Genomic DNA, 141,123 nt, shown 5'->3' with positions numbered 1-141,123 from the left:
AAATTTTATGCATTATCAATGCAAGAAAAGTTTTAAATTAGCTTTTTTTTGGGTAAAATTTAAATTAGATCGTTAAGATACTTATTGAGTAAGTATTTGTTAAATGATGACATGAGCCTAGGGATGGCAGCGGGGCGGCCCCACCCCCGCCCCATCCCCCGTCCCCGCCTCGCCCCGCTTTCCCCGCGAGTGTCCCCACGGGACTAATAAAAATTTGTTATATAATTTTATTATGATTAAATTTTAGCAAATAATCTAAAATATCAACACATCATCAAATTATTATTCATTGTAATTTTACAATTGAAACTTATAAAAACAATCAAACAAAAATTATTTGAATACAATCCAATATGATGAAATAAATATAACTAAAGTAGTCAAGTTTTCACTTTTGGCACAAATACAATCACTAATTCATTATTGTGCTTGTGCTTTTTTTTAAGAAAAAAATGCTATTGTATTAAGTGTAATTAGGGATTTAGTATAAATATATTAGTAAATTTAGTATAATCAATTAATAATTTGTATTAGTACACATATATAATTATTAGTATAATTAATAATATCAATTATATTATATATACTAATAGACATTATATAATACATATAACTAATAATATCATTATCATAAGTTTGTAACTAATTAAATTATATATTATATATAAAATTATATACACATATATATTTTATATATTTATTTTTTTAAAGCAGGTGGCGGGGCGGGGGTACACTCCCCCGCCTCCGCCCCAACCCCCTCTCCACTAGCCCCTCCCCATTGCCATCCCTACATGAGCCATAAATGCGCGAATATCTAAAATCCCTTTTGCAATAAGTTTTTTTTTTATACATTAGACTATCTAACGTGTTTTATCTTACAAGAAAATGTTAATATTTATGCAATAAATTTTTTAGTCAAGAAAAAGGTTTGCTTTCCGATGTTAATATTTTAAATGTGCCCTGCAAAGGTTATACAACAGAATAAATTATTAGTCTCATTCTAAAGAGTTAGTAGTGTTTAATTTTGCTCCTTGTTTTAGTTGGCAAGGTGTTGTTTCGTTCATTCAATCCCAAATTTTGGCAATACATTATTAAAATTCTTATAGAATCAAGCCAAGTATACCAAACGAAAGGCAATTTCAATTAACAATAAATATTTCTTTTTTTTTATTATTGGTCATCTAAATTTCATTCCTTGTATTAAAAGCAATGGGGAGTTACATGTTTTAGAGCTTTTTTTTTTTTTTTTTTTGTAATGGCAAGGTTTTATGTCATGGAGATACTTAAAGCTCGCATAGTTTTCACATGCAAAGTTAATAACTTTGAATAAATTGGTACTTTCTTACAAAACTTTCAAATATTTCTTGCAACACGTTCCCTTTTTAACATAAGTAGTTTTTTGCCACCTAATAGCAGAATTCTATGCTTTGAGAAAATTAAATTACAGTCCTTTTTCAACATGGTAATTATTAGTTAGTCACTGACGTATTTTATTTAGCAAAAGGAAGAAAATCAACTTCAACATTCCTCTCATCAATTCTTATTCGGAATTTTCCTATTTAACAGAGATGCTACAAAGATAATGACTAAACATCTTACTTCTTGTACTATTTTTTTTTTTTTTTTTAAAAAAAAGAACATCAATCCTCCACTAACACCATATTCAAGTCACTATCTAAAACTATTCGGTGATAATGTAAAATTGCCAGCACCAAATTACAAGTTATATATATATATATATATATATATAAACGCACGCACGCATACACACAAGACATATGGTCGAATTACAATAAATAAGACTAAACTCTCAAGTATGAGATTTGAATCCAAAACTTTTTTAACTCTTGAGGTTATTCCCCTACCGAACATTAACATTTTGGCAAACAAATGCTCCTTTAAACAAAGGCAGCCGCATTAAACTAAAATGATTCTCTTGGAAAATTCTCTGTAAGCCCAACCACTGCCAAAGATGTGGTCCGGATGGACGCGATGCGTTTCAGATCCTAACCAGGCCTGGATGTTGAGGAAGATGGTGGGTCCGCCCTTTGAAAAGCCTTTTTATTAGATGTGAAAAGAGAAGACGACCCGGGCAAGAAAGGCATAAAGGTGCAGAACCCACTACCATCTTCTAAGATTCCTGATTGCTAGTCCTTGATGCCATGAGCAATTAGATATGCATTGTGTTATGTCTTTTGAAGATAAGAAGCATCTGTGGTTTCTGGACTCGTTTCTCCTGCCGCTAAATGTGAGGCTTTTCATAAAATAAAATGCAACAAGAAAATTCTGTTCCCACCATTTTATTTAGCATCACTATGACGGCGAGTAAAGAAAAAGAGCATCAAGTAAAAAAGTAGTCAATTTTCAGCAGCTACGTAATATGGAGATGCGTATTTAGGATCTACTATGAAGAATTGATAATCAAAAGCAGACAAAACGGAGACCAAGAAAAGTATTTGGAGCCAAGTTCAGAAATTTTATAATTAGGGTCTCTCTTCTCCTTTCCTGACTGCCTGACAATATCTCTTTATCACTGCTGCAGATCCTTATCAGCTGCAATGATGAATTCCTTTCCCTTCTTGTTTAATACTCAATACAGATCAGTCCTCTGTTTCAGCGAGTGTATTTACAAATGAAACAAGTAATCAGCAAAACTGTATGCTCGGGAGCCAATGAAGGTCAAAAGTCTAAATTGAGCAGGCCCAATTATCCTTATGAATCAGAAATAAATGCATTATTCAATATCAGATTAACATGAAGAAATCAATTTGTTGCCGCCGACTTGCTTTCCTCTCCATGAGCATGTCTAAAGCCAAAAACACCAGAAAGTCCACGTTTCTGGGCTAGCTGGTCAAGCTCCTGCAACTTACTCTTTAGAAGCTCTACCTCTCTTGCCAACTCATCGTCTCGTTGCCTCAGTTCCTGAAAACCATGACAGACCCAAAAGCTGAGTACATTTTGAGAAGCTTGAACAATGGCTTTGAGTTTTGTTTATGGTAACTACTCAAAGCACAGGCCACACGGTGTAAGACAAAGATAGCATTTAATAGCCCTTAATCTTCATAATTAATGTTGGCAAAAGGAAGCATGCTTTTTTTCCTCTAAAGCATCCAGATTTAACTAAAACCATATAGATACAACTAGAATTATATTCTCCGCAATGAAGAGGATTTAAGCCGCTGAAATTCTGAAAAATGACATGCCTACTTAACTATCAAGCCCAGAACATTAGTTTATGCATATATAGCTACCACGTTATTGCCATACATTAAGTGAATGTCAAGCTGGCAGTAACAATCACAATCCTGCAGCATATATGTATACTCGCCTAATTGAATAAACCAATTATTTTAGCAATCCAGAAGATGCTTTGAAGCCAAAACAGGATAAAGGTGTTCGTAAAAAGAATAGAAAATAAGGAAAGTAGAACTCTAACTGAGGAGCTCCTAAGAATGAAAAATATGCCCGTGCTTTTGGTCGAGATGAATATGTAACTCAAAGGGCTTGCAACTTTGTGCTCAGATAGCATAGCAAAATAGGTCACCTATAGATAAGGGATGAGACACAACGGAAGCTATCATCTAACATCCCAAGTCATGGAACCAAATATTTTAGCGCTACACAAACTAATTTGGCTGGGAAATGCACTTTACATAATCCCCAGAACTTCATGCATCAGCAATTGTGGATGCAGGCATACTAACAATACAAGGGAAAGATGTTCTGAGCAATGCATTAACATGTTATTCAAGTTCTGGAAAAATAAACTACCGAAAGAAAGTACTTAGATGCTACTCATCACAAAACTTGAATGCCAAAAAAGGGATGGGGGGAAGCAAAGAATTCTTTAACATTATATACCTCCATTTCCTGCCTACGAAGCTCCTCCTTCTTAGCTTCTGACCGAGCACTTCTTTGCACCTCAAATATCAGAGCAGCTACAGCAACCTAATCATGATTAGGCATATAAGGGGTAAAATGCTCATCAAAGTAGGGTTATTATTTTCTTTCTAAAACTTATATAACATTTTCCAACAAATCTATCCTTCCATGCATCAGGATATGCAAGAAAAGAAGATTCTTTTCACTCGTAATAACCCTACCCAGGACAAAATCTCAGACCATTGACAGCTGTTGTATCATGTCTACTTGAAAGAGCAAACTAGAGCATGACAAAGGTGGTCAATCAATAAATCAAGAAAATGGAGGGATAATACCAATCCTCGCACTTTGCCACAACAAAAAGAGGTGGTCAGTCCGTTATCTCATAAGGAGGCAAGATACTGCAAATCTGAAATCTATTATCTCATTCTCTCCCTACCACTAATGAAATGAAAAAAAACTCGCAGAAGAACAAAGGGTGGTCCAGGGCCTTTGCAGATATTTTCCTGGCTATCCAATGAATATGCAATAAGTTGCAAATGATGAGAACCTAGGACTTCACGTAACTTCTGAGCTGAGGAGCAAAAATACAAAATGAGATTTTGATATCAATTGGCATGAATTGTGATTCATGCTAAGTGGGAAGAATGCAAAACATGGAAAGAAATATTGGCTTTATATTCTAGCAAGATAAGAAATCAGGAAATTTTTCAATATTGATTTAGTTAATACTGAATACATTTAAAGAACAGTAAAGTTTTGAAGAAGGCATGTTTCCTGGGCCTCATACTGCCTCCTAAGTGACAAGAACACTTTGGTGCAACATTAACATGAAGGGTAAGAATAGTGTGGCAAAATTAAAGATAGGATCAAACTCTTCTACTCCTTAACAAGTAGGGAAAAAAATCTTTCCTTCACTAATATGAGCAATCTTATACAAGCTATTCCAGCAGCAAAATAATATTCAAGTTAGATACAAAACCTACCGAGAAGACAAAAACTTCCCCCAGAAGGTCTACAGCCGCTTGAACAGCTTTCTCCTCATTCAAAGGTCGAATTTCAACATCAGTTGCATGACCATATATGCGTCTTTGCATTTGTGTTGTTATCCTATGGTTTCCCTGCATTCAAAAATTAATGTGAGTAGAAAAAGAAAACAAAGTTCTACAATTGCTGAAGCAGAGGCGAAGAACGAGAAAGCTGAGAATCTGAAATTAATGAAGAATGCACCAGAACCAAACATAAAGACAACTTTTTCTTTTGGGGGGTGGGGGGTTGGGAAGAAGAATTGATCAGCATGTGCATTTGAAAGCCTTACCTGAATTTATCGAGACCTACACAAAAGCCAAAGATATTATCACACAATTCTAGAAGAACATACCGGCTTACACATCTGAAAACCTTGCCTAATTCAGTCAAGAACTATACAAGCAAAACAGTGATGAAAAAGAATCAAAGATGACTGATTCAAGGTGCCCAAGAAAAAGAACGAGGAAAGAAATTTAGTTGTTGTCAAATAACTATCAAAATTCTGCAGCAAAGACTGCAAATTTCTTAGCACAAGGTTAAGTGAAAGCATAAATTGCAAGAAAATCTTTCAAATGCTACGGCTGTCATTTAAGCAAGATGTAACTTGTGAGCAAACATCTCAAGTTGTACTCATTTCTCACCCGGAAATTTTTCTCAACCCGGAAATTGAATTGCTTGATCCATGATTGCATAATAGTCTACGCTATCTTGATTTCCCTATTACAAATTTACAATAAATCATCAATGTAAGTCTTCAAGCTTGTTATTGGCAGTATTTTACATTTCTGCATTTCCGATTTGTCACTAGCAAAGTTCAAAAAATGAATATAAGCCCTCCTGCAATTCTAAAACTTAAATTAATCTAGACCAGAAAAGAAACAACAAAGGCGAAGATTTTTGTGCTATCTTTCTGTCCCAATCTGCATCTTCCTCAATTTCCTATGATCGAATATATGCAATAGATAACATTTCAAAAATTTTAAAATCCACCTAGTATTCCAATCTCTCCTTTAAATCGCACGTATCAATAATATCCATATTTGGGTTCATAAACACCGGGTTCTTGAACAAACGCATAAAAACCCGAATAACTTCTCAAAAAATGGTAAAGTAATGAAGTTACCTGGGCGATGCCGACGATGAAATTACGGAACTTGGGATGCCTTCCGGCCTGAACCTTGAGTCTACTAGCTATAGGTTTGCTCAGAGTTTTTACAGCAAGCGTCCCTAGCTTCAACAAGGGCAATACCATTACTGGTAATTTGTATCACAACCCAATTCCAGATACAACCTCTTGGATTCTTGGACACAGTGAAAATTTTATAAGCAGAAAATTTAAATATAGTACCCTATTGATTCGTGACCAAAATGGGCGTTGATCAAGTAAGATATAGAGCTCAATTTCTTGGTGAAGAAGACAAACGCGAGCAGCAAATCGAAGGTCAGTGGAAGCAAGAAAGAAGGAGAACTTTCAACTGAATATTCAATTAATGGCTTTTCAGTTTTTTTTTTTTTTTTTGCATTTCTTTTTTCGCTATGTGTGCGTATGTTCCGATTCGTTGGGGGATTGGCTGACTTCTCGCTGATTCATGGGCCGGGTCGAGCCCAATGTTGGATTACTAAAAATGGGGCCTAATGAAGCTTTTTTTTTGGCAATGGGGGCGGGGGTTCATGTTGGGATTAAGTCACAAATTAAAGTCCCTCAAGGAGTTTATGGGGACACAAACAAGCCCGATGCGTAGGTCCTTTTGTTTTTTTAATTTTACATTTTTGATAGAATTTAAAGTTAGTTTGATTTCTATTATCTAGGGAGCTTGAGATGGTTTTCCTGATTTTAAATCTTTATCTTTACTACTTCGAGTTTGATGGATTTTTGCTTGATGGAATTAGAGTAAAATGATCTACCTCTCTTTGACTTGATTAATCGAGATGCCATTCTAAATGACCTGCAATTAATTTAGTTCGAATTGATATAGAATAGTTTGATTTGTATTTTAATGCTACGGTGAATGCCAATGCGAATTCAATTTGGAACTAGTTGATATTCATTGCATAATTTGTGTTAAAAGCACACTGTTTGTGTTCGTAATTTCATAACTCCATCAATTTTTTTTTTTCATTAGACAAGATGTGGGAATTGAGAAGGGGGGAAAGGGCAAGGAGATTTGAACCATATCACCAAAAGTAGTTATGATGCTATTCAAGGGTATTTGGTAGTGAGGTGGTTTTAGGGGTGGAGCACAAATACGTGTTGATTGGATAACTCATGAGATTCGATCTGATTTGCTTTGAATAAGGTGTCCAATCCCCCATTATAAGAGCAAATCAGAAGAAGGTCATATACCCGCTTATATGTGGGACAGGTTAAGGGCACTGGATTAAAAATCTGCGGGTATTCGATCTGTCCGGCATATTTTTTTATTTTTTATTTTTATTTATATATGCAAAATATTATTTTTAAAGCAAATGAAGTGTTTTTTTTTTCAGCAAATTATGCTCCAAATATGAGCACCTATAATTTGTTTACAGGATTCATTTTATAGAGATCATGATCTTATTTTTTAAGAATAATTTAATTGATGTAGAATATATATATATATATATATATAATGGGCAATGCTTATAACAATTTTTATTAGTTTTGGATTCTTTTTTTCTCTTTCTTGTATTTTCTTGCAAGTTTGTTCTTGATATGAGATTTTTTGAGTAAAATCTATATTGAATCTTAGATGAATATGTAAAATATAAAACTAAATTAGTATAAATTATTTTAAAAAAAAATTAAATGATGAGAGAGGTACGGCGGGTACCTGCTAATCCGGCTCTCTCCTAGTCGGCGCCCAATGATCAAGTACCTATTGATATATGGAACGGATAAGGATCATAAAATGGTTGACCGGTAAAATATGGGTCAAGTTAGCCAAATGTGGGTTCCCCGTACTCCCTACTTATATATATATTTTTGGTAAATAGAAATAATATTTCGTCAAAAAGTGGCTCATATTTTATAATTACACTAGTATTAATACATTTGATGTGTGTGCAAAGCTAACAAGAGAAAATTGACTCAAAGAAAAAACAAAAATTGGAGTCATTAAGTTGTCATCTAATAGTAGCATATGATTGAGGTTATCTCAGCGAAATACACTGAATTCTTACACCAAATTTACAGGTTTAGTATAAGATATGGCTGGTGGTGTCGTCCGAGAATAATTTTTCAGTTGGAGCAATATCTCTCAAGCTGCCAAAACTACCTCTGCAAAGGTCAACGAATATCTAACCATTTATAATGAATCAAAACTCACTCTTCCATCGTCCATCGTCCATCTCAATCTCTCTCTCTGTTTCTTCCATATCCGGGAATGCTTCCTTCCTCCAGCATCGCGCCATTTCTTTCTTGTTGTCTTCTTCGGTCTTCAACCCGCCATTAGTAAACCATTTTACTAACTCCTGGATCTGGTTTCGTCATGCTCTACTTCTTTTGTCCCTCAAATCCCCTCTCTAAATCAAACATTAAGGCAAAACCACACCATGCCTCACGTAAGCCGCACATCGTTGTCCACAATCCCCATTTTTATTCGTCTTTCTCCATCGAGTTTGATATCGGCAATGCGTATATCGTCACACTAGGGGGTGTTTGGTGCCCACAATTAGAAAGAATTTTTTATTAGACAAATAATAGTACATTCTGCAAAAAAATAGTCATCAAATATGACAAAACTAATAATAGTAGTATATTCTATTACCGCATACACTTGTACACTTTATTTTATCAATACTTTTACAATTTTACCATTCTCAAAAGTTTAAATTTTTCCCAAGTTATTGAGTCCAAGATTAAGCTTATAAACCCCAGATTCTTGATTACTTTTCATGCAATCAACTTTTTGGTGTATCATATACTTATGCATAATTCTTCATTTTTTTATTGAAAAATTGTAAAATTTATGCAAAGATGATGGCGTATCTTTTGTACTGAATTCAAAGGGCAATGATATATATATATCATCATTTATTCAGATGTCGTTCATGTAAGATTAATAAGATGATTACGGCTAAATGATATAACGTAGGCAAAGAAGATTTAAATTGGCATGAATATAAAATTTTTGAATATACGTAATTTGCTTAGTTCATATATTTTTTTTTAAAATCAAACTTGTAAGTGTTCCTTAAATCGTAAATTATTCGTAGTTATAACATTATGTATTATGACTAATTGTATTTTATAGACTAAGAAATAGCCAAAATAATCATTTAACTGGATTTGTTTGGATTGAGATGATTTCAAATAAAATAATTTGCTTCACAAATTCCAATCACCATTTTATCTTCCCAATCACCTCTTTATCTCACATACATCACATCACAAAAAGTCTCACGGTAATTATCTCAAATAAATCATCCAAATAAACTCCTATCCAAAAATAAAATTGATAAAATCATATTTGTTGGAGAAAAATGTGTTCTTGTCTTTGGTTAATGCTTTTCATCTAGAATAGTTTGCCACGTTCTATGCGATGATTCTTGATGTGGGAATGGATAAACGCCTTTTTTCAAGCTGGGGGGATTTATCATTTATGTGTGTCATCACTCCATTTGCAGCGAGTCAAAATGCATTTTGGCTATGTATCCAAGCCCATGCAACCCCCCGCCTAGTCAAGCCTTGGCAAGTTTACGGCTGCAGATCCAAAGAATGGTCAAATCAACCGCTTTGTGGTACTGGGCAACGGTAAAATTAGTAAATTACTTGCTTGTTAATCTCATCTAATATCTGTGATTGACCACAAATTTCGGTAGTCGCCAAAATTTGACGGGAGTAACAAGTGTTGTGTGGAAATTAGTTAAACAAACAGAGCGAACGTCCTCATATATAGGCCCCTAGCTTTGAAGAATCACAAATTTTAGTCCAATTTCTTGTTCATTTTGTTAAATTAGAATTTCCTAATTTCCTAATTTCAATTTGGTATTGTGCCCCCCAACCCCCATGGGCCTTGCAAAAGATTCATTCTGATGTAAATTTATGAAGGCAGGTGTTTTGCCACAACCCTTTGGGCATTTTCCCGAATAAGTTTTTGCTTCAGCTAGATCGATCAAGACGAGCCAACAATTATTGATTCCATCTTGTTCCTGATTCATCCTCACTTGATCATATTGTTAAGGTTTGATAGATATGGCTGGGATCGTTTACCTGAGGACCAATAAGTTTGAAGTTAAGCTGGAGGGCATTACCTTCAAAGCAAAAGACTTTGAAACAGTGTGCTCCATGGATTTTCTTTTCCCTGATGGAAAGACCTGGGCCCGTCCGCCCGTGGTCGGCATCGATGTAATGCGCCACCCTCGCGATCCCAACAATATTCTCATGCTCCTGTGCTTTGGTGTAGGCTGCGTTATCCTCAAGTTTATTTCAGGGGATGTATTACCAGAATCAATCTACAGATTTCTCACAGACGAGAGAATTCGCTTCGTCGGGTTCGGAATCCCTGAGAAGAAAGATCTTTTCCCCCTTGAAGAATTGGGGTTGACAAAGCATAAGGTTGACATCGGTTACCTGGCTGCCAAGATTCTTGATGACCCGAAATATAAAAAGTATGAATTGGCGGAGCTGGCACGCAGAGTTCTTAGGGTCAAGACCATGATTGGCCTTACACAGTCGTCGTCTTTCGAGAGGCATGAACAAATCAAATGCGCAATTTGCCAGCTTTTCATAACCAGTGCCATTGCTATGGCATTGCTGGGTAAAAGTGAGAAGAAAAAGCCAGTTGATGCTTCAAAGAAAAGCTCATCGTTTCTGAAGAATCTGAATCAACTGCCTTTGTTTACGGAAGGGTGGTTCAAACTTCCAAAATACAAGAAAGTAGTACGCGATAAGAATAAAGTCGAGGAAAATAAAGTCCGTGACAAAGTTCCCCTTCCGACCGCTACCCTTGTGGATGATGGTTTCTCTGGATATGAGATTTTTGGTGATGCCGAAGGTGATTATTGTGCTTTTGGCGATGATCCATTTCATGGCAAATCCGTTCATATTCCTTACGGCGATGATGACGACGACGACGATAATGATGCTAATGGGCATCCTTTTCATGCCAAGGGAAGCCAAGGTTTTTTCGGTGATGCTTTCAGCTGTCTGAAACATAAAGATGGTAGTCCAGGTGATAATCACAGCAAAGAGGCGTTCGGTACAGAAAGAAAACCCTTGAAGGGAATCTTGAAGTCTTCATCGAGTGCAAGATTTGAAGTTTCTAATCATGGTTCTTCTAGACCTGATTCTGGACCTGATTCCTCCGAATCAAGTTCCCAGGAAGTTTTCATCGTCAAAAGGACACTGAAAAGAGCCAATTCAAAGGGGTACAACGTTCAGTTCAAATAACAGAGGTTGTCGCTTCTAACATCTAATCATGACCGCATTTTTTCTGGTTTTTTCTACATACGCATTCAAAAAGAGTCTGGTTTCGCCAACCTAGTTCAGGTCTTCTAGATAGCGTCTAAACTAGGAGTCATGTTTGTTTTGCTTCTTTTGTGAAGTAGGTTGGAGTTGTACATACAGTTATTTTGTAAAATGTGCAGAAAGATGTCCTCTTGTTGATTTGTTACTCTCTAGAATTAAGAATCTCTTAGGAATCAATCCTTGTAATGGTATTGAGGTCTGTAAGACTTTCTGGTCCTCAGTAATTAATTGTAGCATCACAGTCTTTTGATTTTTACTCTGCTATTGACCTTTTCCAAATGGAAGCTAATAATGAGAGATGGTTTCTATATACGTAACCATATCTATTATCTACAAGAATCACAGAAATTGTTCATGGAAACAAACAGCTTTCGTTGATTCCTGAATTTCAGATAAAATGGGGCGCTGCTGAAGTATTAAAATCACTTCAATGCTGCGTTTTTTAGCGAAATTCACCAATCCAAAATATTGAGCAAGACAGACAAATCAGCATGCAGGTCGGACCATACATTATTGTTAAAGTTCTAGAATGCTATTGCTTCAAGAAACTTGACTACTTTCTCTTGAGGTAAATTCAGTGCTTAGGGTCTGTGAATATGAAAAAAAGAAAAAAAAAATGTTCTTGCCTGCTTTTATATGACCTTAGTACTAGTCTTTTGAATTGGATTGTGTAAGTTTTTAATATTTTAGAAGCAGCAGAAGAAGGTGCAGAAAACTTCAAGCAGAAGCATTCATGGAATGCAATAAATAAGCAATAGGAACTTAATTCGGGCTTTTCTCTGGCATCAGTCGACAAATAAGTACAGTAACCGTAAAGAGATAAAAAAAATGGGGTCTAACTGGAAAATGCCTTGCAACATTTTCAGAGGCTCCTAATGACTAGTTTTAAACCCCCGAAAAAGGCTCCTAACGAAGAGGTTTCCCTTACGTTACTGGTTGACGATGACCGGTTCAAGTTGAAGGAAGACGGGTATCCTTCCAAGTAATAAAAAAGGCATATTAGAAGTATGCATAATTTTGACCAAAAAAAAAAAAAAGAAGAAGTATGCATAATCAGAAGTATTTTGAAGGAAAATTTCCCTGCAGCTTAGCTTTGCTATTGATGGACAATCTAAGAAATTCCTTCATTCTGTAATTGGACTTCTTATCCACCATTAGCAAAATAATAATGATGATTAGAAAAGCTTGCTAAAACTAATAAAAATTCATAAAATGACTTAAAGAGGAACAACAGATTATTCAGAATATATATATATATATTAAATATCACATTTTTTTGTCTCAATTACATTTATTCCTTCAAAACAATTGATTTTCTAAAAATTTTAAGGAAAAATCTAAAAGCTCGACAAAAATGTAGTCATTAGTACAGGTTTAGCTCTTGCACACACACCATATACACTTTCAAGGCAAAGAAGGAGAAGATTTATCAGTAATCAGGATGGTGTATTGACATTTAGATGGGTAATTAACTGTTATATTTTTTTTAAAGAGAGAGAGAAGAAGAAGAAGAAGAATAAAAGAAAGAAAAAGAAAAAAAGAAAGGAACTAGCTGCAGATATCGTGGGTCAAAGTCAGTCCCTTACTAAAAGCTCTACTTGGTGAGCAAGAATATGATAAGGCCAACTGGGGAACTGTATTTTGCAAGTTGTCTTTGCAACTCTGTTACGCAAAGTCAAAGACTTCCTTAAACAAATCACAAATTCCATCAATTCCTTCTAAGTGAGATTTCAGACATAAAACTGAATTCACTAAACGTTCAAAGCCACGAGATCTTCCAATCTGGTGCCGGACATTGGCTCACAGGGAAAGCCAAAAACAAATAAATGATTTTCCGGAAGGAGTATCTTGATTTGGTGTTGGTGCCATGTGGGCTGTTCATCATGTTTGCCTACCATCTCTTCCTGCTGTACAGATGCCTCAAGCGTCCACACACTACAGTGATTGGCTTTGAGAACAATGACAAGAAGGCTTGGGTTGAAAAAGTTATGCAGGTAATTCCTTCGTTTGTAATTTCCTTGCACTGATGCCCAGCTAAGTCAATCTTTTACTACTTTGCTAATAGCGAGAAAAGATTTTTGCAGGTTGAAAACAAGGATGTTAAAACAGCATTAGATGTGCTCTCAGCCAATGTGTCTGCAGCTACATTCCTTGCATCAGTCTCCCTAACTCTTAGCTCTCTAATTGGAGCCTGGATTGCGAACAATTCAAACATATTCCAAAGTGAACTAATCTATGGAGACACAAGGCAAGCCACAATGTCAATCAAGTTCATTAGTCTTCTAATCTGTTTCTTGTTGGCTTTTGCATGCTTTGTCCAATCATCAAGGTGTTTCATCCATGCAAATTACCTCATTAGTACACCAGATACCGACATTCCTATAAAATATGTTGAATCAGCAGTCATAAGAGGAGGTGATTTTTGGTCATTGGGGCTCAGAGCGCTTTACTTCGCAACTACCCTGCTGCTCTGGTTCTTTGGTCCAATACCAATGTTTGCTACTTCTGTAAGCATGGTTTGTCTCCTGCATCACCTTGATACAAACAAAACGCCATTGCATCAGTATAGTTCTGCAGCAAAGAGACCGTTCAAAAGAGTTGAGCAAACAACGATCAGAACTCCAATGGCCGTTGACAGATGAAGTCCAAGAGCTTAACCCACCCACCCCCCCCCCCCCTCAGGGGAAGGCCCCCGATTTGAGATTGTAGAGTTGTCCTTATAATGATGTCTAGATTGCTTATGTTATAGCTATTTTTCTTTACCAATGCTATGCTGTAATCAAACTTTTCAGAGAGTTCATGACTTTAGCCTTGCTATATAGCTCCAGGGGCAATACTTGGTTGGTGCATTGCTGATGTTTTGCCTAGGATGGCAACTACCATGGAACATAGACGCGCAACAAAATGAAAACTAACGATATTTGCAAGAAAATAAAATGTAAAGAGGACGAGACACAGAATGTAACAATAGACCATGATGTATTCAGCTGCTAAATTGAAGTCCCTGAAGCCTTTATTTCATGTTGAATGGGAAATAAATGTTGCAATATACCGAGGCATATAAATCATGTCTAAAGATCAAGTTTGTCAAGTTTTTACTTATCATCATTCGAACAGCACAAAGTAGAAGCAATTCAGAATCTACAATACATCCATAAAATCATGAAGTTCAAGAAAGCAGGGAAAAATCAAACAAAAATTGCTTCCTCGATGGATGAGATGAGCATTTAGAATTATAATCTCCGTCGGAGACAAAATGAGAGGTTACGGGAACAATTAGCAATACACTTCCAGTACCAATCTGCTTGTTCATTTGTTTGAATATAAAAAATGCAATTTTCCTGTCTGAAAGGTCACGCTTTTGGTACTTATAAAGAAAGCGAGCAATTGACAACCCGCGTAATGATCGAAAGGCGTAACTATGCAACGGCTAAAATCACGCGACCCAAACGAAGGCGTTAGAAAGAGGCCTTAGCAAAGCGAAATTTGATGAAGTTAGGGCCCGGCATTTTAATTAGTCGACCTTTCAGCGTTGTGTGTAATGCGGCATTGACTGGCCTTTGGGCCCAATAATGACCCAACGAGTTTTGTGCTCGTTGGATGATAACTCTGAAGTCTAAACTAAGTGCTTGATATCCCCTACCTATGATTTAATATAATTATATAAATAGAATATAAAATAAATAATTTGATATCCTCCTGCGATAAAATAATATAATCTTTGTTGTCAATTTGTTGTGATTAAATGATGATTTTGTTATATTAATTTACTTTTCTTTTTATTTTTGACATGTGACATGTTATTTATATGTATATATAAATAAAAACAACGATAATGGAGTTGGATTTTAGGTAATATCAAATGTAGATAAATGAAGTCACAAGATCAAAATAATTTTTAAACTTTGTTTCATGCTGAATATTTGGCTAAAAATTGTAAAAAAAATTGATGAGCAAATTCATTATTAGTATTGTTCACATATAAAAATTAAAATTAGATTAAAAAAAAAATGATAGCTGAACAGGAGCACCCCCGGAAGTAGCGAGGCAGGACAAGGGTCGGGGTAACATATTATCCCAAGCATATATCACCCATCGGGTTGGGTCTGGGGTAATGTTGGCGGTCTGGTAGAAGAAGCTGTGGAAAAATATACTTCCAACTGTGGCTTTATCAGTTTTCATTAGAGTGTAGGAAATTAAGAATACACAATGACGTTTGATAGAACATAAAACCACTTGATACTTTCATGAATTTAATAAAAAATTCTGAATAATATCGAAAGAACAGACTTTGAGGATATTCTACATAAATTAGGGTTGGATCTAAAAATTATAACATTTTGAAAATTTTTAAGTTAATTTAAGTGCAATATATGAATAAAGAAATTTTATCCAGAGAGGCTCTATTTGGATTCAAGAGTTTTTTAAAAATTAGTTTTCAAATATTATTAAAATTTTTAAAAAGTACTTTAAAAGGTACTCTAAAAAGTAGTCTAAATTTTTTTTAATGTTTAAAAAATATCCCAGAATATATTATAAAAACTCTTCTACTTTTAAATATCTTAAAATATTTTCTAAAAACATCCCAAAATATACTATAAAAACTCTGTTACAGTAAAATTTTTCAAAAATACCCCCAAAAAATAGCTACTCCAAACGAACTTTTTTTTTGCAATATTACAAAGTCATTGTTCTCGAAATTCTTGTAAAGAATGCAATATAGGTGCTGGTAGGCTTGTTTGTGACCTCTTTTAAGCGATGCCCATATCTTATCTATGCAAAACAAAATAGCCATTATTCAATCCTAAGGCTCTAAAAAGACTCAAAAAATGTTAAAATAAAGTAACACAAAACTATTCAAACAGGAGGAAAAATATATTTAGTAAAAAAAATGGAAAAAAAATCGTGTAAAATGTCTCATATATTTTGCCAAATAAATTTTTTTGTCATTCATTTTAAAGTGATAATTTTACATTTTTTATAAAATTTGATCAGTAAAATTTGATCCCAACCAAGATTTTTGACAATTTTTTTATCATGAATATGTCACATGACCTTCACATGGTTATTTTCTTAAGGATAGAAAAGTAAGACCCCATCTGTAGTTAAATAAGTGACTCCATCCATATTTATTTTTACCTCTAAAAAGTATGATTTGACAAAAATTATATTTATTTTTTCTCCTAAGAAAATGAGATCTAATTCAATCTATATTTATTTTTACTACTAAAAAATGTGGGATTCTATTTTTTTGTACATAAAAAGGACTACACATAGGTTACATGGTGATTTCAGATTAAAAGATGATCGAAAATCTAGGTTTTTTTTTTTCCCGAACAAAGACATAAACACATACACCCAGTTAGATTAACGCTCAGAAAGTTAACACCAAAGAACGGCCCAAAGGACAATCTAAGGGAGACCCACAAAGTAACCGTGTTCAGCCAATTGGTAATAAAAAATCTAGGTTGTGATCAAATATTATTAATTTGAATTTATGAGGAACAATAAAGTTAACATTTTAAAAATAAAGGAGATAAAATTTTATTCGGCAAAATACAAGGCACATTTAAAACGATTTTTCTAGGGAAAAAAATTGTCCTATCAAACCTAAACCAACGTAAATGCAGTCAAGTACACAGATTCCTCACCGCGATCTCATTGGCTCAGCGTTGAGAAAGTACTTAGGTAGCAGTCAAGCAGACCTATTCAGCTAGCAGCAAAAGCCCAGAACCAGCCGTCCATCCTCTCTCCACCAAATGAACAAAATCACCTCACTCCCCCACACACACACACACGCAATCTAATTTTAGTAGCAATCAATGGGTCAGATTGATTTCTGCTGGCAGATTCAGAGTAGAGTAGCCCAGAGTAGGGTACAGGCTGACTCTGAAAAAAGACTACTTTGAGATGCCCTTGTGGGGTTTGCCATCCCACATCGGTTCTGGGGGGGGTTTGGGTTTGGTTTATAAGTCCCTGGAAGGACCTCAAGAGTTGCCGGCTTTTGAGGTTTCTTCTGGGATTAGGTTTATAAAAGCCGAATTTCTAGACTTCAGTTTAGAAAAGGTCAAGAGATCTGTGGTTCGTATTTCTCTTTAAGACTTAGAGATCAATTGCTGCATCCCATTAGGTAACACAATGGTTAAAGCTGTGGGCTTGGGGAAAAAATGTAGAAAATCAGCACATTTATCAACGTTGCCTGTTTGAGCACTTTCTCATGGTAGATTCAGTACCAATTCTCATGCACTCGTACTTCGTAAACGGTTATAAGAAGATAAGAATTAGGTATCCACTCTCAAAAAATTGAAAAAAAAAGGAGAGACTATACATAAAATAAAGAAGAAACATATATCCTCAACTAAAGCATACCTTCACTCTGAAATCTATTAGCCACCAGTTTCTATCCAAACCCCCACCCCCCCCCCCCCCCCCAAACAGACACAAAAACAAAAGACTTTCTTCTTATTTTGTCTTCATTTCTTCATTCTTTTCTTAATCCCAAGTCTTTTTTTTTCTTTTTGGCCAAACGACATAATTGTATTATATCATTAACTTGATAATACAAGTGTTAGTTACAAAAAGAAACAACTGTTTAATAATCTTTCTGTGCAAGCATTTTATCTTCCAATGTTCAGCATTTTTTGATGGGTAAAATAAGCTACTAATACCAGCAGAAACTCACGTCGTTGTTCATTCTTATGAGTAAGCATGTCAAAGTAATTGCAGCATGTAATTTTCCATCCTTTAATAGGAACAGATCATTTGGGGGACAACGAAAAGGAAAAACAAACTGTTTTGGTGAACAAATGTGTTTGGGACATTTATGTGAGTGTCCGTGAATGCAAGGAAGCTTTCAGGTATAATTCAAAGCGACATCTCAATGGATTGTACGCCCACATGCAATTTATTGGGATGATGGTACTATTAGCAATTCTTCGTATAGTCTAAATTGTGGTCCTAAAAGCAAAAAAAAAGAAGCAATATATTAGAATTCTACGGATATCATGTAAGTATGTAACCACTTCTTTTTTTTTCACAAAATAATATTCAATCTGAATACACGTATCTTCCAATCTATGAAAATAAAATTATTAATGCTATCATCTGTAAAGTTTCAATTTAAGTTAACATTCGTTATCATTTATTCATATCCGTTAATATAAACATATTATTGTTAATGGTACAAGAAAATTTTGTTTAAATTATTATTAATATATAAGTGATATGAAGATGAAATATAAGAAATAAAAATTTCGAATTCAAAATTTTTTATTTCGGATTGAATTGTGTAACTGTTTGGAAGGCAAAATATTATTAATTATTGAAATACTCAACAGTTATATATATAGAAACATAAAAGCAAGGGCCATGAGGCAAATGGGCACAATGGTCATATTGAGAGATAAGTCTGTGGTCCTGCGAGGCAGTGATTATGAAAGCAGAGCAAAGCTGATGAAAAAAAGTTTTGGCTCTTTCAACTTTTTGCAGAGACCCTCGACTTTTTCGCGGGCCTTTGCAGACTCCTTCAGGATTCTGACCTCTGTTTAGCCTGTGGCTCCCCCCCTCCACGGGGTCTCTCCCTCACAGCCTTTCATCGTACTTTAGTCACGTCAAGTCCACGCTCCCCCATATGTCCTTGTTTTTTTCCTCTTTTTCTTTCTTTCTTTTTTTTTTTTCTTTTCCCCTTTTCTTTTACCCCAAACAAATGGACAAAGTACAGGATTGAGGGAGTCATCCTTTTGCCAGTTTGCCTTGCCTTCAAATCAGCCACTAGCCCACAGCCCACATGTGATGTGTTTTTCAATCTCTAATGTGCCCTCACAGCTCATCATATTTGGCATGACTAAAGCCATTTTTCTTCTTTCTTTTTTTTTTTTTTTTCTTTCCCCCTTTTTTATTTTTTGAAGATACGTTATCGAGTTCTTAGAGAAAGAAAGACAAAAAAGAGTTCTTTGAGAAGGCGAACAGCTAATAAGACGCAAACCAATGATAGAATGATTCATGTTTTTATGCAGTTTGTCCATTACAAATGGACTTGGTTTGATAAATTTCTTTTAGCTAACAAATGTGTGTCAAATAAAAATAGAATTAATTTCATAGGCACTGACAGTACTATATAGTATATACATTATCGTGTTTGATGTATGATACATATGTAAAATTTAAATCGATTGTTAGACATCCAACAATAATTTTATATATATACAGTAAATATATAAAATATTAATTCATAAAAATAATGAAAAGTAACATAAGATTTTTTTATTTACTTTTGATACTAAAAGACTCTTAAAGCGCATTTGGATGCACAAATTATTTTAATATTATTTTGATTATATCGTAAACACATTTTTAATTATCTTTTTTATATTTTAAATTACTCTCTGTTTTATCATGCATGTATCATATCACCTAAAAAAAAAGTGTTGCCATAATTCTACATTTTAATCTAACCCTTTAGCTTGAATCAACCTAATTACAACCATTTAATATGTACTAAAACAACAACTACCATAATTTAAAAAAAAAAAAGTTACAAAGTTACTGCGACTACAAAGAGGGTAAAACAAGAAGGGGAGGCATGATAGAAGGGGTAAATTGCAAAAGGGTCGAAAATTTTGGAGGTCTTATCCACCACGATAGATGTAGACTATAGGTGAAGAAGTGAGTGCAGTGTGAAGAAGAGATAGTTGGCAGGTGCGTGAATGGGATGGGATTTGATTGTGGGGTCCTATACGACTTGCCAAAAGGAACTAGACCGGTCTTTGTCTCATCAGAGTGTGTCGGCTACCCACATCGCTCCATTCCCTGGAAGGAGCGAGCGAGTGGCCGACTGGGTGCTTCTGTGTCGGACCTCATCCAATTCGTAATCACTACTTATCACATTTAAATCTCCTTAAAAATTTAATTGATCAAAGTAAATTTACTAGTATTAAATAGATAAATTAATTAAATTATCACTTGAATGGAGCAACACGAGTCAATTTGACAACAAAGCATGGCTTGGTTAGTAAGATGACGAGTTTAAGTCATCATGAAAGTAAGTGAAAAATTAGTATTAATTATTTTTTAAAAAGTGATTTAATAAAAACCCACTATTAATCCACTTAATTAAAAAAAACCTATTTGAAAACTAGATTCAATCTCCTTTCCTCCTTCAACAAATAAGAAGGCCATAATTATCCATGTCTTTTAATGGGAAATTATTGTGTAAGTATTTCAGGACGAAACCATAATGACAGTCCAAATTGTATTAGATCACAATTATGATTGTGGAGAATCCAAAGTTTTTAGGAAGAGATTTCGGTGGTGTTTGGAATGTAATTTTTTAAGAAAAAATGTTTACATTAACATTTTTTCGCAAACGTATTTTTCAATAACTTTTTTACTTCATATACATATATATATATATATATCAAATTATTATAATATTTTTTTTACAAAGAAATAGCAATCCAAACTGGATCGAAACTCTTTACTATTTTATGGCCTTTCAGCAAGGTTGTGTTAAAACTTTTCGGAATTATAGCCAATCTTTTTGGTCGTTAACTCCTACTTTTGGAGTAAAAAGGCAACGCCTACAAAGGGTGACTTTAGTTAGTACTCGAAAAAAAGCAGGGAAACAACATAATTGATGTCTAATATGCTTGGTAATTTTGGATAATGATGGTCTTTTAACTTTCATTACGTAGCTTTATTGAAAGTTAATGTGCCTTTAATGTTAATAATATGAAAAGTAGCTATTGGTAACTTAACTTCAAAGACAAAATATATGTTAACTATCATCGTAATAGATGAAATTCTCTACCAGCAAAAGAAATGAGAGAAATAAGAGGCGAACTTCACCAATTTGACATTATTGATCATTACTGTTGTTTCAACGGCTAAATGGTGGAGTAACTTTGCTAAATTCGGCACTATGAAAGTGGGAAAAAATCATACTTGGACTATATAATATATGGAATATATATATATATATATAAGTTGGCTAGAAAATTAATTGTAGGAACTTGTGCTGCTACTTTTTCTTTTTCCGACCAAAGTTAAGTTAGAACACACGACCTAAACCGAATCCCAAATTCCACCTCAAAAGCCGGTAACCAATGAGGGGACCTTGGGGACTTAAGTAGTGAATCCTCACATGACTCACAACCGATGTGGGATAGGGATTTTGGGGAGTTGGGAACACTCAGTCTAAGCTAGCTTTTGCCACTCCTTGTTTTCCTTTTTCTTTTTCCGACCAAAGTTAAGTTAGAACACACAACCTAAACCGAATGGAGCACTTAACAAGAAAATGGAGCACTTAACTTTAGACTTTTTCGTGTTTTTAATTAATTAAGGAATACAACTATTATATTAATATCTTTCTCTATGAATGATTGGTTTGCTGGAAAGTACATAAACAATGTGCGAAATACTCTTCTTATCTTTGCAGGGACCCATTATCATTATTACCTTTTCTTTTCTTGGCAATTCAACAAAGGTAAAGTACACTTTTGCGAAATTAAGAATAACTTTAAGATACGTCGTCATCCGTGTTTGCACTATTATATTTAGGGTAAATAATTAGGATAAGCAATGATTCGAAATTCCGAGTGTCAAAAATCAATTAACATCGACCATTTGCCCAAGAAACGAGTGCAATAACTAATATGCTTTAGTCAAAGGCATCATTATAAGGTTGTTTACGATAAGGTTTTGGGCTAAATTATGATTTGCAGAACAATATGATGTTACTAGCGTCAGCCAAAAGCTAATTCAAGTAATTACTTTGTGAGCTAGTGTGCACGTGAACCTGCACCTGGATTGGTGTTCATCATTAATAATGATTCCTACGAAAGAGATATTCTACTTATATACCTTATTATTAACTTGGGACCATTTCTTTTCTATATATTTTTTTGGGAGAATGCAGCAATTATCCGAGACTGAATGCCATAGCATTCGCCCCTGGGCATAGATCGGCTGGCTTCGGGACAACCCCAGTTGGGGCCTGGGTCGTGTGGTCGAATCTTGCTCACTACCGTTTCGAGGCTCTTGGGGGGCGGGGTCTCGGGGGGCGGGGTCTCGGGGTGCAGTGGGGATTAGTCGGGGTGAATCCCGGATACTCCACTGTATTGACAAAAAAAAAAAAAAAAAGAATGCCATAGCATTCTATGGAGATATTTTGACACCATGTAGGACTTGATATGCTATGCTAGTGTTGGAACATGTAAACTTAACGATCATTGCAACACGAGATGCTCAATCTGAAAATGTAATGGGATAAATTTTAGAAACCTTCTCTTCTCTGATAATGTCATTTGATATTCTCGAACTTAAACAAGTCTCGCTTACCTTTTGTACTTTTGTTTGTAAGACGTGTAATTTATTTCTTAATATAATATTAACAATTTATTTTTAGAGAGAGAATATAATCTCATTTTAAATTTGCCCTTATATTGTCGTACTTTTTAGTACAAAAAGTACTCAGTAGCCATCAGGAAGGGTTTAAGTCGAAAAAAAACTAAGAGTTGTATCAGAACGCTCTCTTGGTCTAGTTGGATCTGTATACCCACTAACTCCCTACCACAGCCTCCTTAGGCTCCCCCTCTCCCCTAGATTAGGATAGAATAGGTTATACAAATGTATCGTTGCTGACAAAAAAAAAAGTACAAAAATTGTGATTATATTAATGATAATTTAAAAGAAAACAAGAAGCATGAAGGTTTTATATTTGAAAGTTTGGTTGAGATTTTAGTAAGTTAAAAAAATATGATTTGGATAGCAATTATTTCAAATATACTTTCCTATCCAAGCATACCTATCATTTTCTTTATTGTAAACTATTTTGAGTTAGCGGAGAAGGTATTGATTTAATGGGTAAAGTTGAGATCCCAAGATTCAAAGGCTTTCAATTCAAATCCCTCTTCCTTATTATTCGCGCTTCTTAAACTTCATCATTCCTCTATCAGATAAAATATATTAAAAAAAAACTACTTTTAGTTATTTTTCTTGCTTTTTTGTCCAAATCGATGGCTTGAAATTATTCCATAAATAATTTGACTCTCTTGATAAAGTATTTGGGATTATGTTTTACAGTAGTGATTAGTTCTTGTAATGCTTTTTACGATGGGATACATGGAAAACGTGTTTAATTCCAAAAAAATTTTCCCAAATGTTCATCCAAACAAACTTTATATATACATGCAAAACCGGATTTGTAGGTTTCAAAATGCATGAGATTTGAGTCTCCCAAAATAAGAAAGACCAAGACAACAGCCTAGGGACCGGACATGGCTTACTGCTGCCGGGGAAGCGAGACAAACACAAGAAAGTAATTCTAAAGAAGCTTTAATTGCAATACGAGGATGTTCACTATGTTTCTGGAGTTTCAAACTTTAGCATTTCGTGGGAACTGGGAAGTCTAGCCTTCTTGATTCATTGGTCATTCATTGATACTTTTGGGTTGAACTAAGAAATATTCAGAGAAATACAAAGAACCCAAATAGGGTAATGGCGAAGGAAGCTCCAGTTCCAATTGCTTATGCAGATCAAGAAAAGAGGAATAATGCTCACTGGTTTCCTGTTTAGGAAACTCGCCAACATATTACTCGACTCCAAAAACAAGAAGACTACAAACTTTGGCAAAAGATTCTATTGGATTGTCTGATTTACTGCGGATCCCTGATTTACCCTGAAGATAAAAAGTAAAAACACAAACAGACGATCATGTGAAGTTTTCGCAAGTAGCCAAAGAAGGAGAAGAGATTTACTTGGGACGTTCTGTTCCCAAGAAAGGACCCGTCTGTCTCGGTTTGGAACGAAGGTGCTGCGTTTTGCTTGAAGAGGTGAGGGTAGTGTTGAACTTTCGAGCAATCAAAACACAAAAAAAAAAAAAAGGGGTAATTTCAGAAACCTCCCCTGAGGTTTCTGACAGTCTCAAGGACCTCCCCTGAAGTTTCGAAAATCCCTTATACCTCCCCTAAAACTAAGTAGATAGTTTCAGGTCCAACCCAATTGAGGTGGACAATGAATATAAAATGTGTTTCAGGAGAGAGAAAATAATCAAATTCCACCTCTGCCCTCAAGATTGTCATTAGTGAGGATGTTTATGTTGAAAATTTCAATGGAATCTAGTTCCTTTGAAATTGCGGGGGGTGTATGTGAAACTGATGGAAAAACGTAAGGCTGTATTACAAGAAATTGTCTTCTAGTTCATGCCAACGGCTCTCAAAGTAGTTCTTTGTAACGGTAATAAGAAACAGTAGTGTTGCTTTGGAGCTCTATATAATTGCCTACTGAAGTTGCAAGAGAAACCAGTGAATGTTGTTGGGTTGTGACTGAGGTTTGCAGAGTAGTGTTGCTTTGGAGCTCTATATAATTGCCTACTGAAGTTGCAAGAGAAACCAGTGAATGTTGTTGGGTTGTGACTGAGGTTTCTGCAAAAGTGCTCATACAAGTAGCAAAGCTGAACTACGTACAAACAGATACACATGGCTTCTTCAAGCCTGGCAGATTCATCATGGAATTCACCAACTTCATTTTCAATAAGAAATAGATATTGCTATTGTCATCGGAAAGCAAGTATTAAGATTTCTGAGAGCAGGAGGAATCCGAACAAGCTCTATTTCTGTTGCTCAAATTGCAAATTCTTTCAGTGGTTCGAAGGACCTGAAGAATGTGAAGTGAGCAGCCAAAGAACAGATCAACGTTCAAGCATGCAAAAGGAGGATCATATACAGTTTGCCAAAGTAGAGCAGTCGAACTCCAGAGAAATTTCTAATGTGGTGATGGTTTTTAAAAAAATTCTACAAAGGGGGCGTTTAGGGTGTCATGTTCTGTAAAAGGGATGTTCGCATTTGTCAAATGCGAGTTCATTGAGATCGCATTTGCTAAATGCGAATTATCCCCCATTTTCCAGCCACTAAGATCCAAAAAAAAAAAGAAAAAGAAAACATGACCTCGCATTTAAGAAATGCGAGGTCATGTATCTCGCATTTCTTCAATGCGAGGTCATGTACCTTGCATTTAACAAATGCAAGGTCATGTACCTCAGTTTCCCATCATTGTTTCGTATGATGCTTCCATATTTTGGCATGATTTTTCCTTTTGCTTCAGCTGTAATGCCATGTACTCAATATAAATGATTTAACTGCAAATTATAATACAATTTGCAATGAAAGCGTCTACAAATTTTAGCAGTTAAGGCTCTAAATTCATTAGAACTGGAAAAAATTTTTATTTTAATTCAATAAATTTATTTTATTTTATTTTAATTTCGGCATTCAATGGATTTAAATTTATTTTATCCGATAAATAAATTTCTATTTAAGGCACCTTGGGTATTCTGTGAATATAATGGACGAAAGGCATAAAGAGCTGGTCTTTTATTCAACAACGGATTTATTTTTATTTTATCCGATAAATAAATTTCTATTTAAGGCACCTTGGGTACTATGTTGTTGTAATGGAGAAAAGCCATAAAGAGCTGGTTTTTTATTCAACAACGAGTTAATTTTTATTATATCTAATAACTAAATTTTTGTTTAAGAAAAATGGGTACTCTGTTCTTATAATGAATGAAAGCTTTGAAAAGTGGGGCTCTTTTATTCAACAACGGGTTTATTTTATGTTATCCGACAAATAAATTAGTATTTAAGGAAAATGGGTACTCTGTAAGTATAATGGACGAAAGCCATAAAAAGCTGGTCTTTTATTCAACAATGGGTTTAAATTTATTTTATCCGATAAATAAATTTCTAGAAAATTTTCTAGGCAATTTTCTAGGAATTCGTATTTATCGGATGCAAGATACAGTCCAACCAAAAAGCTTGCTAGTTTGATGCAATTTTTGGCGCCTTTTCTCTTAGCCCAAATTAGCAATTCATTTTATTATCAAATTCCAGTTAAGTTACTTAATCCTTTCTATTACTCATTTCACTAATTAATTCATGTTATTATCAGAATATATTACTTCAACAGCAGGGATATTTGTGTCAATTCAACGTTTTTCAAGTCATTTTGGGACCCAACAATCTGACAGGGGAGGTATAAGGGATTTTCGAAACTTCAGGGGAGGTCCTTGAGACTGTCAGAAACCTCAGGGGAGGTTTCTGAAATTATCCCAAAAAAAAAAGGAGGTAAACGACTTTTTATTTTTTTAGGATAAAGGAGGTAAATGACTTAACCAACAGATTATGGACTGACGTACTGGTCTTTGACTGATGTGTAAAATAGGTCTGATGATTTGATGAGTTGGTTGGGTGGGTCCATGTCAAAATAGAACCAAGCAAGGCAACAAAGGCCAAATTGTCATATTACTTCTATACCGAACTAGTGCGTTTGAATAGTAAATTATTACAACTTATTTATAATTTATTTATACGCACTGATTTACTTGCATCATCAGTACATTTTTTAATCATCTTTTTATCTCACATACATTATATCAAAAAAGTGTTATAATACTTTTTTCATAAAATTATTTCAAATAATTTACAATCTAAGCACACTATTTTCCGTGAACACTTTAAGGAGGGTTTTTACCATGCTCATGAGGAGCGTGTGATGAAGAGTTGTTTCAAAAATCTGATAAATATATGCTAAGGTTAACTAATATGAAACAAGCCCACGGAAACGTTGGATTAGATTGGATAGTAAGATAGAAAGTATTGTATGTAAAAGGGTCTTGATTATTCAAGTTCATTATTTAGTTGTTAATCAATAAAAATTCTTCAAATAAGATTATAAATTTTACTAATCTCACATTAGATACAATCCAAATATTCTCGATATTCATACTTGATAAATGAATTGTTCAAACCGAATCATTGTGATGAACATATCCATGAGTTTGTGTTTATTGCAGGGTTTCATTCCTTGGCTAAAAATTCAAAACAAAATTACGTATTTATGCATGTTGAACTATGAAATCATAATGCTAAACTAACGATTGACTTGCTTAACACTAAAATTGTAGTGTTGGATCGTTGCAAAATGAAAATAAGGGAAACCAACCATGAAAGTACAAGTACTTATGAGGGAAATGTGGCAATAACATAACCAAACTTAGTTCAAAAGAAATCCATTAACTTCTTTTTTTAATTTTTTTTTCCATATTTATGGTGTGAATTAGATTATTAAAAATGATTCAAAAGTGACTTAAGCAAACGCCACTTATTGGAGCGTGGAGGAGAAAGCAACTCTGAATATGTTAAAACTTAAAAGTATGGGCTTGGCGACCATATTTCCGGCTCTCTGCAACAAGGTGTACCAAGCTATTAGCGAGATTGCTACTAGACCTCTTTTGCTTGGTTTCCCAGATTGACTTGGCCTTTATCAAAGATTGGCCTCTTTATAAAAGGCATTATTGTACCCAGCCATTACTATAAAAGAAAAAGAAAAAGAAATTTTCACTATTGAGAATTTTGTCCCTACCTTGGATGAATTGACAAGTCTACCCTTATCTTGAAGCTACAATTCACCAATAGGGTAATCATAATGATGAGTTCTTGGTCCCAAAAAAAACAGAATGATGATAATTACTATGTGCGGAAGTTAATACCCTCCTGTTTCGTCCTCGGGGGCCACAGCCATATCCTGTCTCCCCCTACATAAAAAGTTCATCTGTGGTCTCCTTTGTTTTTTATTTGCCCAACAGACACTTTGTCCATCTCGGTTCTCTAGTAAAGTAATAGTACTCCGAATTCATTAGGATTGATCCGAGGGAATCTAAGGTTAATTTTTTTTTTATTTGTCAAGGCTCTTTATTTTAGTTTCAATTAGCATGTTGCGTCTAGTTTATTTTTGTTTAAACTACTTGCTGTAAACTTTTCTTTTTCCTCTAATAGTTTTTGTGTTCGTCATTTTAAACATGTAGCATAATATCTGCTCTTTCAAGTTGTTGAATAAATTTTCTGAAATTAATGGCTAGTAAATGCTAATCAAAAGACAAAGCAAACAAAAGGGATTTAGAGATTTTGGATTCAATTTCCATCCCCTTCACACACACACACACACACACTTCTTAAGTTTTCATCCGCCCCATGCTAAAAAATATGGGATAATTTCAGAAACCTCTCTTGAGATTTTTTATAATTTCATGTGGTTTCCTTATGGTTTCAAAAGTTACACCTACTTTCCTTACCCATTTAAAATGACTTACTAACTTTAACATTTTAATAAAAGGCTCTTGTTGTCATGTTTATACAAAGGATGGATTTTATAATTTTCCCTTTTTCATTCTTATTCATCTCTCTTATATTTCATTAGAAGTATAGAAGAACTATCAATATTGTTGCTAATATCTATTCAGATCAAATGTTAAACTACTAATTTTTGATGACTTTTAATATCATGTAATTTTTTTGTAACTCTTTTTTTTTTGTATCAAAATCAAGAATAAATCAACAATAATTAAAAATAAATGGCTCAAAATCACTACCAAACTATGTGGTTCTATCACTAAACAAGTCCATAAACTTTTATTAAAAAAATAGTCCATAAATTTAAAAAACACAATATAACACTTTTTTCTCTATCTTAAAAATAATCTATATCCCCAATAAAATACTATAAAAATAGCTTATCATAGCAAAAGATTTATTGTTATAGTTGATTATTAAATAACAAATATTGGTATGAAAAAACTTGAGAGTCCTTTTTTCAAAATAATTATGTCAAATTACTTTACAATTGTTTAGAAAAATGAATCAAACTTTATAAAATAAGGGCATTTTAGAATATTCATTAATTTTTTGACCTTATTTTAAGGTTTAGTTACCAAAGTATCAAACTAAGGAAGGTAAGTGTAATTTTTAAAATTTCAAGAAAACTAAGTGAAATAGTCAGAAACCTCCTTCTGAAATTATCCCAAAAAATTTTGTTTGGATTGCGGTTTATTTGCCAAAATATATTTGCTTACATCATCATTACAATTTCCAACACACCTTTTTATCTTCCCAATTACCTTTTTATCTCACATACATCACATAACAAAAAGTGCTACAGTAAAAATATCTCTAATAATTCACAATCCAAACAAACCCGTCGACAACTTCAGTGCATGAGTGTGGCTGAAGCAAATATCTTAACATCATTTGGTAAAAGTTGAGCAAGTGAGACGCAATCCTTAGATATCAAAAGTACCTTTGTTCAAGTTATTCTCTCAGCGAAAGGTAGCATCAGCCGAAATCTTGAACCACATATTTGCTAAAATACTTACTGGATCAGAATTGGCATTTTTTCCTTTGGTAGATATGCATTGACAATGTAGTCCTAAAAGGGGAGGTGGATGGGATTTTGTTAATTCTTGTGGAAGTTTAAATATATGTAGTTGTAAATATGAAATGATATCCCAATTTACAGCATTCATGAGTTTTGCATTCCTTCCACCAATTTCCCAATAATTGTCGTGCTAAGTACTAGTCTTATGACATGCCTCCCCTATACCTCTTAACCCTAGCCAGCCAAAAGTGAAAAAATGAAAAGGGAAGAAAAGGATTTAATATTATGGTAACTCAACAAGGCCAAGTACTCTTGCGCTCTCTTGAAGTTGGAATTATTAGCTTTTAATATTTGTTAGAAACGAGTCATTATTTGTCAACTGTCTAGGAAGAAATTTTAGGTACAAAGGCCGTATCGAGAACAAATTAGTAGAATTAATTCCATGGTTACAATCTGGGGATGTTAGCGTTACCACATTTTAGCTTCTTTTATGGTAGATATAAAGTCTTTCGATGACTTATTTTTAACTAAGATTACATATGAGTTGAACCACTCGCGAGTAGTTCGAGTCGATCTCGAAATGATCAAATCGAGCTCGAACTTAATCACTAATTTAAAGATACTCAACTCGTTAGATCGCGAATTGACTCGATTTTATATATTTTTTATTTTTATTTACATATGTATATCCATAATATTTTATTATTTATTAAGACGAATTACTATTTTATTTATTTTTTTAAAAATAAAATTATTATTTTTTATTTTTTAATTTTGAGTTCGAGTTTTATTGTAAGAGTTTGTCGAGTTCGAACTCGAGTGTGGTAAAATTAAGTTGATTCGATTAGATCAAAGTTCTACTTGATTTGGTTGATTTGCAGTCCTAACCCTATAAAGAAAATAATTGGTAACCTGATTAATTTTTTGATCGCTTGATTTTCATATTTAACATAAATGTATAGGCACTTAAACCCACATTTTCCAGGCTAAAAGGCCATAAGCATAAATGCATGAGAAGATAATGACAGAAATGATAAGAGGGACCCCAGCATAAGAAAATCTTATACTAGTAGTAAGGGGCGGGGGGACGGTGGTGAAACGAGTTGACGTATTACCTCTGGAGTCGGCAAAGCCTCGCAGTTAATCCCATTATTAAATATCTATCTTGAGATCAATACTGTCATCCTATTTGTTGTTTGTGACACGACGTTGTAAGAAAACATGATGATAAAGAAGTCTTTGGATTGTATTTTTCTAAAGAAAAGTTTTGATGGTGCGGATGTACACTTTTTTCAATCTTTATTTTATTTTATTTTTTTCTACAAAACTCTTTAAAATAGCAAATCAAATGAACATTTTATACCTAATTTTAATCTAGTTAATCAAAATAAACTAATAAGGTTATATACTTGTAAATTTTTTTAGAATGCATTTAATTAAGCAAAAGTGATTCCTTTTCTTTAAAAAAAAAAAAAGAAGAGTATAATCATGTTAATGTTGTTTGTAACTGCAAATATAACAAAAATACAGCAAGCAAATATCTGATGCCTCTGCAAAGTTTATTTTAAATATATCAAAAAAAAGTCACGAAATATTTTTAAAATTGTACCGATCTATCACCAAAATTTTTAAGGTAGAAAGATCATTATTTAAAAAAAAAAAAAAAAGAGATATAGGAATCATTACAAATTTGGCAACTAATTTTATTGAAAAGAGCACAAATTTTAGAATTAGCTGCTAAACTCATCGGAAGCTTTCAAAAATTTGTTTGGATAGCTGATAAGTATTTCTCAAAAAAATTAAAATTATTGAGAGATTGGAAAAACTGGGTATTAGAAGGGTGAGAAGAAATGAAAAGAAAGAAAAGGGTGAGGAGAGAAAATTGTAGAAGGAGAAGGGGGACAGAATAGACATCCGCCCGAAAATACAGGGCGATAGTACGCACTTCCCCTCAATCTCGCTCTCACAAAATCCTCCATCCTTTTCTAATTTTTCTTTTATTCCCTTTTCCTGCCCCCCATCTCTCTCTCTCTCTCTCACACACACACACACTCTCTCTCTCTCTCTCCTGCTTTCCTCTCTCTCTTAGTAGCGGCAGTTGCTGCTCTTCTGCACCTGCTGCGTCCTGCCACTTGCACCACCACCACCACCACCACCTCAGCTACTGTTAAATAATCAGATCATGAGGAATTTCCACTAAATAATGTTTCCCAAAAAATTCGTATATATTTGTGTCCATTACTCCTCACTCACAAGTCCCATACCTTGCGACATGCTGATGCCGGCGGAGTATAATTTCGACAAGTAGAAAAAGGACGGAAAAACTCAACTAAAGCCATTTTGTTTTTTTTCTTCTAGAGAGAGAAAGTAGAAAAATCTTGCTGGGTCTCTTTCTCTCAAGTCCCATCTCATCTCTGGGTCATGTTATTTTTTTTTAAAACAATGCGTTAAGTGCGCGGGCTGATAACTCTGTACTTCTGTTGATTACCTCTCGCTAGCTGGCAACTAGCAACTAACAAAGGTGAGCAGGAGCTTCTTCACTCTCTCTCTCACACTTGGATTTTCTCTCTTCGTAGCTAGCTGTCTTTGGATGCATATTCATGTAGAGCTGGATGAGTTGGTTTAAATTGCGGTCATGTTTTGAACCTTTTTGTTTTTTGGTTAGGGTTGTGGGTTGTTGGAGACGATGTGTGGATTAATTGACTTGAACACGGTGAACAACGACGACGACGGCAGCGGAAGTGAAATGACGCCTTCTGCTTCGGAGTCGGTGTGTATGGAGCTATGGCACGCTTGTGCCGGGCCGTTGATTTCGCTGCCGAAAAAAGGGAGCCGAGTGGTGTACTTGCCCCAGGGCCACCTGGAGCAGCTCGCTGATCAGCTCTCTCTATCCAATATTGATCTTCCTCCTCACATTTTCTGCCGCGTCGTCGATGTCAAGCTCCATGTAATTTAGTCTCTCTTTTATTTTATTTTATTTTTACAAATGCATGTACAGTAATTTTTTGTCGAATATATTGAAATGTGTGCTCTCTTCTTCTTTTTTTTTTTTTTAGTAGTATTGTCTTTATTTAAAGGTGAAAATCTATTTATGGTCTTCCAGTTGTAAGTTGCTGCATTTATGCATTTTCTTTTTGAAAATTCTTGTATGCTTGTGATAATGTTGTGAAAAATGTTTGTTGGGATAGGCGGAGGCAACTACTGATGAGGTGTATGCACAAGTTTCTCTGCTTCCAGATTACCAGGTTTGGTTCGCTGCAAAACTTCTGTTTTTAAGTGGTTATGGTACAGCTTAATTGGGCTCTGTTTGAGTTACCCTTTTGGTTTTGAAAACCAAGTTAAGTATCATGCAAGTATTTGTTTTTCAATGAATTCTATAAGGGGAAGGCAATGGTTCCAATTAGAGCCAAATGAAGTATCCTCGTCTATTTCATACAACTTGTTTTTCGTTTAAGAGTAAACCACTCTCCCCCTGCTATCCTCAAGCGGAAAGCGTTTTTGTATTGAACTTGTTGCTCTGCTTCAAGGTAAAATTTCATCATGAGATGTGGTCTCATGGTTCTATATGAAGTCAGAAACAGTATTTGCTTTTCCTTCCTAATGTAGCTGGTATTCTTCATTTTTGACAGTTGGGGGGAATAATTTTGTCTATCTTGCTACCTTTTCTGCAGATGGAGCATAAATGGAAGGAAGGGGAAGTTGAAGTAGAAACTGAAGAAGATGTTGAAGGCGCTGGAAAGTCTCTGACGCCCCACATGTTCTGCAAGACCCTTACTGCTTCAGATACTAGCACTCATGGGGGTTTCTCTGTCCCTCGTCGAGCTGCTGAAGATTGTTTCCCTCCTCTGGTAACCACGATGACTTTTGCTTACCAAACTAAGCTGCAAATTTTAACGGTTTTACTGAAACATATCTAAACATGCGCGCTCATATCTTGATTGACTTTTGAGTTTTCCCTTTATATTTGTTTCAATTTTAGGATTATGAGCAACAGAGGCCTTCTCAGGAGCTTGTAGCTAAGGATCTGCATGGAATGGAGTGGAAATTTCGGCACATATACCGGGGTATGTAGAAATGATCATTTATTGGAACTGGATCCAAATACATTTTAAAGAATGCATGCTAGATGGCTTGCTTAATTTTGTGGTCTGAAATTCTGTTTGAACAGGGCAGCCCCGAAGGCATTTACTGACAACCGGTTGGAGTGCATTTGTCAATAAGAAGAAGCTTGTTTCTGGAGATGCTGTTCTTTTTCTGAGGTGCCAAATGCTAAGAATTTTTTTGGCTTTTGTCGTTTATCCTTCTTTGTACTAGATACTATCTCTTGTCAGAAAAATGAAAACTGCTTGCTTTTTATCTTTTTCTGTCAGGGGTGGTGATGGAGAACTTAGGCTTGGTATCCGAAGAGCTGCTCAGCTAAAAAGTTGTTCTACATTTCCAACTGCAAGCCAACAGTTCAATGCCAGCAGCATCACTTCTGTGGTCAATGCTGTAACCACGAGAAGGGTCTTCAATGTCTGTTACAATCCAAGGTATGTTACACAAGCAGTTCCACTGGCCTGCTCTCTGATCGAAGTGATGGACATGAATCATAGATGGTTTGAGTTGATTTCCTAGCAAAAGTTTCTTCAATTTAGTTGCTTCCACCATTTTAATATATACTCGTCTCATTCCATCAGCTACATGTTTGACATTTTCATTTCCTAGTCTTTCTGTGCAAGCTAAAAACTTGTCCCAAAATGTTGATAATTGCATTTGTCAGATTAGCTTGAAAATCTTACTTCATTTGTTTTCATCCTTAATTGAAAAACACATATAGTAATGTGGAATAAGATTTTCGTGAGGGCATTGCCTTACTCTACTACTGTCATTTCACGAATGTATTTATTTAAGTTTTGGAAACGTTTATGGTATGCGTGCCCTTTAAAGTAGTAGAATAAAGTTAAATTTGGCGATTTTCTTGAACAATATAGTTCCTTGTACTAGTTGGAGGTTTTCATGAAATTTTGTGGTTGGATGATAAAAATCCATAGGAACATTTACTCTTGTGTCAAGTAAAAACACTCGTAACTGTTGGTCTGAAATTTCTTTTAGTGTAGCATGTAGCTGAATAGTGTTCTCCAGTTTGTTTATCCCAGAATGTCTTCTCTTTTGCACCTGCATATTGTAGGGCTGGCTCATCAGAGTTTATTGTACCTTACCAAAGATTCTCAAAGAGTGTTGCACACTCTATTTCAGCGGGAATGAGATTTAAAATGCGTTTTGAAACAGAAGATGCAGCTGAGAGAAGGTTGGTTTGAAACTACATTGCACAATTCAAAGGCTTAGACTATCTCAACTAATTATTACTGCTATGGCAGGTGCACTGGACTTATTGTTGGGATAAGTGATGCTGATCCTGTTAGGTGGTCTGGTTCAAGATGGAGGTGTCTATTGGTATGATCTTATTTGATTGCTAAATGTTCTATTATTATCTAGCTTGAGAGTTTCTGATTCAAATGATGCTTTAGAGGCCTGCACCTTGTCTCTCCATGCTGTAGACTGTTGCAAGATATGCATTTTAAATTTGTCAACCGTAGGATCCACATGAATTAAACATTGGATTCTCCTTTTATGGTTTACTTCTGTAAATTGTTACCTAGGTAATATGGCTTGTGCATGTCCAGATTATGCATTTTACCACTTTTAAGGAGTTCAATTGACAAAATGTCTATGTTTTATCTGAATTGGTAGTCTTTCTATACAGGTTAGAAACTTAAAATGTTTTTAACTTTTTTCCTATACATTAAGGATTTTGGGAAATTTTAGTTTTGCAACTGTAGCACACAGTTTCTTTTTGATGACTAGGTTTTCCATCCCTTTGGTTGGGGTACCTAATCTCTTGCTAACAGCTAGAAATCATATGCAAGGTTGTTGCTGCTTCAAATTGCAAAGAAGGCACTGTAGCATCTTTATGAAAGTTATTTCATCAGCTGCTGTCTAGAAATTGCCTAATAACTTATTCTTAAATATATTGTTGAAGATGGGACGAAGCAAGAAAATGAACAGATGTCAAGCATACGGAGGATTTTGCATTATTGAGTTTGAGAAAAGTAAAAACTAGAGTGGCCTGAGATTAAGTGAAGTGAATAGGGTACCAAACATGATGTTTGCACATTTCAGAGAGGTGAAATACGTGGCTTCTGATATACTAGGATTAAGCTTTTCCTTTTCTTTGGTTGGTTATACAAGAGGTATCAGTGGGTGGCAAACCATTCAATACTTGTGAGAGTTTACATGTCTATACAATATTGTATGTGTTCAAAAGATTGGCAATATTTACTGTGGTTAGTATCCTTTAAAAGAAACAGAAAACAGAAAATTTTCGATGTGTTTAAAACTTCTGGATTATGAACTGTAGTTGGATAGTTTATTTTTGATGTGGCACTTGTATGAAGCTTCATAAACCTGCTTATGCGCAAGTGAGTTGTTTTTTAAATGCAAAATGTATACTTCTGTAATTTGGTAATTCTGATACTTGCGATCCTTCTGGGTAATCATCACCTTGAATGTATGCAGATTCAACACAATCTCATGTACTGATTCATATGCTTGTCTTGTTTGTCATCCTGGAAAACTATATAGTGCTCTTCTTTTATGCCTGAGGTAGAGGTTATTTCCAAGTTTTGCTGTTGTTTGAGATTGCGACTCTATTTGCTAGAGGGAATCCTTTATTCATGTTCTGTTATTGGTCAATAATCTATTTTTCTTCTGTCTGTAAAGAGATTTAATGCGTGTACATGTGCTTGTAAAGAGATTTAATGCGTGTACATGTGCTCGTCTTCATGTCAGTGGGTCAACTTTTCTTGTGTGAGGGATAGATTTTTGACATCCTGATATTGATTCATCCGTATTCTTTGCTGGTTTCTACAGGTTAGGTGGGATGATATGGAGGTGTCTCGGCATAATCGAGTGTCCCCTTGGGAGATTGAGCCATCTGGTATAGTTTCTGGTCACAGCAGCTTAGTGACCCTGGGAACAAAAAGGACGAGGACCGGTTTGCTAACGACCAAATCTGAACATTCAGTTGCCAGAGGTCTCTGCCATCCCTTGTACTGTTTTGTTGTTTATAAGTACTTAACTAAGGAGGATCTAATGAATCCATGCCATGTGCAGATGCAACAGGAATATCAGAATATGGAGATATAAGGTTGCAGAAGGTCTTGCAAGGTCAAGAAATTGTAGGTTTGAATAATCCATATGATGGTTTTGATGCCTCGAGTCAGCATCCATCAGAAATGAAATCTTTTCCCAATACTAAAGATTCCAGGATTTCTGTAGTGCCAAATCAGCTTAAATCCCTGCAAGGAGACTCTTTTGCTTCACACGAAGTGAGCTTTGTTGAACCTTTTCAGTTCAATCAGGTCTTGCAAGGTCAAGAAACTATTCTGAACCAATCATATGGAAGAGGGCCTGCTGTTGATATTGTGCTAGAAAGTAGTGGGTCTTCTATACTTAATGGTGTGCAGGTCCCAGGCCAGGGGAACAGATGGTCTGCTATTCGGGGTTATCCTACTCATGTTCAACCTCCCAATCCATCAGGGCAGCTGTCATCACCATCTTCTGTTATGATGTTTCATCAAGCAAGCTATCCAGTTTCTAAAGTGCGTGATGCACCATGTGGTGGTAACTTGGAGAAGTTAGAGGCTTGCAACCGGGGTTTATTTGATACTTCTGAAAGGTATATTAGGCGGATCAGCGCGTGTTCTCCTGAGAGTAGCTCTAGGAGGGAAGATGTATATGGATCCAGTTCTGGTTTCTTGAAAGACCATAGGAATTTGGGGTATGCAGACACTGCTTTTCCAAATGAATCATCACATAGAAGAGGCCAGACTGCAGTTTCCATGTGCAAAAATAGTTGCAGGCTTTTTGGTTTTCCTTTGGCTGAGGGGAAAAATGGCACAAATGAAGAGAACCAAATTCAAGTCAAAATGCCCTATGATCATGACGCAGCTTTTGTACCCGAGAATGATGTGCAATTGCACCCAAAGCCTTCACTTGTCACTAAGGTAACTGGAAACAGTTGCACTAAAGTAAGTGACCTCTATAATGTAAGAGATATGCTTCTCGATATAGCTTTGTAGTGCAAATCTGTTTTTACATCTGAGTTACAAGTAAATGAGCAGTTGATGAAATGACCTATAACTAGTTGAACTTTTTATATTAGTTGTTGTTGCTTTTGACCACTATGGTGAAAATGGAAGGCATGCCATGAAGTAAAGATGGATAGGTGTTTTGCTAAAATCCCAAAGCAAGCGTGATTTAGGATTTGTACGAAGATACGTTTCAGCAAACGTCAGAGGTACAGATTTTAGTCTCTCTTGTCGTGGTATTGGGAATGGTAGTTAAGAAAATTGGTCAGCTCTATTTCTGAGCAGCAGCCAGCTTGTTTCCTGATCTCTATTTCCTTAGACCGAATGACTGAATGTAAGTGAGGCATCTGAGGCTTCAGTTATATGATGCAGTGCATGAAAGGCATAGCTGCTCCGATGGCTTGTTTAAAACTCTTAAATTTCTTAGAAAGATTCTGCATGGTTCTGTTTATGATTTAAATGTCCATTTTGATGACAATCAATGTGAAAAGAAGAAATTATGTAGTAGTTTTATTTCTGGGGCAAGTTCTTCCCCATGGATATGTACTTTTGAAGCAGTTGTGCCAACGGCTCAACTAGATTTGCCATCTGTCCCTAAGCTCCTTGGATTTTGTTGTATGAACATGATTTGTGAGTTGAGGGGCTTGATTTCTTCTATTGTTTTCTTTATTCAGTTCATAGGAAAAAGTTCTTCCTCAGAATGTATGACTTGCGCTTGAATTGATTCTATAACATGGTTATATCCTCGCTGATATCCTGTATGAACTGTGGAGTGTGGGAAGTAATATTTAAATTTTCATCCTGTTAGTTTCCTTTGGAGCTTATCTCCCAGTTCTTGAATCTTCTTTGACAAATTAGCATTAGCGGAACTTGTCGCGATAACAGTGTCCAATGCTAAGTATATTTCCGGCATCCATTATTTTCTGGTGGAGTTTCTTTGTTCATCTAGAATGTATTTTCTCTAGTTTGGGCTCTGTATTTCGCCGAATCAAGCCAATGCATTGTAGCAGTCTTATTCTGTGAGCCTTCAACCATGCTGCGGATCATCCAGATCCTACTGTGTCCCTATAACCAGTTAGCAACAGTGTCTTGTGGAATACAAATGTAAAATTTATATCCTTTACAAGAATACAAATGAAAAGTTCCAAGTGCTCTAATCAGATGAGTACCCATATCTTGAACCGTACGGACCAGATTAGAAAATATTACAGTATAAGTTTAATTTATGGGCCCAAACAAAGAAATGCGAGGCCCAAAACAAAAGGAGAAAAAATTTTCTACATTTTGCGTCTACATTAGGTTTAACTAAAAATGAGCTTAGATATTTTTCCATGACCATGGACTTAGGGTATGTTTGATAAAATTGAAATCTGAATCCTGAATCCATTAAGATATTGAATTGTTAATTATTAAATCTAATAGATTTGAGTGTATATCACATCCAGTGATAAATGAATAGCTTATCACTTAATTTTGAAAGCAAGTTTGCCTAGAAAATTCAGTGCCACTAAATTAATTCAGATGTTTAATTTTTGATTATCGAACGCATCTGAACATGCTAGAATCTGAATTCATTAAGTTTAAATGTTGAATTGGGTTATCAAATAGGGCCTTAGTAGTGCTATAGATGTAAGTGCACTAGACAATTTGCAACTCATACATTGCCCAATCTGAACCATGAATTATAAATTTGGTGCTTTTTTAAAATTTTTTAATTTAAAATTTGAAATCTTTAGATTGAACTGGAAAAGAAGCAACTGAATCTGGATTGCAAACTGCCTCAAGACCTCAGTTTGGTTGAACATGCAGTCGGACTTGAGTCACGTGGGGCTTACGGCAAGGACGATTGTCACAAGCAATTGCCCCAAACTTTTTATAGCGTGAATTTTGCCAACAATACAAAAATTCAACATATACTTTTCTTTGGTGAACGGTACAAGATTTTAATACTACCATTACAAGATTGTACTAATTGTGTTTCAGTGAATTACAATTTGTTATCAAAGCTTTACACGTGTTATGAATGGATCCTACGCAGTATTAAGTCATTGATAACCATCGCTGCTTCAAAACTGAATTTCACTTGAAGCCCTCGAGGGAGTAAGGGTACGAACGGTTGTCAATAGCAACTATTGGAAGAGGTTTATAGTCTAAATTTTATCACTATGACAAAATTTCAAAATGTAGAAATCAGATGACACCATATAATTTTGATGTAACTAATATATATATATATATACCTGAACGTTATTTGAATATAATATCCTTGTTATGAAAGTCAACAAGCAGTCTGCAATGAGTAACAACTTCTAGTTCTGCCTCTTTCCCTCCCTCGAGAGGCAAGACCGACAAAACTCCGGCTATGTTCCCGAGGACTTTTTACTTGGGTGTTGTAGTTTGTTTGGATTGGGTTTTATTTCCCCAAATTTATTTATTTACATCATCATTACAATTTCCAATACACCTTTTTGTCTTTTCAATTATTTTTTTATCTCACACACATCACATTATAAAAAGTGCTACAGTAAAAATATCTCTAATAATTCACAATCCAAACAGACCTGTACGTTAACTAGTCGGCCTCATAAATTTCATTTCCCGCAAAAATTGTCCTTTGTAATTGAATTGAAAATAGGTGTAACAAAAATTTAAATATGATAGTATAACAAATTATAAATTCACCTAGAACCAGAAAAAATTATAAAATTTACCAATTTACTTCGAAATGTAGCAAGTACAACTTGTGATGCCCGAATTGAACAAGACTAACGGGGGATAAAGCCGCCGGTGCACCATAAACCATCTACCAGGATTACCTCACGCGTTGATCGCAATCCTTTTCACACCATAGTGGGACCTTGATGCTACAGGCACCACCGATCATGCCCGCACCAATTAAAGCCTGGTTCACCCATCCGCACCACCGTGTAGACCGCGGTTGGCTTTTTTATTTTTTATTTTTAGCCATGCGGCCCTTATGGTTCGACCGGTTTGAGGTAAGCCAAACAAAAAAACGACATTCTTAATTGTCGTTTGCATCACTGTTTACACTTGATCCACGTCACCGCTTTCGTTACGCCGGGGGAATAGTAGTCAACCATGGCCCCAAAAGCGATTTCATATTTTGACCAAGCACTCAAATAAAATCAAAGAAAATAGCAGTGACCGAATATCGACCAATTAGTCTAAAAGTGTTAACCAATCAGCAGACATTTTCTATTTCCTGGGGTGTTATTATATTATTATTGTTGCAATTTTTTCCTAGCATTTTCCAGTCTCAAATGCTCAAGAATTGGAAACAAAAATTTCTGTTTCCCCACATTACCGGATACACTTTTCTTCATCCCTTCAATTTCTTGGGCTGTCTTCTCTTCTTCTGAAGGGTTGGTACTAACCTAAGTAATTGTCTACCAAAGCATAGCCGGACTACACCCAGAGATGGCTGAAGGAAGTGGACATGAGGAGACAACTCTTGAGCATACATCAACATGGGCAGTGGCAGTTGTTTGTTTCATCTTGATTGCTGTTTCCATACTTATTGAACATGGTCTTCATCTTCTAGCTAAGGTAAGTCATGCATTTCTTAATCTCCTTTCACTTCAAACATTTTTAGCTGATCAACAGTACAGACGCCTGCAGTTGCTTGATATTTGATGTTCTGGATTCCTACAGTACTTACAGAGGAAGAGGAAAAAGTATGTTCTTCATGTTCTGAGCAAAATCAAATCAGGTAAGGACACTTAAAAAAATCAGTCACACTTGTATGCCCAGTATTCTTCTCGAGTATCATGGGATTATACTACACATACCAGGGTTTATTCTGTACTTTTGAGTAGATAGTTGCAATAACATAATATTTTTTTCCTTGCCAATGCTCTGCATGGATATGATGTTATGTGCAGATTTACTGCTCTTGGGATTCATCTCTTTGATGCTGACAGTGGGAGAAAGGCCGCTTGCAAAAATCTGTATTCCAAAGGGCGTTGTTGAGACCTTCCTACCTTGTCAAAGCTTGACTAGTGAAGACGATGAAGAATCAAAATGTCAAGAACAGGTATCTACCTAACAGGTTTTTAACTGAATGTTTCAACAAATTTTGTTGAAAATGAATATGTTCATCATATTAAAAAAAAAAAAAAAATCTCTCCAAGATTTCACCTATCCTGTGCTGGAAATCATTACTATGATGCTTATGAAAATTGCGTACGACATTGAACTTCTGGGATCAAAGTCTCATATTTTGGGTTAGAATCTTACCCTTATGAGGCAGCAGTTATCTTCGTTTTCTTTTCCACATTAATTAATCAAGTATCTTGATTGGTGACTATGAATCGATAAAAATGGAGTCCTGTTTCTTGAGAGATCAAGAGCTGAATCTTTACTAGGTGGTTTTTGAAATTGTGATGACAGGGAAAAATGTCGTTCATGTCAAGAGAAGGTGCACAGCAACTCCAGATGTTAATTTTTGTGCTGGCTTTTGTCCACGTTTTATCTTCATTTCTAACCTTCAGTCTTGGAATGGCAAAGGTAAGAATTCACACTGTTTTTACAAATATTCCTGTGGGGTGGCTTGACTAAGGATTGTTTAGATCTTGTTAAACCATACAAATCCAAATTAGCTTTCAAATGCGTAAGTTGGACTTTTTTATGTATCTTTCATGAAGAGGAAACTTGAAGACCTGTATCTGATCAATATCATTGGCTTTTGTGGTCAATCTGACAATTTCCAGATGAGAAGATGGGAATCTTGGGAGGCAGAAACAAGAACCATGGAATATCAGTTTTCAAATGGTAGACTTTTCATTTGTTTTTGTTGGTCTTCTGAGATGCTAAAAATATTATTCTTCCTTCTATTACCTGAAAATCATCAGTTAACTGCTCCAAAACTGGGAAAAGCAGAGTTGGAAATTTCAATTACATGGCAACACGGGATGTAATTGTCTTGACTCTTGGAACAGCTCAGGAAATATCTTATATCACGCAGGAAGTCTAATAGCAAACAATTTCAGGAAGTATGCAAATAAGTTTTGGCTAAGTTTCTTGAACTGTTCTGATCAGACTAAGTTAATACGGAACTACAAGTTTACTTAGACAACGTAATCTGCTCAGTGTTGAACATGACTTTTCTTCAGCTCATTGTTGAACTTCAATGATCTTCACTTAGATCCAAGAAGATTCCAGCTTATTCATCAAACAACATTTGGAAGGCGGCATCTCAGATTTTGGAGTGAATACCGAATTCTTCGTTTACCAGTTAGTGCTTTACTCGAAATCTTTTTGGCATTTTATCCAATGCATTCCTTTTGGATCTGATGTTCTGTTGGCAACTTCTTTTGCAGGTTGTTTTCTTTCGACAATTCTTTAACTCCGTTTCCAAAGTTGACTATATAACTCTGCGGCGTGGATTTGTCGCGGTACTTCTTCCTCTGTGTCTTCAGAATATCGAACAGCTTTATTGCCAGTTAGCTTCAGAGTTTCTAATACCCTGCTTTGATATGCTTCTTTCAGGCTCATTGTAAAGAAAAAAGTAGCTTTGACTTCCAGAAATACCTGAGGAGAGCTTTGGAGAAAGATTTTGGAGTGGTTATTGGGATGAGGTAATATAAACTTTAAAAAAAAATGTCATTGCATCATCCTTACTTATGTTTAGAATGACGCTTAGGCCATATAAATAACTCCTAAAATTGACATCTTTTGCAGCCTCTGTATCTGGATTTTCTCAGTACTTTTCATATTCTTCAATGCATACGGTAAAATCTAGACCTACTCCACTATCCATAATACTGTATATTCTTGGCGAGATGAAATTATATGCCACAATTAACATATACTAATTGCCTTCTTCGTGCAGTTTTTCACAGCTATATTTGGCTGCCCTTCATTCCATTGTTGGTAAGCAAAGTCAATATGAATAGTTTCCTGTTCCAAAGTTTGCAATGGATTCATTGTTGAATACTGATATCCTGCATTTCAGTTTCTGCTGGCTGTTGGGACAAAGCTACAAGCTATTATAACGAGAATGTGCTTGGACACCAATGACAAATCCCATGTGATTCGAGGAAGCCTTCTCGTTAGGCCCAGTGACCATTTCTTCTGGTTTGATCGACCAGAATTGCTTCTCCACCTAATGCACTTTATTTTATTCCAGGTAACCTTTTCCTCTTACTATGCTATGCAGAATCCTGCATGATTTCGTTGTAATGAGCGTAGATTACTTCGTGAAAAGGACTATAAAAAGCAAAAAATATGAGTACAAAGTTCTTGAACGAAAATGACTTGGTAAAAGTAAAAACCTGATACTCCGTCCATCGACAGCCTTCTATTTCATCAACCATACTTTAGTACTAACTTCTTGGACCAATTCTTTTGCTTCACAACTTAATTCGAGCTGTCCTTATCATTGCAGAACTCATTTCAGCTGGCATTTTTTTCATGGACTTGGGTAAGCTTTTGTGAAGAAATGATTTATGCATTCCTTTCCTAACCTAGAGGAGATGTGCTAAAACTTGAGCCCTCTATGAACAGTACAAGTTTGGACTGAGATCTTGCTTCCACCGACAAACTGAAGACATTGTAATAAGACTCACCATGGGAGTGCTTGTTCAATTCCTCTGTGGCTACGTAACACTTCCTCTTTATGCTCTAGTAACTCAGGCAAGTAGAATTAGTCAAACGTTACTATGTTATCAATGCAACTATTGTACCATGAAACATTGAAATCAACACTATCTGACTAGTCTGAAGATAAATGGCTAAGGCGATGAAATTAATTCTGAGCAGATGGGCACATCAACGCTAAGAAATGCATTTCCGGAGGCAGTGGTCAGAGGCCTGAAAAGATGGCGAGCAAAAGCCAGGAAAAAGATAGCCAGGAGGAGCCATTACGCCCCTTCTTTAGACGCTTCGTTAGATGCTTCACTTACTTCACTATCTTTCAGCACTCTCGACGCATCCCTGTCTGTAGAACTAGGATACGCTGCCGATGAGTCCATTATATCAACTGAGATAGAAGATGAAGACACTAGTGATTCTGGAAAGCAAATGGAGAAGGTGGGATCTTTTGAGGGCTTGGATATGGGAAGAATGCAACAGTTTTGAGTAACTTTTTGAAGGGAAGGGCTTGGAAGATTTGATGCTGCAGGCCAAAATCATGAGATTGATCCCGGGAATGCAATCATTGTAAGTTTTTGAAGGAAAGGGTGTGGAAGATTGATAGAGAGTACCAACAACATTTATGGGAAATGATAAACTATACTAGATGGGAGATTGTTGTCAAGAAATCCCAGCTTGCGGCGTAACATTTAAAGGCTGCTGCTCCAATTGTCCTTGTTGAGTACCAGATCATGCTTTTGGAGGTTATTTGAAATCGGCCTTTTTTTTCTTCTTATATAAACATCTAGCAATGTTGAGTAAATTTTGGACATAAGGCTGGTAGAACATAAGGCTGCTAGTCGATTGAAGCACTGCTTCCTCAATTTATTTTGCGATTCAATTTATTTCATATCAGGAGATGAGCAGCTGCATAAGCACACAATCACTTGGGATCCCCCAAATTTGTGTATGAGGCAGCAATTGGATGGGCTCATTCTTGTCTTGGATGCATATGGGAGTTTGCTTTCATTTTTGAGATAGCGAGAATTTCATAACGTTTCACTTATAAAATGTTAGTTCTAAATTAAACTCAAAAATCAACAAGTATTATCGTACAAAACTTTTTTTTTTCTTTTCACTTGGATGCTGAGGTTATTATGCAGATTCCATGAAAAACAGTCAAATAAGCTAGAAAATTTTAATGCAACCATATTTCTTGAAATTAGTATCTGTTGAACACTAATATGGCCAAATCTTAGATCATAACTTATTTGAACAAATTTTGATTAATATTAGTTTTTAGAGCTAAGATAGCACAATGCCTCCTTTTAAAAAAAAAAGAAAAAAAAGATAGCACAATGATTTCATATCTGACTATTTCTTTTCACGTGGAATAAAGCCATTCTATTGGGTACTCAACATTGGGTGTCACTCTCACAAGTCGTCTTCAACCACTATTGAAAATTGAAACACATAATTAAGTTAGGGAAATGTTATTTCCGTTTCCATTTTTGTTAATCGCCCTTTTACTATCATTATAATTAATATTAAAAATTAGAGTGCAAATAATATTTTCCTTGAAACTATCGTGAATTTTTTGTCATTGTGGGAGAACAAGACCACTGAGCCATATCCAAGGAGCACAGAATCAATTGTCTCCATTATCGTTTTATCGACTACGCTCGCCTGTTGGGCTGTTTTCGTTGTACTAGTCGTCGGAACGTAATCTTATTGCCATGAGTAAGTGAGCGAGCTTATTGGGCCACCCATTCCCTTTCTCAGCTCTTGCGTCCGTTTTTGAATGGGAAATAAAATCCTCTAAATGGTGGTGGCCACTTGGAATGAGAAATAAAATCCTGTTTCTGAGCCCTTTTTTTTTTTTTTTTTTGCAATACATAAATTTCAATCAAAAAAATATTATTTGCATTCCCATATTTATTAATCACACTCACACGATCATTCTAATCATGTAATTTTTATTTATTAAATTATATAATAAAATAAATGATAAAAGTGTGATAATAAAACAAAAAAACTGCAAATAACATTTCATAATAAAATTACAGTACAAACTCAATTAATATGTTCTTTTACCGCAGTGGAAAGAAGCTGCATTGGCTAATAGCTGTCCTTCTACATTTTTGTTTATCCTGAGGAGATAATAAATATACTGTAGCTGTCAGCCGGTCTTTCACTTTGGGGGAAAAAAAGAAACTGCCGATCATGCAGCTACGTGTTGAATGGAGGTCAAATGCAAGGACCATAAATGATAGAGAATCACGTGAAAGTGAAGAGGTTTGGGGGGGCAAATTTTTCTGCAGAGGTAAAAAGACTTAAAGCTGCTGTCCTTCAATTGTATGCTGGACGAATGATTCATTTGTTGTTACTGTACCTTATAGCTATAGGATTAGCCTACTACTTGGGCTCCAAGAATAGCTTCCTCCTTTAAAAGCATACCCCATAGGAACAAAAAATTTTGAAGTATCAGAAAAAGGTCTCGACTTGCTATAGTTCACTCTCTGATTTTAAAAGAAAAAAGAAGAAGAAAAGGAAAATGGAGAATTTGGGGTTTGCTAATCTAACACTAGGAGCGGCTGCAGCTGTAGAAGAACATCAAGGAAAACCAAATGATGACCCATTCGAGCGATTATCAGATGAGTTGATAGTTTCCCACATTCTTGACAAAGTTTCTGAAGCCAAATACCTCTGCAGATGTTCCCTGGTCTCCAAAAGATTCTCTTCTCTAGTCTTCATGTCCAAATCTGTTTCTTTGAAAATCCCGGTTGAGATGCCAGTGGTCCAGCCCGATCCCACTCCCCGACTCGCTGCTTTCCCCGGAAAACTAGTCCATGCTGTCACCTATCCCATCGGGTTCCTTCAGCTGAAGGCCTACAAATGCATCAGGGGGGGGGTCTTCGCCACCCCACTGTGCCTGTGATGACGACCTCGTGCTGGACTATCTCCCGAAATTTCTTGGTAAGTTCACTGAGTTGAAATCCCTTGCCGTGGAATTCGATTATTCGGCTTCCGGGGTCGAGGGCAACCTCAACTTCGCTAAGCAGCCAGTCATAAAGTGGACGTTTGACCCGGAGGCTTGGTGCTTTGTCCTAGTGATTGCACCTAGAAGCATTGACGAAGTGGGTGAAAACATCTATGCTAGGGAATCTGATTTGTATCAGATTGTGTCTGATGTCCATGTTGGTATATTTGTTTGCTCTTGTATAATTATGGGAGGGCTGGTCCGTCTTTTATCTGAATCCCTTGCTCAAGTTGTAATCACGGATTCGAAGAAGCAAGGCAAGATTGATTTTGGAGAAACTGATATCGTCGAGATTACTAGTAAAGTAAGGCCATTCATGACTGCAGAGGAGGACAGCAAGCTGCTGCTTAAAATATGGGAGGAATCTACGTTCGAGCAACTTCAGGAGATGCACGCAATAAGCGCAGCATTTGCATCATTACCAGCTCCTGATATGAAGGTGACTAGTTTTTTCTTGGGCAAGGGCAAAGCCAAAGGCAAGGGCAAGGGTAATAAAGGTAAAGGAAAAAGTAAAGCCCGCGGTAATGAAGGTGATTGCGATGATGATTACCAGGAGGTTAAAAAAGCCTTCCAAGGTCCACAGGCTTTCTGTCTCAATGCTGTTATGGAGATACTGAAGGAGATTAGAGGAAGTTTTTGAGCAAAAAAAATAGCAGCAGTAGGATGTTGGATGTTGTGAGCTGTGAAGTGAAAAGTTGTTAATTAGTAGCAGTTATTTTGATTTCGGGCCTTTTTTTGTTCTGGGGTTTTTAGTTGTTGCTACTCTCTCCTTCCCTCTCTCTTTGTATTTTCTGTTCTTTTTATTGATCAAATCTGGGGTTGTTAAATTGTTATTAGTCTTTTGTCTAATCAAGGGAAGGTAGTTTTGGGAGAAAAGAAGGTATGGTTCTTGAGATTTGTAGTCGTAGTAGCACTTAATCTAAGGGATCTGAAAGATACTGATGTGGTGTTAAACAGTACTGTAATTTCCGGAATGAAATGGGAAGGGGAGTTTCTATTCTACTGAAGAGAATTAATTAGTATTGCGGTATTTTTTTATTTTATTTTATTTTTTGGGTATGAAGCTCCACCGGTGATTAGTTACCTTAAACTTAATTAGTTACCTTACCTCATTGAAAGGGCAACTAGACAATACACGAAGTTGACTAGCACGAACATGAGACCAACTTGGCTCTAGTTATATTGCACATTGGTCAAGGAGGTATTAGTCCAGTGGCTGGCTAATGTTGAAATTTCGAAGGGCGTTAGTCTAGTGGTTAATATTATTGAAATTCAAAAAATTAGATATTCAGAATTCTAATTTCATTACCTACTTCCTGCTCTTTAAAAGTTAAATCTTACCTCTCCTCTACTACGAATAAAAGTTTTAGAATTTTTTTTTTTTTATAAAAAGAACGTTATGCTCTTCCATGTGTTTAACATGAAATAGTTACGTAGTATGTATTATTGAAAGTCCTCTATTATTGGGTATTGCCCAATTTAGTCCTTCTAAATTTCTGCACAAACTAATTTAGTCCCTCATATTTTCAATCTCAACGCTTTTGACCCTCTAAGTGGATTTAGTCCTTTACACCTTTAAGTATTATTCATGATATAATAATTGAAATCAATTCAATAGAATTTCACCAAATTAATTAAAAGTTGGAAAATGGTTTAATCAATGGTAAGGAAAATGCCACTTTTGAATTAGGGGTGGGTGGGTACAACTTATGAGGTCGATGCCCACCAAGTATGAAAATTAAATATGAAAGCATCCAAGACTAGTGAAATCTCCAACACAATTTAAATAAAAAGTTGTTATTCATCTTCAATGTTCTTTAATCAAATACTTCTAAACCAAGCATGCAATAAATAACAATCCAAACGAGATAATATATCTCGCAATAAATGGAAAGGGTAGTCTAATTTTGGTTATGACATGTAGGTTGTAGCTCAATCGTGCTTATCGAAAGAATCTAGGAGTAATCAACAGCTTTTGGGCTGTTAGTCACCACCAACGACTTTAAATCTTAGTGGGATAGGAGATCAGGATTTAAACCTTACATCCCATTAACGTGTCATTATATGCGATTTTTTCTAAATTTATACATGTGCGTGGTACATTCATCTAGTCCAATAGTGGTTTAATCCTCATTGATCTCTCTAGGTCCCAATGGGGCTCTCCTCCCCCTCCTAGTGTAGGCTAGAATGGAGTAGAAGTAGGATTAAGTTAGACTAACTGTTGCCATTTGATTTAAAAAAAAAAAAAAAAGAATCCAGGATTGACGTAGCATACAAGTTATGTAAATACACCAACATGTGGATGAAAAAATATTTCGTTGTTAGCGTCAGAGAATCACCTCTTCCACAGATTTACTTGTTTGTAATAATTTATTTTCTACCACAAAAAATGTTTGTTGTTGTCACATTGCCACTATATATTTTGGTTGACATAAATGTGAAAATAGCACGCCTTTTATACAGGTTTCAACATAAATTTAGGTGAGTTACCTTCTCTCTACTGAAAAAGCAACAAAATAGATGAAGTCAACTAACACAGACGCACAAATTAGTTAAATTTAAACTTGAGACCAACATGGCTCTATTTTTGTTCGCACATGAACATCAGGCTCTTCCATAAACTTGGTGGAATCAAAGGTCTTTGGCTTGCAAATTTTCAATGAAAAATTCTTACATTTTCGGTGAACATATTTTCTAATATATTTTTTTTAAATTTCACATGTACATCAAATCAGTATAATACTTTTTTCTATAAAAATTTCAAAAAAATAACAATCCAAACGGGATTGGTTTTGGACAAGCGGATCTTGTGGAGATTGCTAGTCAAGTAAGGCCATTTATGACACCAGAGGAAGAAAGCAAGTTTTTGGTGAAAATATGGGAGGAATCTACCCTTGAGGAACTTCAGATGAACGGAGCAATGTGCGATGCTATGGCACTATTACCATCTCCTGATATGAAGGTGACTACTTTTTTCTTGCGCAAGGCCAAAGCCAAAGGCAAGGGAAAAGGTGAAGTCCACAAGGAAGGCGATTGTGATGATGATTATCTGGAGGTTAAGAAGCTTTTAAAGGTCCACAGGCTGCCTGTCTCAATGCTGTTATGGAGATGCTGAAGGAGATCAGAGGAACCTTTTGAGGAAACATTTATGCTAGGAGTAGTAGGATGTTGACTTGGTAGTGAAAAGTTCTTACTAGTAGTTTTCTGGCTTTTTTGATAGTCCTTCTGTCTTTTGGCCAATCAAGGGAAGGTTGTTTTTGGAGAAGAGAAGGAATGCTTGTTGGAGTCCTGGATTAAGCGGTCTGGAGGAAATTGATGTCAATAGCATGTGTTTGGTGTTAATCGTTATGGTTTCCAGAATGAAATTAGGGGTGGATAATGATCATGATGATCAACTTATGCCCAAGTGAATCTACCGGATGCTTTAGTAGGGGAATTTATACCGAAGCTGCTACAAGTTGGAGGATTAGTCCCTTAAATTTATCATTTATTGTAGTTGCTATTGTAGCTTTGATTTTGAGACTTTTTTGGCTGCTGAATGGCTGGCTAACATATTTATGTCAATCTATTAATCTAAGAATGTTTGCTTCACTTTATGATCATCTATGCTTTCTGTTTAGCCATCCTCTTAAAATGACTGCTTGTTATGGGGAATGGTCCGTGCCAGATTCTACGGATAATATGAGACCATAAATTAATTTGGCAAAATTTGATTGAACAAACAAAGAAGACTTCTTGTTCGACATTTTGTTTTCATGTGGGAGAATGCAAGTAACAATCTGCCATTTGGGGCCTATTTTTTCATGTGAGCTCCATTCTTTAACTACTAATGAAATGCATGTTCCTAGTGCGGCACATCAGTTTCTGTGAAAGAATGGAGGGACTCGCTCAATCAAACAGTAGGAGCTGAAGAACAAGAAAAACCCGCTTCAACTGAAGATCCCTTCAAGCGATTACCGGACGAGTTGATAGTTTCCCAAAATTTTGACAGAATCTGTGAGGCCGAGTATCAATCTTCAGATGTTCATTGGTCTCCTAGCATTTCTCTTCCCTTGTTTTCAAAGCCTACACAGTTTCTTTCCGAATCCCCCGTGATCGGAAGACAACCCAAAACCACCCTGCTCTTTCTTCGCCCGGGCAAGTCCTCCGTTTTATTACCACTCCTCTGAGGATGGTTAATGGGTGGTGGTTTAGCTCCTTTCTAGACCGACTGATGCCAAGAAATTTTTGATGGGGAACCTCACCAGCAAGTTTTCCAGGAAACTATGATGAAGGCACAAGACTCTTCGTTTCGTCTCAGCGAGGATTGGGTACAAATTCTATCTACTAACAGTTTTGAGTTTCAATTTCCAAGGGCTGTCACTGATTTTGTTGAAACCAAAAGCATTTTGCCCAATAGATATTGGAACCACGAGTTTCCAGGCCATTTAGCGTTGTTTTCTTCTGCAAATTCGTGCTTCATCGTCCATTTAACGAAGTTCACCAATTACCGTTTCTTTGCTGCCTCTTTTGCCATCTTCTTCGCATGCGTTTCATTGCAAGCAAGGAAAATATGGAAATTAGAGTTTTCATGGTCCCGGGAATGGTCCATCCGAGATACAATGAAACACTGTAACTATTAGTAATTACTTTCTTCCTCTATTTGCTTAAGCCTATAAAAAAAAAAAACTTGGTGAGACAGCCGCCTGCTGTTAATAACCTCGAGAGAAAATAAGATGGTGATGGACAAATCAGCACCACTAATTTCTAACTGGGAAGCTGGCAACTATCTCCTGGATGGATATCTAATTTGCCCTTCTCTATTTTTGAATCAACACCTTTGTACGGTTCTGCACCAGAATTCTGTGACCACCAAGACTAATCTCTCCGAGGACAACCACATTATTCATGTCTGCTATATATTCCACTTCATCTGCTAAATATTTCTTTTTCCCATTAATGTTCTTTTTCAGAACTTCTATAATTTATTTACCCCCCTTAAAAAATTGATACATAAATAAATAAACAAATAAAGAAAACAACTTGTATAATTCAAGGAGCAAAAGAAAGCAAAACTATTCATAGAAGTTTGGCTTCGTTCCTATTTGTGATCCGTTTTCGAGACACACTCGTAAGCCCATTATTTAATTTAAGACTCGCTGCTAAAGTGAAATGATTGGCATGAAATTTGTTGGATGCCAATTTATTATAGTTTGATGGCTAGAGAATTTATTAATTTGGGTTGAAATTTGGGATCTGTAGTTTGCGAGGGGTTGAGAATCAGGAAAATTACTTGATTTGGGATTATATTAGTGGTTGTTGGATGTTTCGAGGGTGTTGTTGTTGGGCGTGGCCGCCAACTAGGATACAATTAGAGTTGTTAAGTCAATCGAGTAGCTCGAAAGCTCGACTCGTTAGAGCTCGACTCGTTAAGGCTCGAGCTCGGCTCGTTAATTTTGGTTAACGAGTCGAGCTCGAGCTCGAAACATGCTCGTTTAGTTAACGAGCCGAGTAAGCTCGGCTCGTTTGATACTCGAATAGCTCGTTAGAGCTCGTTAATGAAGGGCATATTTGTCATTTTAGAAATCAAAATTATAAAAATTAAAAATTATAAGTTTTTATTAAGGTTAATTTGCACGAGCTCGAGCTCGAGCTCGTGAAGCTCGACTCGTTTGTGATAAACGAGTCAAGCTCGAGCTCGAGCTCGAGCCACATGTACATTTAACGAGCCGAGTTCGAACACATTTTAAAGCTCGTTTTCCTAACGAGCTCGAGTAGAGCTCGGCTCGAATTAAACTCGAGTCGAGCTCGGCAGCCAAATACTCGGCTCGACTCGGCTCGATTAACAGCTCTAGATACAATGGAATTATTGTTGCAGTGAGCCGGTGTTGAAGCATGGAATGGTTGGTGGTTTTTTTTTTTTTTTTTGTCTTTTGCATATATTACATTAAGAAAAAGAATATTTAACCACCAAATTTTTAGCATTAGCCGGCTGGGAAGACATCTATGAGATTTAATCCCACAGCGTCCACCATCTTACTACAACTCTTTCTAGTATTTAGATAGAATATGGCCAATCTGGTCACATTTTGAAGTTGAGGTAAAAAAAAAAAAAAAAAAGTGTCGGAGATGCAATACAGTATTGTTAGACTCGAATCGGACTAGTCGAACCAACTTTCTTCTCGAATTGGTTAGCAATACGAAATCGCTTTTGTAAAAAACCAATCAAAACCGGAAAAAATCAATTAAACTATTGATTTGGCTCAATTGCTCGGTTCTCAATTTTTTTTAAATTATTTTTTTAAATATAATCTGAGTTACCTAAATTGTAAGACTTTCATTTACTAATAAGAATAAGAAAATGCCACTAACCTCTCTCTCTTTCACACACACACACATATATATAAAGTTTTCCTATTTGTATATTAAGTCTCTCTTATTTTCTTGGCTTTTAACTTTCAATCTCAGAGTTTCTCTATTTTCTTTAGAACCCCAACTTAAGGGACTTGGGTTTTATATTACTATTTAGGGGTTGACTCAAGTTACTTATGAATGAAACTATAAGTTCAAAATGGTTAATTCAAATTACTTGATAACATATAGGTCCAAACATAATTGGGGATGTTATCTCATTCGACATAGGTCAAATTTCTACTGCATCGCACTGATGTGAGATATCACCATCACTTCTACTTTGTGTTTTTGAACTCTAAAGGACCTTCACTTCTACTTAGAAGTGTGTAAAATCAAAAAATTTTGATTTATCCATCGAATTCGGAATTTTGAATTCGGTAATTCGCAAATGGAAATCGGAATATCCGATTTCGAATTAGACGAAATCGGGTCGAATTTGGTAATGAGATTTTTCAAATCGAAAATTCCGATTTCGAATTCACAATTCAAAATAAGAATTCCGAATTACCAAATTCAAGAATATAAAAATTATTATTATAATATAAATATTATATTACACATATATATTATTTATATAAATGTTGTTTATATATACCAAAATTCCGTGCTTATTCCAACTAAAAGTGGTGATCTTTGATGCTTATTCACACGTTCAAAAGCTGGTGGCCAAGCGCTCAATTTGTCAACTTCAATTTGTGGTAGTTCGAGTAACCCTCATGAAGTGGAATTCAATTGTTCGTTGCCTCATATGTTGAAAAATGAGAATTTGTGTGTCACGCAAGATTCCAAAGTTGTCCTCCACGAGTTGTTTAGTACTTCATCCATACAACAAGTTGCTCCCGTTTTGCCCATGCGAGATGATCCAAATCAATGTCAACTAGTGATGGATTTTACACCTTTGCACAATCAAAGTCTCAATGTGCAAATCCATGACCAAAGGTTGACAAGAGAGTTTTGGAGCGCAACCTGGAATTTTCACAAGTTATATACAAGTTGGTTTCTATCTTGGCGAATATCTTTGTTCGAAAGCAACCTGAGGCTGACCAAACGACATATGGCTTGGCTCATGATCCTTCATCTATTCCCAACGTCACTATCCTCTAAGCGCACCGTCGATTTGTGGATAAATTGCTTTTAAGAGGAAAGGAATGATGCAAACATGAAGAACCTGCTCCCTTCCAAATTTATAAAGATTATTCAAAACTGAATTGGTGGTGTTATTTTACTACAACTTGTTATCATTCATAAAGAGTAGAAGCAAGTTAGTTTAGTTAGTTGTTTTAGTAAATAATGTTGTTTAGTGGTAGTGTCAAATGAAGGGTTTAATTGTCAATTTAATTGCTGTTTTAGTGGTTTAATTATAAAGTTAATATTCGGCCAGATTAGTTTTCAAAGATACCGAATCTTAGTTGGATTTTTAGTCCAAATCACATCAGGGTTTGAGTCATTGTAAGGCTAAAAATAGCCTAGTCTTTCCAATGTTTATTATTATTGAGAATTTTTCAGAAATATGTGAGTTATCACTTTTCTCTTGCTCCAAGAGAACTTTTCTTGAATACTTGAGAGTTTTATTAAATTATTAAATTTGAATTTATCAATCAAGTACACACCTTAGTTGCGGCGTTCTTCTACTAATAACATTGGTTCACTAAATCATTTGATTATGGGTTGAGATTTAATTCAAGATTCATAATCTTAAGGTTTAGACGGGTCAAGTGTTATTCCGCACCCCAACTTGATTTCTTCATCTTGGTCCAGAGTTTGGTGGGATACGAGTTCATACTTTCGTGGTGGACTGTATCAGCTTCAAAAATTCTGATACTAAAATTTCGATTTCAAAATTTCAAATTATTAATTTCGATTCACACACCTACTTCTAGTTATGGAATTACTTGCATTCAATACTCCATCTCATGAATGTGTGATGTCCCAATCACTTCTACTTTGCGTCCTCGAAATCTAAAGTACACCTGTGTATGGATTAGACCAAGTAACTTGTACATATCATTTTCACTCTATTCCACCGATGCGGGATATCACATCTAGTCTCCACCACATGAAGGTGGTCTTCTTTCAAAAGATACATTACAAAATCGAAAGCTAATTAAATATCATAAGCCCAACAGTTTTCCAGAAAGGCTGAAACTTCAGATGATCAAGTGCACGAAGTGTAAGGGATGGCCTTTAAATCAGCTTCTTTTTGCAGTAATGAACTAATTTTTTATAATCTGATTCTTGCTACTTGTTGCGCTACTCCTGTCTGCGTTACTTGGATTTGCCCTTGGATATAAGAAAATAAGATAAAACTTGGAAAGAGTTGCCTGCCTGGTAATGTCGATCGATCCCCAGAAAAAATTAGCCACGTAGCTTCATCCAAAGCTTCAAATTGAAACAAATATCATATGACGGATGCCTGCATGATGCAGATCGAGCAAAAGCTTCCAAAGTGAAGCAATTGGCCCCATATAAACTACTCTCTTCGCGTCAAATTTTTTGTGGTTGTTCGATATTTCACTTCTTTAAGAATTTGCATATCTATGGTACAGTTCATTAAATACTCCAACTCCATCTTCTGAGTCCAAAATTTTGACTGGCAGATGGCACATATGTCTGCAACAAGACGAAAGAGTATGAAAGGATTAATACTTTATCTTCGAGCTTTTGAAGATAACACACAGTGTTGTAGGACACGCAAACATGAGGCTGATTGATCCGTTGTTAACGGATTAATGAACAACGGATCAATTACCATATAGTCAAAACCGTGGAAAACGCTGGCTCAGTCAATGTCAAGAATAAACGGTCATTTTGGACCCTCGATTTTTATATTATAATTAATTTAATTCTTTATGTACATTAAACCTTTAATGAAAATTTGAAAATCATAACAAAATTGATCATATGTATGGTATGTGTGCCACTAAAATGGATCATTTTGATCCTTTATTGTCACCCTCTCTCTCTCTCTATATATATATAGAGAGAGAAATAGAGAGGCGTAGCGTAACCAATCGTCCCAACTGAGCAGCAACAACAGACTAATACTACTAAATGACAAATAAACAAATAAGAAATGACTAATACTTAAAGACTAAGAAACATTATTAATTTATTGAAACAACCAGCCACATCAATATCGTAACTAATTTGATTTGCAATTCCATGTACTTTAAATTAAATAAACAAAGACAATCATTTTTTTTTTACCTTCCCATCCTTCCACACACCTTTTACACTCTTAATTAGCAAGTATAAAATTCGAATTTTGAACTTGATGGTAAAAAAGAACCTAAGAGTTCTCCTCTAATCACCGGACCAACTCAGTATTTAAATCAATTATACTTAAATGTCAATAGTTTATTTCATGGCAGAAAAGAGCAAGTCTCCACAATTCATGTACCTTCACAATATAATCAATCTGGACCATACTATACGGAAAGCCTTTATTTGAACCTTTTTGTTCCTTAAATTTATTTCATGCTTATATTTTCTTAAATGAAGGAGGTAGGACTTAATGTTCCCGTGGTCATATATTCATTTGAATATTATTCAATACAATATTTTCTTTAAAAAATATGTACCATTTCATGGGTGAAATTTGAAAATGAGGAAAAATGATTTCTCACCCATTTACTCCATATGAAACAATGGAGTACGTACTTCCCCGGCTGCTCACTTTTCTACCGGGAATGTACACTTTTCTATGTTACCCCACTTAAAAATTCAATACAAACTAAACTTAGTAAACTAACCACATTTTTTTTTATTTCATATTCTTTTTGTTGGCATATTCAATCAAGGCTCACAATTAGAAAGTTTCATCTTATTATTTAGTAGTAGTGTTTTAGTCAAATTAGAATTTTAGTAATTCTATTGGAGTTAAGTTATGTAGTTTTATTGTTTAGGAATTAGTATCTTATTAGGAAATTTCTTATGGTCGTAAGACTTAATTATCAAGTCATCTAATCTATAAATAGGGAGTCATATTATTGTGTTTAATTGAGAAGAGTGAGTCATATTATTGTATTTAATTGAGAAGAGTGAAGGATTAAGAGTCTTGTTCTTATGATGTGATTAATAGATTATTGTTGGTATTATTCCTCTTGTCCCACACATATTCTTATGTGTATGAATTGCCTCCCCATATAAATTGATTTTATAAAATATATCTCCTACATATTTTTGCTGAATTTTTTTGGTTCTACACTTTTGAAAATCGAAACTTAATAAAAATGTTACATACATTCTAAAATTGGATTTAACAAATCACTCTTAGTCATTAATTTTTCCAAGGCTATATCGTGATAATTTTAAAAGTTACAAATCACCCTTAACCACTAATTTTTTTCAAATATATTATTATCTTATTTCGTTATACCTGAGTTTTAGTCGGTGTCTCCACTATTTAAATTCTCAAACGATACATGCAGGCAGTTTTAATATATGGTTTGTGTAATGGGTGTTCTAATCATAGGACACTCGTTAAAATATATTTTAAGTATTATATTTTTAAAAATATAAGGTTAATTAAAAATAAATAAATAAATACAAAAAAAGACGGATAACATTAAATAAAAAAATAATTATTAATATATATATATATACACACACGATAGATGAGGTGAATATTCATACCCTTTAAGATGCTAGTTGATGTGCGCCGCCAGACATATTTTATTTCTGCAACGCGGTTAGTTTGTTAGTTTTGCTGGAACTCATGATTAAAGTGTATTTACACTGCAAAAGATACTGCACTGACAAAAGTAGTATTAACATCAGGAAAGGCAGAACCGGTCTAACAATAGAGCACCATCGCACTGCATGATTAATATATGCATATTTTTGAATTATCCTGTCCAGCACCAGCCTAGGATGACCAAATGTTTCTGTGCAATTCCACAGATGGCCACACACGGAAGGTGCCAATTGTCTAGATACAATGATCATGCACAGCCATGCAATTGTCCAGCACCGGCTTAGGATGATGACCAAATGTTTCTGTGCAATTCCACAATTGGCCACACACGGAAGGTGCCAATAGGGGGCCAAATTCACTATTCTCAAATAGGTGAACCAAGGGCAGGATCGGCATATAAGGGCACCACCGTCAAAAGCCAACCCAACAACAAATGCCAGCTATAAATTCCTCAAAGCAGCACGCAATAACCACGCCACCCATGTTCCAAAATTACAAAACTACCCACACATTTAAGGTGCCAATGAGGGGCCAAAATCACTGTTCCTACGACCATTCGCTCTTTTATACTATTAGGATTAGGATTAGGATTAGGATTAGGATTAGGATGTATGTAACCGGTCATCGCTGATCCCACCATGATCCTAGTATTTAACGCAGTAAATCTCAGAGCTTTTTAAATAAATATATTTGAGAACGATCTAATTTTCCCGGATTTGACAAATACCTCTTCCCTTCTTCTCTTCTGTGGGCGTGACCGGGATTGGTGTGTGGCTTAATACTACACTAATTTTAACGATTTTGGCCATTTTCAACAACGCGTAACTTTGATTGCACACGGTGTAATTTTATTTACACAACGTATAATTTTAATATAAAATTTTATAAGTTTCACATGCGATATAAAAATTAATATATAGCTTGTGATTTGAATCGCACAATTTATTAAGGCCAAATCATGGCCGTTAACAGACCGCTCCTGCCCCGTTTCCACTACACGATACACCTCGGGCACGAGGACCCACAAGAAACAGAGAAAGCGAAGGCCACTGTCATCGTTTAGCTTCTGGCCCATTCCAAAAATCAGTTGTTAAATACTGCTAGAACAGTTCTCTGCTTCAGTAATCTGAGCGTTGAGACTCAACTTCTGTGAGAAATGGAGGATTCACTCCACCAGACTATACTCCTACCTGAAGCACCGGTACATTCGATTCTGAAAGAAGAGGAATCGTCAAAAAATCCCTTCAAACGCTTGCCAGACGACTTGATAGTTTCCCACATTCTGGACAAAATCTATGAGGCCAAGTCCCTCTGCTTGATTTCATTAGTTTCCAGGCGTTTTTCTTCTCTAGTTTACCAAACCCACGTTCTTTCCCTCAGAATTGCTCTTTATTGGGGCAGGGCCCCTGGGCAAGTCCTCGATTTCGAAACCTGTGCCAAATTTTTGGCTAAGTTCAGCTCCATAAAATCCCTCTATGTTGAACTGGACTATTCTCGGAATCTCACCGGTGACGTGGACCCACCAGTTGTTAAGTGGAAGATTGACACCGAATCTGCTAGCTTCATGATCCTTACAGCTAGAAGCCTTCAATTGGGTACTACTGATGACGATAATGATCAGGGCAATGCTTTTAATCCTGATCATTTTAGGTTACTTAGACGGTTTTTTAATTGTTGTATGATCATGGCCTGTTGGTGGTTCAAGTTCGTGGAAAAGCTGGTTCATTTGCTGCCAGAATCCCTTCAAAAAGTTGTGGTCGCTGATTCAAAGAGGGAAGGAAAGGTTCATTTTGCACGAAGGGATATTATTCGAATGAGGAATGGAAATAGTAATTTTGGGGTTGGAGAGACAAACGTCAAAGCCTGGCACGCACCATTCCTGATCCTTCCATTGTCAGGCTATGTGATGAAGACTGTTACTCTTTTTATTATCAAAGGCACCGATAGGAGCGATAGTGACGATCTTTTGATTGCCAAAGAAGCCTTTGATGAGGAAGATGATCACCGAGTTTATGTGGAAGCTATAGAGGAAACGATGAAGAGGGATTTGATTTCACAAGATGTTTTGCCGGCACGTGACTTTTCATTTTTTCTCAACTTGGACTGAGTGACATGAGCAGAAAGGTTGCAACTCAGTTGATCGTTTGAATAAGCATCAGATTCCATCTTCTAGAGCTAGTGCTCAGTATCTGACCATGTAAGCATATTTGCTCTGGCTCAGGTTTAGTCATTAGTTATGCTTGTATTTTTAGGGAAGGACAGACAAGAATGAAAATCAAGTGTGAAACAGAGAATTACATTGCGGTTGTTTACTTGTTTTACAATATGTCCCCTTTTGTTCAAACTTTGTAATTCCTTAATTTAATCCATGCAAAGGCGTTCAGTCTGAATTAGCATAGGGTATCATCTTCCTTCCCGTTTGGATTGCTATTTTTAGGGGTCATCGTAGAAAAATATATTATAGCAATATAATGTATGTAAAGTAAAAATGTGACTGAAAAATGCATTTCTGAAAAGCATAAAAAATTTTTCTGCCAAAAAATCACAATCCAAAGTAGTACCACTACTCTAGAGTCTATTATTTATATGCAGTGATGGTTCATTTTCTCCAAGATGAAGCATTCAATCTATTATGTAGTGTCCTTCACATTTCTGAGATGTGTGGAAGCCTTGGGCATTTGGAGGGGGGGGGGGGGGGGGATGTTGAGCCCACGGCCTATTTCTTCTCCACTTTATAGTTTAAACTCTTATCAGAACTCCAAAAGGTTCTCTTCCTCTACCCACAAAAGAGTAAAATAATTATGCCAAGGGATTTGATGGCTGTGATTTCGCCACGTTTTCACGTTAGTTTATAAATTTCTTCAGTTGCAGTTTGGATCATACAACAATAATCGTGTCGAAATACACGCGAGCCCGCCTCAATCTTGAAACACATTATTAAGAGTGACAAAATCTAAACCCTGTAAAATCCCGCTTGCATTTTACGCCCCCCAAAATGGTGGAGTTAGTCATACACTTTATAATGGGGGATTTCTTGAAGCCTGTCACTCTCAATATCATCCATCGAGTTATTTCAAGAAATAATTTTTGTGTTGTTCTTGAACATGTTCCATTTTTGTTTGCTATAATATTGCTTAGGCCTTGTGAAAAAGTTTATTTTTTTTTCCTTTTCCAGTGAAAAACAAACACTAGGCAGAGCCCATATCAAGTTGGCTACCCAGAAAGACGAAACATTAGAGCATACCAAATTTTCAAGCAAAGTTAGACTTGACAGTGTTGACACTAAGCTAGACCAAAAAACACAAAGCAAACAGATATTTGCAAAGTACTCCTCCGGACTTGTGAAACAGAATGGAAGCTCTGGCTGATGAAATATTGCCAGTAGAAGAACAAAAATCTCCATTTTGTATAATAGAAGCAGGACAAGAAAAAAGAAAAAAGAAAAAAGAAAAAGATCCCTTCGAAAGATTACCAGATGAATTTTTAACAAAATCGGGGAGGCCAAGTCCCTGTACAGATGTTCGTTGGTCTCCGAACATTTTTCTTCTCCATCCCTCGTCGGATTCTGTTCCCGCAAAGAACTAGAACAGATGAGTACCCTTTTTCTCCATCTCTGTCTTCCTTCTTTCCCCAGAAAAGTGAAACTCCTTCAACCCCTTTCAGCTCCCCTGAAATTCATACTTGAGTGCTTCAGCTCACTCGTGCAGTAGAGGAAATTCAAGTCCTTAAGATCCCTTGTTGTGGAATTCGATCATGACGATCTCAGTTTTGATGAACGAGTGCCCACCAGCAAGGTGGAATTATAACTCTAAATCCAACTGCTTTACTTTACTAACCATTGGTGACATTAGTTAGATTCATGATTTAACCACTGAACAAGAGGATGATGGTCATGTTGACGATGACCAAATTGACTGGCTTTGGACTTGCTTCAGCTGTCATTTGAAGATGGCTGCATTCTGGTTCTCGTTCGTCCAAGTGGAGGTTCTTTGCTTCCCAAAATCCCTTCAAGATGTAGTTGTCACTGATTCAGAGCAGCATGGTAGGCTTGTTATCGATGGAACTGAAATTGATGAGACGAGGAATCGAATTGGAGGTAAAGTTTTCTAGAATGGATTGAGGAGGATCAGACTAAGGCATGCTGGTGTACTTCAAAAACTGCCATCATCTGGCTCAGTTACGAAGATGGTTTACTCTGTTTATGTGAAATGGCCATAAGAGTGCTAGCTATGATGATGATCGTGATGATTTCTAGAATGGATTGCGAGCTTAGACAGCTTTGAAAGAAAAAATTGGACCCTAAATCAAATAAAATGAAAAAAACAAAATGACAGAAGAAGAAGAAGAAGAAATTGGATCATAAACTACTCTCTCGTGTCTCAGAACTTCCCTTAAGTTAATAGATCGATAATTTTCTGTAACTTGGGAGAAGAAAAAAAAAAGATAATTTTCAATTTGCTCGCACATCTTTGGTGGTTTGAAAAACTCTGAATTCTAGAGACGGGGTTGCGATTGCACAGCAATCAGTAAACCCTTAGCGTCTGTTTGTTTGGAAGGAAAATATTTTCCAGAAAATGTTTTCCTGATTTTCTATTGTTTGGTTGGGTTATTGTTTTGGGAAAAATTTTTCCTGCCAAAAATATTTTACATTAGATGGTGTAAAATGACTTCCCATATAAATGAATTGAAGTTATTTTCCATGTCCGCATCATTAGTCGTGAGACTATCCATTCAAACTCTCCCACCAGCCTTAAGTTTCAGAACAAAACCCACCACTTGTACAATAGTCCACTAAGGGTCTGTTTGGTTGGATGTAAAATGTTTTCCTTGGGAAAATATTTTCCGTGGAAGTAATTTTCCATGAAAATCATTTCCCTTTCATCATTTTCAGGTGTTTGGTTAGCTTATTGAAAATATTTTCTTACTTCATTTTTCTGGTGTTTGTTTAACTTTTGAAATATTTTCACTTTTATCTCTATCTTTACTTTCTACACATTATAACTACATACTTCTTCCCATGCAAAATAAGAAAATTTATCTCATTGTTTAACTTTAAAAAATCTTGGAGAAATGTATATATGAATAAAAAATATCTCCTTAAACAATAAACAAATTGCTGGCCATTTAGTGTCAAAAATCAATCATATGCAATGCTTATTGTGACATATATCTTGCACTCTCACTGCTGAAAGTTTCTCTAGAAAAGAATATTCCTATTACACATAATTAATTACTAGCATAGGATGAGCAGGATGAGGTTTTTTTTTTTTATTTTGAATATACTAGGGGGAGGGTTGGGTAGTACGGGGGAGGGAGTGTAAGGAAGAGGTTTTGGGTTCGAATCCTCCTGTTTATACAAAAAAAAAAAAAAAAGAACATACTACAAGATGTTTTCAGTAAGTTTGGAACATACTACAGGCGGGATGCATGCATTTCGGAAAACAACTTCAGTAAGTTTGGAAGGGAAGTTGTTTTCCATAAGATGAGTGAAAATATTTTACATAGGAAAATGTTTTCAGTAACTTTTGTGCAACCAAACACGGGAAATTAGGAAAATATTTTCCTAGAAAACATTTTCACTCGAAACAAACGGACCCTAAAGATTTGTAGTCTTCATCTCCTCCCAAACACAGGAAAAAACATGGAGAAGGATATTATTTTCCTTGATAAAATTTTCCATGGAAGACATTTTCCGTTGAAAATATTTTACATTGAATCAAACGGACCCTTAGTCCATTTTGACAGTTATTTTCAAGTCTCGCTTGTACAATTTAAATCTTATTTGTGCATCTCTTAAGATTCACTTATACATTTTGAATCTTTTTTTTTTATGCATTTTGAGTTTTACACATTTCATTTGCACACTATACCAAACAAGTACAACCTCTAAAGTCAGACAGCTAAGAAGATGATCAGTTACATTGACACAAGTAACCATGGGGTTTGTTTTGATTGTGAATTATTAGAGATATTTTTACTATAGCACTTTTTTGTGATGTGATGTATGTGAGATAAAAAGGTAATTGGGAAGATAAAAAGGTGTGTTAGAAATTGTAATGATGATGTAAGCAAATATATTTTGACAAATAAACAGCAATCCAAACAAACCCATATGTTAATGGGATAACAACAACCTAAAAAAAAGTGAAAACTCCGTACGAGAAAACTAAGAGCAAATTATTCGGATAATCATTGAACTTTTTGAATAGTCAAGATTTAGCCATTCAATTATTAATAGTATATTTTTATCCATTAAACTATTAAAATTTAAAAGTATAAATTTGGGCAATTTTATTTGATTTCACCGTTAACTCTACTAGATTCAAGGATTTGCACGATTCATGAGACGTACTATTAATAGTTAGGTATAGCAGATGTAACAACAAAATAGATTGAATGACCCAAAATTTATACTTTTGATAATTTAGCAGGTACAAATATATTGTTAATAATTGAACAGCCAAAACTCGACTATTTGAAAAGTTTAATGGCTGCTCGAATAATTTCCTTCTTACAAAAACTCGAGAAAACTACTTAACTGTAAACTAATGGATAGTGAAGTCAAAAATCAAAGTCAAGCTTCCTTGTTACAGTAGTACTCGTTTATACGTCATGCAACATTATGTACATATCTTAATGGTCAATTTTAATCTCCGTATTCCCCTTTCACAAGTCTTCGTTTTCCTTTTTGAATGAAGAAAATGGTTTCAACTTTCACATGTATGTGTTTGTAGCTTAGAAATGGCTCATTATTTTGGTGCGCCTGATAGGACTGCCTTCAAATGACAACGCATAATATGCTTGGACGATCTTTCTCTTTTTTTCGGCTGCGCTTTCTTTGGGAAGATGCTACTCCGAACTTTGTCGGTGGATAAACATTATTAATTAAACTTAATCAGGCTTCCGATGTGCACGTTACTATAGAATATATACTCCGAAGTCACGCCGTTACTGCAATTTGATCAAGGCTTTCATGTACCTGCCGATGAGCCAAAATTCATGAGACAAAATTTACAGAAAGTGATTAGTCCTATTGTAAACAAAATTAATTCGAGAAGTACGTACTAGTAAATACAAGCAATAGGATGGAGGCCCTTGTTTTATCTACTAATCTACAGTACCATTACTTGCTAAATTAGAGCCTATAACTCATTTAATATAGCTTCTTCAACAAACATTCTTGAAGTCTTCATGAGTTCAGGACTCAATCTAAACATAAGAACACAAAACTCCATTTCATTCAGCTTCCCGTCGCCATCCAAATCCCCTTCTTCTAACATAGATAGCAATTCGTCATCCTTCATGTCTTGCAAGCCTAACAAGGCTGAATTTTTCTTCAAGCTCTCCAATGTGATCAGCCCTTTTTCTTCATCCATCAGCAACCTAAACCCATTGCCTAGCTCATCCAAGAATCCTTCTGCCCCAAGTTTCTCCACCATTGTAGGGAAGAAATCTTCAAACTCGACAAGGTACCCTTTTAATGCCATTATTTTCGGTACCAAATATTGATGCACGAAGGAGAGGCTAAGAGCCTAAGACAAGAAGTTGATGTGAAGGAAAGGATGGTGATAGAGGGCTTTAAATAACAAGAGATGGCCAGAAGATCGATAAAAGAGCGAAATTTCTTGGTGGAAGGAGTGGTAGGGGCGAAGGAGATGCCAACTAATGTACGTACAGATGAGGGTGTCTTACGTTGGATTCGGGGCGCTTTTGCAGTTAAATTTCTTGGCCGTTACATGGCGGCGTCAGGTGGTAGGCCTTCCTCGAAGTTGCATGGGAAGCTGCCCGAAAACTCTTTCTAAATTACGTTGGCTTGGGCTCGAGCTGGTCAGCAGTCACGGCAAGCAATTTCCTTTTGGGGCAGAAAAATAATTTGGTGGCAGTTTCCAAAGACATAATTCTATTTAACAGAAATTTCTTGTAGAAGCAAATTACTGACCAATTCGTCATCTAAAACTGAATCTTGATGAGCAGTTTAAATTAGGTTGAATAAAGTGCAAGTCATTCTTCCACATTTACAAGACTGTTTGCGAATTTTTGCAGTAAATCATAATCACGTCCGAGTAATACGATGACTTGGGCTTAGAATTAATTTAACCTGTTTTCGCGGTGTTGATGGCATGGGATAAAACATTCGGGGCTGGTCAAACCCTTGAACATCAACCCTTTTTTTTTTTTTAATTGAGGCTGATGGTCTATAATCCATTCTTCCGACAAAGTATAATTAAGGACATAATAGATAATACAACTATGCTAAACAAAAGATGCAACTATCAACTTCTCTTGCACACAACTTTTGAATAACAGAAGTATGACTTTCACCAGATGCTCAAAACATGTAACAGCTGTACTCTCAAATGTCAAGTGTAAACAATGAAGCTTTAGTTGTGTCTCATATTTTCTTTGAAAATACCAATTTTTTTGAATACATTAACAAATTAAATTGTACATCCACTCCACCGAAATTTTCTAAGCACCTGAGTGAGTTTACAATTTTTAGCTCAACCATGTTGTAGTATTCTAATACGCTTCTTCGTGATTTTCTTCACTTTATCTGATCTGGCCGGATATGTTAATTGTCTATAACTTAGGGGTATACTTGTGCATAGAAAAGAGAACAAAAGAAGAGAACATTTCGATTTGAGTGTAAAAAAGATGAGAAAATTTCGCCAAAATAAAATAGAAAAGAAGATTTCATGTTTCCGGAGAAATTATGTGGGAGAGAAAAGAATTAGTCATCTTTTTTACGCAGAAAAATTTCTATATTTTTTGTAAATGCATTTCCTAATCACTTTTATACCTTATATATATATATATATATATATATATATATATATATCAATCTTTACAATATATTTTATTACAAAAATTCTTAAAAATAGCAGTTCAAACGGGCTTCCACGAGCATTTTTCAAAGCTAAATCATTGTTACTTTTAAATCTCAAAGATTTTCTCCAACAGACGAACCGTTGCCCAACATTCTTTGCTAATAATTGGTACTAGTACCAATTTGTGCGTCTATTTTAACACTTTCCTTCAATTAATTGCAAATAAATCTACCGGATACATGTTTTACAGTTGATGTAAATTAAAAAAAGGTACCGATAGACTAGGGTAAAAGCAACTACACCCAAGTAAAATACCAATCCTCCCTCTCTTGACACAAAACAACAATACTTGGGCAACAAGCAAAAATTCACAAATATTAGGCCCTCAAATTATCATTAGAAAATAGAAATTAGTCTTCATTCCGCTTTTTGGACTAACTCATCTCTCATTGGTTTCTGTGAAGAATGGAGGACTCGCTCAATCAAACAGTAGGAGCTGATACAAAGAAGGAAGGGACGAACGATTGATCTTGTGAGGATTAGGAGTGGAATCAAAGGTAGTGGTACAAACTTTGGGAATGGAAAGGCAAACATCAGAGTCTGGTATGTACCCTTTCTGAAGCTGCCGATCTCGGGGGGTGCGATGAAGAATGTTACCATTTTTATTAGCAAAGACACCAAGATTGATTATGACGATCACTTGATAGCGCAAGGAACTTTTGATGGGGAAGCTCACCAGCAAGTTTATGCGGAAGCCGTCATGGAAATGCTGAAGAAAAAAAAATTAAGCTTGCTTCCACGCATGATATTGGGCTCTAATCCGTTCATCCTAACCAAAGGCGCAAGATTTTGCATTGGCTGCTTATTTGGTTAGGTGGAAAAAAACCCTAATCAACAGGAGCTAAAATGTTATTTGCCCTAATTTAAATTGGCTTGACTTTGTGGATTTTTTTTGGGGGGGGGGGGGGGGGGGTTGCAATGGGATCGCTTGTGGTACGCAAAATGCGCAATAATAAGGAAAATTTAATTAAATTTTTAGTTACACTAAGAAAATTGCAGTACATTTGCCCTTTCGAATCTTACAATTGGTGCTCAAAGTAGAAATTCCTCAATAGGCTTTAGCTGGGAGCCCAGTCCTCATAGAGCCCAAAGCAAAGCTTGTTTCAGATAGTAGAATTCGTTTTTCCCGCCATTCATTTCAATGTGGATTGTGGACGTAAATACATTATTTGAAAACGAACTAGTTTTCCCGGACTGACTAATTCCTCTTCCCTTCTTCTCTTCTGCGTGACGGTCAGTCCGTGGCTTATACTACACGATACACCTTGGGCACGAGAACCAACCAATATTAATGCCCCAAAAAAAAAAAAATCCAAAAATCATCAGTGTAGTTAAATGCTGCAAGATCAGTTCTCTGCTTCAGCAATCTGAGAGTTCAGACTCAAATTTCTGTGAGAAATGGAGGATTCACTCCACCAGACTGTGCTAGCAGCTGAAGAACCGGCACAGTCGATTCTGAAACGAGAAGAATCGTCAAAGAATCCCTTCAAACTCTTGCCAGACGACTTGATAGTTTCCCACATTCTGGACAAAATCTCTGAGGCCAAGTCCCTCTGCTTGATTTCATTAGTTTCCAGGCGTTTTTATTCTCTAGTTTACCAAACCCAGGTTATTTCCCTCAGAGTTGCTCTTTATTGGGCCAGGGCCCCCGGGCAAGTCCTCGATTTCGAAACCTCTGCCAATTTTTTGGCTAAATTCAGCTCCATAAAATCCCTCTATGTCGAACTGGACTATTCTCGGAATCTCACCGTCGACGTGGACCCACCAGTAGTTAAGTGGAAGATTGACTCCGAATCTGCAAGCTTCATCGTCCTTACAGCTAGAAGCCTTCGATTAACTACTACTGATGACGATAATGATCAGGGCAATGCGGTTAATCCTGATCTAATAAGTTTGCTTAGGCGGTTTTTTAATTGTTGTATGAACATGGCCTGTTGGCGCTTCAACTTCGTGAAAATGCTGGTTCGTTTGCTGCCAGAATCCCTTCAAAAAGTTGTGGTCGCTGATTCAAAGAGGGAAGGAAAGGTTCGTTTTGCACGAAGGGATATTATTCGGATGAGGAATGGAAATAGTAATTTTGGGGATGGAGAGACAAGCATCAGAGTGTGGCACGCACCATTTCTGAAGCTTCCATCGTCGGGCGGTGTGATGAAGATTGTAACTCTTTTTATTAGCAAAGGCAACGAGAGGAGCGATTATGATGATCTTTTGATTGCCAAAGAAGCTTTTGATGGGGAAGATGATCACCAAGTTTATGTGGAAGCTGCAGTGGAAATGATGAAGAGGGATTTGATTTCACATGAAGTTTTGCCGGCACAGGACTTTTCATTTCGTCTCAGCTTGCACTGAGAGGGGAGTCTCGAACTTTTTTGGAGCTTCTATTTCGTGGACTGTTTAGTCATTTTGTGCAGCAAATATATGTGGTGAACTTAGTGGAGCAGAAAATAAGGCCTTGTTTGAATTGCAACTTTTTGTAGAAATTTTTACATTTTTCTGTTAACAAATTTTTCAATCACTCTTTTGTTTTATATATATTAAATTGTTACGGTATATTTTTCTACATTTTTCGTCTTCTTGACCTAGTAGGTGCTATATGCTTAATCAAAAAGTTGAAAAAGTTTTATTAACAGGGTAGGGTACAAAAAGAAATTAGCTTTTATGCTGTTTTGAGATTTTAATAACAGAAATCAATAGACCATTGATTCAAGTCTTTCAACAAATGACGTCTATATAAACTCCAATTTCATCTCATGATAATTGATAAGCATTGTATAAATGTAATAATTTTTTTAAAGTTTTCTCTTTATGGTATAATTAAAGTATTTAAAGTTTCAGACGGTAAGAAGAAATATTGAATCACTCGCAGGGATGACAATTGGGGCTGATACCCACGAGAGTGGATAGGGTAGGGGAGGGGCGGGTGGAGCAAAACTGGAGTAACTTTTTCCTTTGCTAAAAAACGGTGCTGGGGAATATACAACCCCCATCCTTACCCTGTGACCCGCCTAATAATATATAAATTATAATTATATACATAACATATTTAATATTATTAGTCATGTTAATACATTTATACTAAATTACTAACGACATTTTTATTAATTATAAGCATTTTTCCCTAGCATCCGCGGGTGAAGTCAGACAGGGCGAGGGGAGCGGATGACGGGAGATTAGGGAGAGGAGATGTTTGGGCAATGGGGCGGAGGGCTTGGGGGGTGGGGAGGGAAAGGGTCCTCCGCTCCATGTTGTCTTGTTGTCATTCCTAATCACCCTCTTTTTTCCTTATCGCTTTTTAAAACCCCATGAACTTTTGCTAATCCTTGCCAACATAAAACATCAAAAAAGACTGTTCATTCAATTGCATTTTCCAAGTACTTTTTGAGATGTGACATTTCGTGAGTTACAAGAGTGAATTAGAACGTACATACAAAATGTTGCAAATATATTTCTAAAAAAAATTCCGATCCATAGTCATGATAGATGAGATTGAAATAAACATGCTCGCCTTTTCTAAAACTGTATGTCCTTGATAAGAGAAGCTAGCTATACAGTGAAGCTGCAACGGAAATGCTCAACAAGGAGTTCTGAGGAAATGTTTCGAGCAGATGAATTTTGATTCCATCTCATTACGAGTATTAAGAGTTCATCTTGTTTTTCCTCTTTTAATTTGTAGCAAAACACACGAGGAGTATTCTGAACCCATTCAAGTAGATGAAACAGATTTTACAATTGCTAGCTCACCACACTACTGTATTCGGATCATCCAAGTTTTGCTTCTTCGTAATCTTTCTTCTCCCCAAGTTTGTAGATTTGTCACCTATGATTTAGACGTGGACTTTAACGAAGAGAGGAGAAAACAAGTCAACTTTCTTTTCGGGTTGTTTTGCATGGGCATTTAGCTGCAAAGCACAATCAAATGATTGTCACTTATTTCGAGTCTTTTTGTGAAAGTACCAAGCGGTTATCTTATGATAGTAGTGTAACTTGATAAAATAGCATGTTAGCTTTCCCACCTCATCATTTCTGAATTATCCAAATTTGTAGCTCGGGGACTAACTGACACCTGAGAAGAGACAAAAACCAACAACGTCCTCAAAACATGACAGAGCAGCGCTGTAGCACTAGCTCTAACCTCTCCACTCCATGATCCTAGCGGGGGTTGTACCATGTTCTTGGGTACCAAATCACGATTAGCCCCGCTATACTCCATAATCTGAAAACAAAGATTGTCTCAGCTAGTCTCTTCCACTTCCTGCCCATGGCAAAGAAAATCAGAAAGCAGTTGCCCGTGAGGATTGAGAGAGTTGCACGAAATGGAGACTCCTGAAGACGAAATTGCACCAGAAATTTCAGAAGAAGAAGGCTACTTCAATAGGTTGCCAGATGACCTGATAATATGCCATATATTTGGCAAGATCTTAGATGCCAAATGCCTTTTCAGTTGCTTTTTGCTCTCCAAGCGCTTGGGTTTCCTGGTTTTGCAATCCAAGACCATTTCTTGCACCATCCTTGGCTGGTTTCCTTCTCATGATCAGGAGACTGTCATTTCTTCCACAGCCCAGTTCACTTCATGTCGATGCCCCAAAAACTCCTTTCTGCACTCAAGAAACCATTCCAATTTCTCCGTGGGCTGTTCCCCAACTCCCCTCCCTCCTTGTATGATAAAACCTCCGCTATTCCACTCTTGAGATTTATCAGGGCATTCAAATCCCTTAAACGTCTCTATGTGGAAGTTTCTTTCTCCAGTAACATGAAGGCTCGTTCAAGCTTGATTGATGGAAATTTTCCCACAGGAACCATACACAAGTGGAAGGCAGAGTTCAAGAGTCAAAGCTCAGATAGCTTTATAATGTTTCTTGCAAAGAGTCTTGCTCCTGTGGCTGATGGTGATGGTGAGCATGATGATCATAATCATGGAGAAGAACTGACGGCCCGACGAGGGGCATACGAACACCTGTGCATCTTCAAGGATGCTGTACAAGACGCTCTTCTCAGGTTGACTCCGTTTACAGAAGCCGCTCCTTTTCTGGCGGATCAGCTTCAAAGCATTGTAGTTACTGATTCAAGGAAACAAGGGAAGGTTGTTTTGGGGTTGGAAAGGCTTGCTGAGTTGCGGAGTAGAAGTACGGTTATTACCCGAAATGATGGGAAGCTCAAGGTGTGGAGTGCCGCTGTGGTTACTTAGGCTGCCTTTTTCAGGCTATGCGATGAAGGGGGTGACTGTTTTAGCACTGAAAGCTGGAGCTACTGATAATGATGAAGATTTTGAATCTGTCGCAAAAGATGCTTTTGAAGGGGATGAGATTTTTGGTGAAGCTGTTTCTGATATGCTGAAGAAACCTGCCAGACTACCGATTTGATAATGATTGGATCAATCTGAAGTTGATACTAGTTGTTAGATTCTGAGACTGATCTGGAATTGTTCATATACAGCCTATCAGCTGCCTACATTTGCTTGATTTCTGTTTTTCTTTCATCTACCTTCATGGCATGGCATGTAAACTTTGTCAATTTTCTCTAAATTAAGATGGCCATGTTGCTGTTTCCAATGAGAAAAACTTGTGCTCCTTGCTCCTCTATATTTTCAGAAAAAAAGCAGATCTTTTACAAAACTCAGCTACAAGTCAAACATCATCATACTCTTGCCCCCCCTGCATCAGTGGAAGTGGAGTTCAAAAATGGTAATGATAAATACAGGAATTGGACTCCAAACAACTGAGCATTTATCAATTGGTTAACAAATTTAATAGCCAAGTATACATACTGTATACGAACGTAAAAACATGGTTAATAATGTACTTATCGTTCCCATATTCCATAAGATGCATAATTACACTGCACTCAGAAAATGTGTGACAGAAAGTCAGAATTTGCCATTTAGTTTCTATTTCATGTGGTATACAAATTTCAAAGAGTCTGCATGGAGATGAATTGGAATCAAGACTCTGCATTAGGTCCTACAACTACTCAACTAATTTCAAACCAAAAAGGATTAAAAAAATTGGAAAAACTTGCCCAAATAAATTGTATTGTATGTCTCTAATAGGTAAATATTTTGGTAGTATTTCTGTCAATTTAGAACACGTGCCTGGAAATTCTTTTCTTGCCGAGAAATACAAATTTCGTTCTCATGATGATGCCAATAGACAAATCACAGCGACTACCTTTGCATCCTTTGCTAGTTGCACAATAAGAATATGCCACTTATCCTATTTGCATCACACCTAATTGCATGGTTCCCTTGTAGCTGGTACTGACACCTGTAAATTGCATCTTCCAAGGGGTAAATGCCTTATTCTTGGGTCGCAAGGAGGAGTGGTCCTATATAAAGAGATTTTTTTACCCTCATCCCACCTCAAGAAAATTCAGAATTCAGTTCCCTATTCAGAAAATTGAGAGAGTTACAGGAAATGGCGACTTATGAAAATGAAATCGTTGTGATTACAAAAGAAATTCCTCAAGGAGAAGAAGAACAAAATCACTTCAATCGGTTACCAGATGAACTGATAGTATCCCATATACTTGGCAAGATCCCAGAAGCCAAAACCCTCTTCAGCTGCTATTTGCTCTCAAAACGCTTTGCCTGCCTGGTTCTTCAATCCCAGACCATTTCTTGCACTATTTTTGGCATCCCTGGCGGGGTTCCTTCTCATGCACCCACTTCCACCGCCACATTTCAGTCTCTATCCATGCCCAGGAAACTCCTCCATTCCCTCAAGAGAGTAAATCCCTTTCGTTTCCTAAGTCGGCTCTCCCAAAAGTCTCGTCCCTCCTCCTCTTCTTCTGATAAAAGCATAACCTTGCTTCTGCAATTGGTCAGGTTCATAATGAAATTCAGGTCCCTCGAATTTCTCTATGTGGAAGTTGAATTCTCGGGGTCGCATAAGATGTTGAAAACTCCTTCAAGCTTAATAACTGAAGGTGGTCTAGACAGTCCCAAATTTCCAACCGGGCCCATATTCAAGTGGAAAGCGGAAAGCAAGCCTCAGAATTCTGGAGGCTTCATATTGTTTCATGCAAGGAGCGCTGCCTCTTTAGGCCCTGCTGTCTGTCATAATGAAGAGGAGGAAAATGATCAAAAAGTAGTAGTGTTGGCCCGGCGAGAAATGGAGAAAGAGATGTGCATTTTGGAGGAGGTCTCAGAAGATGCTCGGTCGATGTTGACAATGTTCGGAACATTTGCTCCTGTCTTACCTGCTCGGATTCAAAGCATCGTAATTACAGATCCAATGAAACAAGGGAAGGCTGTTTTGGGGAAGGCAAAGCTTGCTGAGTTGAGGAGTGGAACAAATATGGCTGGCAATAAAAGTGATCCGAAACTAAAGTGTGGCATGCGAAAGTGGTCAGGCTTCCATTAACAGGGTGTGTGATGAAGGGGGTCTCCATTTTTGCGATAACATGGGGTGCATTGAATGATGATGAAGACGTTGAATCGATAGCAAAAAATGCTTTTGAAGGGGAAGAGGAAGTTTTTGGTGAAGCTGCCACCGAAATGCTCAAGAAACCAGCCTGTTTAGACGAATATATTGCAACTTGCATGATATAATGACTAATCAGTGTTTTAGTTGTTAATCCCTTTATCGTATGGTTCTCTGTTTGATTTCAGACTCATCATCTATAATCCATCATATATCATTGGCGTATTAATTAGATCATGATGATTGGTTAACGTTAGTTTCTCTCTGACTAATAAATTGACCATTTCTTTGGTCTCATGGGAAAGTAGTAGCATGAGTATATGATCTTTGAGGCTGGAGGAACAATTTTCCATTTATATCCCTCACTTTCTTTGTTTTTCTTTTTCATTTTTTCCCCTAATTTTCCCCCTGAAAGTTTAACAGAGTTGTCATTATAAATTTACCGTTAATGAGTCAAATAAATATGGTCCAAACGAAATATTTTAGTGGAAACCCCAGTGGAGTGTGGACATGCCCACAGCCAGTTAAAAACACTGGTCTGGACTATCAATGAGAAAAATCTGTACTTAAAGATTGATGATATTTCAAGTAAAGCCCACTTAATTCATCCAGCAAGCCACGGGGTAGCTGGCTCAATTGCAGCAATCCAACTTGTTGCATGTTTGTACAAAAAGTAAATTTTTTTTACTGATATTCCCTCTAGCATGGTCCTATGATCCACTTAATGGTAGAAAGATTTGGAGGGACAAGGTGCTTTTTGATGTATATAACGCTACTACTAAAATTTGTAACAATAGATTTTTGCTTTGTTTGTCAAAGAAGGATTTTTTTTCTTTTGGGGGAATCCATGCTTTATATGGGAAATAGAAAAGGAAAAAGAAGGTGGTGGTCTAAAACCGACCGCGCCCGCCTCCTCTTCACACAAAAAAAAACCCATGTTTAGCCAAAAAATGATTGTAGACTGTACTAGTCTGGTAATTGTGGGAGTATAAATTTTCATATTCATACTATAAATATTTTTTGTTCAAGATAAAATAAAGTACCATTTAGAGAAATAAAGAAGGTCGTGCAACACTCTAAATCAAAGTGGTAAAAAAAAAAAAAAATTTCCCCTATGAGAATAGGTCGATATTTTCTAGCCGCAAGTAAAATTTGCTTCGTCCCAGCAATAGCTGTTTTCCTACGTCTCGTACTGTACATGTGCTCAAGCAACAAGAAAGCACAAATAATTTCTTTAACAAATATATGACACTGTTATACTTATCCCCCTGCCCCCATCCCTCGCTCAAAATGGGTTAAAACAAAGTTCATAATGCAATATCATAGTAGCTAGTAGGCAAGTAGCTTTAACAAATACCAAAATTCTCTGGGCCTCGAGATTCAGGTTCTGTCAAGAAAAATGGAGTCCATACTTAATCAGACAGTAGCAGCACAAATTCCGGAAGATAATCAAGAAAATCCCTTCAAACGCCTGCCGGAGGAGTTGATGGCCACCCATATTCTTGACAAAATCTCTGTCTGAGGCCAAGTCCCTCTTCTTCAAATCGCGAATTGTATTATTAACTTTCTTTTAAGTCATATTTGTATACTCTTGTGAGCAATGCCTTTTAAAATAAAATGAAGTTTGTTTGTTTATAATATACACTTATGTGATAAACTATTAATAACAATAAGGTGTGTTTCAGAATATTCAAAAGGTCCAAGAATGATTTTCTGTGGCATAAGCAAACTGATCATCGTCTTGACCTTGAATACTTTAGATTGTTTGTTATTGAAGAGTTGAAATCAAATGATGCCGTGACCTTTCAGTGCTTTATTTCATCCAAAAGGTGTTTACCCAAGTGACATAAAGATTCTGGCATGCACAATTGCTTAAGCTCAGTAACAAATAACAATGAAGGTTACTCTTTTTGTCCGCATGGGGGACAGATAATTAAGAAAGAAAGGGAGCTCGACCCAAACAAATTTAAGTTAAACGGGGAAACAATTTCATGTAATATCAACAAAGAACGACCTACATCTAATGGCACCTACTTTTGTCTGTTTGAAGTCAATTTGATATGGTTACACAGGTTACAGTTCACAGTAACAAGCCAAAAACTATTTTCCGAGCACATAATTACACACTGAGCTAAAGACAGTAACTGTCAAGCAAGAACGCAAATTAACAGAATTCAATACGAAGAAGCATCTACTGCCACATCCAAAGAGACCAACAAATCCTGGTCTGAAAGCACCTCCTAATAATTTCTCTACCTGTACTAAGCTAGCCTCCAAATCTATGATTTTTGAAGAACACACTTCTCATACAGAGCTAAGATGTCTTTTTTGTTTGGATTCTTCAACTGTAGCAGCTCGTCTCCAAAATTATGTTTAGTCAACTCCTGTTTCAGTCTTTGTATAGTAAACTTGGTATAGTCTTCAGTGTTGGTCTGCTGGCTATGGGTATCTTCATCACCCCTATATACTGAACCACCATCTTCGGGAGTGCTGAATTTCAGAGGGCTACTAGTACTCTTAGACCTCTTGTTTCCTCTACTTGCTTTATCATTAGCGCCCACATCGTGAATGGACTCAACCCCTAGTTCATAGTCTTCCACTCTCACTCGTTTTCCATGTGATGCAGTCTTCAACTTACCATCCCATGCTGTTTCATTTAGTCGCATTGCAGTCAACTGTTGCTGAAGCATGTCAAGCTTCCCTTGTGTGGCTTGCAGCTGAACAGAGAGCGCCTGAGCCCTATTGTTTGCTTCCGCACGTGCCGCACGTTCGGTATCCAACAACTTCTCCAGTACTTGAACTGTGCTAGTCCTCTCTTCATTATTCGATTCCAACAGTGACTCTATTTCTTTCTCCCTTTCTCCCACTCGCGCCTCCAGCATTTCAACTTTGGCCAGTGCATCCATCCCTGAAGCACGATATTTCTCCACTTCATTGGTGAGATCCAGTTTCTGCCTTTCTAAGCTTTCCAGGTGCCTCTCTGCTCTCTCTATCTGAGCCAATCTCTCCATTGCAGTTCTTTGGGTCTCACTCTTCTCTTTTTGAGCAGCAACTGCTTCAGCTCTAGCCTGGTCAGCCAACTCTGTTGCTCTTTTAGCCTCTCTTTCAGCAGATTTACATCTTTCCTGGACCTCCTCAAATCTGCTGAATTCAGATCGGTACTTCTGCTCCAAATGAATTTTTTGCTGCTCCAGAAGCCTTGCTTCTCTTTCAAATGACTGTGCAGTAGCATTGGAATTTTCTAGCCTTTCATTTAACTCCTTCAGTTCTCGTTTCAAGCCCGATATTTCAAGTTCATAGTTCTTCATCTTTGATTCAGCAGCCTGCCAAAAGCAAAGAGCACATTCAGCATACCCAAGCATAGACATACTCACTTTACTGCAAGCACAAAGCATGTATGGTGGTTGACTCACCTTTAGGTCTACATTGATAGTAGCCAAACGCTGATCAGCATGCTCAAGTCTAGATGCCTTTTCCTTTACTTCCTCTTCCTGCAGTGACAATAGCAAACAAAAATCAAGCACAACTACTATCAATGGACAGTGCAAAAGCACCACAAGACATCTACACATGCACGTGCAAGCACATATGGAAACCCGAGATCTGCACCTTCTCAGCCAAGGTACTGGCAAATTCAGCCCTAAGAGCATCTTCTCTATGTTGGGTTTGCTTATTGGTCCGTTCTTGCACAGTGGCAGCCTTCTCAAGGGCATTTTTAGCTTCTTTCACAGCAATGTCATATTTCCGCTTCCACTCCTCTGCCTCTTCTCGGGCAGACTGAGCTTGTTCATGAGCAGCAGCCAGCCTAGCTTCAGCAGCATGACTTTTGGATTTAAGAATTTGAATTTCAGAATTTACTTGGTCTTCTTCAGCCTTTTGCTTATACAAGAGCTGCTCATACTTCCTCTTCCATTCTGTTGACTCCTGCTTCACTGACTCCAATGTTCTTGATATGCTGGAACATCTCTCTTCCAAAGAACTGCATTTGCCCTGCAAATTGGTTATGCGATTCATGTAATCATCAGCAAGCTTCTTCTTGTCGTTGATGGCATCTTCATAACGCTTCAAATATTCAGACTTTTGCTGCTCAGCAGTTTCAAATTGTTTGTTCAGCAAATTCATCCTATCTTCAATTGAACGGCACTTCAATGAAAGAGAACTCTTCTCTGATCCAATTCGATCTATTTGTTTCTTAATGAGGTCATTAATTGGACCCTCCAAACTGGGGAAAATCAATTCAGTCACATGTAAGATCAGATAAAAAACCTTCTCATCATCTTACAGAAAGTCAATACAAACCTCTGTTGCAAGAAAATAGTCAGCTTTTTCCATTTTTCTGGACCATGACAACTGGATTCATATTTGGATAGAAGGCCATCAAGAACCTGCAAAACAACAAAAAAATAAGTCCACCACAATACTATGGAGCATTGTTAGTCATTCTTCACCCTGATATATTCAGATTACTAATGTCCACGAGTAACAGGCCATGGAACTTGAAAGAGTCAAGTCAAGATGGATTTTCCGCAGAGCAAGATAAGTTTAAGACTCAAACCCTAACCTTAAGGACATTATCTACTTTTGCATCTGCAGCATGGCAAGCACTTCTAAGTTCCCTATCCATATTCTGTATGGCATTTGAACACTGCAGATAAGCTTCCCTGAAAGCATCCTTCTTAATATCCTGCATTAACACCATATCCAAGTTAACCACCATAGGGTGACAGCAGTAGAAAATGTAAAGAATTAATTCATCGAGTGGCAAAGGTAAAAAGGGGGAATAATATCAGATTAAATCCAAAAGCCCTGTCCAACTTTACTTAACCTACATTTTGCCTCCCCATTCTTTTAGTCAGATCAATCTACTCCATCAACGTTCTAAATTTTCCAGACAGTATTCTGGCAAATCCCCAATTTTCAAGACATTCTTGCACTTAATAGAAAGCAATTTCCGCAAAATGCATGCTATAAAGCTCTATAGGTATATGCCATAAATATGTATCATCATCTCCGACCTTCCCTCTCTCTGCTCTTTCCCCTCCCCTTTTGGTGCAATCGAGGGATGAAACCCTGCCCTTCCCATTCTCTAACATACATTACACATAACAAACAACAGAGAGACTCTGCAACAAAGTCTCAAGCAGAAGAGAGATGAACAAACTCATGCAGTCACAAAAATATGGTTGTAGACAAATACATCATCTTACAGACGAATCAGCTCATAGCTTACACTGCAGACAAGATGAATTTATGCAAAAAGCACACAATTATTCAAGTGTAAACATGCAACAACTTTAAGAAGCTCTGGCCCAGAAAAAAAATGAAGGTAAAGGAAAGTGCTATTGATAGAGGATTTAATAAGCAGGTTCAGGAATTGGGAGGGAGAGAAGAGACGACTTGACAGTGATACAAGGTGTTTTAGGTTAGAGTGTTCACTAAAGTCCTAGTCAAGGTAACATAATACTTTCAAAGGATTTGCTGGCATGTTATACTAAACTGGGAAAAAAAGATATAGCAAAACACATTGATTCAATTGTATATCAAGGGACTATTGAAATTAACCAGAAGCTAAAAACAAAGATGTTAGGGAATCATTATGAATAAACGGTAAAAACAATGCACGGACTAAAAGAAAGATGTTACGGAATCACAATAAAAAAAGGGCAAAAACAATGCACGGACAATAGTTTGTTAAGTGTAACATTTGCTATCTATCCTCATCTCAGGCTGAGCTCCTCCTATGCCTCAACCTGCCCATAGCAATATTCTATTAACTTGACATGCCACTTATAAAACTCTATTCTATTAACATGTCACTTTTAAATCTCAAATCATACAAGCAAACCGGACTAAAGAAGGAAAGGCAACTCCTTGTTTCCATTCCTCTTATGTTTGGAAAAAGTATTACGCAAATCCAGCTGTATATGAACATGGTTAAAATTACCTCAAATGCTTTTTTAATGAAGGTCTGAAAACGCTTCTCATACTTCTGCCTAGTCGAACCACCCCCTACAGCAGTAGCATTAAACGCAGTCACAGCTTTTTGAACAGCATCTTCATGTGCTTCTCTAAGCGCAGCCTACAACCACACTGCAATAAGAACCTACCAACAGCCAATCCAAGGAGTTTAGAAGCAAAACTTACTTCCTCAGGAGGCTTCGAACGGTCAAATGAAGACATATAAACTTCAGTAGCCACATCAAATGCTCTTTGACACTCAGTTTCTTCAACGCTCTGCCCAAATGAAATCAAAAAAGCAAATCAGTAATGGGAAACACAAATAGGTAAAGTACAACAAGATTTAAAGCTATGAATATGATTGATGAGCACGCTCAGTTGCAACTTTCAAAAATAACATCAATCATGAAAATGTTGTTTTAACAACAGCAACAGTAAGGAAGAGATTAAGAAAGTATGTTAGTTCACTTCAGTAAAACTTGTAAACTTTCTAATATATCTTTTCAATTGAATTACTTTTTCCCTTCCTACTTTCACAAACAAAAACAGATATTTCCATTTGACATCCCTTTGTATTTGTTATTTCTCAAACACATCTTTGAAATGGATGTGTCTCTTCAAAAGCAGAAAGAATGTGATTTTACTTGTTTTGAGGACTCGTTTTCACATATGAACACACTCAAAGCCTCAAGCACTCAAATCACATAACCAGCAAAACCTTTAGAAGAAAAGACCAATAGTCTCTGCCTAGAGAAACACACACCCCAAGTGCCTACTGCAACTCCATTCGATATATCTGTGAGTACTACCTAACAATCTTGCACCCACGCCTCTGGAGGTCATTCCCTAGCTTTTATCCTCTAAAGCAAGCGAACACACAAACCATCAGCCTAATTTTTCTCCCACCACTCTTATCCTCCAACACCATCTCCGAAAGCCTTCTTTGCTTTGACTCCACTCCTTTATATCACCAACAACCCTATACTTCCAAGGAACCACTCACCTTTTTTTAATTCATATTCAGTTGCAAATACCTTAATTGCCTCAATGCAATTACCGAATCCAACAAACTCTAATAGTCAAAATAAACAGACAAACAAAGATATCTAAATCCCTATGTTCTGAAGTACTTCTCTTATGCACATGAAACCAAAAATGGAAGGCATAACGAAAGCTGTTATATCTTTTCCTTCAACATTTAATTACATTACAGATTAGCACAAGGAAGAAACATTTCATGTTTGAGGTGGAAAAGTGGTCTTCACCGGGATGTCCACAGGGTTGTGGCCTTGTGCATTATTATGGTTTGGGTGGGCAGGAGGAACAGGATAGATTACAAATGTAAAATTGATAAAAAGGTAACTGAAACAATAGCAAGATTATTTGGTTTCGACTATGTTATTCTTATTTATGTTCTTCAAAAGATAATAACTATCAAATGTATTTATCTTTGTAATGTTATCAAGACTAAACACAGAAATCATTTTTCTGAATAATAAACAACTTTGCAACCAAAAGGCCCCTTACTTTTATCATTTTAATGTTCACTGACAATTACCACAATACTTGGTATAACTCTCATAAAAGAGCTCTCTTTTGGCAACTTCACTTGCAGCTAAAGCTTGATGCAGTCACACACTGGCAAACTTTTCAGAATGAAATGCTAATAAATTTAGTCTTCCTAAAAGCTTAAGCTACTATTTTAAATATTTTGGTCAAGAACATAAACTTGCCCCTTAGTGCTATCAAACTTCAGAGAATGAACATATACATCCCTTAATATTATCAGAGAACAAATATATCCCTTAGTACTATCAGAGAATGAACAAATTTTAGCCCCTTCTATGACAGCTTCCTTAAAGTAAGAACTCAAAATTTAACTATCAATCCTCCAAGGAAAAAAAAGGAGTTGTAGTGAGATTTCAATTCAAGAGAATAAGTGGTTACTTATTGAACTGAAACAAATTCTTGGTACAAGAAATATGCAACCCCGCTAAAAACACAGGCTGAGAAAAAGAACATCATGACAACTTTCTACTCCTAACAACCACAAATAGGAAACTTCTCAGGTCAATATCTTACTTGGGCATAAGTATCTTCAAATGATATCTATGGACAAATATTCAAGTCCTTATGGGTCGTATTTATACCTTTTGAGTTAAAGATTCAACAGAGTTGGAGGTTTGAATTTACCAGACGAGTATAAAACCACATAATCCACCACTAACCTGCCATGAGGATGTTATTGTTGGCACTGCTCCTTTATTAAGAGCATCTAGGAAGGACTGAGTGATGCGAGCAAGAATGGGCCCTGTCATTACCGTCGCTCCTACTTGCTTAGGCCTTGTCCTCTCAAACACAAATCTAGTCAAAGCATCAAGACCAGTTCTAAATTCTGGTCGTAATTTGTCCAGCTGCAAAATCAAAGAGGAAATACTAAATCGTTTGCACATTTGTAGCATTTACATATCCTAATGATAGTCCTATAGTATTCACAAAACAGAGTGATACTGACAGCAATTTGGTCTAGTCGTTGGAGATCATTTTCGTTGCTCAAAGGCCTAACAAGAGTAAAGCATTCTCTGTCTGGAAAAAGAGCTCGAATGGACTCGCGAATCTGGAAATATAGTCTAACTCATCAGCAGAATTAACTAGATAAAATTGGCAAATGTTAAAATAGTAGAACTACCATAAAAGAACTAAGATTCATACAATGAGTGCCAGTCTGCATAAAAGTACTTGATGATGGTAATAGCATTGTAATAAGAATCCACAATATTTAACATATAATCCTAATACTCAAGCTCAGGCTGTGACAAAATTCAGCCCAAGAAACCAGTTACAACTACTGAAGCAAAATGGACATCTGTGGGTACGATGCTGTGTATTATAAGAATGTTGAAGCAGATGTACAACCTCATTTTTGGCAGTTATATCTCTAGCGCCGCCTTGGACTGGTCTGAGAGCAAGCTCTAAGTAGTCACGAGGTGTTATTTTCCTATTATCCTCCACCAAGTCCAAATAAAAATCCTGCAGTAATAAACTGAAATAAGCACATCCTTGTATGCCTAAGGCAAGCTACTGGTAACAAGACTCATGAGAGAAAATTAATCGTGCACTATAAAGCCTATTCATCAAATAATAACATGGAATCTCAATTCTAAATTACCCTGAGAAGCCACATAAAAATTGGAGAAAACTGCCCAAGCTCGGAAGCTGTACTCCCTGTTCCACTGGCTCTGACACGAATATGCTTAGTCATTTCAGTAACAAGAGAGAGGCGATCTAGTGCAGCTTCATCAATGCCACCCATCTGAACCAACACAGTGATATTCCAAAACAGGAAAACTTTTGAGCTAGAAAACCTTTAGCATATATATATTTTTATATTTATATATTTATATATATAACACAAGAAAATTGCAAACATACTACCTAAAATATCAAAACAAACTACTTAAACTAGATAAACAACTACGCATCTCAAAGAATCGACAGTTCCAGGGAAAAAAATTCCAGAAACCTGGTTGTATATGAACAAGCTTGATAGGAGGACAGCCAAGGAGAATATTTGTGTACTATATGTTCCCTGACAATGATGGAAAGAGAGAAAAAAAAGGTCAAGTTTAAAATAGTTTAATCCTGAATTTGAAACAGATAATGTAAAAATACTGGCTGAATTGCATAACATTTAGAAGGGGTATGACATAATAGAACAGAACTAACCGTTTGATCATAGGCATCAATTCCTTCAGTGTCCAAGAGTAAAAGATTGTACTCTGTTCCATCAAGAGCAGTTCTCTTCAAAGGTGCGCTCCACAGCCAAATGCCTTTGGTACATGGCCGATGAGTTGCTGCAACTTGAAACCCACTACTCCTCCCAAGAAGCTATAGCACATTAACACCAAACAGCTTCTCAGAAAATAAAAAAGTAGGCAATTATGTGGCAGACAAAACAAAATATAGATTATCAATAACGTTACATCAGACAGCCAAAAAACTCAAACAGATAGATGAAGTGTTACTCTTATCGAATCATTTAGAATGAACTAGGACGCTATAGCAGCACCAGTAAAAGGCTTTCCTAGAAATCTTGGATATAAATAATTTGAAGCACCAGTATAGAGCACTTTTCAGTCTGTTGAACACTATCAAGAACAGTTTCACTTTTTCGAGAAAATTATATAAAATTTGACATAGAGTGAAGAATGGAGATGAGACCCAATTTCACCAGAAATATTTCCAATCTATGTGACGAATCAGAATATGAAAACCACTTCTTGCTCAAAAAGTAGTAAAGGACTTGGTAAAATGATATCACATATGATGCCTTTTCTAATACCAAGTACCAACGCAGAGACCATCTACAAGAAACATGGTTTTGTCCTAACAGTAGACTATAAACTTTCTGGGGAACAACTAATTTGAGTGGGAAAGGAAACTCAGAGATATGAAGCCACCATCTAAAGGTTTACTTGTCTGGCAAAAATCAAACCAACTTATTGCCAAATAAAGCAGCAACTGGGACTTCGTCTTTTAACCAAAAACCAACACTAAATTGAAGAGCGTCCACTCATCTCTATTTTACCTATTTTCTGGTACCCTGGACTCTTTATAGTTTTGACTTAGGTCAAAGGATATACTGGTGCCAACAAAGTGTGATTCCTTTACTTAAAAAAGGTTCCTCATTGGTATGAGATCTTCACCGTCTTCTCCCAAAAAAGACAACCATCAGCAGGCCACTTTCACCATCTCGGTGTTTGAGTCAATTGCTGTACCTATGGCCCAAAACCTCCCATAATTCCATATCCACCCGTTACATAAAATGTAATTCAAAATTACTTATCCTTTTAAAAGAGGCAAAGCAAATAATGTATTCCTTTTGCCAACCACCAAAGAAATCAAATCCAGTAATTGACAAATTAGTGTTTCACATACCTCACTTTCAGGCTGAATCATTAAAACCGTGTCTTGTGTAATCCTAAGCCTATATTTTTAGCTCAACAACAAATAATATAATAGCACAAGCCAATGAGGACAACTGTGTCTTGGAATTAACAGATAGGCAGAAGAAGATAAAACACCAAGTTGCCAACTTTCTTTTCCACAGTACCATCTGAAGTGAAATGCAGTAACGTTCAGTCATCCCAGATACCTAACTGAATTACACCAAATTCAATAAAATAAAAGCGTTTAAAACTATTTAAGCGACCGTTGTCACTTATATCTGTACCCACTGAGATTGTTTGAGCAGAGTTAATTAGTCTCTTTCGTCTTTAAACCTTGAACGGTCTAGTCCGGCTTAATAACTCCATTCCCTTACATTGTGCCCAATATCAACGTTCCGTACAACTAACAACAAATTAACCGCAATTAATTCGCAAGTCCATTACCCAATTACTGGAAAAAACAGTCAAATCTAAACCTAGGTTTACCATTAACGAAGAAATTCAAGTAAGTCACAAAACCCTATGCTGGAAATTCAAAATTTACCTGATTTAGTATGAAACTCTTGCCTTGACGGGCACGACCACAGACGGAGACAACGCCGACGGGCTCTTTGACGAGCTGAAGCACGGCGACAGCCTCTGGATCCATTTGGAACTTGCCTTTTTCGTCATAGTATATGAAGCGGATCGGCCTAGCAGGTCCTACTGTCATATTGGAAGTCACGGGAAAGCGAAAAGAAGGAGACGGCTCCGGAGACGGAGACGGAGACGCTTGCTGCTGCGGCGAATCGCCGCTCGAACCCCGACTGAAAAATTTCCTCATTTGCGTTCACCTTTTTGGGAACTTTTTTGTAGAGAGAGAGAGTAAAGTTTGAGGAAGGAGATGCTTATGGAAAGGCAGAGAGTTTTAAAAGAGCGGAGGGAAAACGGACGGAAGCTTATGATGACTGGGAAGATTTGGGGTCTCACAGAAGGCTCATAAAGATGTTTGATATGAAGTTACCATTTCGTACAGATTGGAAATGATTTCGATTGGGGTCGTTGAAAGGGCTTTTTGGGAATTAAAGCATGTTATATTACATAGGCACGGTATCAATGTCAAAGTATGAGCCTGTGACTAGCTTAGATAGGAAGCAACTTGAAGACATTTTTGGCCGCATGAAAATTGGAAGCCAGAGACTGCCAGACCTGGAAGCCATGGTGAAAGAGTGTATTTGTACACTAGATTAAACGAAATAATTTTTTGAAAAAAATATTGTAACGTTTTATCTTTTTTATGTGATATCCGAAAGATAAAAAGATGATTTAGACACTATTATATTGATGATACTTATTAATCATTTTTTGCTAATAATCCACTAACCAAACGAATATCAAAGGCTAATGACTCTAATTTTCTTGAATTCAGTTGTGATTTTTACTTCAAATTTCTCATCCTTTTCTTTCTACTATGGAAATTATCAATTGGGATCAACCAAAATTTGCACTTATCCCTGAGGTTTTTATGCTAGACAATTGAAAATGAATTCGAAATTGTGTGAAGCAAGTTAAATTTGCAAGATTGTCACTTCCTACAGTGACGAGACATTAATTTATTTGTTAGGGCTGGAGTATCAAGATTTATAAGTTTTGTATTCAAGTTTTATTATATATAAATTTGTTCTCTCACTATTTACAAGTTTATTTGTAGCATTGTTGAGTTGTAATTCTCAACTTTTATATATTTGGACTATAATTTTTGAGGACATATATATAATGATGTACTAGATATGACAAAAAGATGATTAAAAGATGTGTCCATAACATATTTCAAAACCTTTCTCGAAAAAAGCCACAGATATGATCCGTTTGAATTCCTTAATTTTTGAAAAACAAGTTTTTCATGTGTAATAATACAGTAATATACAAACGAAAACAACTCCAAAACACCACCATCACCCCTCCCCCCGCCCCTTCCCTCTTTCTCCATACAATATTTCATAATCAATTCCAAATATACAAAAAAAAAAAATACACCACCACCACCCCCCCGCCCTTCCCCCTTTCTCCTCCCCCTTCTTCTTTCTCCTCCTCTCTCTACCTCTCCCTTTTCTTCTCTTTTTCTTCCTCCTCTCCCCTCCTCCTTTCTCCCCACGTCTCTCCCGCTGCCTCCCTCCCCCTCTCTGGTCGCAATTTCCCTTCCCTTCTCTGGTCGCGGGTGGTGACCATTTTCTGATTGTGACCCCTGACCAGAGGAGGGGTAGGATAGTGGTGGGTGGTTGTAAGATTTTATAAAAATTTAAAAATATTTCATTAAAAATATTCGAAAATATATTTTCAAAAACACTACAATTAAAAGCATGTATAGTAAAAAATTTTCACCTATATTATCATAATAAAATATTTCAAAAACATTCAAAAAACAACTAATCCAAACGCATCCATTTACTCACTATACACTAGAGGCTAGAGAAGCCGACTCATTCGGAGCTAACTCCGTTTGGATTAGCTGTTTTTGGGGGTGTTTTTGAAAAACTTTGCTGTAGCAGAGTTTTTAGAGTATATTTTGAAATATTTTTTATTGGCACTTTATTATGAGATATTTGGTAAAATTTTAAAAAAATTTAAACTAATTTTTAGATTATCTTTTAGAGTACTTCGTTGTAACTTTTATTGTATTTGAAAAACTAATTTTTGAAAAACACTCCAAAAACAGGAGATCCAAACAAAGCCGGTAGTACTAGTTTTGGGCCTAGAATGTGAAGGTATAGTAGTACACGCAATACATATATATCTATTTTGAAATTGTTGGTACAAGTGATCCCGGCCCAAAATTAAAAGTAGACCAAAAACTTGTTGTCTAGTTAGGTGTCTCGTTCAGGCATTTTGCGCAAGATATCTTGATCCATTTTCTGAAACGCCACTGCTAAACAATTAATTAGAGAGCAAGGGTTGAATTTGTTTCAAGTTTTATGTAATTAAGTTACTTAGAGATATACACTTGGTCTAGTTTGATCTGTTTTGATTACAGATTAGATAGGTGCCTCCCATCATTGTTCAATTAGTATGTGATGGCGTCAAGCCCTTCTTTTCACCAAAATAAAATAAATTAAAGAAAGAAACAATCACCTTTTTATATTGATTCTATTTGTGATCACCATCCTCTCTTTGACTTTATAAGGAAAAAAAATAAATGAAAGTATCTGTCATTTCTTGGGCTAGTCTGTCTAAAATCCAAAAGAAATTCAAGTGAAATAGTGCAGGATGCTTGGTTTGTAAACTTCTTCAGAGTTCTTGACTTGTTTCAATACAAAACCATATGTATATCTCTTTTATTTTCGCGGGGAAAGTGAAATGATTATGGTAGTAACAGCAGTAGCTTTTGTTTTTACCTTGCCAGGGCGGTATAAATTCACTGCAGGAGCAAGTTACATAATCTTTATGGTTTCACGCAAGGATATAAGTTCCAAGCAGTTGATTACAAAATTGCCTGCATTGTGGGAAGGCGGCTATATTTCGCTAGTGATTCTTGAGACTACCTGTAACCAAAAGCGTCAAGTTTTTCATCCAATTGGGGAGAAGTACTGTCGAAAAGGAAGTTGAAACTCGAAAATTTTAAATGGGATTCACATTGTTTAGGAGAAGTTATCAATAAAGTGACAAACAAGAATCAAAGTTTCCAAATATAGCATAAATCATACACTTAACATGTGACAGCGTCTGCAAAGTGTCATCAACAGAAGGAACAGCTCGGCTGCAAACTTTGATAATTTCCTGGAACCAAAGAATAGAACAAATAGGTCATGTTAAACAGTTTTGGACGAGCTGTTGCTTTAATTTGGATTCAAGAACTAAATATTTTGATGTCTCATACACTGAAAGACCGATTAATTTAAGCTAACTTTCACAATAATTGATAATTGTGATCCCATAATTCATGTCATATTTTGGAGAAGACAAATATTAGGCATCATCTGATTTGCTTTTGTTAACACGTATATAACTTGCTCATCTTAATAGTAATTAATATATCTGCCAAGCAAATTTTCAGATCTACATTTGACATGTTCTCAACCCAGAACAAGTAAAACATGACCTCTTCATCAGAGCAGACAAGATGGATAATCATTGATTAATCATAATATTGATTTTTGGATTTCTGAAATTCTGTTTATGAAGAAATACATATATCATCATATACAATTTATATACAAGACATGCATATACATGTATGTGCATACCACTCTTGATCGACCCAGCCATTGCTCGGGACAACAAGAGATTCGTTTTTTCAATATAAAGATAAAAAAGTAAAAAAAAAAAAAGAAAATCAATGATGACATATATATGTATATATATCCACCTGTCACCTGCCCAAAAAGTACTAGATGGGCTATGGTGGAAAGCAGGATCCAGCCATGCGCTCATGGATGTTGAAAACAACCCTTTTGCGGATTTGTAGCACTATTCAAGAATGAAATGTACATTAACAAATCTGGATCTCCGAAAATGACATAGGATTTGGCAGCGAAATCTGGGCTATGGATTATTAGGAATCACAAATATGCCTGAGTTTTCCAAATAAGTTGATGATGGAGTTAAAGAAGAACGTAATCGCTTATTTGGCAGTTTTGATCCCTGTTCATCTAAATTCCCGAGAGAGAGCACTCTTTTGATGCTTTCTAATGCATCTTTCATTGAATGGTTCATGTTAATATTAACTTGGGATGGTTCGAAATTTTCTTGGGAGCTCGATTGATCCGATGAAGTTCCTCCTTGAATATCAAGATGCCCATATGGAATTAGTCTATCAGAGTTTTGTTGTGGATGCCAATGGTTATTTCCAAAATAGCTGATATTCTGAGCGATTTCTCCTTCTCCATAGGCGTCGAAGCCACAAGGGAATGTCCGCTTGGACCTGCTTTTGGCGTTTCCTTCCCTTGGCTCAATGCTATTATTGCTCTTCTGCCGAACACGGCATAATACCCAGTCATCCAGCTGCATCAATCAAAAGGTAATATGAACGTCAAACATGAATCTCAAAAACTGATAACTCTTGGAGGTAAATCACCTGACAAAAATTATCAGACCAAATCTTTTGTTACCATCATGCCAATCATCAGACTTTTTCCACCTGTCGGTGGGAATCAGGCGTTCCATTCTCCATCTTGACTTTACTGGACTTAATCTATACTAGTATATTACTATCCAAGTATATATTCATTATTAAAGGAGAAGTAAACTATTCTAAATAGTTTAATTTTGTTTTATGTTTTGAGGCTAGATTATAGAATACAAAGTAATTAAAATAGTTAAAACATTTTCTAATCGATCTAAATAAAAATGTTGTTTGATTATGCATCACAAACCAGAATACCTCCCACATGTGACGCAGGTGCTCTAATACTAGTAGGCAGAAGTTGAGGAGAGAAACGCGAGGAAAGACATTGGTTTGGATTTTGGTGAATCTAATAATTATCATTACTTCGTGCATTCCTAAAGGGTTAACCAAACTAGACAAAGAATCAGTGTTTTGAAACAGCTGTCTGTCAGGTCCATATTCACTTTCAAACCTTTGAATGATTAATCAACCAAATGATCTAATTATGTGTAGAAGAATGCTGAACTTGTCCGAGTTGTTTTCTTTCCACGGGATGATTACTTGACTCCATTTCACAAATGTCTAATACCTTACGGTGCTTTTTTCATTTTCCAGTTCAAACTTCTACAAATCACGATTTGAATTCGTTTTTGATTTCTCAGAAAATCCACGAGGAAATAGGAGTAGTAATCCAATGAACTTACTCTCATTGATCCTTTCTGCACTAAAGAATGATGGCTATCATTGAGAAGCCTATATTCATGCATCATCCAGTTAGTCTTCGTGCCATTTGGAGCACGACCTTTGTAGAATACCAGAGCTTTCTTCACCCCAATGCACTGTGACGCATAAGAAAGGATAGGTTTATCAGTTCCTGTGGCTTTCCAGTAGCCGGATGCAGCTGATCGATTCGGACGAGCCCCGTTGGGGTATTTCCTATCTCGGGGGCTGAAGAAAAACCATTCACTTTCACCAAACAAGGCTTTGTCTGCGTTTCAAAGAAATAGTGTATGGTATCAATAAGCCATGCATGACATGATAATGATCTTTTACCAACTCTTAAGCAGATATGAATTTAGGAATACAAAGAAATGGAAGGTTAGGATTCAGGAAGTACCGGGAAGGTCCCAAGGATTGAACTTGTAAAGATCAATTTCAGCTATGATGGAAACTAAGGGATTTGTGGCAGAAGAGACTTTGCTCTTGAGGTAATAATTGATGAGCTCCTCATCAGTGGGGTGAAATCTGAAACCTGGCGGGAGAACGTTGATGCCTTCCATTGATATATGAGATTGATCAGGAAGATAGTGCGATGAACCTCATTCCACATAGGATGGAAGAGAATATATATATATAGAGAGGGTGAAATCTATAGTGTGAAATCGTAAAATCGTATCCTGGCGAGATCACCAATTATCCTGTTGTAATGGTCGTCATTTAATTGTTGGCTGTATTCGCTCTTGACAGAGTAAGCACGCTTTCTTGCTTGGTATACCTGTTGCTTTCATCAAATTGGAAGTTCACCCCAAAACAGGCAATTAGTTACGTAGGAAGTTTCTTAGCCTTTTGACATCAAGTTGCTTTCGTTTAACATAGAACATTCTCCACTGTTAAAGCCAAAAAAAGGGTGGAGAAACATAAAAATGCTGAGAATCAATTCGGGCAAAATGTAAAAACCCTCTTTTCTTTTGATTTATCAACTTTTTTTAGGGCAACTGATTGACTGTTAAGATATTGCTATTCCGGTTTAAGCTCTTGATCCATTGCGTTTCATCCTAAAGAATTCAGTTTCATTAGCACACGCTTGTGATTAGGATTTCACTTAAGACATCATGTTTTCTCGACCTTTTAGAGCTCTTGTAGTCCTTAGTACTCCTTAGGTGCTAAGATTCAAGGTGAACAAAATATATATCTCAATATTGACCGTTTGAAACTCAATTTTTTTTACCTCCTCCTACTCCTCTGTTTCCTTCCTACCCTAAACTTGCCGGTCAGGATTTAAATCCTGATCTATCAAAATCTATCAGGCAGGAGTTCAACTCCCTGACTACTAATCCCATAACTAGTGGTTCATTTGAAACTCAGCTTGAGCATAATTAACTCATGCAACAAATAAACGAGAATAAATGCATGCGTATAATCTCAAACAAACTCGATGAAATTAGATTGTTCTCGGTACAAAAAAAAAAAAGAGTAAAAACTTCTAGCTAGAAACAATTGACTAATGATCAGAGTTGATGACGTTGACCATGACATATAGTGCATGGTTGCATTACAATTTCATTAGGTCAATTTCTATCCAGGGACATTTGTTTTTCTAGGACACAGCAATCCATAAATAAAACATTTAATCATCTCATGTCTAGTACCATAGTAATGTATTTAACAGGATAAGATTGCCATTTATTATTTGAGACGGGAATATTCAGATGCATAATCTAGCTGCATCAAAGTTTCCTTTACAATCGTATGCAAGAAAAAGACAATAGCTAGATTCCCAGTTGCGTTATCTAAAAAGATTTGATTTTGATTTTTGAGCAATTATATTCAAGAAATCTGCCGAATAATTCCTCGTGCCTATCGGTGTCAGCAGATTATCATATGCGCATAATGATTTTGGTTCGAAATTTCTTCGATGACTTCTGAAGTCTTCCTCCATTGTTTTACTGTCAAAACTCCTTATGACCTTGCACTTTTGATAAAAGTTGGTAAACTTGGCAGACTTCTTCACTCTTATTGAAGCAAGGATGTGGCCGTAGAAATTCTAAACATGTTTTGCAAGGGAATTAAAGGAAAAAAAAAGGTAGGAGGGCAGAGGCCATAGCTAGCTTCTTATATGGACTGCTTTTTGGGTGCCAATATGGTAAAGAATCAGATTTTATTTTTTTTTGTGGGGGGGAGGGGGGGGGGGAGAGGACAAAAACATATTAGACAACAAGGAGAGAAAAGCATGAAAACAAATGACCTTAAAAAGGGCCCAATCTTGAAGCCTATAAATAATTCCTTCAACTATTTAAGAAAAAATAAAAACAGTAGAAGAATAAAAAAAATTGCTATAGAAATTGTAACTGGTGTAGGCTGGATCCAATTTTGATAAGTCGAGGAGTTTTGTGTTTGTGTTGTCTGACTGATGCAAATGTATGTATTTGTCTTGTTAACTCATCGTCCGCCTGCATGCTACAATAATTCATATACGTATGGGGAAAACTAGGATGGTAGCAAAATAGAAAAGAACACGAACTGATTTTCTGAGTCTCTGTCTCTCTCTCATGAACACAAACACACGCACGTCATTCCATTTCTTTAGTCACACCTGCAAAGCTGGGCACCTACATTTTTGCTCGTGAAACCTAGTAAGAAAACTTGCCATTCCAATACATGATAGGTAATATGACCACTTAGCCTATGTAGTTTAGCAATTTCTTGTGTTCTCAATAAATGCCCATCTTCTGGTCCAATGCTTTTTAGTTAGCTGAGGTGACACTAGGCAGCTTTGATCTCTCAACCTTGACCCTTTTTTAAAAAAAAAAAAAAATTCCAATGAAGCACAAAATACACTAGACATATGTGAAAATGGTGTGGGAAAGATGCAAAAAAGTTGTGCTATTTAGCAAGTATAGGCATTCTTATATTTTGGCAAGTATAGGCATTCTTATGTTTTGGCAAAGATAATTAAGCCACTTTGCTCACACCTCACTGCCAAAGAATGATTTTCCTGGCTTAAGGACAAGCAATACTGGAAACACGATATGAATTTCAATATGATGCTCCAATAATAAATATGAGTACGTGTAACTCTACCAAAAAGAAGAAAAGAAAAATAACACGCACAGAAAATGAACCATGATCCTATTGGATGATGATGATGATGATGATGATGATGATGATAATAATAATAATAATAAATCCATAACAATATTTAATCAGGATTTAGCCATATTGGATGATAACTTTTTCGAATGGTAGATTTATCTACCATACGCTTTCATCTTTGAAACTCGTTTCAAATATGATTGAAAAAAAAGTTCATGTCTCCACCATCCATTTATACAATCAACTGTCCTTGATCAGCAATTAGGAACTTAATCATGTTGCTTACCTAAGCTAATGGTTCTACCCATGTGTTAGGGAGACGTGTATTTGTCCATAAAAATCTGTATTACCAGAGAAAGAAGATGGTCTTGGAGAAGAAAATGGAGTTCTTTAGGGTCCTCTTGTCACCTTTGAGGTCAACAGATTAATAAAGGGAAAAAGGACAAAAGTCTATATTTAATCTGATCCATATCTCATCAGGAATTCTTCTAGTTGACTTAAGATTTGTTAAGAAACCAATGCTAATTTTCTTTGTTTAATATATACTTTTAAAATATTTTTTTTAGCGTGGGAGTGATGGAACATGAGAAGCGGGAAGGATGAAAGAGAAATTAAAACCCAAAAACTCTAAATTCTAAGATTTTAACTTTAACCACTAGATCAAAATTACCTTGATATTGTTAATTTTAGTTGTTGCCTTCTTTATCAAAAGCTTTCCGGTGAATTAAAATTTTGAGTTTTTCAATGGGAAATAATCAAACAACAGTAACACTATTTGGACCGCCAAGTATAATAAAGTATTAACCAAAAAGGGCACAAAGTTATAGTTGAAGAAAATGGCCAGAAAACGTAAAATTTGGAAACGAAAATGATATGATTAATTTCAATTACCGTAAACATAGACTAAATCAGTATACCATTCTAGAATGAATCAATTTAACGTCTATACATAGAATCTATAGTACCAGTTTTTCCATTCATGGCTACCCAACTAACTATGTAAATTTCCGAGTAAAACACCTATGTCTCGAGTCTCTTGACAAATTTTCTCCAGAGTTCAAGTACAAATTTAATCTCTATGGCTTCATATTGTTAACGTTACTCTTGCTTCCAAAATATTTTGCTTGCGGCTTCAACAGGGCGACTTGAACAAACACTACATAAATTCCACCATTCAGGCAACAGAGAAAGAAACTTCTTAGTTGTTTCCAAGAATGGAAACGAGAGACAGCTGGTGAATATCTCGATTCGAAACAGAACTTTAATTTTTTTTAAAGAAAAAATTTCCCTTGAGTGGGGTGAACAATAGGGCTTGACAAAAACATGCATGAGTAATTCTAACCCTACATTGCAACCCATTAATAATCTAAGTGTCATATTATTATTATAATCATGTTTTGGAGGAAGACATGTTCCTTCTGGGACATCCGATAAAATTGGAACGATACAGAGAAGTTTTGAGAGAGAGAGAGAGTACCCATACAATGACTGGCATACATATTATCATATGTTATCTGCCCTGAGTAAATTTCCAGGCAGATCTGCAAGATAATGACATTAAGTCTGTTTTGACCTGTTAAATTACATGTATAAGGATTTTGGTAAATTGCTATGAAAGCTCTCAAATTATCAACATGTGCAATGTAATTGTCAAACTTTGTGAGGACAAATCAGTGAGGTCTAGCCAATTCTTAGTTTTGGAACCCATTATGCTCTATAAATTTATTAACAGCCATATAAGTATTTTTAACTTTTTCATCTGAGCTAAAAGATCATAGAAGATAGATATCATACCACATTTAAATCCTCTTTAAATAATCAAGACGGCACTTTCTAAGTTTTTTTTATTGTAAATTTATTAGCCTGTTGGTGATTGATTTGGGGTAGCAAAACCTGTCTTTGCAAATATTTGATTCAACTTGTCTTTCTCTGATTACAATTTAAAATTGTTATTTACTTACTTTAGTGATAAAGGAAGCTTTTTTAATCCATATACTGTTGTTGTACCTTAATTAAAAAGTTTATGAGGTAAATCCATTCGTTATTTATTGTGGGTCGATTTTCTAATTATTGTTCAAATTTTAAGACCATTGAAAGGATTTAATTGACTCAACACTAAATTATAGAGGATTCAATCAATAGGCTTAAAGTTAATCTTATACCCCTTTGAAAAGATTAAGGGTTTAATGGGATAATTAACCAATGGTTACGGAACTTTTTGAGTCTGTTCGGACAAACTGAAACAAAATTGATATAGCAATATCCATTTCAGCATGTTCTTAAAGTACTATCTAAACAGAAAAAGAAACCTTGAATGCTTTTGTAACTGTCGAAACAAACATTGATCCATAAACTGATTGGTTAAATTTCAGATAGCTTATTGCCAGAGTTAATTTCCTTAGCTTTGGTGGCTACGAAGGCAGGCTAATGAAATTCCAGCATTTGATCTGGGAAAAGATACTCTGAATCAACTCCTTTGTTCTTCAGGGTAGAAAAGTGGAGAGAGAACCGAAAAAAGCGATTTGCTGTACTAATAGGGTATTAATTGTTAGTAATTTTATTGTTAATTTCTCTCATTATTCTTGCCAAATATTGTTTAATTGTTAACATATACTTATATTTGGTATTTGGACCCATTTACAGAAAGTAGACCTGAAAAGTGCTAAAAAAAGGAAACCATCTTGAGGAAAAGACTCCAAGCGCGAGAGACTTCAAATAATCCACGAACCTGGCCCACGTGGTACTGGAACTGGATTGCACTTCCTTTTTGCGGATTAGGAGTATTGACGTCTTTGCCTATCAAGAGGAAACTAAAGAAAGGACCGAAGAGAACTTCACTTTATGTACACTCCTTTCTTAATTGCGGGGGGCCACTAAAGGGCATTAGTCATTTTTGGCTTTTAAGTGACAATCGCACAGAGGATAGTTTTTAGGATAGTTTTAGTTTTCTTTCTTTTCTTGTTAGGCGCACGCCTACTGTTCGATAATATTTTCCAACGGGAAAAACATCTTTTATTTCTCGTTTCTTAGTGAAAAACTTGATGCCTTTGCAATCAATTAATTTGCGTGGAGATTTAATTATGTGACGTGGCTAAGCCCTTCATCTAGTCAAGGATCAACTCGACGGCGCAGTCCTAAATATCTGTGAGATCTAATTAGTTTTCACGCGTTTCTTAATTTGTTAATATTTGCACGTTGCCTATTTGAATTTCCATGGGATTATTTTGTTAATTGGATGTTAAGGGCCCGATGTTCAATGTGACTTATTAATCTCCTGCCAAATTAGTCAATTAAATCCGTAATTGTTTGATTGATTAATATTAGTGGCAACTGGCGTGTTTACACACTAGGAGAATGTGCAATCTAATTTAAATAACCCTCGTAGCGTGTTATTGATTGGGGCTAGGTTTTTCTAGATCTTAATGCAATTGGGAAATTAATTCCTACGGTCGTACCTAGGAGTGTTTTCTGATTAGGGATAATCAATGGTCGTACCTTGGTTATCAATAAATTAAGGAAACATTGGTTGTTAGAGTTCGTCGGCGACTATAACTAGCCTATTAATAAATTAAGTAAACTTCCCTTGCATCAATGATCGGGTAAGTGGACTGTGTCTGAGTAGTTGTATCCTTGGTTAGAATTTATCTATTCTTGATTTAATTACTGTTTATATTCGTGCTAGTTAATTATTTATTTTTAGTGAATTGCTTAATTATTTTTAGTTTTAGTCCGATAAAATCCCCCTTTACCAATTGGAATCTCAAAGAGACAAATATCCCCAGTCCCTGAGGAGACGACCCTACTTGCCACAGTCTACTATTTAGTAAATTTTGTCAACTAATTAATTCTGGTATATCGGATTAAGCAAACTCTTCGGAAACAGGGTGAATCAAGTAACCCATTGCACACCTAGAGTCCCTGCTCCAGTACCTAGGATTAATTATTGACTGCTTTTAATGGTATTTAGGTTTTTATTATTATTATTCCACAGGCTCGACACCTGTCATGTGCAACAAAATCTGTTTCCCTTTCACTAAGAGAAAGTATAAACTCATGGTAAAAACTAGTGTTATTAATCGAGTCGAGTCAAGTTCAAACACTTGATAATTGAACTCGACTCAAACATTTATCAAGCTAGTTCGAACTCGCTCGATTAGTAGTTCGAGTTTCAAAAGTCATTCGAGATCGACTAGTGAAACTTGAATTCAAGTTTGAACTCGAGTTTGAAAATCGAGCCGAGCTTAACGAGCTCGAGTAATGGTGGTGAGGTGGTGGATGGATTGGTGATTTGGTGTGTAGGAAAGTGCGGCTGCGGGTTGTGGAAAAGGGAAGAGGAGAGAAAAATTAGAGCAGCAACAACAGGAATCCTCGTTTGAAAATTGAAACTTAGGGTATAATTATTAGACATGCAATGAAATGACCCTTATATTTTGAACCTGTCGAGTAGTTGGTGAGTCGTTCGATTCAAAAATGAGTACATATAGCACTCAAACTCGACTTATTTATTAAGAAAAACGAGCCTAGTCGAGCCCTTAAGACTTGACTGGAGAGCTGCCCAGTTCGATTAATAGCTCTTGTAAAAATTGCTCTAAAAAAAACTTTTATTCCTAATTAAAGGCAACTTTTTTCATTTTTAAAGATGAGAAACATTGTTGGAACAAAATTCAAAAACTAAAGGCAAATTTTTTATTTTTAAATTAAACTTATTCTTCATTAATATTTTGCTCGGTAAAGCATCTTAGTAATCACTTACATAAAGCATTTATTCACTTGTCGCAAAAAGTTTTCCTTACATCAAACTGAAGGCGCTGCTGATTATATATAAGTTGTACTGAGGCACCACCACAACAGTCGAATTTCTTTCCCTTACTACATTGCGTTCCTTTAATATTTTAAAAGTTCATTCTTTGTCGGCATTTCCTTGTTAAATTACATAGAATTGTCTTCTTCCTAAAAACCGAAGTTTATAACAAATAATTTTTTGCAAAAACATTGGATCTATTTTTTTTTATCAAACATCTATGTCACTCCTTAAAGAATAAAAAAAGATTCGACCTTTTTTAACTTAAACAATGTGGTCATCACAATAATTAAAGCCTAAGGCAATATATACTATAACTCATATTCACAATAAATTTTTACTTTACTAAAAAGCATTTTCTCGCCCCCACGTGAATAGGCTGGTGGTTGGCGCCTCTTCCTCGGGTCCTCGTGTCCCGGGGTTGAACCTCCGCAGCAACATCAGATTCTCCGTGCATCTAACGTGCTAGGTCTGGTTGGGGCGCTGGGCCGGGCCGAAGTGGGATTAGTCGGGCCGCCTTTAAGGACTTGACCCGGACACCCACTCCGTCAGAAAAAAAAAAAGAAAAAAAAAAAGCATTTTCTCATTGTACTCTCTGTAATGGGTCCTGACTTCACCACTGCATGATACTATTGTCATTAAAATTGCCCTTTCAATACTCTCCTATGGAGCTTTTACATGTATTCGACAAAATGATAATGATAATCATCAAGACAACCATACCATGCTATTGTCGAGAATAGTGCTTAAATAAACCCACTTGTGTGTGTCTGTCTATTTATCGTAAACAATTGTCATATTATGTATTTATAAATTAACTTCAGATTAAACTGTAGTTAGATACTTAGATGTGTCAAAATAGGTGACTTGGACAGGTTTGGACGGATTAAAATGGGTAATGGGAATAAATGAGTCAACCCATTTATATTCATTTAAAAAGATGGGTATAAATGAGTAAGTCAAAAAATGAGTTGGGTAACCCAATTACCCATTTACAACCCATTTATTCTAACTTTTTACAAACTCATCTAAATTCATTTTGTAAACTAAATTATCAATTTATGCCACCATTTGCAGTTTGCACTCATCATTAATTTTAAATATTTACTTATAATGTCCAATAAGTCTAACTACCATCTTTTCCCATTTGTACGCTATGTCACAAAATTGCATACAATTTAATAATTGAACAATAAGAATATAAAAATTTGGACTAAATAATATGAAAGTTAACATAAAAATTTAATCCAAAAACTTTTAACCCTTACCATTTTTTTTTTGCATAAATTTAAAATTTCATATTAGAAAGGTAGGAAAAGAGGATAAAGCTTGTCATAAATTGGTAATACTGAAAAATGAACAAGTTAACAAACTACGAGAAAATAAAATGATAAGATAAAACTAACAAATAATAATAATAATAATAATAATAATAATAATAATAATAAAAGTAGTTAATATCATGACAAAATGAAGAATCTTAGAAAAAAAATTAAGTAGGACATCATGACAAAATGACTATAGTCCTTTTTATAAAGAGAATAATTGGGTTAATTGAGTTTGGTGGGTTATCCAATTACACCCATTTATTAAATGGATATTATTGGATAACTCATTTATACCTATATGTAAAAATTTAAAATATCCATACCCAACTATTCATGAACGAGTATGGGTAAATTTAATTAAATGGATTTATTTGACACTTATAGTTGTAGTACATAAGTCGATCAGAAAACTTAGAAACCCTTTGCACGGAGAAGCATGGGAAAACAGCTAACTGCAGCATGCTAAACCCCAAATAAGTTGAACATGAGTCTTCATAAATATATAGTTTGTAGATTTTGTTTGACCCTAGTTTTCAACTGCACCAGTTCTTTAGTAAAAGTGTCTCCTCAATTTGATCAAAATTCCACTAAGAAATATAGAGTATCGTTCGCTCGTCTAGAAGCTAGAAATCAACTTAACTCTATCCCCTTTAATTTCGAGGAAGCCGAATCAGAATTCTACCGTGATTTCAAAGATTCTACTGATTCACTCACGGGATAAAAATTTTACCAGAGTTGTTGCAAGATCTCAAGTAAATCATCTTATACTCTTGAATTTTAAACTCCATAACTGTAATGGGAAAAATAAATTATTCTAAACGATGTAATACCAAAAAAAAAAAAAGGAAAACAATACTTTTTAGTTCCAGCTATGTCCTGTAGATACATAATTAACTGGACTATTGGAATCTAATCTACTAGCTTTGGGATCCTTGTAACGTCCATGACGAAGATGTTAGGTCAAGAAAATGAATATGTCCACATTTTGAAGTTCATGCACTTTCCACAAAAAGCTAACAAGGAAGTATTACTACTTATTCCAACATTCAAAGCATTACAATCTTAGAACCGTGCCCTAACGTCGCGTTTCATGAACCGCCAATTTGAACCCCACAAGTACTGATGCCTGAAAGCTACATCCTATATGTGCAATAAAGACATGGCAGGTGGGGAAAATGTATCCTATCCTAACAACAAGTTTCTCTTTTAGCGGTGAATGATGAGAATAGAGTGATTTCAGTCAAGTAGTACACACTTGGGCGGCGGAGATTTTGATACAGGTTCAGTGTGCCTAAATGTTACTAAGCGATCATTTGTGAATTATTTAACTGTTCGATGAAATATTTGATATAATACGTTTTCAGTTGTTACGATGTCATTATTGTTGGAATAGGTTACGAAAATTAAAGATGGCGATCGAATTTAAGGGGAATATGTAATATAGCATGATCTTGCAAATAATTGAGCCAGCAGATAGAGATCATTTCTGGTGGACAGAAAATCAAAATAATTGATGAAAATAGACATTAATTTTATTCTATTGTCTTGCTTTTCTTGCATTGATTCTTTACCAGATAGAGCTTGATCTTATCAAATAAGGCACCCTCTGGCGTAACCCAAAAGAAAAGGAAAAGAAATGTAGTAGTGTAACTTAATTGGTTCATGCCTGATGGATTAATAAGTCTCTGCAAGTTGTATTGTTTATAAAGTGTATCCGTGGTAGTTTGTGTTCCTATATATAACAACAAAATATCTTTCTGGAGATCTCTCTTCTATTTGACAGTAATTTGTGCGTTTTATTTTGCGTTTGATCACAAGAAATGTCAGTTTTCAAGGGCAGGGCAGTATAATCAAAGTTTTGCTGGATGGTATCTACCAAAAATAAAAGAAAGATGACGAGTTTAGATTAATAAAAAGGGTCATATATCCCGGTTAAAAACGTCATGAGCTCAACCCTGGAGTTCTATTTTTCCTCTACGTACATGAATAATGAATTCACAGATGAAAGCTGATGAATTGAAGAGGGTTTAAATATGAATCGTGTTGCTCAACATTTGACTCGAGCTTATCAACTAAAAGGTTGTTCAAATTTTGTTTGTTAATAATCTAAGTCAAAAAAAAAAAAAAAAATCTAAAGTCAAGTTTCAGTGTATTCTTAAACTTGTCAACCTTGAATTTGAACTAATTTAGCTTAACTATTATTAAAAGCTTATTCAAGTTCATCATGAAACCGATATGCAATTCTGAAACCCCTCAAAAAATCAACTTTGAACTATTATGTTTCACAATTGAGGCGGCTCTCCTCAGTCGAAGTGCATCCAGCTATAGCCAGTTTCACTCGAAGTCAATTTATCTTAAAAAAAAGAAGGAGAAGACTCTATAACTTAGAGAGAGAGTGGTCACAAATGTTGGAAAGCGAACCAAAATAGAATTGTTCAAATCATGAGCTGTATGCTTTGTTAAGCATTGACTTGGCGTTTCCCCCACCATATCCATTGACAAATTACAGATACAGACAAGGCATGCATCGACAATTTTGCAACTGATATGTTGATTTTTTTTTTGATAACTGATATTTTGATTTTTTTTTCTAGTACGGAGATCAACAGATCAATACGCTTTCAATTCTTACGTTGGCCTTTGAAATATTACCACACGCAACACCAAATCATGGTGCTTTTACGTGTTGTTTTATTTCTCCAATATAGCTTTCTTGAACATGCATTTATCTTCTTCTTTTTTTTCCCTTTTCTTGGTTTGGAAAAACAAGTTCACCAATTACTGAAGTCTAATCCTAAATAGTAGGACTAGACTTTCAATTAGTAGTAGGACACAGCCCACGTGATGACCAGCCAAATGCATGCATGATTACGATGTGCTGCCCAACTTAACATCTTGATCTCCAATTTATTGGCCTTTCACATACAATGGTCAGAGTTATTTGCCATTTTTGAACGTTTCTCTTGGCAAGAACTGCAATGGATTACCCCCACATTCAGTCAAGCGTTCGAAAAAACGAACTCAAATTTCAGAAGAAAAGGCTGACTCAAGATCAGGTTAGTCTCCTAGAAAAAAGCTTTAATTTCAATAACAAACTGGATCCAGATCGCAGGTCCCAACTAGCCCACCAGCTGGGTCTACCACCTCGCAAGGTTGCAATTTGGTACCAAAACAAGCGTGCCCGGTGGAAGAATGAAAACCTTGAGGTTGATCACAAGGCTTTGCAGCTAAGATTGGAAAATCTGTTAGCAGATAATGAGAGGCTTCAAAGTGAAGTTGAGAGGCTTAAGCAGGAGTTGCATAAGGCTCAAGAAATGCTGTTATCGGTGAACAATACACCTTATTCTTCTCTTTCCTCCCAGATCTCTAGCAGTTGTGATGAAGTTGGAAGCTCGAGTTTGGTTCATGGTTCCAGGAATCACTTGGACAAGGACTTCTTTGCTTGTTTAATTGGCGGTGAAGGTCAGTTTGGGAACACAAATGATCAAGAATTTTTCCGTTCATCTATTTCTTGAACCTTGATTGTGAACTACCTAGTAGGTTTAGCTTTGAGTCTCTCAAAATTTGAGAGGCTTTAGATAATCAATTTCTTTAGTTGGATTTTTTTTTTTTTTTGAGATAAGTGGGAGATCTTGGGGTTCAAGACCACCTGTTGACAGTCTCTCCTATCTTACCACTCCACTCAACTCAACTCTCTCTGTTAATATTTCTTTAGTTGGGGTTGCCTTCAATTTGTTTGGAAAATCGTGTGAATATATATATGCTTGTGAAAGTTGGTTCCCGGTCTCTCTTCGCACAAAATTGCACCTTGCATTCACTTTAAAAAGAGATTTTGGTGGAAAGCTAGATATTAGTCGCATGAACAATGGCATTTTGCAACGCAGTGTTGAGATGTCAGGTCTTTATTCATATGAATCACAACCTGCGCTTTGAGATTTTGGACCCATAAACTCGTTCTTCTTTTGCTAAATCTAGTTGTTACCTACTAAAGTTCAATCAAACAATATGAGACTTGGTGAGATCAAAAGTAATTTCTAAATCAGAATTGAGACACCTACGAAGGAAAGATGAGTTTTTGAGCTGAATTAACTTTGCTGCAATCTTACTGTCCTTCTATTTTCTTTTCTTTTCTTTTACAACAAATCTTATTCGTTGTCTTCAAATTTGTATTTAAAACAAAAAAAAAAAAGAAAAAAGAGAAGAGGTTGCTGAAGCCCAATTAGCCTTAGATTCCGGTACTGGACGCTAAGGAATCTGCTGATAGTTTTCCCGACAAAGAGCCAATGACCACCCTGGGCCTGGTTGAGGAGAGATCGGATGTTAGACTAAGTACTCGGACACCAAATTCAGCTTCCGACCATTCCGTACAGCCCAAAATACTACTTCCATTCCATATTGAGTTGATTAACTCCAACCAATCTTTTTAACACAGTCTTGCTAATAAGATTAATGATTGAATTGTTAATTGTTAAACCTGATGTAAGAACGTTTTGGGACAAAGATCAAGAGGGTTGGACAAGCAACAAAATTTGTCCAGGATTCAAGGGGTTAGCAATGTCTTAGCTTATATATCGAGAACATAAACTTAAAAGGAAAATGGCCTTCAAGATTAGCATTTTAGAGTTAGTGTTAATGGCTCGGTATCTTCAGATGTGAGCAGCAACTAAAATGAAAAAAAAAAAAAAAAATCTGCTTCACCCTTTTCACAATAACCTAATTAAAACTTGTTCGGAGTATTTTCATAAGTCACGCTCAAACCCAATGAGGACAATGAAACGTTACTTTTACAAAACCCCATTCAGAAATCGCATTGCTGTAATGCAAAGATGCTCCAATGTTGACTGAATTTGTATTTTCTTGTAGGTTCCTTAGATTCAATCCTCGGAGTGTTTCGGCTAATTTTAATTTAACTTGTGTGTAACTTTACTGTTTGACAAAAAAAAAAAAAAGAAAGAAAAGAGTTGACAAAGTTTGTGGTTTGTCTATACTTCCAATACCACACCGAAAAAAGTACAAAGGTGGGTGGTCAAAGCCCGTCTGGCCTTTAAAGCGTTGTTTTACGTGGCTTGTTGTTCTAACTTGTAAATGGGCCTGAAAAGTCGCTACCTAATCCACAAGTTTTAGGCTTGGATCGTAAGTGGATGGGAAGGAAAAAAATGTGCTGCATGGGCGGAGCTAATGGCAGTTTAACACTGTCGGAAGATTTCGGATTTGACTAAAATCGTACTGCTATTTTGTTGTTTATAATCAACACAAGTTGTTTAAAATCATTTTTTCTTTTAAAAAAAATCGTAGAACAATCCTTTCTTCACAAAATATCGTATATTTGAACGTTCCTATTGATGATGTGAGAATCGTATTGATAGGCGATCTATGATTTCGAGTACATGTTCTGATCGATGGTGATAACCAAAACTGAACCTATGTTAGGTTTTTTTTTTTTATTAAAAAAAAAGTACTATTGTTTTATTCATATAATTTAACCACTCAAAAAAAAAAAAAAACCACTCAAACTAGTATAACTTATGGAGCTGCCCCGAAACTCGTGAAATCTTTACCTAAAAATTTCTCAATCATCCAATTTGTTCCCATAGTCATCTATCTTTTGTCCATAGTCCACAAATATATTATTGAGATATTACCACCCATTTGTTGGAGGGTGCTATGACCATTAGTGATTGTCACAAATAATGTTTGGAACACTACAATAGTAATGAATCTATGGTAATGAAAGATCAAAAAAAATTTAATAGCCATTCCAGAGTAAATTGGTACTTTTGCCTGAGTACCCACCAAGCCACAAAAAATAAAAGAAAAAAAATATTCTTAATCTTCACGGTACAATACTCTCTCTCTTTCGACACTTGTCTCAGCCACATCCTCACCACCCAGCACCCCTTGTTTCTACTTCCTTGCCTGCACTTTCCCTTCACCGATTGGCTCTCCTAAAACATGGTCAACCATGGAACCCAAGCTATAGATGGTTCGAGTCTTCTTTTTCTTCATCTGATTTCGCTGGTGATGGTTGAGGGTTTCTTAATTTTTTTTTGTTGATTTCTGTGGTTGTGGTGGGATATTGGGTATTCATGGTGATTTTTTTTTTTGAGTAGCAATTGGTGGTGATGGACCGATGGTGATGGGTTTTCCGATTTGTACTAACTTGAAAAAAATAATTTGTTGAATTTCAATTAAAATTTTGCTTTTACTAAAATTGGTGGAGATCATTCGAAGCATTTGAGATAAATTTGTGAAGTTTTGGGGACCAGTACGTTTCCCGATGCCATAGTCTCAAATTGAATGAGATATGCATTCCAGTTTCCACAAGATGAATTCCGAGAAATCAGGTCTTTGTTGGCATTGATGGTGAAGAACTAGAGATCCAAAGACTAGCAATTCTCATATCACATGTACTGCAAAAGACAAAATATGAAAAGTCTACAAGAATAATGAATATTGGTGGCCATTGTTGTTTTTTTTGGAAAGTGGTGGCCATTGTTCAATGACGATGCCGCATGGAATGGATCAATAGCATAAACTTTTACTACAAAGAAATGTAGAAAAAATGGATCCCCTTTTGGCTCTAGTCCTCTAGATAATGATTGATGTTTAGAGATTTGACAAGTGCACTCCAATCCAATGTAAAGTGTAAACTAACTCGATTTTAAAACTACGATCCTACAATAAGAATAGCAATCGATCCTTAACCAAACTTTTGTACCACATGTATTGCCAAACACAGATTCTGGTGGTGGCTAGAGATATAAAACTTAGCACTGAATCACATCTCTCTAATTATGAAATTACGCCAGCCAGCTTAGATTTTGCCTATGTGGGACGACTATTATTTGCCATGTATCTTGCCTGGGCAAGTATTATAGTAGTTTAAATCATCGAGTAAATGCATCCTTAAAAAAAAAGTACTAACAATCAACTAGTCCTTCCTTGCGGGGAGTAATGAATTGTGTCAATCTTTTTTTTTTGAATGAAATAGAAATCAATATTATTAATAAATTAGTTGAAAATCACCTTCTACTCGACTAAGAAAGTTGCACTAAATTATTAATGACCACCGTGTCAATTTAGTAGTACTAATTAATAGTATACTTCTTTTATTTAGGAAGAGGGAAGCATGAAGACCCCAGTTATGCAGAAAAAACCACTGAGCTAAGCTATCACCAAAGTTGGTGGGGTGGGAGTTCAGGAGATCAAACCCTGCTTCCGGCCATTGGCACGAAAATATGGCAAACCACTTCAAGTGGCTTCCAGACGAGTGCACGGGACCGGTAGGTGGTTCAATCGCCTCTGATTTCTCTCCGATCTCTTCAGGTCCTTCTCTCTCCATATCATAGAATAATTGTAGGTCTATCGTATCGATAAAAAAAAATGCAAAAAACTTTATTGACAGATGCGGACAACTATTGAATCCCACTGGCTGATTGTACCGAAGCGCACATTGAATTTTCGATGACAAGAAATATAATCACACTTACATAAGCTGCATCGTCATGGTCATCATCATCATCATCTTCCTCATCATGACCAACCCTCTCACGTAATGACAGTTACTGCTGACTTCATAATGCTGTTTGTCCGTCACGGGGCTCATATCAGACAAAGTATATAATGATTTTCTCACCGAGAATGATTCATAATTGTACTAATCAATTATCTATTATTCATGATGAAACAAGGCATATGTAGATTCGGTATAGCATTCCAAAGGGGGAAAAAAAAAGGAAAAGAAAAAAGGAGGGAATGCTGGGTTATTTTTGAAGTCAACTGGGGTTATATTTGGTCCACGGTCTTAGTGGATCATCAAATATTCAGGAAGAAATGATTACACTATTAATCGTGGAAGGCCATCGATCGTTTTTCAAGAAGAATTAGCCAAAAAAATAGAACTACAGTTGGTTTAATTTAAGGTGTAGTATTGTTAACCTTGCATCTGGTCAACCCCATCTGGGAGTACATAGTTTTTTTTTTTTTTGGACAAAAAGGCAGTCATTGTATTAGCACTTGATACACAAGATAATCTTTTTTACATTAGTTCTTTTTCTAGTGGATGGAAAAGTGACTGAAATCCAGGTTCCTGATAAAGGAAATCGAGTGATCACTTGAACAGTTTGTTATTGGCTCTTTCTCTATTGCTGGATTCTGATATTATTAGAAGCATGAATTTGGTAATGTTCTTTTCAAAATCAAAATTGCCATGAGATTTGATGGTGCTACTTCTATTGGGACATAAAGAAAGATGTTGTGCACTGCTTCGTAACTGGTGAGCAATGGAATAGATTGGGACATTAATACGATGACGAGGAGTAACATCTCTTTCTTTGTCCAACAATCTCAAGAACTTCGTCGATTCGATAGCACCAATTCAGGCTTCAAAATATCCATACACTGATGAAAAGGAATAGCATTGGGAGTGGATAAGGTTAACTAAATTTGTGTGCGTGGATGCCTGTCAATCTTTACTCTTTCTCTTCACTGCACACGGCTACTACCTCACACAAGATTTTTTTTGACGTGTTTCATCTCTATTAGAATTGCAGAAGACGATATTATAGACTGTGCATAGCAAGTGAGCTTGTTTGATGTGATGCATGTGATAGTAGGTTATTAGATAATAGATTATTTGGGGTAAATTTTTTTAAAAAAATATTGTAATATTTTTTGACGTGATGCATATAAAATAAAAAATAATAATTTAAAAACGTGTTGATAATGTAAACAAATAATTCACTGTTCAAACAATATGAATTTACGTCATATTCACATACAAAATCAAGAAAAGGAAATCCTAGGGATAAAATTTTGGCTACATATGCAGCTTCCTTCCCGTAATTGTACTGGCTTTTGTAACAAATCGATGGTACGTAATCTTACTATACGCCTGCCTAGATACTTATTCTATTCCCCCGAGTCGGCCTAGATAAAGAATCAATTTTTCGGGTGTTTTTTTTTTTTTCCTTTGTCCTTCTTCTTTTTACTTTAAAAGAAGACTTCAAGTCTTAATTACAAGGGAAAGATGAGAAAGTTTGAGATAAAAACCAATGATCTCGTGATCATTAAACTAACTATTATTCGTGCCGATTAAGTTTGGCTTTGGATGCAAGTCTTCTAGGCTTTAGATAGCACATGATGGTCGGTTATGTTCTAGTTCTTCAAGTTTTTACTAGCTTAATTTTTTAATCTTGTGATTTATTCTTGGACAGTATAAGGAAGGACTAAGGAGGCGATCGATCACGTAAAACCAAAGTAACCGCTGGCTAATTCTAGTCATCGGCCGCAATCCAGATCTTTCAATTAGTCAGAAAAAGTTAAAATCTGAAAATGATATAATCATCCTTATTATCACACTAAGGTTTTGATGATGATGAGTCATATATATTTTCACCGATGATATCGAGCGAGTGTGTTTGGATTGTAAATTATTATACTTTATTTACGTACACTGATTTGCTTGTATCATCAACACATTTTTCAATCACCTTTTTATCTCACATACATCATATCAAAAATATCTCAAAATAATTTACAATCCAAGTTTGGATAGCATAAATATCTCAAATAATATTTCACTTACATCATAAACACATTTTTCAACCCACCTTTTTATATTTTCAATTACTTTTTTATCTCACATACATTCCATCATAAAAAGTGCTACAATAATTATTTCAAATAATACTCTATCCAAACAAACCATTAATCTCCGCGTGTGTATATATATATATATATATATATATATATGCTAGAGATATATACTCGTACACCTCTTATGCAACTACCTCAGTCAAAATTGTCAAAACAAATAAAGGCCACTACTCCATACCATGTCATTGCAATATAATAATAATAACAATAAAAAGAAGAAGACTTCATGACTTGCTTGGCTAAATTCTATGAATTGTGAAGATAAACTTGTAAAGTATGAAACATATACGATCGGAAAGAGTTTAAGAGATCAAAATTACATGATCTACGGGTCCTAAAACCTTATCCTCTACACAAAGAAGAAAAACAAGGAGATCAATGACGAAATGTCTCCTGCCCTGCTGCATATCTCTCAATATTGAAAACTTACGGAGAAGAAACAAACCTAAGCATATTAACCACCTAGGATTGTTGCAATTTAAAATATACATACATACATATATATATATATGTATATATATTGAAAGACTTTTGGCAAAGACAAAGTCAACCGTCAAAGCCACAGAGCTCGAGCTTCTCTCAACATAGGCACCAATTCACCGGTGATATGTGTAGCCACCACTCTTTCTAACCCACCAAACAACTTTCCGCCCACAAAAACAGCCGGAAATTGCACCTTCCCATTGCCATCCCCTTCCAAAACGCCTGCGATTTTCGATAGCTCATCGATTATCGCCCCTTCATCTTCCTCGTCAACGAAAAAAATGGTGGGATTAACGCCAAGGCCCAGCAACAGTTGCTTGACAACATGGCACATGCAACACCCCCGTCTCCCAAACGCAATCACTGCATTTTCTGATACCAGTCTCGTAACCTGACTGGTACTACTTGTCATGCCATCATTTTCCGCACTTTTGCTACTGTCACTTAGCTGTGACTCGAGGCTGGTGTAGCCGCCGGCGGAGGTTGCGGTGGTCGGAGGCCAGGTTGTATATGGTGTTGCTGGCTGCATGGTGGTTCAATTTCTACTTTCTACCCTTTTTTGGGATTTTTGAGAGAAAAAGTGATCATAGCTAGGTGGTGTGGTGGAGGGGGGGGATTTTGATAGTGGGTAGGGGCCGATGGGGAGACTATATATATCATAGGTGGGGCGGAGAGAAGCTTAGTAGACCATAACGTCAATGGAAATTACGTAACGTTAGACGTCATAGGTACTGTTGGGACCATGATATGACGTCACTGATTTGCTAAGGCAACCTCCAAGTGGCTACATACTTTTAATTGCGGCCTTCCATTGTTTTGTCTCTTTTTGATGTTGACAAAATAAGTAAGGAAAATATGCTCTCTTTTTTTTTTTTTTTTTGGATAATTCGAGGTATTTTTAAAACTTCAACAATAATGCTAAGTGAAGTTGTTAAAAATTTTATGGAAGGTTTCTGAAATTATTCTATTATTTAATGTAACCGCCCCAAAAAGAGAGCAAGAAAAAGAGCAGAATCTTCGTACTAAATAATTGATGAGAATACGATAGAGACAACGCGCTTTTTGGAAAAGCGTGATTATCAAAGTGTAGAATTCTCACTGGGACACCGACCACGGAATCACGGGATTATCTTATCGCTAGAAATTAACAATAGGAAAGGATCTATTCGTATCCTGAACATTAGGAAAAAATAAAATAACTCAACTAATGTGAAATTGTTATCCGGATTCTGACCATTAGACTGAAGCCCATTTGCTCACGCTTTGGGATCCTTCCATCCATTTTGCTGTTAAGTGGTGTTTAAGTGAGCGTGCCCATTTTTCACTAACCCACTCTTAATCTTAATTAGGCTTGGTTTTTCGATTAAAGAGAATGTGTAAATAATCATTCTGCTGATATTACTACTCAAAAACTAAGTACCACTAAGATATCGACTATGGAGTTTATAGTAAGGGTTTATGCACCTACCATACGAAGAGTTGAAATTGAAAAATTTGTAATATAATTATACAATTGCTTTCCATGTTGAAGAATTCAAATGGAGAGAATTTCTAGAATTCTTCGACAAAATAGTAGAAAGAAGGATTGAAATATTCTTATGCTGTACATCATGTACAGTAAGTTAAGGTGATTGAATAACCTATCAAAAGCTGCAACATCCAAAGTTTGAAGTTAAATTTAACCTTGTGGATCCAACTTATAATATGCTTTGTTTGGCTCCAACATCGATTGTAGATAGGAAAAGAGAATAGGGATGATTCTTATGATGGAAAACAAATATATATATATATATATATATTTATTGTAGTCTTTGATACAATATGGCAAAAGTATATATTATTTGCAGTAATTTATCTAAAATAGAAGTTGACCTTTCGGAGGGCTGTATCATATCAATCCTTTCCTTCTCTAGGTTCTAAGTAGTAAAAACACCAAGACATAAAGAAAGTTTAGAGGCTATTAATAAAAGCAGGGGCTGGCATCCCCACCCGGTATGCTGGTTTTGCTAAAAAAAAAAGGTTTAGAATATTATTGTGATAGGTTAGTGCAAATAATATTATCCCATTTCTTGATTTTGTCAAATTACTTATGATGTGCTAGCGAGTTGAAGAAGTCTTGAAGAAGGCCCAAATTATCCTATCGAAAAGAATGTATAAAGTAAAGGATTTGAGGGTTAGCAACCAAAAAAAAAATTTATCAATTTATTGGATCGATGCTGATGTCGGGACTCTAAAAATTGGGCTCGTATGAATTAAATATTTTTTTAAAAAAAAAAGTTACACTGTAGTATGTATTTCAAAAACTTGTTATTGTATCTAATCGGACTATTAACGACAGTTTCGTTGAGGAGAGGAATTCCGACACATCAGCATTTGTCTTTGCACTGTCGAAATATTTGTTGGACACGTCGACACGAGGACTGGACTGAATGGATAACGTCCATGCATGAGCATTATTGAATTTGCTATATTGACAATTTCAGAAAGAAAAAATAATTGCTATATTATAATACTAGTCGAACTTGTGGCGCCCCGTTACTCTATCTTTTGCTCTCATGTTTGGAGATAATTTCAGTTTTCCTGAGTTTTTCTTTTATTTTTTCTTTTTAAAAAAAAAATAAGAAGGAAAGCATCACAAAGACAAAATTATTGCAATTAGAACAAATATAAACAGTCAAATTTTAGATTTTGCTCTCATCTTTGAAAATATCGTCAAGTTTATGTTAAGTATTCAAGACTTTTGCTCTCATGTTTGGAAATATTGTCAAAAGTATTCAAGATTTTTTTTTGGACAGCAGAGTGATAAGTTAAGACAGAGTAAAGTATTATATTCAAAAAGGAGAAAATAGATTCAGAATAGAGTGTTATGGTCATGCAAGGGATTTTTGGACTATATTAATGACTAATGAAGGATTTTACCCTTTTTCTCATTTCCATTTGAATTTGATTGGATGGATAACAAAAAAGGTTGTTACGGGAATAAAGTATGAAATTGAATTATTTTAGGAATATTTTTTGTGAAGGGAGTTATTTAGGCAAATAACCTCCATATTACTTTACATGAGGAAAAGATCAATTTGCCAGAGAACATGGAATCTAATAATGGTAGGAGAGATTTCTTCTTTTCTAAACTAGCTAATTAATGCAAACGTAGATGGTTTAATCAATAAAAAAGGATAAGATTATAGACCCATTAATTGCACATACAATACAATTCAAACAAGACAATAAAGTTTTGCTTGTCTAATTGATAGCATCGGATTTGTTAAAGACTAACTACCAAACTTGTTAATTAATTAATGCGTAAAATTTCGCCACTTGGGCCGGTGACCGTTGTCCTCTTTTACCAATTTGGACGGACAAGGGGCAGGAAGGTGCAATCGTTCCCAGCGATTTTGGTCATTTTTAACAGTGCGTAATTTTGATTATATATGACATAATTTTATTTGCACAACGTATAACTTTAATATAAAATTTTACGAGCCTTACGCGTGAAAATTGATGTACAACTAGTGATTTGAATCGCATATTTTTTTTGGCCAAAATCCTGCCCCTCGTCCAATTTGGACAGACCCAAAAAAGACTGGGCAAAAAGTGTAGTAATAGTAGTGTTCACCGGGGTGGAAGTGATAACTGATAAGACGTTTCTTCCACGAGCACAAACGTTTCTTAGTGAAAAATCGTACAGACATGAGGCGGCTGCGATTTCAACCGTAGGTGGAATCACGCGCTGGGAGTGGCTGAAGTAGCCAACGATCATTGGCTCATTTTTTTTTTTTTGTCGCAACGATAGGTGTCTTATAATCTAATCTAACCTAGTCTAAGGGGAAGGGGAGGGGGTTCGATGTGAGTACAAACTCCATCGATGAAGGTCAATTAAGACCTACCACAAATTGTGGCAAATTTTGTGGGAGGCAGGGATTGAACCCCTGACCTCCAGCATCACCTTTAATGGTGATGATCACTGGACCGCCAGTGGCCAACGATCATTGGCTCATTGCATTGGTTTAGATGATAAATTGCGTTGCAGGATTAATGGAAATTTCCATGACCCGTTCTGTTCCTTTTCTTGCAATAGGTAACTGTTGACCTAAGTCAACGCCTGATCAAAGCACTCACTTAAACCTCTGGAAGATTTGAATTCCAGAGTTCATGACTGGATTTAACAAGAAAGAGTACATTTTCCATTTTTTTTTTCTTTTAGACAACCATAGAAAAATACAGTTTTAGTTTGATATAATTTTCGATTTCAGGTTGCAAGGAATACGGCCAGAGGTAACTTAATTAGGTGCATGATAACAAAACCCGTGTTTGGATAGGAGATTATTTTTTAAAAAAAAATATTTGAAATAATATCGTAATACTTTTTATAATATGGCGTTTACACGAGATGCAAAAGTGATAGAAAAGTGCATTTATGAAGGCAAGTTGAATAAATATTTTACAAAGTAAACTAACCAAACCGATATTTTTTTTTGTCGAAACGATAGATGTCCTATAACCTAATCTAGTCTAGTCTAAGGGGAAGGGAAGGGGGTTCGATGTGAATACAGACTCCATCGATGAAGGTTAATTAAGACCGCCACAAATTGTGACAAATTTGTGGGAGGCAGGGATTGAACCCCTGACCTCCAGCATCATCTTTAATGGTGATGACCACTGGACCAAATGGCCAGTGGCTAACCAAACCGATATACCGAAAGCTTTTCTACGAAAATCCATGTTTATTATGTGTGATTTTCTTGACTGCTGACTCCAATGAAAAGAGAGCCCTTCTTGGAGAAGTACAAAGGAGGGAGGATCCAAAGATTAGAATAAGAGGCAAAATTGGCGTCGAGAAAAACATTTTGAAAGGCAGGACAGGTGCACCTTTCACCATGTCACTAGCATGGTCACTATTTTAAGTTTGAATTCTCCCTTCTTCGGCACTTTTATGTCCACACAAATCCAGTCTTTGTGGAATGTTGAAGGGCACATCTTGTACCTACATAGCACTATCTCGAGGAATATTATTGAATCTATCCTATCGCCTTTGTGCTTGAATTTGTTTTGCATGCTCTTCTTCAAATAATTAGCAAATCTCATTTAAGAAAATAAAAAAAAACATGGAAGAGAGACGATCCGCTCCTCTTTTGTTGCCAATTAATTCTTCCAACCCCTCAAATTGACGAGTGACAATCCCAATTAAGGGCATAAAACGACGAGGAAGAGGTAGATAGCAGCAGTGATCACATGTTTTTTTTTTTTTTTTTTGTTTCAAAGCTAGCAGTGATCACATTTTCAACTGCTAATTTTACTATAAAAAATGAATCAAAGGCATTCGGCTGGTCAAAAGTCTAGACGGACAAGTAAAGTAGACAGCAGCATCGTGAGAAAAGATGAAGTAGCCAAAAGGGACTTGGAAGCTTTCACACCTCATTGGAAACGTCAGAGGTTGAATGGTGGCTTAAAAAACGACATAAATACACACTAAAGAGACCCACAGGAATGTCCCAACTCTCAAGTTTGTACATCTTGTGACTTGTAAAAGGTTTTTAAACTTTTTTTTTTTTTTTGGGGCCTCCACGAACCGTCTTCTTGAATGAATCTATCGACCTAACGTATGGAAATAGAGATAAAATTTGGTCAAAAGAGTGCCCACACAAGCACATAGATGGCACTTTTAACCCCCCCCCCCCCTCTTTTTTAAATTAAAAAAAAATTTCTGGACAATATTACCTGTTGAGTTTAGATTTTAGACCAAGAAGAATCGGGGCTGCTGAACCAGTGTGAATTGATTTGAAGCTATGGATTAGTTGGTCAGCCAGTCACTAATTGTAAAGTCTTGATTTTAAGTTCCACTGATGCGTGAGGTACAATTTCACCCAACTGCTCTGAGTATTTATCTCCTAGTCTTCATATATCTCCTAATCTTCATATGAGTGCATATGGGTTATTCTTATATATATAACAAAAACAATACTCATATGAACAGCAAAAGCTAGTCGTGTGAAGTCATGAAGTACGCCATCAAGCAGTGAAATCATAGAAAGCATATGTAAAATGTGATGAGCAAGAGTGCTAACAACCAAACACATTGAGCATTTAATCCAAGGCCACAAAGGATCAAGAAGAGAGAGTTGCTCCTAGTCCCAAGTGTTTGGGTTCATATTTGTTCTCCGAAGGACAACCTTGAATTTGGGACATGAGATATGAAAAAATCACGCCAAACACACTTCTAATTATCTTTCAAACTTTTGACTTCCATCTTTTGTGCCTTTCCGATTCCATTATTCAACTCCACAGCCCACATAACAAGGAAAAGCATGACAATGCAGAACCTATGTTTTCAGAACCGGACCGGATATCGACTTGGCCGAGATCAGGGGTCAGGGATCAATGGGTTTGACCGGGGGTCGATAGGGGTCGAACCGGATGACGTCATAAATAAAAATTATTTAAAAATTAAATTATTGAAAAAATCACGCCAAACACACTTCTTTTAAACTTTTGACTTCCATCTTTTGTGCCTTTCCGATTCCATTATTCAACTCCACAGCCCACATAACAAGGAAAAGCATGACAATGCCAGAACCGGCTTCAAGATACAAAGTCCAACCATGCCATGGGACGGTGAGGAAATAGAAAAAGCCCCCCAATCTACTCTAGATTCAGATAGCAAATATGTACGATTTACCCAAACGTGGTTTTGTACTCTCCTGTCTAGACATCCCAGAATTTGGATAGTTGCAAGTCCCTCAATGATCCACTATTAGCTGCCACAGGTATCACTCCAAGAAGTTGCAAAAAATGGTTACACAAAGAAAGAAACAGAAAAACATCTATACTTGTTTACCCTATAACGTTCAAGTGCAATACCATTTTAACTTGACATACTAGACAAAGCCAAATGTTGGAACCTACCGTGAAAACAGAAACATCGTGGCTACTGCTTTTTAACCTTGCAGACAATAGAAAGCAAGAAAGACAATAGCTCCGTTTAAATTAACTGTTTTTTGGGATGTTTTTGAAAAATTTCATTATAGCATTATATTTGAAAAACTTGTTTTTGAAAAAATGATCAATCCAAACAGAGCCATTAATCTATTTACGGCAAAGTCCATGCTATAATTATGATGTCCTGGAGCCTGCTGTCTTTGGACTCTGATTTCTTGTGAAACATACATACAATGAAAATAGAGGATAAATTAACAAGGTAAATGACTTCAGTCTGCTTAAAGCAGTATATAGTTGTTAACCTAAACGTCTTAATAAAATCACAGCCAGCCTTGTGAACACCAAAAGGCTTAAAGATTTTGATGGCCATACTAAGCCAGCCGTTCACAAAGTCCAAGAATGTGATGAGTAAGAGCGTAAATATTCCAGCAAATGTTGACTAACAAGACAAAGAATGCTTAAAGTAGTTAAATGACCACATCACATGCCTTGCAAAGGAGGTACTACAAATTAAGTTTTAGAAACATCTGTAATGTTTAATGCTGAACGGGGGCTTGAACACTCACTATGGCTATTGATATCATTCACCACCTACCTAAAAATCCCCCGACTTAAGAAAAGCTGAGATCCTTCTTAATTCATTTCCTCAGACTAGAGATGGACAAGTTCATTCCCTGAAGGTTGAGCAACAGGTCATCTCAATTCAAGTACACGCGATTAGCAGCAGTTTGATATTGTTTGAGCAACATCCTTTGAAGCCTCAATTCTTCTAAGTGTGATAAATGAAGGGTTTTCAGCAGTAGCTTTACCAATTAGCTCTGCACTCGCGGCTTCACCCTGTGGTTACATGTTTTGAGTACAATAAGAGAGATGAGAGAGCCACGGGATGAAAAACAGACACAAAAAAACTTTGCACATACAATAATGTGTAATTAACTGAAGAAATTATTTTACCTGTGCTCTGATTATTGCACTTTTCTTCTCCTGTTCAGCTTTTTCCACAACAAATTTAGCCCTCTCAGCTTCTTGTGCAGCTATTTGCTTTGCCTCGATTGCAGCAGTAAATTCCCTTCCAAAAGTCAGACTAGTTATAGACACATCATCAAGTGCAATGTTAAAGGAAGCTGCTCTTTTAATCAAAAGGCTTCGAATCTCCTGACTGACAGTCTGCAGGAACAGTAATCAATAAGTGTAAACCTCCTGTACTCTTAGAAAAGAGAAAACAGGATCCAATGAATGTATCATTGAGCGCAACTAAAAACTAAGCACCTGACAGATATCTGTTGGAAAGATCAATGTATTGATCTGACTGTCATACTTAGAAAGGCTCGTGTTTATGTCACTTTCATGTTTATGTGACCGATGAAATGCACTTCCAGATAATAACAAGTTCTTGTATATCAAAAGTTTCTCTTTATTCTCCTTTCAGTTATAGACCTCTGCTGGAGCAATTATGTGGTCCTCACCTCTCTTTGAGTTATGAGCTGGCTTGCATTGTACCGAGTAACAACGGCCTTCAGAGTTTCATGAACTATAGAAGGCAGGACCTGTTCATTGAAGTTTTCACCAAGGCTTCGATAGATGGTTGGTAGTTGATCTGCCACAGGGCGCGTAAGAATGCGAAGAGCTATGTTAACCTGTAAGAAAATGGCAAATAGGAAACAAGTCGAAGATCCAAGCATGAAACAAATAGAAAATAAGACTCCTAAACTGCTCAGAATTTGGAACAGCCAAAATGTGGTGCATGAGAAGAGAAGGCTAGATTCCCAGTGGTGAAACCGTTTCTTGCGATGTATGTTCTCAAGCTGGAAACAAATATAGGAGAGCTCGGATATTCTAATTTTCTTTTAGCTTAAAATGGTGCATGAGGAGCATTCATTAAGTTAATTAGGTCAATAAAGTCCACCTTCAACAGTTTATATAGGCAAAACAGTATATTAATTGTAAACTTAATAAGCGCAAGAATACTTACCGTTTGGAGATCATGGCTGCCCGAAGTACCCTCAACAATATAGGGACGTGCACGAACATCATAAATTGTGGGTCTTTCAAACCAGGGAATCAGAAAATGAGTTCCTTCAGGGTACACCTACATGATGATGGAGATGTCATTTTTTCCAACTGACTCTTTCCCTTCCCCTGCCTTCCTCTCGACATCCAAAAGTAAACATCAAAAGGAAAATTGAAGAAGGATGACATAAAGAGATGAGAAAATACAGAAGTTGGGTCCATCATTATGATTGTTTTGCAGTCCTTGGTTGAAAGAATGAAACAGCAAATATCAGCATATTTTAGGAGGCATTTCTGTTAAAAACAAGATGTTCAATATAAAAGTGATCTATTCTAGTTAAATATGTTGGAGATAATCATACAACTGCTTTTTAAGTACCTGATGTAGACTATCTGAAACACTGTAGAGGATTAAACCATTTCACTAACATTTCAAAGCAATAAATATGCATAGGGTTGTTCAACATTAGCGTTGGCAATGATGAGAAAGGGATGAGTCTTCAGTGATTTTTTTTTATAGTCTAACTAAGTAAACAATTTACACCCTAAGGTAACCTGACAACTATAAAATGAATTGCAGGCTATGTAACATCAAGGATGCAGGAAAATCATCATTAAACTCAATTCAGAATGATGCAAAACAGATGCACATATGAATAACATTTTGACGTGTTGAGCAGAGTTTCTTTCAAGTGGATAAAATTTCTCTGCTATTTCAACATGAGATAGGAAACATATTGCAGGAAAATAGACAACTGAACATGTAACAATTTTACATTCAAGAACAATTAACCAATTAGAAAAACCTTTTCAGAAAGATTAAGAAGAAACTTAAGATATAAAATGCATTGCAGATCAGAGAACGACAAATAAAAGAAGGTCTAGTTGCAAAAGGAAACTGGGAATTTATAATTTAACATTAACATAGAAGGAACAAAGCTATTTGACATAATAACTATTGGTTTAAGTGTACGTACCTTCTCTTTCACACCAACAATACGATTGAATACAGCAGCTCTCTGACCTCCTTCCACATTGTAAAGGCTCTTTGACAAAGTATATATAGTAGCACCTCCAAGAACTCCAACTTTTATCAGAGCAGAGACCCATCCTGGCAACTTTGGCACATCAAACTTAAGCTTGTCCATATTAAAATTCTACAAAAGCAAGACATTGAGATCAGCATGTAATCATGTGCCAATATTAAGATTGACATGCTAAGACAAAAAATCACACTTATGACAATCAAGTACCATATGTTTACAGGTGCCCAGATTAAACTTACAGAACACAATAAGCTACAGTTCCAGAAGAACATAAAAAAAAAATTAAACAATTCTCAAAATTGGCAGTTCTTACACTTAAAGCCAAGACCCTATGTCCGCAACACAAATCACCAACAGCAGACCCTATCTCACACTTAAATAGAGATACGCAGTTTTTTTTTTTTCTTTTCTGGTTTAAGGATGGGATAACTAAAAATGTTAATGGTGTTCATGCTGTATATTTATAGTATGCACTAAAATCAACATGATTCGGTGGGTTTTTTTTTTTATTTTAAAAATTCATATAATGCGCATGGATGAGGATCTCTGATTTAATCAATAGTGATAAAAGAAAACCACAGAGGCCAAAGAACACAATTAATAGTAGTATGAGTTTCCACCGAACGGAACCTGATATCAGCAAACTCCATATTAACATCAAAGTATTCCCCAGTAACTCGACTTCTCTAGGATTAACATTATTATTATTGCCATCACCAGTATTGCTAGAAGCTCAAGCAAGACTTCTAGCAGTAAGCATTATGAAGATTTGGAGCCAATCTTCCACTTGACTACTAGCTCACTACTCTGGGAGGTTCCAAAATCCCCAGAATAATCGAATTCAATGTAAAGGGTTTTTAGGCAGGTGAATTTGGCAGTGAGATGAAGGACGAAAGGACTGCCGCTGAGGCCTCTGCAGGAGGGAGCAAAACAGCCCATGAATCAACCTGAGAGGAGCGGAAACAAACTGGAGGAGTTTTCCGGGGAAAGAAAGAAACTGGGCTGTGGGATCATCAATTAGCTGATGCTGAGAAGGATTGTGACGAGGGATTTTGAAGGAAACGACGTGAGTTCGGTAAACAAGAGAAAAAAAAAAAATGCTCTACAAATTATCAAATGAACCCCGAGATTGGAACAATAATTGATTGACTGTAGAGGGGAAACATGACTCTACAAAGTAGGATTTGACTAAAGCTTTCCATAAAACATTTGCATATGCTCATGTCCGACAGCACATTGATTTGTATGCGTGATCCTAACGTAGATTGCAAGTTTCTATATACTAAGATTAAAACAGGTAAATCAAATGAAAGTTGAACTTTAGAAATCTATTTTGTTATTTTTTGGTATTTCCACAAAAAAAAAAAAAAATTGGTGGTATGATTTTTATTTTTTTTTGGTGGGTGCAAAAAAAGTGAAAGGTTAGATAAGCAATGTCGTTAACTCATTTATATATGAATTATGATTACTAGGACACTATCAAATTGGAGTTGAAGGGCAGCAAATTCTTCCACAAAGCTTATTTGAAGTTTCACCTGCAGTGAAATGTGATTTGGTCCATTTACTCCCTGAAGTTTCAGGGCGTTTAGCTTTTAGTTTACCTTTGACTAAAAATGTAGAGTATAATTAATTCTCTAATTTAGAGCTTTGGCGTTCGGTCAATCTGCAAATAATCAAACGAGCATCTCCGCTGCATCATCATCATCATTTTGGTCAAGTTATCACTAAATAATTGAGAATCTCGAGTTTGGCTATTAACTTTTTTTCTTTGGAAAAAATATTATTCATACTTCACTTTTTGTTAATCGCACCTCTCACTAGTAATTTTATTATATGATTTTTATGATAAAACAAATGTGGCAATGTAATTAACAAAAAATGACATGTCTCCTCTCTTTAACCTGATTTCATTGTGTGAAGGAACATAGACTTAGGTTTCACCCAACTGAATTGTATTAATGGTGAGACTGGGCATAGTTTGGATTAGGCTTTCAGGCCCAAATATATTATTGTGAGCTTGGAGACCGAAAGGAAATATATTTTGGATTTGGACTTGTCAAAGCCTGATGCTCAAAGTGGTTTTTCATTTTTCATTTTTTTTAAAAAATATATTTCTAACAATTGGTGTGCGCCTAAATTTGGGAAATTAGGGCAAGTGGTAGGGGTCGTGGGTAATCAATCGCCATGGCCGATGATGAACAATTACGCAGAAATCACATAATTGGTGATGGAGGGGAAGATGAGGGAAAATCTACGCAGTCGCCACCGGAGAAGAAGCAGGAGCTTGATGAAGAGAGCGGTGGCGCTGAGGAGGAGATGGAAGATAGCGACGGTGCTAAAGATGGGGAGGACGACATGAGCGATGGCACTGGCGAGGATGACGTGCTTACATCGGAATATGATTCCGACGATTCTGGTTATTTTATTATTGATAATCAGCGACTTCCGAATAGGTTGAAGAGTGATTATTTGCCTGATGGGGCTGAAGGCTCTGAAGAGGTCGATGTAGATAAATGGTCCAAGTACTATCAAGAGATAAGGGAGAGCGAGGTACGTAAGCCCCCCCTTTTTTTTTTTTTTTTTTTTAAATTTTTGTGATAATCTGCTACATAATTTTATCTGAGTGAAGCTGGATTTGCCCGCTCTCGTTTAGGGTTTTGATATCAACCACTATCCGGGTTGTTGTATTATGGCTCCATATCATCCTTTTAATGCTGCTCGCCAAAACCTGTTCGATTACTCTGTGGCTGCCATTAATGATTTCAACCAAAAGGAGGTACGTGCTCTCTTCCGCCCTTAGTTCTGCATCTGCGGTTTAAGGGAAGTGAATTCAGGAGTGTTAAATTTCTTCCAGGGCACAAAGTACAAGTTGGAAAAGGTTGAGAAGGCAAACGCAAGACTTTGGGGTTGTGGAGCCAACCATTACATAACTTTCCAAGCCAGAGAATCTGTTGCTGATGCTTTGAAAACCTTCCAAGCTTTGGTATGGTGGGGCATAGATGGGTCTGGTTCAGAACCCTTCGCAGCAGTTGTGAAATTCTGCAGGCTCAAAGCAACTGCTGCGACCTGACCTGTATATGCTCTCCTGAGTATGTCAAGCTACTCGGATTTTCTGGTTTTGGTTTTGAATTTTAACAGGTTATGAATTTGAAATGAGAATTAGGAAATTGGGTTGAAGATGGCATGCTCTGTACTCTAGACCCTTTTTCCTCCTAATCAAAAGCTTTCTACCCTCTGTTTTTACTTATTTTTCTGAAAGCTAACAGTACCCCCAAAATGGAGGCGATTTTTTTTTTTTTTTTGTAATTTATTGAGGATTTTCTCTGTTTAGTTTATACTTGAATTCTTCTAGGATACCCTCCATTTACGAGAATTATTTTTGTGAATGTCTCGCAGTGACAGGTGCCGAGCCTGTGCAATAATAAATACCTACTCGAGAAAAATGAATTTTCTGTGTATAGTAGTGAGTAGGGTCGAATCCACAGGGACTGGAAAAAATTCGATTCTTTTCAAGTTCGGGACACGGGGGATTTTTATCAGAAATAAACTAAAAATAATTAAACAATTTAACTAAAAATAATTAATTAATTAATACAATTGTAAATAGCAATTAAATAAATGATAAATAAATTCTAGCCAAGGATACAACTACGCAAACACAGTCCATTCATCCGATCATTAATGCAAAGAAGGTTCACTTAATTTTATTAACAGGTTAGTTATAGTCGCCGATAAACTCTAACGACCAGCTTTTCCTTAATTTATTGATAACCAAGGTACGACCGTTGATTACCCCTAACCAGGAAATACTCCTAGGTACGACCGTAGGAATTAATTTCCTAATTGCATTAAAAACTAGAAAAGCCTAACCCAAATTAATAACACGCTACGAGGGTTATTTAAATCAGATTGCATGTCCCCCTAGTATGTGAAAATACTAGTTGTCACTAATATTAACCAACTAAACAATTACGGATTTAATTGATTAATTTGACAGGAGATTAATAAGTCAAATTGCACATCGGGCGCTTGATATCCAATTAACAAAATAATCCCATGGAAATTAAAATAGAAAACATGCAAATATTAACAAATTAAGGAACACGTAAAATTAATTAGATCTCACAGATATTTGGGACTGCGTCTTCGTGTTGATCCTTGACTAGAGGAGAAGATTAGCCACGCCTCATAAGAAAATTCCCACGCAATTTAATTGAATTCGAAGACATAAATAACTCTTGCTAGTAACTGAAAATGAAAATTTGATTCTCTGTAATCGAATGAAATAGAACTAGTTTCATGAAAGAAACTAGTCTAAAGGAAGAGACGGAAGAAAAATACAAAACAAACCAACTGAAGAGATCTTCACACCACACAAAACATGAAAGAACAAAATCCTATTTTATGACTAAAACTACCTATCTTCCTCTCCGTAGAGAGAAACTAATCTAATGTCTTATATAGCACTCGTCTAGTGCCTTTCCCTTATTTTATTTTAGCACTAGTTTCCTAAGAGAACTAGTGACGTAGGAAGCTAAGTAGAAAAGCTCAATCATCAAAGCCAACACCTTGACTAATGAGTATATCTCCCACAATAAGAACAAACTTTCTACGTGGTCCCCGCTTTGATTTCTTATTGCTAGTGGATTTCATCATATCAATTCAATTCTTCATCAGCAATTCCGTAGGAAGCTAAGTGGAAAAACTCAATCATCAAAGCCAACACCTTGACTAATGAGTATATCTCCCACAATAAGAACAAACTTTCTACGTGGTCCCCGCTTTGATTTCTTATTGCTAGTGGATTTCATCATATCAATTCAATTCTTCATCAGCAATTCCGTTGATTTGCACAATTTGGGCTGATGGTGGAAAGCTTTTAGAAGCTTTCACGTGTGGAGAAATCTTCTCAAGAAGGTCCCCTTTTAGCACTTTTCTGCTTCACTTTCTGAAATTATATCCAAATACCAAATATAAATATATATTGACAATTAAAACAATATTTGGCAAGGATAAAGAGGAAAATTAACGATAAAATTATTAACAATTAATACCCTATCAATTCCCCCCACACTTAAATCATGCTTGTCCTCAAGTATGGGAACACTAAACTCAACAATGGCTAACTCTCATTTCATTTACTGCCAAGCTACGCTTATCCCAAAATCAAGTTTTAGTGGCTAAGTGTCAAGACATATTTCTCCCGGTTAGCTCCTGAAATCATAGACTCTTCCAATTCATAGCTAACTCGTCTAAGAAATCAAAATATTAAACTAGCAAAAGTTAGCAATTGGGTCAACTGAAAATCAAAATCTCAACATTGAAGAACAAGGATCGGCAGGCCAACATGATCATAAGCTTACTTATTATTTTCTTCTCTCTTTTTTTTTTTTTTTTTTTAAGATAATAATTAAATTTTTTTTTCAATAAATGCTCAGTCCCAAGCTATTCAAGTCTTTTGACGTGAACTCTGACATTTTTAGATGAAAGAGACCAATTACTCAACTTTTCACAGTTTCAGAATTACCTACTCATAGATATCGCCACTTTTTGACGCGAAAGTCGACACTTGTGGTGAAGACTCCCGGTTACTGGGTGACGGCACTAGCGGAGTAGAGTCATTTATTAATCACAATTAAAGCACCAGAAAACCAAATATTTAAAGATCATGGCCCACGTCATCTCCTAATATGGAGAACTAAGATCAACAATTGCCCAATCCACACAACAATTGCTAGTAAAATATTTATATTGCCTAAACAATTTAACCACAATTTGCACCAAGTCATTAAACTCATGATATTCACCAAGGTAATATGCTTTTACTTGCCATCTAAACAAAATTCATAGGATAAATCACAACCAGCAATAGAAGAGTGAGTTGCCACATTTATTCATCAAGACAACAATAAGAAAAGCAACAATTTAAAGAAACTCCAATCAAATCCAAATCTCCCCCCACACTTAAAGTATACATTGCCCTCAATGTAACAAATATATAGAAAAAGTAAGAAGAAGGGCAACGAAACTCCCCTGAAATCGTCAAGACATCAAATTCTCTGATCAGCCCTTGGGGTTGAAGGAGGTGGAGCGGAGGTCGAAGGGCCGGGGTGTTCTAGACTTAGAAGAAGATTTGGGTTTCACCATTTCTCCAAATGTCACTCAAATCAACAACAGACAACAATTCTAACAAATAATGGAAACAGAAAATTTAAAGCAATAACAAATGAAAACCAACCCAGTGAATAAAATGCACACTTCAATCACCCACAAGTTATAGAAATACTCCAACACTTATAGTAAATGCAATCAATAAGCACTTGTGGTTCCAAACTTAGCCAAATGCAAAAACAATGCACCTCAAAATCACCCCAATCAACGTAATAATTGAAATGAAAAAGACAAAAGACTCTCACACAAGGCAACTACTTCAATAAGCAAATTTAAGTGTTAAAGGCACCTCCCAATTAAACAAATAATCTCAGCAATTTACCCACAATTAGACACAAGTTATAATAAATTAGACACTATTGGACCCAAAATCATAACAAGTGTCTCCAATTGGACAGTCAATCACTTAAGATTAAGAAATTGGAGGCAAACTATCACAACCAATACCACTGGTGGACTCACAGGGAAAAATTAAATCAAACGGCCAACCAAAGCACTGATAAATCCAACAACACCAAGCAAAGCAGAAATAAAATTAAAAAAAAATTCAAAATGGTAACCAATTTGCCAAGAACCTAAATTGCAGTTGAAGCCCCAAACAACTCACTAAGTGAAAAATCCAGCACCTCCTGTCGAAAATTGACAAGTGGCGTGAGGTGATCTGGAATTGAAGTCGCGCGTGAGGGAAGCGACGGTGCACCGGCGAGGTGGAGAGGAGCGACTGGAGTTGGTGGTAAGCTGAGGTCGAGCTTGCGATAGTGAGCTGGGCAGGAGGTATTGGCGCGGCCAAGGAAAGTTCGCGCGCGGTGGTGGTGTTTGCCGCTGAACTCTGCGACCTTAGATGAGTTGCGGACAGCTGCTGTGGCTGTTGGTGGAGACTGAAGGAAAAGCTGCACGCTGGGTAGCGCACGGAGAAAGAGCTGACGCAGTGGAGAGGGAGATCGAGATGGAGAGAGAGAGCTGAGCTGGAGAGTGGAGCTAGTTGCGTTGCAAGTAGTGACAGCGGCAGTTGGTGGTGTTTGGCGAGAGAGAGTGAGAGAGCAAATGGAGGTGGTGGCGGCTGGCATTGCTTGGGCTGCAGGAGGTCGACGCGAGCTGGTGGAGATGAGGCACTGGTGGCTGCATGCAGAGGTGGACGCTGGGTTGTGGTGGGCTTCAGACGGAAGTCGGCGGCAGCTATGGACAGGGAGGAGGAGCTGCGCACAGCTCTGGGTTGCGCGCGGCTGGCGGAGCTTACAATGAAGAAGAAGAAGCGAGCAGCGGGGAAGAAGAAGAAAGAAAGAAAGGAAAGAAAGAAAAGAAAAAGAAGGAAAGAAAAAGAAGAAAGGAGAAAAAAAAATATATAGTTTTTGGTCTTACATTTTTTTTTTTTTTTAAAAAAAAAATTTCAGAAATTGAATTGCTGAAAAACTAACCGAATGTTAAGAAAGGAAGTAATTGTTTTTTGATTTTTTTGATTTTTTTTTATTGCAAAAATTTGAAATTTTTTTTTTTTTTTAGTTCGTCAAACATGGCGTGGGCACGCCAAGATTAGAAAACATTCTCTGACTTGAGAATCAGTTTTTGAACATTAACGCGTGCCCTCTCCGCGCGGGCACTCCAAGATTCCACTTCGTAATGTTGAGATTTTACCAACATGGCGTGGGCATGCCATGTTTTAGAAACATCCTCTGACCTTGAAATTGGACCTTGTGAGATTAATGCGTGCCCTCTTCGCACGGGCACGCCATTTTCACCTGTCAAAATAAAAAATTGGGTTGCCTCCCAAAAGCGCCTTTCTTTAACGTCTTTGGCTAGACGGAGTCTAGAATTTGCTTAAACTAAGCAAATCGGGTCTTCCAGTTGTATCATCTCCACCCGTTCAATTGGAAATCCTTCATAATACTGCTTGAGACGGTGACCATTCACCACAAATTTCTTCTCCGTTTTCAAACTTTGGATCTCTACTGCACCATAATGAAAGACATTAGTCACAACAAAAGGGTCAATCCAACGAGAACGTAATTTACCTGGAAATAGTTTCAATTTGGAGTGATATAGTAAAACTTTTTGCCCGCAGACGAATGTCTTCCTAGAGATCTGTTGGTCATGAAAGATCCGATTCTTCTCCTTATAGATCACTGCATTCTCGTATGCTTCATTTCGGATTTCTTCCAACTCTTGTAATTGTAACTTTCTTTGAATTCCGCCTTCCTCGATATCCATATTACATTGTTTGACAGACAAAATGCTCTATGCTCAAACTCTACCGGGAGATGACATGGCTTTCCAAATACCAATCGGTAAGGGGACATGCCAATAGGTGTCTTGTATGCCGTCCTATATGCCCATAGTGCATCCTCTAGTCTCACACTCCAATCATTCCTATCGGGTCGGACCATCTTTTCTAGAATTGATTTGATCTCTCGGTTCGATGCTTCCGCCTGACCATTTGTCTGAGGATGGTAGGATGTAGAGACTTTGTGCAAGACACCATATCTCCTAAAAATTGCAGCGATCATTTTGTTGCAGAAATGAGTACCCCGATCACTTACAATTGCTCGCGGCATTCCAAAGCGAACAAAAATATTAGACTTAACGAATTCTGCAACCACTTTGGATTCATTAGTGCGGGTGGCCTTTGCTTCTACCCACTTCGAAACATAATCTACAGCAAGCAATATATACAAAAAACCAAAGGACGAAGGAAAAGGACCCATAAAATCAATGCCCCAAACGTCAAAAATTTCAACAAAAATCATTGGGGTTTGAGTCATTTGATCCCTACGAGAGATATTACCCACTCTTTGACACTTATCACATGACTTACAAAATGAGTAGGCATCCTTGAATAGAGTTGGCCAATAGAATCCACTCTCTAGCACCTTACGAGCCGTTCTCTTCGGTTCAAAATGACCACCACATGCAAAAGAGTGACAATAGGTTATAATAGATTGAAATTCAACTTCACTTACACATCTACGGATGATTTGATCGGCACCCCGCTTCCAGAGGTAAGGATCATCCCAAATGTAGAACTTTGCATCGCTCCTCAACTTGTCTCTCTTTGCCTTAGGCCATCCTGTAGGAAATTTGTCAGTGACTAGAAAATTAACAATATCTGCATACCAAGGCAAAGATGAATTAATAGAAAATAAATGCTCATCGGGGAATGCTTCTCTCAATGGGATGTCATCTTCGGTGACTTGTACTCGACTCAAGTGATCTGCTACCAGATTCTCCGCCCCTTTCTTATCTCGGATCTCCAGGTTGAACTCTTGTAGCAACAATATCCACCGTATTAATCACGGTTTTGCCTCTTTCTTGGTTAACAGATACCGCAAAGCTGCATGATCAGAAAAAATAATAACTTTAGCACCAAGTAAATAAGACCGAAATTTCTCTAAGGCAAAAACAACTGCTAAAAACTCCTTTTCGGTGGTTGAATAGTTCAATTGAGCTCCGTTCAAGGCTCGAGATGCGTAGTAGATAGCATGGGCTGCCTTTCCCACTCTTTGACCCAATACCGCACCAACTGCATAGTCACTGGCGTCGCACATGATCTCAAATGGGAGGTTCCAGTCAGGGGGTTGGATAATAGGTGAGGAGGTCAATAACTCCTTTAACTTATCAAATGCCCCCTTACATGTTTCATCGAATTCGAAGGATACATCTTTTTGTAAAAGTTGGAATAAGGGTGCTCCAATTTTCGAGAAATCCTTGATGAACCTTCTATAGAAACCTGCGTGACCCAAGAAGGAATGAACTTCCCGCACACTCGCGGGGTAAGGTAAAGTAGATATAACATCTATTTTTGCCTTATCAACCTCAATACCTGTAGATGATACAACATGACCCAAAACTATCCCGTGTTCAACCATAAAATGACATTTTTCCCAATTAAGCACGAGATTAGTTTCTATACACCTTACTAAGATCAATTTCAGGTTATCTAGACAGTTTTCAAAACTTTCACCATATACACTGAAATCGTCCATGAAAACCTCAATAATCTTCTCAACATATTCTGAAAAGATACTTACCATGCATCTTTGGAAGGTAGCAGGTGCATTGCACAATCCAAATGGCATCCTTCGGTATGCAAATGTCCCAAATGGGCAGGTGAAAGTAGTATTCTCTTGGTCTTCGGGTGCGATGGCAATTTGAAAATAACCTGAAAATCCATCCAAGAAACAATAGTAAGCTCGACATGCTAATCGCTCCACCATCTGATTAATGAAAGGGAGGGGAAAATGGTCATTTTTCGTGACGGCATTTAGCTTTCGGTAATCGATACACTGTCGCCATCCGGTGGGCTTTCGAATTGGTACGAGCTCACCCTCTTGGTTTGATTCCACTGTCACCCCTGCCTTCTTCGGGACCACCTGTACTGGACTTACCCACGGGCTATCTGATATTGCAAATATAATTCCAACGTCCAGCAGTTTTAAAATCTCTTTCTTTACGACCTCCATCATGAGAGGATTTAATCTCCGTTAAGCTTGCCGTACGGGTTTAGCATTCTCCTCGAGTCGAATTCGGTGCATACACACCGCAGGGCTAATTCCCTTGATGTCGGCGATGGTCCATCCTATCGCCTGCTTATGTTCCCTAAGAACTCGAAGTAGTTTCTCTTCTTGAACCTTTGATAAACCCGCGGAGATGATCACTGGAAGTGTCTCCCCTTCACCTAAGTATACATACTTTAGGTGTTTCGGCAGTGGTTTTAGTTCCAAGACAGGTGCCTGCACCACAGATGGAAGTAACCTTTGGTGAGGTTCGGGTATGAAAATCGGTGCAAGATCATACCTTGTCTTCGTGGTTGGTAATGTTTGCAACGATCCAATCACGCATTTAAGCTCTTCACTCAACTCTACCCTAGAGGTCGTTTCGGACTCAAAGTGCCTGGTCAGGACGACCTCTAGTTCATCCCTGCCTTAAATTTTAAAAATCTCCTGTATAGCATGGTCAATAACATTTACCGAGAAAACAGAGCCAATATTTGAATCGGATGGATATTTCATGGTCTCAAAGATGTTAAAGTGAACAATCTCACCATCAAATTTCATAGACAAAGTACCCTTATTAACATCAATTTTGGTTCGGGCTGTGCTCAAAAAGGGTCTACCTAACAACAAAGGTGACGGATCACGGGAGTGTTCATCCTCCATGTCGAGCACATAAAAATCAGCTGGAAAAACCAATTCGTTAATTTTTACCAAAACATCTTCAATCAACCCGTCAGGGTATGCATTGGTCCTGTCAGCTAATTGGATTATTATCCCAGTCTCTTTCAAAGGGCCTAAGTTTAAGGAAGCATAAATGGACTTTGGCATGACATTAATTGAGGCTCCCAGGTCTAACATGGCCTTTCCAATCAAAGTATTACCTATCCTACAAGGAATAGTAAACATACCTGGATCTCCGCATTTTGGTGGAAGTTTCCTTTGTAGAATTGCTGAAACATTCTCCCCAACTATAACTCGTTCATCCCCCTTCAACCGCTTGCGGTTGGCACACAGGTCCCTCAAAAATTTTGCGTACCTGGGTACTTGTTTAATCGCATCCAGCAGGGGTATGTTGATCTCCACCTTGCGAAAGATCTCCAATACCTCTTTTTCCTTGTCTTGCTTCTTTGGTTTCTCTAACCTGCTAGGAAAGGGAGGTGGATTAGTTTTAGTTGTAGGAATTGGGTTCGAGGGTACCTTTGCATTTTTGTTGTCTGTGCCCTCCTCTTCCAATTCTTTCTCAATCCGTTCCTCGTCCTTGTCTTTAGGAATCACCGGTTCGGGTCCTTGAAATTCCTTGCCACTCCTTAAGGTCATTGCGCTTACATTCTTTGGATTTGCCTCAGGTTGAGATGGCAACTTTCCTTGAACTTGGGACTCCAACCGGTTGATTGTTATAGCCATTTGATTCATTTGATTTTGCAATGATTGCACCTGTCCCAGTTGATTCCTCATACTTTGCAAGTCTGAATCCGTCTTTTGTTGATTAGCAAGTAATTGCTTCATCATCTCTTCCATGGACGAACTTGAGTTTGAAAGTGGTGGTGGTGGTGGTGGGCGATGATGGTACTGCTGTAGGTGTCCTTGCTGTCTATTTGGCACAAAGTTAGACTGCCTATTTCCTCCATAACTAAGGTTGGGGTGATCCCTCCAACCAGGATTGTAGGTACTTGAGTATGGGTCGTACGGCTTTCTTGGCGCGGGCGCGTGGCCAGCCATGTTCACCTGTTCAGCAGTTTCTTCTTGAACCAATGGACACATTTCCGTAGGATGACCCACGGCAGTGCATACCCCGCACACTTTGGCTTGCGATGTATTCCCCACAGCTAGTTGTCGCACAAAAGATGTCAATTCGGAGAGTTGCTATTGAATAGAGGATGTTTCTACCTCATTCACCCTACGCGTCGGGATGTCCTCTCTTGAACCAAACTGCTGTGAGTTCTCAGCCATCCCTTCAATCAACTCCCAGGCTCCTCGAGGAGTTTTGTTCACCAACGCTCCTCCACTTGCAGCATCGATTATACTTCTGTCCCTGAAAACTAATCCCTCATAGAAATATTGGATGAGCAGTTGCTCACTTATCTGATGTTGAGGGCATTTGGTGCACAGTTTCTTAAATCTCTCCCAGTACTAATAGAGAGACTCGCTTGGGTGTTGTTTGATGCCACATATCTCCTTCCTTAGGCTTGCAGCTCGAGATGCCGGAAAGTACTTGTCCAAGAATTTTTTCTTCAATTGGTCCCACGTGGTGATACTACCAGGCGGTAGGTAGTAGAGCCAGTCTTTCGCGGAGTCCTTCAAAGAAAAGGGGAAGGCCCTCATCTTTATTTGCTCTTCAGTAATTCCCGGAGGCTTCATACTGTTGCAAACGACGTCAAACTCTTGCAAGTGCTTGTAGGGCTCCTCACCTGGTAGACCATGAAAAGATGGGCAAGAGATGAATTAGACCAGATTTTAGTTCAAAGGGAGTGTCATCATTTAAATGTGGAAAAGTAATGCACAAGGGCTGCTGATTTAAATCAGGAGCAGCCAACTCCCTTAGTGTTCGTGCATTTGCCATAGTGACTTCCTCTTGGTCTGAATCACTTGAATTGTCACCAGACAAATTTGTCGGCTCAACCTCTGGATCAAGTTCCTGAGGTGCAATATCGTATTGCTCCTCCCTGAGCCGCCTGGTTTCTTTCCTCGTTCTACGCGCGGTCTTCTCTACTTCAGGGTCGAAAATTAATTCGCCTGTACGAGAAGAGCGAGGCATAAACTAGAAAAATACCAGAAAAAAAATGAACTTAAAAAGAAACAAATGATTAACGCCAGTCCCCGGCAACGGCACCAAAAATTGACAGGTGCCGAGCCTGTGCAATAATAAATACCTACTCGAGAAAAATGAATTTTCTGTGTATAGTAGTGAGTAGGGTCGAATCCACAGGGACTGGAAAAAATTCGATTCTTTTCAAGTTCGGGACACGGGGGATTTTTATCAGAAATAAACTAAAAATAATTAAACAATTTAACTAAAAATAATTAATTAATTAATACAATTGTAAATAGCAATTAAATAAATGATAAATAAATTCTAGCCAAGGATACAACTACGCAAACACAGTCCATTCATCCGATCATTAATGCAAAGAAGGTTCACTTAATTTTATTAACAGGTTAGTTATAGTCGCCGATAAACTCTAACGACCAGCTTTTCCTTAATTTATTGATAACCAAGGTACGACCGTTGATTACCCCTAACCAGGAAATACTCCTAGGTACGACCGTAGGAATTAATTTCCTAATTGCATTAAAAACTAGAAAAGCCTAACCCAAATTAATAACACGCTACGAGGGTTATTTAAATCAGATTGCATGTCCCCCTAGTATGTGAAAATACTAGTTGTCACTAATATTAACCAACTAAACAATTACGGATTTAATTGATTAATTTGACAGGAGATTAATAAGTCAAATTGCACATCGGGCCCTTGATATCCAATTAACAAAATAATCCCATGGAAATTAAAATAGAAAACATGCAAATATTAACAAATTAAGGAACACGTAAAATTAATTAGATCTCACAGATATTTGGGACTGCGTCTTCGTGTTGATCCTTGACTAGAGGAGAAGATTAGCCACGCCTCATAAGAAAATTCCCACGCAATTTAATTGAATTCGAAGACATAAATAACTCTTGCTAGTAACTGAAAATGAAAATTTGATTCTCCGTAATCGAATGAAATAGAACTAGTTTCATGAAAGAAACTAGTCTAAAGGAAGAGACGGAAGAAAAATACAAAACAAACCAACTGAAGAGATCTTCACACCACACAAAACATGAAAGAACAAAATCCTATTTTATGACTAAAACTACCTATCTTCCTCTCCGTAGAGAGAAACTAATCTAATGTCTTATATAGCACTCGTCTAGTGCCTTTCCCTTATTTTATTTTAGCACTAGTTTCCTAAGAGAACTAGTGACGTAGGAAGCTAAGTGGAAAAGCTCAATCATCAAAGCCAACACCTTGACTAATGAGTATATCTCCCACAATAAGAACAAACTTTCTACGTGGTCCCCGCTTTGATTTCTTATTGCTAGTGGATTTCATCATATCAATTCAATTCTTCATCAGCAATTCCGTAGGAAGCTAAGTGGAAAAGCTCAATCATCAAAGCCAACACCTTGACTAATGAGTATATCTCCCACAATAAGAACAAACTTTCTACGTGGTCCCCGCTTTGATTTCTTATTGCTAGTGGATTTCATCATATCAATTCAATTCTTCATCAGCAATTCCGTTGATTTGCACAATTTGGGCTGATGGTGGAAAGCTTTTAGAAGCTTTCACGTGTGGAGAAATCTTCTCAAGAAGGTCCCCTTTTAGCACTTTTCTGCTTCACTTTCTGAAATTATATCCAAATACCAAATATAAATATATATTGACAATTAAAACAATATTTGACAAGGATAAAGAGGAAAATTAACGATAAAATTATTAACAATTAATACCCTATCACGCAGTTATAGCCGTAGAACCATAATATGATTGCAATTTTTACCTCGACCGCCATTACCTGATTATCAGAATTTATTCGTGTGATCTAATTGATGTAAAGATATTTTAAAAATATGTCCTCTTGTTCATTGCTAGACAATTATTTTAAAAATATATTTTGATTTGACTAAAGCTTTTCCTGGGAACTTAAAATCCAAAAGATTTGGTAAATGAAATGCAACTTAAACTCCCTTATACGTTATTTTTTGTATACGTGATATAAACCTGAAATGCGAGTTTCTGCTAAAATTTAAATCGGTAAATGAATGCAACTTAAACTTTAGAGATAAATTTTGTTTTGAGCATGCAAAATGAATGCAGCTCAAATAGTGATATAATCTTTCAATTCGTTGATTTGAGTTAATTGATAGGAAACTACAAGCCCTTGAAAAGAAACAGAGCAGAGCCATGACAGCATAGAGAAACGGTCAATTTGGGTACGATAAGCAAAGTTCTCATCCATATATATTTCTTCTGCAAACATATGTAACCCAACCAATAAGCTCTTTGAACCTAACCATTCAAGACGAATCTCAATCTCAAAATCGACCCACTGATTCTATAAGTTCTTTTTCTTTTGGGCTACCACCTATCAAACTACTTGATTATAAAAAGGATCAATCCCAGCACGATCAAATTAGCACAGTCACATGTTCCTCAACAGATGCTGGTTTCTTGAGCATTTTGTCAATAGCTTCGCCAAAAACTTCCCCTTCCCCTTCAAAAGCATCTTTTGCAATCGATTCAACATCTTCATCAGCGTTATCAACAGCTCCAAATTTCATGGCAAAAACAGTTACTCCCTTCATCACATAGCCTGCCAAGGGAAGCCTAACCACTCTCCTATTCCAGACCTTTATCCTCACATCGTTGTCCCTGATAAGCATGTCTCGCCTCCTCAACTCAACAAGCTTTCCCTCACCCAAAACAACCTTCCCCTGTTTCCTTGAATCTGTAATTACAATTCTTTGAAGCTGATCAGGTAATAAATTACCCATTAATTCAAACACCATCAGCCTCAATTGAGCATCTTGCGCGACATCGCGGATGATGCATCTCTGTTTAAAAATTTGTCTTTGACTCTGTACTTCTTCTTCATCATCATCCTCTTCATCACTAGTAGCCAAAGAAGCGAGGCTCTTCGCAAGAAATATTGTCATGTTCCCAGAGTTTTGGGGCTTGAACTCTACCTTCCACTTGAGTACGGGTCCTATGGAAGATTTGGGAATGGGACCTGGAATTGAGCTTGAAGAAGTCTTCATCTTACCCGAGAAACAAACTTCCGCGTAAAGAAACTTAAGAAATCTGAATGCCATTATAAATCTCAGCAAGGGGACAAGGTAAGATAAATGAAAATCACGGGAATTTTGAAACCGAACTGGTTTCTTGAGAGCACGGAGGAGCTTTTTCATTTGGGGGAAGGGCAGAGACTGAGTTCGGGTGGTGGAAACGTCTATGTAAGATGGAAGCCAATGAAGGATCGTGCAATAAATGGTGTGGGATTGCAAAACCAGGAAGGCTAGGCGTTTGCAGAGTAAAAAACAGCTGAAAAGGGATTTGGCATCTGGGATCTTGCCAAGTATATGGGATACTATCAAGTCATCTGGTAATCGATCGAAATAGTCTTCTCCTCCTGAAATTTCTCGTGCGACTGCAATCATTTCGTTCCCAGAACTCTCCATTTTCTGCAGCTCTCTCAGCTCTCAAAACTCAAAGGGGATTTTCTTTCTGCATTGCTCTGAAGAACAGGCATGGAACTGTAAAAAGAGAGTAGCAACAAAATTCCAGTCCAATATAAGGTGGAACTTTGTGCTTGCTGCCCAAGATTATGGTACAGCCACACTTGGGACAAAAGGGAGTGACGAGGTGGTGAGGCGGTGGCGTACTCAGTAGTTGCCATCGGCAGTGGTGTCAGTTGTGACTAGTTAGTGTTGAGTCTTGAGAGTGTCTGACTAGGAATTTGGCTAATCTTTCCTTTTTGTATTTTTGGGGTTTTCGGGGTAAATTAGGAGTTAGCTAATTCAGAACTGCACTTAAACCGCAAAGGAATACTCGGCAGGCCTTCTCACTCTAATTTGTTACTTTTGTAATGACATTAAAGAAGAAAGGACAGCAACAGAAACCTCATTGTCCAAGATTCGAAGGGTAGTCAAGTTTAACAAGTTAAAAAAAAAGGGTAATTTCATCAAAGATTAATTACTATTGCCTGATAATAATAGAATGTATTTTTCAATTAAATAACTTAACCATCATTTCGCCAAAAATTACTCCAAAGTACTCTTCTCACAAACCACAAACCACATTTTTTTTTTCGATCCACATATTTATAGGTCTTGTTTGGAAAGCAATTTTTAAAAAAAAAATTGCTATGTTTTTCATGAACACATTTTTCAATCACATTTTATTTCACATATATCATATCGATACAGTAATTTTTCTACAAAAAATCCAAAAAAAATGCAATCCAAAGCGCTTGAAGGGATCTCCACTTACATGCTCTCCTGCAGCTGCGGCTTCTAAACCTAATGCATAATCAATCCCCAAATCCTCCATTTTTTTTAATCTTTATTGCAGAATCTCAAGAATTTAACAATTACTTACAAACTAGAGGAGAAATTGATATAGATCTGACCTAGAGCTAATGACGCCTCAGTGGACTCGTAAACCAGCACAAATGAATCACCAAATGACAGAAACAGACATCTATTGAAGGTATATTTTTTTTCCGACAACGATAATATTTGTATAATCTAATCTATCCTAATCTACAAGAAGGGGGGTTTAAAGAGACCGTATAAGGATTAAAGGATTAGCAAGTATATAAACCAAAGAGGTGCTCTGTCACCTCTTTTAAATTTTTTTCATTATAAAAAGGGTTTGAATCCCCGAACTATAGTTCAAAGAGGGATTTAGTCCCTTTTTGGTGGTCACTGAGCTTTGGCTCAATGGTTTATGGTGAAGATGTTGATAGGGGACCAAGTTATTATTCACATCTCAAACTCCCTCTTTTCTGTTGTTAAGATTAAGACTAGTTGAATGGGGGCCTCACGCAACTCCCAGGTTTTATGTTACTTGTTTCTTTAGTATTTAGCTCAATGAGAGCATTAATCATTAATTTATTTAATGAAAGAATTGATTGCTAAAGTTAAGAGTATAATTGAAGTATTTTTAATATGTATAATGATATACATTCTAAACTACTGGATAGGTTTTTAAGACAAAGTTTTCCCTCATTAGTTGACATCAGAATCTCAAACACACACCCAATATAAAGAACATCAGTACCCCAACACTATATCCATAAGCTCAGGAGTAAAGGACATAAAACCAATATACCAAATTGCATAATATGGTTACTTTCGCTCTGAACACAATTTTGAACTTGTTAAGAATCAAGGCCAGTTCTTAAGATGAGAAAATATATGATTTGAATTTCAAATATAAATTCATGTTATGTGGTAGTATGATTTAAATTTACTAGTGTAAAAAATAATTATACAAATGATGGTGCATAAGAAATTTACTCTTGAGTCAATTGAGACTGAGGTTTTCGATTTTGTTCCTAAAAAACAATTTTTTTAAATATATTTTGTACTTTTGATTTATCCTCCTTGCATCGAGTAAATGTTGCTCAAATCTTAAGACTTTGTTGGTTTAATTACTCTAAACCATCTAAATGTTGGGGGTTGCCTTCCTCAGTACAATCAATAGGCACTTGACTAAAAGAAAAAGAAACGTAATTAACCTATTTTACATCCCTAATGAATGGGTACAGCATTTAGGGAGTCCTTGCTTGATTACCCCGAAATTCGTGTCCTTAACGGTGATAGAGTTCTTGTATAGTGTGCCCTTTTTAAAGCATCAAAACGAGAACCGAGCTCACTAAAAATGTTGTTCATTTCACAATTCTCTCCCAATCTCCATTGCAATTCCCAGTAGTAAAAAATTAATTTCCACGAAATGTTACATCCCTTTTCATGCAGAAGGCCCCCCCAACTATATTCACAAAAACGATTCAACTTTCATTATAGTTGTGTGTTATATGATTCCTTTTCTTAAACCCCAATAGCCGACTGCTCGTTTAGGGTTTTTCTCAGGAAATCTCAACTACGTACGTATTACTGCAATGGTGGCCACATTTTGTTACAGCAGCAGGTAAAAGCTGTTGTACTATGTACTGTACCCAATCAAGAATCGAGCAACAGCTGTCTTCTTAATTCACACCTTGCTCAATGTGCACAGAAAAGTAACCGCCTCAGCCTTAGCACGGCATTTTGGGGTTGGCTGAGTCCCAAGAAAGAGCTGCAATTTGGAGCTATCAGAAAAGCAAAGGCTCCTTCTTTCTGTCTGGCCACAAAAATGGAGGGTTTGGTGGCTAGTCTAACCATAGTTGCAGGAGGAGGAAAAGCCAAAAAGGAGCAAGAAGACCCCCACTTCAAACTCTTACCAGATGGTTTGATAGTATCCCATATCTTTAACAAAATCTCTGAGGCTAAATCTCTCTGCAGATGTTCTTTGGTCTCTAAACGTTTCTCTTCCCTTGTTTACCAAACCAAAAATGTTTCTGTCGAGATCCCACTTCGGATTCCCCGCCAGGAACTCGATAAGAAAACCACTCCTGCTTGTTTTCCAGGAAAACCAGTCCACTGTTTCATAGCTCCCCTGGGGATGTTTCCCTTCCTCCAGAAGTCCCAGCGATTGACTTTCCACTTCGAGCACTTGGATTTCGAGTTTCTGTCTCATCTCACCACCAAATTTCTTGCTAAATTCTCCCGCATGGAATCCCTCCATGTGGAAATCTTGTATCCGCCGGAAGATTCCGAGGCCACAGGCGGTATCCGTTTCATCAAGGAACCTGTGATGAAGTGGAAGCTCGACTTCGAATCAGATACTTTTATATATCTCTATGCTTCCAGAAGTTGTCTTGATGATGCTAACAACATTTATGCTAGGGAAATTGGGTTGCTTACCGTTGAATATCATTGTCATCTGGCTATGGGTTTTTACACTTTCTCGATAATGGAAACCCTCCTGCCTTTCTTACCGGGATCCCTTCTCCGGGTGACCATCACAGATTCCAAGAACCGGAGCAAGCAAGATCTGGGAAAAACTGATCTCGCTGATCAGATGAGGCGGATT

The 141,123-nt window shown here is 36.5% G+C and overlaps 15 protein-coding genes across 20 annotated transcripts; 8 read left to right on the top strand and 7 right to left on the bottom strand.

The window, feature by feature from the left end:
• Positions 1-2,455: 2,455 nt before the first annotated feature.
• Positions 2,456-6,444, bottom strand: LOC113731002 (uncharacterized). Of its 6 annotated transcripts, none has more exons than XM_027256030.2 (6): positions 6,260-6,444; positions 6,035-6,142; positions 5,553-5,628; positions 4,869-5,003; positions 3,862-3,948; positions 2,456-2,922 (listed from the first exon to the last, which is right to left on the bottom strand). In XM_027256030.2, the coding sequence occupies exons 3-6, from the start codon at positions 5,601-5,603 to the stop codon at positions 2,764-2,766; spliced, it is 432 nt and encodes a 143-aa protein (XP_027111831.1). In that variant the 5' UTR covers positions 5,604-5,628; positions 6,035-6,142; positions 6,260-6,444; the 3' UTR covers positions 2,456-2,763. The 6 variants fall into 6 exon arrangements, with proteins under 6 accessions (XP_027111831.1, XP_027111830.1, XP_027111833.1 ...); XM_027256029.2 differs by having other exon boundaries at positions 6,035-6,138; XM_027256032.2 differs by having other exon boundaries at positions 5,571-5,628; positions 6,035-6,138.
• Positions 6,445-9,524: 3,080 nt separating this feature from the next.
• On the top strand, positions 9,525-11,615 carry LOC140037193 (uncharacterized). Its single transcript, XM_072081381.1, has 2 exons — positions 9,525-9,643; positions 9,945-11,615. Exon 2 carries the CDS (start codon positions 10,085-10,087, stop codon positions 11,279-11,281), a length of 1,197 nt encoding a protein of 398 aa, XP_071937482.1. The 5' UTR covers positions 9,525-9,643; positions 9,945-10,084; the 3' UTR covers positions 11,282-11,615.
• Positions 11,616-13,092: 1,477 nt separating this feature from the next.
• On the top strand, positions 13,093-14,272 carry LOC113729592 (uncharacterized). The gene is made up of 2 exons (XM_027253867.2): positions 13,093-13,353; positions 13,444-14,272. Exons 1-2 carry the CDS (start codon positions 13,186-13,188, stop codon positions 13,999-14,001), a joined length of 726 nt encoding a protein of 241 aa, XP_027109668.2. The 5' UTR covers positions 13,093-13,185; the 3' UTR covers positions 14,002-14,272.
• Positions 14,273-31,575: 17,303 nt separating this feature from the next.
• LOC113731001 (auxin response factor 3-like) lies at positions 31,576-38,355 on the top strand. The gene is made up of 11 exons (XM_027256024.2): positions 31,576-32,087; positions 32,232-32,513; positions 32,755-32,811; positions 33,238-33,414; positions 33,546-33,630; positions 33,735-33,825; positions 33,937-34,098; positions 34,737-34,856; positions 34,927-35,002; positions 36,479-36,641; positions 36,722-38,355. Exons 2-11 carry the CDS (start codon positions 32,253-32,255, stop codon positions 37,687-37,689), a joined length of 2,160 nt encoding a protein of 719 aa, XP_027111825.1. The 5' UTR covers positions 31,576-32,087; positions 32,232-32,252; the 3' UTR covers positions 37,690-38,355.
• A 2,623-nt stretch (positions 38,356-40,978) lies between these two features.
• LOC113731000 (MLO-like protein 6) lies at positions 40,979-45,300 on the top strand. Its single transcript, XM_027256023.2, has 14 exons — positions 40,979-41,265; positions 41,371-41,428; positions 41,601-41,752; positions 42,109-42,225; positions 42,429-42,489; positions 42,863-42,951; positions 43,038-43,112; positions 43,207-43,295; positions 43,399-43,448; positions 43,550-43,590; positions 43,673-43,846; positions 44,105-44,140; positions 44,224-44,352; positions 44,479-45,300. The coding sequence occupies exons 1-14, from the start codon at positions 41,137-41,139 to the stop codon at positions 44,794-44,796; spliced, it is 1,518 nt and encodes a 505-aa protein (XP_027111824.1). The 5' UTR covers positions 40,979-41,136; the 3' UTR covers positions 44,797-45,300.
• Positions 45,301-65,467: 20,167 nt separating this feature from the next.
• On the bottom strand, positions 65,468-66,009 carry LOC113729527 (calcium-binding protein PBP1-like). The gene has a single exon (XM_027253815.2). It carries the CDS (start codon positions 65,903-65,905, stop codon positions 65,561-65,563), a length of 345 nt encoding a protein of 114 aa, XP_027109616.1. The 5' UTR covers positions 65,906-66,009; the 3' UTR covers positions 65,468-65,560.
• A 2,695-nt stretch (positions 66,010-68,704) lies between these two features.
• LOC140036108 (F-box protein AUF2-like) lies at positions 68,705-69,655 on the top strand. The gene has a single exon (XM_072077385.1). It carries the CDS (start codon positions 68,705-68,707, stop codon positions 69,653-69,655), a length of 951 nt encoding a protein of 316 aa, XP_071933486.1.
• Positions 69,656-71,619: 1,964 nt separating this feature from the next.
• Positions 71,620-72,666, top strand: LOC140036107 (F-box protein AUF2-like). The gene is made up of 3 exons (XM_072077384.1): positions 71,620-71,822; positions 71,864-72,429; positions 72,506-72,666. Exons 1-3 carry the CDS (start codon positions 71,620-71,622, stop codon positions 72,664-72,666), a joined length of 930 nt encoding a protein of 309 aa, XP_071933485.1.
• Positions 72,667-76,689: 4,023 nt separating this feature from the next.
• On the bottom strand, positions 76,690-86,596 carry LOC113730999 (uncharacterized). The gene is made up of 14 exons (XM_027256021.2): positions 86,176-86,596; positions 84,409-84,570; positions 84,206-84,271; positions 83,852-83,995; positions 83,599-83,712; positions 83,198-83,299; positions 82,911-83,096; positions 80,869-80,958; positions 80,669-80,803; positions 79,286-79,408; positions 79,024-79,109; positions 78,334-78,946; positions 78,138-78,215; positions 76,690-78,047 (listed from the first exon to the last, which is right to left on the bottom strand). The coding sequence occupies exons 1-14, from the start codon at positions 86,452-86,454 to the stop codon at positions 77,004-77,006; spliced, it is 3,222 nt and encodes a 1,073-aa protein (XP_027111822.1). The 5' UTR covers positions 86,455-86,596; the 3' UTR covers positions 76,690-77,003.
• Positions 86,597-89,786: 3,190 nt separating this feature from the next.
• On the bottom strand, positions 89,787-92,017 carry LOC113728573 (NAC transcription factor 29-like). The gene is made up of 3 exons (XM_027252964.2): positions 91,829-92,017; positions 91,416-91,699; positions 89,787-90,608 (listed from the first exon to the last, which is right to left on the bottom strand). The coding sequence occupies exons 1-3, from the start codon at positions 91,989-91,991 to the stop codon at positions 90,150-90,152; spliced, it is 906 nt and encodes a 301-aa protein (XP_027108765.2). The 5' UTR covers positions 91,992-92,017; the 3' UTR covers positions 89,787-90,149.
• Positions 92,018-103,631: 11,614 nt separating this feature from the next.
• On the top strand, positions 103,632-104,168 carry LOC113728572 (homeobox-leucine zipper protein ATHB-52-like). Its single transcript, XM_027252963.1, has one exon. The coding sequence runs from the start codon at positions 103,632-103,634 to the stop codon at positions 104,166-104,168; it is 537 nt and encodes a 178-aa protein (XP_027108764.1).
• A 6,373-nt stretch (positions 104,169-110,541) lies between these two features.
• Positions 110,542-111,427, bottom strand: LOC113733480 (glutaredoxin-C9). Its single transcript, XM_027259849.2, has one exon. The coding sequence runs from the start codon at positions 111,320-111,322 to the stop codon at positions 110,864-110,866; it is 459 nt and encodes a 152-aa protein (XP_027115650.1). The 5' UTR covers positions 111,323-111,427; the 3' UTR covers positions 110,542-110,863.
• Positions 111,428-118,131: 6,704 nt separating this feature from the next.
• On the bottom strand, positions 118,132-121,943 carry LOC113730998 (prohibitin-1, mitochondrial). The gene is made up of 6 exons (XM_027256020.2): positions 121,416-121,943; positions 120,717-120,896; positions 119,702-119,818; positions 119,196-119,366; positions 118,684-118,896; positions 118,132-118,566 (listed from the first exon to the last, which is right to left on the bottom strand). Exons 2-6 carry the CDS (start codon positions 120,885-120,887, stop codon positions 118,447-118,449), a joined length of 792 nt encoding a protein of 263 aa, XP_027111821.1. The 5' UTR covers positions 120,888-120,896; positions 121,416-121,943; the 3' UTR covers positions 118,132-118,446.
• An 827-nt stretch (positions 121,944-122,770) lies between these two features.
• On the top strand, positions 122,771-124,171 carry LOC113730997 (uncharacterized). The gene is made up of 3 exons (XM_027256019.2): positions 122,771-123,335; positions 123,439-123,561; positions 123,640-124,171. The coding sequence occupies exons 1-3, from the start codon at positions 122,970-122,972 to the stop codon at positions 123,853-123,855; spliced, it is 705 nt and encodes a 234-aa protein (XP_027111820.1). The 5' UTR covers positions 122,771-122,969; the 3' UTR covers positions 123,856-124,171.
• Positions 124,172-131,872: 7,701 nt separating this feature from the next.
• On the bottom strand, positions 131,873-133,204 carry LOC113728570 (uncharacterized). Its single transcript, XM_027252962.2, has one exon. It carries the CDS (start codon positions 133,202-133,204, stop codon positions 131,873-131,875), a length of 1,332 nt encoding a protein of 443 aa, XP_027108763.2.
• Positions 133,205-141,123: the final 7,919 nt, after the last annotated feature.

This window comes from Coffea arabica, chromosome 2e (genome assembly GCF_036785885.1).
Source record: "Coffea arabica cultivar ET-39 chromosome 2e, Coffea Arabica ET-39 HiFi, whole genome shotgun sequence".
In the NCBI taxonomy this organism is placed as follows: domain Eukaryota; kingdom Viridiplantae; phylum Streptophyta; class Magnoliopsida; order Gentianales; family Rubiaceae; genus Coffea; species Coffea arabica.
This window is presented reverse-complemented; position numbering and strand designations above follow the sequence as displayed.

What these genes read in the sequence shown, in the direction of transcription:
- LOC113731002 (XM_027256025.2), bottom strand. Translation starts at nt 6,163, where the DNA reads ATGGTATTGCCCTTGTTGAAGCTAGGGACGCTTGCTGTAAAAACTCTG. An exon ending in GGGAAGTTTTTGTCTTCTCG is followed by an intron (nt 3,949 to 4,868) that starts GTAGGTTTTGTA and finishes AATCATGATTAG; the next exon opens with GTTGCTGTAGCTGCTCTGAT. An exon ending in TTCGTAGGCAGGAAATGGAG is followed by an intron (nt 2,923 to 3,861) that starts GTATATAATGTT and finishes CATGGTTTTCAG; the next exon opens with GAACTGAGGCAACGAGACGA.
- LOC140037193 (XM_072081381.1), top strand. Translation starts at nt 10,085, where the DNA reads ATGGCTGGGATCGTTTACCTGAGGACCAATAAGTTTGAAGTTAAGCTG.
- LOC113729592 (XM_027253867.2), top strand. Translation starts at nt 13,186, where the DNA reads ATGATTTTCCGGAAGGAGTATCTTGATTTGGTGTTGGTGCCATGTGGG. An exon ending in GGGTTGAAAAAGTTATGCAG is followed by an intron (nt 13,354 to 13,443) that starts GTAATTCCTTCG and finishes AGATTTTTGCAG; the next exon opens with GTTGAAAACAAGGATGTTAA.
- LOC113731001 (XM_027256024.2), top strand. Translation starts at nt 32,253, where the DNA reads ATGTGTGGATTAATTGACTTGAACACGGTGAACAACGACGACGACGGC. An exon ending in AATGTCTGTTACAATCCAAG is followed by an intron (nt 34,099 to 34,736) that starts GTATGTTACACA and finishes TGCATATTGTAG; the next exon opens with GGCTGGCTCATCAGAGTTTA. An exon ending in GAAGATGCAGCTGAGAGAAG is followed by an intron (nt 34,857 to 34,926) that starts GTTGGTTTGAAA and finishes CTGCTATGGCAG; the next exon opens with GTGCACTGGACTTATTGTTG.
- LOC113731000 (XM_027256023.2), top strand. Translation starts at nt 41,137, where the DNA reads ATGGCTGAAGGAAGTGGACATGAGGAGACAACTCTTGAGCATACATCA. An exon ending in TCAGTCTTGGAATGGCAAAG is followed by an intron (nt 42,226 to 42,428) that starts GTAAGAATTCAC and finishes GACAATTTCCAG; the next exon opens with ATGAGAAGATGGGAATCTTG. An exon ending in TGCACTTTATTTTATTCCAG is followed by an intron (nt 43,847 to 44,104) that starts GTAACCTTTTCC and finishes TTATCATTGCAG; the next exon opens with AACTCATTTCAGCTGGCATT.
- LOC113729527 (XM_027253815.2), bottom strand. Translation starts at nt 65,905, where the DNA reads ATGGCATTAAAAGGGTACCTTGTCGAGTTTGAAGATTTCTTCCCTACA.
- LOC140036108 (XM_072077385.1), top strand. Translation starts at nt 68,705, where the DNA reads ATGGAGGATTCACTCCACCAGACTGTGCTAGCAGCTGAAGAACCGGCA.
- LOC140036107 (XM_072077384.1), top strand. Translation starts at nt 71,620, where the DNA reads ATGGAGACTCCTGAAGACGAAATTGCACCAGAAATTTCAGAAGAAGAA. An exon ending in TCTTGCACCATCCTTGGCTG is followed by an intron (nt 71,823 to 71,863) that starts GTTTCCTTCTCA and finishes TTTCTTCCACAG; the next exon opens with CCCAGTTCACTTCATGTCGA. An exon ending in TGCTGAGTTGCGGAGTAGAA is followed by an intron (nt 72,430 to 72,505) that starts GTACGGTTATTA and finishes TGCCTTTTTCAG; the next exon opens with GCTATGCGATGAAGGGGGTG.
- LOC113730999 (XM_027256021.2), bottom strand. Translation starts at nt 86,454, where the DNA reads ATGAGGAAATTTTTCAGTCGGGGTTCGAGCGGCGATTCGCCGCAGCAG. An exon ending in AACGACTAGACCAAATTGCT is followed by an intron (nt 83,097 to 83,197) that starts GTCAGTATCACT and finishes TTGATTTTGCAG; the next exon opens with CTGGACAAATTACGACCAGA. An exon ending in GTTCGAAGCCTCCTGAGGAA is followed by an intron (nt 80,804 to 80,868) that starts GTAAGTTTTGCT and finishes GTGTGGTTGTAG; the next exon opens with GCTGCGCTTAGAGAAGCACA.
- LOC113728573 (XM_027252964.2), bottom strand. Translation starts at nt 91,991, where the DNA reads ATGGAAGGCATCAACGTTCTCCCGCCAGGTTTCAGATTTCACCCCACT. An exon ending in CAATCCTTGGGACCTTCCCG is followed by an intron (nt 91,700 to 91,828) that starts GTACTTCCTGAA and finishes TTTGAAACGCAG; the next exon opens with ACAAAGCCTTGTTTGGTGAA. An exon ending in TGCAGAAAGGATCAATGAGA is followed by an intron (nt 90,609 to 91,415) that starts GTAAGTTCATTG and finishes TGATTGATGCAG; the next exon opens with CTGGATGACTGGGTATTATG.
- LOC113728572 (XM_027252963.1), top strand. Translation starts at nt 103,632, where the DNA reads ATGGATTACCCCCACATTCAGTCAAGCGTTCGAAAAAACGAACTCAAA.
- LOC113733480 (XM_027259849.2), bottom strand. Translation starts at nt 111,322, where the DNA reads ATGCAGCCAGCAACACCATATACAACCTGGCCTCCGACCACCGCAACC.
- LOC113730998 (XM_027256020.2), bottom strand. Translation starts at nt 120,887, where the DNA reads ATGGACAAGCTTAAGTTTGATGTGCCAAAGTTGCCAGGATGGGTCTCT. An exon ending in TTGTTGGTGTGAAAGAGAAG is followed by an intron (nt 119,819 to 120,716) that starts GTACGTACACTT and finishes ATCATCATGTAG; the next exon opens with GTGTACCCTGAAGGAACTCA. An exon ending in AGCTCATAACTCAAAGAGAG is followed by an intron (nt 118,897 to 119,195) that starts GTGAGGACCACA and finishes CTGTTCCTGCAG; the next exon opens with ACTGTCAGTCAGGAGATTCG.
- LOC113730997 (XM_027256019.2), top strand. Translation starts at nt 122,970, where the DNA reads ATGGCCGATGATGAACAATTACGCAGAAATCACATAATTGGTGATGGA. An exon ending in AAGAGATAAGGGAGAGCGAG is followed by an intron (nt 123,336 to 123,438) that starts GTACGTAAGCCC and finishes GCTCTCGTTTAG; the next exon opens with GGTTTTGATATCAACCACTA. An exon ending in ATGATTTCAACCAAAAGGAG is followed by an intron (nt 123,562 to 123,639) that starts GTACGTGCTCTC and finishes AATTTCTTCCAG; the next exon opens with GGCACAAAGTACAAGTTGGA.
- LOC113728570 (XM_027252962.2), bottom strand. Translation starts at nt 133,204, where the DNA reads ATGTGTCCATTGGTTCAAGAAGAAACTGCTGAACAGGTGAACATGGCT.